This window comes from Aplidium turbinatum, chromosome 3 (assembly GCF_918807975.1).
Source record: "Aplidium turbinatum chromosome 3, kaAplTurb1.1, whole genome shotgun sequence".
Lineage (NCBI taxonomy): Eukaryota > Metazoa > Chordata > Ascidiacea > Aplousobranchia > Polyclinidae > Aplidium > Aplidium turbinatum.
Window position 1 is genome coordinate 8,091,931 of NC_137474.1, and position 144,179 is coordinate 8,236,109.

At 37.8% G+C, this 144,179-nt stretch overlaps 8 protein-coding genes across 10 annotated transcripts in view; 4 read left to right on the forward strand and 4 right to left on the reverse strand.

Annotated features, from left to right (window-relative positions):
* Window positions 1-817: 817 nt before the first annotated feature.
* LOC145767377 (uncharacterized) lies at window positions 818-16,962 on the forward strand. 3 transcript variants are annotated; one of them, XM_082579186.1, is made up of 22 exons: window positions 818-947; window positions 1,599-1,713; window positions 2,342-2,507; window positions 2,776-2,885; window positions 3,232-3,454; window positions 4,247-4,389; window positions 4,786-4,996; window positions 5,361-5,485; window positions 5,667-5,806; window positions 6,368-6,561; window positions 7,015-7,069; window positions 7,251-7,313; window positions 7,773-7,863; window positions 8,320-8,374; window positions 8,806-8,875; window positions 9,735-9,804; window positions 10,300-10,440; window positions 11,049-11,263; window positions 11,708-11,857; window positions 12,235-15,108; window positions 15,592-15,792; window positions 16,785-16,962. In XM_082579186.1, exons 1-21 carry the CDS (start codon window positions 818-820, stop codon window positions 15,789-15,791), a joined length of 5,541 nt encoding a protein of 1,846 aa, XP_082435312.1. In that variant the 3' UTR covers window position 15,792; window positions 16,785-16,962. The 3 variants fall into 3 exon arrangements, with proteins under 3 accessions (XP_082435312.1, XP_082435313.1, XP_082435314.1); XM_082579187.1 differs by having other exon boundaries at window positions 821-947; window positions 1,593-1,713; XM_082579188.1 differs by lacking the exons at window positions 818-947; window positions 1,599-1,713; window positions 2,342-2,507; ... (1 more) ...; window positions 3,232-3,454; window positions 5,667-5,806 and having other exon boundaries at window positions 4,282-4,389.
* A 7,282-nt stretch (window positions 16,963-24,244) lies between these two features.
* On the forward strand, window positions 24,245-38,238 carry LOC145766286 (glycogenin-1-like). Its single transcript, XM_082577961.1, has 9 exons — window positions 24,245-24,342; window positions 25,722-25,854; window positions 27,002-27,176; window positions 27,690-27,852; window positions 28,359-28,485; window positions 28,842-28,945; window positions 31,411-31,478; window positions 31,742-31,951; window positions 36,257-38,238. Exons 1-9 carry the CDS (start codon window positions 24,324-24,326, stop codon window positions 36,710-36,712), a joined length of 1,455 nt encoding a protein of 484 aa, XP_082434087.1. The 5' UTR covers window positions 24,245-24,323; the 3' UTR covers window positions 36,713-38,238.
* Window positions 38,239-47,377: 9,139 nt separating this feature from the next.
* LOC145766503 (structure-specific endonuclease subunit EME1-like) lies at window positions 47,378-53,547 on the reverse strand. The gene is made up of 3 exons (XM_082578229.1): window positions 52,927-53,547; window positions 49,488-50,060; window positions 47,378-48,549 (listed from the first exon to the last, which is right to left on the reverse strand). The coding sequence occupies exons 1-3, from the start codon at window positions 53,533-53,535 to the stop codon at window positions 48,259-48,261; spliced, it is 1,473 nt and encodes a 490-aa protein (XP_082434355.1). The 5' UTR covers window positions 53,536-53,547; the 3' UTR covers window positions 47,378-48,258.
* Window positions 53,548-65,942: 12,395 nt separating this feature from the next.
* Window positions 65,943-76,728, forward strand: LOC145767295 (solute carrier family 75 member 1-like). Its single transcript, XM_082579089.1, has 10 exons — window positions 65,943-66,137; window positions 66,871-66,967; window positions 67,186-67,448; window positions 67,924-68,112; window positions 68,533-68,635; window positions 68,920-69,013; window positions 72,636-72,759; window positions 73,186-73,276; window positions 75,805-75,852; window positions 76,403-76,728. The coding sequence occupies exons 1-10, from the start codon at window positions 65,988-65,990 to the stop codon at window positions 76,606-76,608; spliced, it is 1,365 nt and encodes a 454-aa protein (XP_082435215.1). The 5' UTR covers window positions 65,943-65,987; the 3' UTR covers window positions 76,609-76,728.
* Window positions 76,729-80,680: 3,952 nt separating this feature from the next.
* On the reverse strand, window positions 80,681-97,122 carry LOC145766489 (transketolase-like). Its single transcript, XM_082578214.1, has 14 exons — window positions 96,952-97,122; window positions 96,385-96,502; window positions 95,856-95,969; window positions 95,088-95,185; window positions 94,093-94,176; window positions 92,547-92,654; window positions 92,171-92,298; window positions 91,520-91,719; window positions 90,358-90,522; window positions 89,664-89,820; window positions 88,666-88,880; window positions 87,108-87,198; window positions 83,964-84,134; window positions 80,681-81,185 (listed from the first exon to the last, which is right to left on the reverse strand). The coding sequence occupies exons 1-14, from the start codon at window positions 97,062-97,064 to the stop codon at window positions 81,067-81,069; spliced, it is 1,881 nt and encodes a 626-aa protein (XP_082434340.1). The 5' UTR covers window positions 97,065-97,122; the 3' UTR covers window positions 80,681-81,066.
* A 6,027-nt stretch (window positions 97,123-103,149) lies between these two features.
* On the reverse strand, window positions 103,150-127,592 carry LOC145766504 (solute carrier organic anion transporter family member 2B1-like). Its single transcript, XM_082578230.1, has 11 exons — window positions 127,482-127,592; window positions 126,216-126,356; window positions 121,862-122,490; window positions 120,440-120,653; window positions 116,289-116,728; window positions 110,996-111,160; window positions 106,626-106,815; window positions 106,217-106,346; window positions 105,482-105,691; window positions 104,169-104,306; window positions 103,150-103,793 (listed from the first exon to the last, which is right to left on the reverse strand). Exons 1-11 carry the CDS (start codon window positions 127,544-127,546, stop codon window positions 103,587-103,589), a joined length of 2,529 nt encoding a protein of 842 aa, XP_082434356.1. The 5' UTR covers window positions 127,547-127,592; the 3' UTR covers window positions 103,150-103,586.
* A 4,876-nt stretch (window positions 127,593-132,468) lies between these two features.
* On the forward strand, window positions 132,469-134,480 carry LOC145767171 (caveolin-3-like). The gene is made up of 3 exons (XM_082578943.1): window positions 132,469-132,611; window positions 133,004-133,191; window positions 134,032-134,480. The coding sequence occupies exons 1-3, from the start codon at window positions 132,528-132,530 to the stop codon at window positions 134,186-134,188; spliced, it is 429 nt and encodes a 142-aa protein (XP_082435069.1). The 5' UTR covers window positions 132,469-132,527; the 3' UTR covers window positions 134,189-134,480.
* An 835-nt stretch (window positions 134,481-135,315) lies between these two features.
* LOC145767257 (poly(A) RNA polymerase, mitochondrial-like) overlaps window positions 135,316-144,179 on the reverse strand; it is a 12,727-nt gene continuing 3,863 nt past the window's right edge. Inside the window, exons 4-10 of the mRNA XM_082579048.1 lie at window positions 143,986-144,115; window positions 143,160-143,360; window positions 138,728-138,851; window positions 137,847-138,082; window positions 137,385-137,545; window positions 136,904-137,031; window positions 135,316-135,904 (exon numbers count right to left, since the gene is read on the reverse strand). Coding sequence (XP_082435174.1) covers window positions 135,832-135,904; window positions 136,904-137,031; window positions 137,385-137,545; window positions 137,847-138,082; window positions 138,728-138,851; window positions 143,160-143,360; window positions 143,986-144,115 — 1,053 coding nt within the window. The 3' untranslated portion in view covers window positions 135,316-135,831. The remainder of the gene's footprint in view (window positions 135,905-136,903; window positions 137,032-137,384; window positions 137,546-137,846; window positions 138,083-138,727; window positions 138,852-143,159; window positions 143,361-143,985; window positions 144,116-144,179) is intronic.

Consider the following 144,179-nt stretch of genomic DNA (forward strand, 5'->3'; position numbering starts at 1 on the left):
TTCCATTAAATAAATTGTTCATATATATTCATGTGTTATTCGATAGACTGGCCCTCAGCATCATTATAATTGTACGTTGTGGCCCATTGCGATAAACAGTTGCACGCCCCTGGTCTAAACTCTAAATGGTTAGCATGAAAGCTACCGTACACTGTTATAGTTAGCGAATCACAACTGCTCGCTCTACTAGTGAGTGCTCAGCCTTATGCTGATAGCTGGGAAGAACACTCCATTCTTCACATAGCCTATTATTTTTTATTTATTAGAAGATGAATCACATCATCTTGTGTTTGGGGTTTTTCTATACTATATTTTTAAGGTGTTATATACAGCACATTTGTCCAAATTTTTGTACTTATTGTCTTCAATCTCAAAGACTATTAAATTTTATGTTTTAGGCTACTGCTTCTATATTTGTGTAAACCTCTATTATGTTTGACATGTAACCTATAGGTTTCGCTATGATGGTCAAAAATAAAATCAAACTGAACTTAGGAATTGTTATAAATTGTCAGGCCTAATCAGCTTCTTGTACTTATTGGCAAAAATCCAACTTTTGCTGCTATGTGACACAATCGGCTTTACAGAGCACATGGTAGGCCTAGTCTGCCTCAGCTTTTGAGTAATATAATGTCTGAGTTTTTCAAAATGTATGTACCGTAGTCTTTATCAATGATTGGTGCTGTGTAGACACTAATTTCTTTATATTTCTGAAGTCGAGGTACTATATTTCTGAAGTTTCTTTATATTTCTGAAATTGGGTTAGGTATGTTACAATTTTGTTTATTTTCTTCAATTTGTCATCAGTTTCATTAAGATGAGTTACAGAGGAGGAAATATGGTTTCTATTGGACGTGTGCTTCCATCAAATGCATTTAAGTACAACTTATTCCAGTATGCTTTGGATGGAAAAGCAAAGAAAATATTGCATCTGTTTTCGGAATCAGGTAATTATCATTACTTTTATCGTAAAGTTAGTTAATTAGTGGCTGATAAAAGAGTACCAGTATTAAGTTATAGTGATCATGTTTATGTTTAATAGTTAATTATAAGTCATGGAATTATCGAACAAACAAATGCTGCTTGCAATAATAGAAATATTTTTCAGTTTAAAAAGCTGTTTGCATTATTTCCTAATAATCAGAAAATAACTAGGCTATGTTTTTGTTGATAATTATTTTTCGATACATGGTTTTAGAGAACAGGCTATAGAGATTTTAGAAAGTTATAACTATTTTTGATGTAATTTATTTTGCTTGGCTTTTTTGCTTGACGTTGAGCACTTTTTGTAGTATTAATAGTATTTATTGTTTAAACAAAAAAGTTAAGTATATAAACTTGTTATGCTTTAATTTCTGTGCAAATTTATTTTCTTTGATTTGTGAAAATGAAAATGTTTTGACATCTTCACAATTGAAACATTTTAACTTAACTCCTGTGGCCTTCTGTATTACCGTATATATTAATAGTTTTAAACTAGAGATTTGTACCTTTGTTCATTCATGAAGTTTTCTGTGGTTGCTTGTTTCCATGTGACTTATAGTAAGCCCTGAGTTTGCATTGAAATATTTTAAAGTTTTTGTTTCTTGAAGGGGCAGATTTAAATGTGGATATTTGCAACAGCAGAGGACAAACTGCATTATTTGTAAGCTGTATTACTGGTCATTTCAAATGTGTAGTGACACTTCTTCAACTTGGCTCAAACCCAAATAAGTAAGTGATAGTTCACTTGAACTTCGTTTTGTAATTCAAATTTTATGGAAAATGCTGATATGCTATTATTATTATGTTGCATGATAAAAAAAACTTAGAATATTGAAATATTATCTTATGGTTTTTCTAATATCTTAAGACCACAGTATATGTAAAGCAAATGTATTATTGACTATTGTACCTTACATTAAATAAAGAACAAGATAACTAGGAAAATAATACTTTGGTTTTATGATGTCTTCCATTGTCTTAGGATATATTAGCATTAAAAAAAAGTTGGAGCGTAAGTTTTCCAGTTGGATGCCCTTCCTTAAATTAACTACAATTATAGACAGTGTGCTTGCCTTTACCTTAAAAGTATTTCCTAAAAGCCAGCTATGTCTAGCTAATTTTAGCCAGCCACTGGAGTTTTTTTGTTGTAAGATTGTACGTGGACCCATTTGTTAGCTTGGCGTGTAATTATTCTCTTGAGATCCATGGTACCACAATCCATTGATAACTACAATAGGCCTATCCAAAGTAAAAAAGTGCTATTTTTACCACACATTAAACCTCATAAACAAACTTTGTATATTGTATAGCCTATATAATATAGTATATACCATACTGTATGTTTCATAATTTTTAGACGAAGTGATGATGGGAGCACTCCGACACATGCAGCAGCATTTTCATGTAATCTGTCCCTTTTGCAAGTAGTTGTTGATCATGGAGGTGACTTAAGACTGCATGACCATCGTGATCTTGTACCTAAAGATTGGGCTGTTGAAGCTGGCTCCAAAAGAAATAAAAAAGTACTTAATTGTTTGTTTGTTTTTTTGTCTTTTTGTTTTATACGAACAAGTTAAGGCTTCAATGGTAAAATTTGGATTTAGTGTAGTGCTAAAGAAATGCTAACAATCTATTAAAAAGTCACATTTGACAGTAATAAACTTTTTCATACATACAAATCGAACATACAATACATACAATACAACCAAATCAAACTGTGCATGTATTGGCAAATATAAAGGTTATTGATTAAGTTGCAGTCATGCATGTTCACGAATCTTTTTGGTTTAGGTAATAGAATTAATTGACCGTCTTCATGACGAAGCAATCAGCACAATACTTTCCTCAAAGAATTTACTAACCTACAAGTACAACAAATCATCGTCAGCAAGCTTATCTAGGTTGGTGTCATTTAATGCTTGTCAGTTTAGAACAAGTATTGTTTATTGGCCATATTTTTAATTGCCAAACGTTATTAAAGTCTGTTGGTAACAGGATTTTTAACAGAAAACATTTGCAACTTATGAGAAGGAACTTTGTTTTAATTAGAACTGTGTAGTGTGTAAACTGCCCACTGAAAAAGTGGCTCGACTACCATGTTTACTAGGGTGTTGTCTATGCTTCAATAATGGTATACAAGTTTGTTGTATTGTTTGCAATAGGTTCAGTCCGATCGTGTAATTTCATGTCCGATAGTGTAATCGGACATGAAAAAAAAGCATTAGGTAAACGACCTTTTTGTTTCAGAATTATGGGAAGCAATGAGGCTTTGCCTATAGCTGCTGCAAAGCCAGCTCGGCAACCAAAAATTTTTAAGCATGGTTTTGGTGACTTTGTATCCATTCCAATGGTTTCAAGTGGGACTGGTCCAAATGGAAAACTGACTGAAGTTGGTTTTTTAGCTCTCACTCCAATCATCAACAAAGATCATCTTTTTCACGCAGCAACTGAACCATCCATTACATATCAGGTTGAAGTGAGATCGAATAGAGCTAAACATAGATTTATAAGCATTTTTATGTGTAGTTGGGGCTGTGAAAACTGTATTGTTGTCTGCTTGGAAATTTTGTGAATATTTTTCGAACCTTCTAATTGGGCGGACTATAAGTGGAAATCTGAACGGAATTCAAATACCACCAGACTACGTTTTTACCTCTCCAACGCCAACATTCGTCCCATTGGCCTGTCTCTTTCCAGACAGGCGTGGTTGCGTTTCAAGCGTATAAACACGGGCGTCGTGCTTATCCACTGAACCATGCATCTGTGGAGAATGACATCTTCCTTTTATTGTGAATGTGGTGCTGAGAAACAGACATCAATGATTGCACCATCTTTAACCACCGAATGTAGTGGGAGGTCTGCATGTTTTAGATGATGAAACCAAAGACTGGCTGCTCTCCAGTAGGTGCAGTCCGGGACATCGTCAATTTGGGGTGGTAAAGCGATAGACCCTCGGCCTCACAAATGCAAACCAAAAAGAAACTTAAGAATTATTTATACTATTTAAAAGTTTGTTGAATAAAAATTTTGAAAACTATGTTTGTTTATCTTTTTTACTTCCGAAAACAAACAAATCAAGAAAAATGTCTATGTCAAAGAGAAATTTTCTTTTGCTCAATATTTTCAGATAGTTGCCTACTCAATTTACGATAAAAAAACAAGTACATTTCAGAAAATGCACAATAATATACCACAGTTCCTCCTTAAGAAGTATTTTAGAGAAAAGTAAATCAGTTTTTTGCAAGACTTGGTGTTCCTCTAGGCTCCTCCTTGGTTCCTGCTGACTAATGGATTCTTGGGTTCTCAAGCTATAACGATCAAGAAGATTAATAAAGTTAAGAAGAAAGTGTCCAGGCAGTATGTTAACACGCATGATCTGCTCATAGCGGAACTAAACACGAACAGGTGAGAAAAATACTGTACCGCCCACTACGTTGTCGAGCTAGGCAGGACAAAAGTTCTGTTTGAAATAGCTATTTTTTATTTGAACAACAGTTGTGCCGCGGCGAAATTCTGCTTCCACTACACACTTCAAGTACACATCAGGAAATAATCTAAACAAAGAACAAAACTGAGAATAATACCAAACAACTATGAGAATTAATTACTATTTTTAATCGTAACTAACAAAGTACAAACAAACTCAAGAAACAGACAGAAAAGCTGCTAAGGCAATGCTGTAATAACTCGATGGAGCAGAATATTATAACAATAACGCGTAAGTTTAAACTGTTTCAAATCTAAATGCGGAAGAAAAATCGCCGTATTCTGTTAACTTCTCTTTGTTTTTTTTCTTCTCAGATTGTTAAGTCATCCGAATGTTCTACTCTTAATGGGGGTTTGCATGGAAAGCTGGAATGAAAAGTGTGAAAGCGACAACCAAGTCACCAACAATCTACTTGTTCCTCATTGTTTTGTGTACGAGAGAGTGTCATTGGGGTCGCTGTATCATCTTCTGCACGTCAAGCATCAGCGTTTACCACTCAGAGATTCAACCCTGCTCTTGCTTCAGGCATGTGACAAATTTTAAACTTTATTTGCAGACTAGGCTCAATTGGCGTATCGATTACTTTTGATCATGTTGATGAATCTTTTTCATTTGGATAGATTGTTCTTTTCTTAAGCTTAATAGCAATATGGATTTGGCATTTTTGTAATCTTGATTGAGAATCATCAGATTCGCTCTTAGAAGTAAATTCTAGAAATTCTATTGAAATTTAACCAGTGTAGTTGATTCTAACTTATCAGCCAGTTTCTGAAGATTCCAGTCAACTGTGTGGTTTCTTTCTACCTGTCTCGTTTCATATTACTAAAAGCTGTCTTTGCAGTGGCTATTCTAAATTTGTTTTTCGATTGAGACTTTAAATGAATTTCAGATTGCTGATGCTTTGTCATATCTTCATCAACGCGGTTTCATTCACTGCTGCATATCTGCCTATTCCATTCAAATTATCAACTCTTACACGGCAAAGCTGTCAGATTTTTACTATGCCATTTACAGGTGGAAAATATATTGTCTTAGGCATAGACCATTAATATATAAAGCGAAAGTTACATCTGTATTATTTTGCATTAACTTGTTATTGTTGCTGAGCCACCGCAATTCTTATATCAAATGCACTAAGTAGAGTTTCATAGTGAAATTTCTGAGTGGAGACCGTAATTTTGATTGAATTTTACAGTGAGAGTAATTACGAAAACAGACAACAGATATACCCAGCATTCAACCGTTGGTTGGCGCCGGAGATTTTAGCCGAAAAGCGCCCTTCCATTGAGAGCGATATTTACAGTTTCTGTGTAGTAGCCTGCGAAGCGATGTCAGGTTCAGTTTTAAAAGCTTTTTATAATTTTAATCTAACTTTTAGTGATTGTGATGCATTTAAAGTAAAAATGAAGACAGCCTCAGTCGAATTAAAAATTGATAACAGTATTTTCAGTGATATGAGCTTGCAAAGAATGTTGTGTTTAGCTGTTGTGTAAGTCAGTTGCAATTTCGTAGAGTAATGTTTCGTTTTGCAGCTGTAATTATATTTACGTTAGAAAGCCAAGTAGATTTTGACGCAGTTATAATCTACTTGAGTGGTAGTTCAAATTACTCATTAAAAAATAATAAAAAAACAAATCTGGAAGTTGAAGAATTACAGTGTTAGCACAGTTGTTGGCTGCAGCGTGTACTGTACAGCCAACAGGCATTAAGTTGAGCAGCGGTTACTCGTCAATACTAAAGCAGTGCTGTCCCAACTAGCAAAGTTTTCCACTTTTATATCGTATCAACGTTAGTAAGCCTAAGTCCTACAATCTACATTCTGTTTGAAACAAAAAAATGGTGAATTTTGCGATCTGGGGAAGTTTTTACAGTCTATAATAAAACACCTATTCTCAGGTGCGTTGCCATGGCAAGGATACGACCCGGACAGCATCAGACATCACGTTGTCGCCAAGGGGCATGTTCAGCCCATACCAGTCGAAGTGCCTGAGTATTTCCGTCCGTTGCTGTCACAAGGACTGTGTCTATCGAGACGAAAGCGCGCTGTTAAATTAACCCAAATCACTTTCTCACTGCAATACATCTACAAGGTCAGCAGCCAGCGAGTATAAAAAACTTAAAAAATTTTCGACAAAATCCAATAATTTTCTATTTTATCTTGTGTTTTTTATAGTTTATGATGCAGTCGAATTTATTTTTCAAGATGTTTCATTCCAAGTTCAAAATTTGTCTTTTAATATTAATTTCTAATTGGATAAAGCCTGACTTGGTTAGGTTTTAGAATAGATTAAAACGAACGTAAATTTCGTATCCACTTTCAAGCGTGACGTAAAGCGACTTGCCAAGACAGCCTCGTGCTCTCGGCTGGTGTCGAACCGACTTCCTTTTGAGCGCCGATGTTTCTATCTCTATCTCAGAACTGATGCACCTGAAATGCAGTGGCCAAAAGTTATTATTTTGATAATTCGTCAACTAGCGCAAATAGTTATCAACGAGTGTTAACTGCTTCGATTGTCTTTCATTTAATTATTTGTATATTTTAGTTTGGGAATATTTCAGCTTGCGAAGGAAACGAAGAAAGTGGAAATTTTTCTCCAAGTACGTGCCTAGTTGTGTTACCTGGACAAGTCAGCAATGGCTGCCGCCGAGATCTGTTTTATCACTTTATAGCTTTTGTGTTATTTATTTTTATTTTTTCATTTAAGTTGAGTTTACCTTGTACTATCACACTGGTAACAATGTTGTCTGTTGGTTTTTAACCGGCTTTGAACTTTGTCAGGCCTTTCACCAACGAAATGCGACAAGACGTTCGGAGATATGGGGCTGGACGTGCCTGATGCAGGTAGTACACGGTGCCAGGCCGTAGTTTTAAGATTAATTTTTATTTCTTTTAGCACAGAGCCGGTTGCTAGGTGATTGCTCGTTTTCCTGCCAAAAATTCACGATTTCCGAAGGTTTAAACGGGCATTGCAGCCTGGTACTACATTGTTTCCTACCGAAATCCCTAACTAGAACTTTTCATTTGACGGCAAAATTTAATTTGCTTGTATGGAATTGGCCAATATGAAATTGAGTTCTGTGACGCTATGTTTACTCTCATGCTTAGAGGTTCTTGAGCAGTAGACTCCAATGAAAAAGAACTGTTTGTTTAAAACGCATGCAAAGTATTTGTTTGTGATAAATCTCGATGTCAAAATTAATGTTTTATCCGCAACTCATTGTTTGTACGTTTGAGTATTCTTTATCAACCCTAATCCATTTCCTGTTTTTTTTTTAATCGTAATCTTGGCAATCTTTTCAGTTCCCTTCGACACCCCGGTTGGTAGAAAGCCTCAACGGTTAGTGGAAACGGATGGAAAGTCACACTCAGCTGATACTCCGAACACGAACAGGTGATACAAACTGGCGTGAATGAAAACACAGAATTATAGCCAAAGATTTTGCTAACAATTGGTGTTTCCAACGTAAATATTGGAGGAAACCTGCATTTAGGCAACAATAGCATGATGCTTCGTATCAAGGGTCGGCTGCATAGCCGTGTGGTGAGAGCACTGGTACGGCACTCGAATGGGTACCGGTTCGACACCGCTCAAGAGCATGCGGCTGTGTCTTTGAGAGGATACGTTAAAGACATGCCTGACGATTGACTTCCTTGCGTTCTCGTCCATTTAATCTAAATCTTCAACCATCGGTCGTAAGCCGAGATACCATAAAAAAGGGAAATTTGTAGCATTAACACTCTTGAATGCTAATTTTTGTTTAAATCTTAATTGATGCATGTTTCTTCGCTCTGGCTGCTCTTGGTTAAATTTTGGATAGACTCATTATTTTTTCGTTCGATTCCTCAGGTCCTTCAGTGTAGGCGACTCTCGTGTGTACAAGACTATGCCTCAACCGTCTATGGTAAGTTGCTCAACACTGAACATCTTGTTCAAGTTTGGTCAATTTTAGAACCGAATGAAGCATAGGAATAATGTTGCGACTACGGCGAGCCAACCCTGGGCTATAGTTCCAAGTTCGATTCAGATAAAGGATGTAGAATGAGACGGCATAGTAGGCTGAAAAGTATACCAACTGAACATGATCCAGGAAGTTTTCTCGTCGTTTAAAAAATTTGAAAAATATCTCAAATAGATTTAAAACTAACAGTAATACAAAAGCAAAGCAAACGAATTGTTTTAAGAGTAGGCAGTGGTCAGTATCCGTGCATTCAATATGCTACGCAAAGATCTACATCTACACTGTTCGACACGTGAATCATACTTATCTTTGCAACTTGCGATTTCAAATCGTTTTAAAACTCAACATTTGCTTTCTGTAATTTCACGCTTCAGCATTCAACGAGGTGCCTGTCTAGAAATGAGGCTAATTGTGCCAGAATTCAGCCGGTCAGTGTGCCTACAGGTACGTTGCCCATCCGTTAATTGATTAGTTTTGTTATAATTTACTTTAACGACAGCATTTTGCTGCTATTGCACTTGGCAAGTTGATTTGATTCTTCAAATTTGATTAATCTTTTGTGACCTTGTGACTCCATAAAAGGATCCAGATATTTCTTTATCAAAAGCAAATTACACTTATCACTTTGTCATTTTATTTTGTTTTATCAATATGCAGTGCCAATGGTAATTTGTAAGCCCAATGACCAATTCATTTGAAAATATTGTCGATGTGGCAACCGAATTTGCTGCAAACTGCTCGCAAACGTTTTCAATCGCTTTTCAAACTTTCCACTTCTGCCTGTGTCTTTTCCTTGCTTTTTTTTTTTTTTAATTTGTAATTCTTCCTCTGGAAACGTCGTCTAAAAGCAAGTTCTCAGTGCTCCTTTGGATTGCCATCTGGAAATTGGGGAAACCATTGATCTTTTTTATTGAAACTAATAGTTCTATCTTGAAGATAACTTTGAGTGGCACGGCACATGATTATCACATGAGATCTACTTTAACCAATCCTCATATGATATAAGATACCAGTCTTCATGACAGACGTGGGATAACGATATGAGAATATTTTTTTGCACCTCCTTCGATCATAATTACTTTTGGCAGTGCGTTTTTTGGGTATGCATTTAAAAATGGATGTCATTCGTTTGTTTATCCATCTAAAACGCTGAAATTGTGAGATAAAGTGACAAATTAGCTAGTTATCATGTGTGCCAAATCTCAGAACCACAGTAGCGTATTTAGTTTTTGAATAATTTGCAAGTGTCATATTTTTTGCCCCCCAATACTTTAAGCCAAATACAATCGAGTTATCTGTTCAGTTGGAAACCGCCAATCAAGCATCAGGGTATCGATTCACAGCGGAGACTTTTATCCAAAGGTCAACAATAGGTAATCCTGCACCAATGTATTCAACGGTTTTGAAAAATGTACTCTATTTTTTTTTTTTTTTTTGAAAATACATTTTGTCGCACTTTTGTTAAACCTTGTTTTAAAATGTAAATTTTGCTTAAATGTTAATTTGTTAATTTATTCAATGGAAGTGAGAAGTTGCTTCTTGTATTTCGCACCGACGTAGGTTTACGTTGTTCTGAATTCTGTAAATATGATATGAACCACTACGCGTAGTTGTTCCGCACATGTTTTACCGAGCTACAAAACAAAAAAGCAACTGCGTCCTCGAGAAGAGAAAGAGTCTGTCCGAGGCGTTAGAAATATTAATTTTCTAGCTTTCATGGTCGTTCAATCTAGATCTTTAGCCATCAGGCGTAAACTTAGAAAAAGACAAATCGTTTTTTTCTTCCCATAATGCAGTCCCGCTAGATGGCACTACAGTTGCTTTTTCTTAATACAGCACAACAACGTCTTTTTACGTTGTATTTGCAGCGACGATGACATTGGTTGCATTCATCCCGATCTTTGCAGCACTGACTCGGCCAACACCAGCGTGGCTGGGAGCAGCATATTTTACCCCAGCAAGAACTACGGTTCGAGGTTAGATGATGTTGACTGCACTCCGACGAAAACGTAAGAAGCTTTTGTTCACCGTTCATTCATTTCGCACGACAATCTGAACCAATGATCGGATCACAAACCTCGTGATTAAAATATTGAGCTGTTACGATTTAATTTTGAGAAAGATTAAAACTTGTTTAGGGATTACACTTGGGTTTTACTTACGAAAAGTAAAGGATTAGTTAATGTAAGCAAATTGAAAACCAACTTCACATTTTTTCCACTGGTAGGAGACTAAATCCTGCAATGGCAGCTCGTCCTAATAGGCTATGTACAGCTTCCTTAGTGAAATTGATGAATGTAAATGTAATGTAAAATATTTTGCAATCCATTGAAAATAGCCACGAGCCGCCACTGAAACCCTGCGTATTTTTTTAAATTGTTGATAGCCATATTAGCTGTCCTGTTTTAATTTCTTGGCATTAGTGATATACCTTGTTGCTGTTACCTGTCGATGGATATTTGTTTTTATTCGAAAAACAGAATTTTTGTTGCAATATTTCCACATAACGTTGAAATGACTTTTTAACAGCTTGCAGGTAGCCTTTGCACTATTCACCCTAACTCTGAGATGACTGTCCAAATTGTTAGTTTATTTCTTTTGAATCCGCTTGTTTTAGACTAGGCGAGGACGTTGCTTGTACTCCAGTGCACACCTCTGTCAAGAAAGAAATCGATAAAACGCTGCTGACCACTCAATGTTCAGCGAGTGTGCCTGACAAGGGAAGCAGCGAGGCGACTGCAGAAAAGAGGTGTAAGAGTCCTTATCCCAACCTCACCGACTGCAAGAGCTCGCTCGGAGAATACGTTTTGTCCGGGATGTCAGATATTCAAGGTTTGAGGACATACAAAGGAAGCGATGGTAGCGCTTTGTTTCAAATGGTGTGTGTGCAAGTAGACACTCACAAGCCAGCTAGAAAGTCAATCCTTTTTTACATTGATAAATCTGAAAAAAATTGTATGTTGGTTGAGTTATGCGTGTCTACGACTACGTGTCTTACCCTGTATATTACGTTCTCTCAGAGAATCGCTTCTTTTTGCATTGATTCAACGTATACAGCCGTCAATCGGTGATCTCTTGGCTAGAAAAGGACTCTTTCGTCAATAAAAGTTGAGGTTTATGTCAGCAACTGTAATGCGTGTCCTGCAATCGATTTAACTCTTTCTTCGTCACGGTGTCACCCCAGATAGCAAATTAGTCGTTTTTTTAGTCAGTCTGTTTCAGTTTGTCTGCAGACGTTTAATCAACGTAAAAACCACTGATGTACTGTCTGGGCAGATACTACCGTTCCGAAATGCGTGGAAACAGAACAATCTCCTGTGTCGGTGACTTCATCGTATCTTAGCAACGTCTTTCCGAAGTCTTTCGAAAATTCCCGATCGACCGAAGAGAGGAACTCGTTTGACCTCAAGAATCCTGTAGCTAACGGTACGTGTACGGTTTATTCAATTGAAGTACAAATTCCATACGTTATGCAGTGACAGCCAACAACCATTTTCCATTGACTAAGACTATCCATGGACTGCACTACCCGGCGACTACAGCACAGCGCACCAATGCGGTATACGTTTAAAAACTGGCTAAAAAATCACAAGCTGAACGCATGAAAGTATCAAACGACGACTATATCTTTGTTTTCGGCCAGTTCTGTACCAGCAAGTGAAACTGCTTCATTGCTGCAAGCACAAAATGCAAGCGGTAGTTCCATCATTCTTTTAAACTTATTAACTGATTTTCTTTTCATCTTTTCGAACTAATAAAATTGATTTTTTAGTATTTGATGTTTTTTTATTTATCTTGTGCAGATAAAGCTAGACTGAGCTCCGGGTCGGTGGTGAACGATATCAACTTCAACCCCCAGGGGAGGGACTCTCCACTGCACAACTCCGTCCAGAAAGTCCGCCACTCCCTGGTTGAGCTTTCCATGATGCTGCAGCCACAATCGGATCCCATTCTGCCCACTCATCTGCCAGGCGTGGATGCCAGTCCATCAGAACTGGTCGGAAACAAAGATGTCGTTGGCTCAGACCAACGTGATCGCTTTTTACCGGCAGTGCGTGACTTAACCAAACTACCAGAAGCTGAAGAGTTTGCTCTGAAAGTTCTTTCAGATGAAAATCTTAAATTTCCACAAACGACTTCTACGTTCTTTGACGAGGTTATCAGTGCCACAGGGATGCAAGGACTACAATCAGCTTCACCCGATCGGGAGAGCAAGAGATCCAGACATAACATTTCTCATGCAACATCCTCATCGTCTTCAGGCAGTTCTGAAGCTCTGAGTCAAAAATCAGATTTTGTGTACACGAATGTAGCCCAGTGGAAGCAAGCCGTCAAAAATGCGACCAGAAGACATTCCGGGAGGATAACACCAAAATCCGGGAGGAAAGAGGAGGCGGGATATTCTCCTGGAGCTGAGAAGCAAAGTTATCCGGAGATGGTGTCTGGGAATGCCAAGAGTGAAACAGGGCGGTCATCTGCAGATAGTCGAAAATCTGACAACATCAAAGTGCTTTTTTCTACTTTCAAACAACCGTGCAAAAGCAAAACAGAGCTGACGATAAAAGATCCCATAGTTGCAGGGTTAAACCAACAGAAGAAAAACTCCCTTGCGAAACCATACTTCCCTGAGTGCTCAACTGACAATTCCAGTCAACTCGCATCATCGCAGACAACGTCTATTGATGGTAAAATGCCAATGCCTCATCCTTCAGCATTTTATCCATATGAAGACGTTCTTCCTGTCAGTACCGAAGAAGAATCTCCTAAAAAGGTTTCCTTGAACAATCCTCATCAAAGGGATTCGTCTCCCAACGTCACTTCTGAGAAGAGATTCAGCATTTCAAGCGCGGATCTTGAGGAGATCTTTTCCAGCTTCGCTGATCGTCCCAGTGTTCACGAAACGGAACCAGTTTCCGAAGAAATCCGGCCACAAGAGTCTGTTTTGTGCAATCAACATCCGTCACATTTTTGCGGACTTGATGTTTCTGATGGGCCTCGGGTAGTCAGCAGAGAACCACCGCAAGTAGCACAACTTCCTAGCTGTCCGCCACGAAAAGCATCCAGCCGTAAGAAGTTAATGTTGTCCAAAGCGTGTCAGACAGATGGCAAAAAGGCAAGCCGTACAACCCAAATTGACGACAGAAACGTAAACTCGAAAAACAACCGTGTTGCTGTGCATCCGAGAAGTCCTCCTGTCGTTAAGGACTTTCTGCAGAAGACTGGCGACTGGACATCCATTCTCCACCACATGAAAAAGAAAAAGGAAACTTCCTGCGACATGACTCGGAAAAAGGTTGATGCTGAACCTTTAGCAACAAAAGAAAGAGATTCTAAACCAAGTGTCGAAAACGTTTCTGAGCCTCTGGAGGTGAAATATGATGCAAAATCTGCAGCTGGAATGTCGTGTCATGAAATGGATTTGGAGGTTTCTGACGCTGTTAACGACATAAGTAGGAATGCATTTGCTAGCTACAGTTCACCACAAACTACTCAATGTCCTAATGACTTGAAGACATCCAGCTATGCGCGTTCTGATGATGCGACGTGCTGTGTTCTGCAGGATGCTGACGCTAAACAGCCAATGATCTCTTCAACAAAATCTAACGAACAAGATTTAAAGTCGCGACCAGACCGTGGAGTTGCGGTTTTTAAGCAAACTGCCATACAAGACTGCGTTGAAATCGACAACATCCCTCAATTGACTCCAAGCAAAATGTCATTTCAAAATAAATTGTCGCTTTTTGAATCAAAACTCAATGCCGATTCGAAGCCGGTTTCTCCAGAACGCGCTTCCTCGGTGGACCAATCTGTCCTCCAAAAGATGTCAGGCATCCCATACCCTAAACCTATCTACCACACAAGCAGCCTGAAACAAGTTTGTGATCTCAAGCACTGCGTCCAAGCTAATATCACCAACACAAGCCAGAACTCGTGCGATTTTCACCAAGCTGAAAACACGGTGAGTAGTAGCCAGGCAGACGAAGGATCAAGGGCCTATGTAACCGCAACTGAAGAAGAAGATGACGAGTTGCTAACTTCCTCTCCTGCTCCCAACCTTTCATCTTTCAAGCAAGAAAACGATTTTGAAACTTCCACTCCTGTGCTCAATCGAACCAACAATGTGTGTCCGCTTCCAGCTGGTGACACACAAAACAGCTCCACAACTGAGGGTGAGATATCCAAAGTATCTCCATTAATTTCTCATCCACAAGTTCTTGTAAACACGGCACCGTCGTTAGCGGATGAGGATTCTAAACTGAAGCATTCTTCTGCAGTGAACATGAAGAATTATGTAGTGAAGAAGAAGTCCTCCCTTCCTCGTCTTCAATCTCTTCCTGATATCAGAGAAATCACGGATTTTGCTGATTCTCATCCAGGTTTCATCCAAACTTCCAACACCAATGAAGATCACTTAAAAACGAGAGTAGAAATCCTATGTCCCGATACGAATTTTAGTCGTTCAAATTCTCTCATCAGCGAAGATAGCTCCTCCAGCAGTGAACCTTTCAACGTGGCCAAAAACTCCCAACTAGAAAACGGAATCGACTCTTTGGCCAACAGCGTGACCGAAGATGTTCTTGGGAACTTGATGACATCCAACGAAGAAGACGAGCCAAGGAGACACAAAGAAGATGACGTGTGCGAGGATAGCGTTTATGTTGACGCTGATACCCAAGGTTGAGAATACATAATTTTTATTATCTTTTTGAAAATCAAATCCACGTAGCATGTAATACTTAGTCACTATCACATTGACGAAAGCGTCCATTACCTACGCGTGAAGCTTTACTAAAGTGAAACCAAGCTGCTGTTTATATGTTTGTAGTGGAGATATGATCTAATGATTAATGAAAAAGAGTTCCTGAAATATCATGGAAGCACTCGGGGGGAGGGGGTGTGTGTCAAAATTGGAATGTTGCGCTGTGTAGGTTAGCAAGAAAGTTATATTGTGGAAAGGGAAGCAAGAGGTAGCATCATGTGGCACCTGAGCTGCACACACCGGCAGTTTGCTTGAAACAGTTTATTTTTAGAATGAAAATTATCTCCCTGTTTGTCAGATTCCTGCTTTAATTTTTTTCGTTCTTATTATTAGAAGTGTCATTCACATGCATGGGCAACTGATTCCGACTTTTCCAACCGAACTTTATGTCCTTCGACAGGTAAAGATGCGGGAGATCATGCAATCCTTCAGATGTCAGATCCCGGGATGCAAAATGTAGGAAAAGAAGACCGCCCGTTCAGTGTGGAGTATCAGACCAGTATATGGCTGGATTCTCATGTGTCCGAAGATCAGATCCCAGAGTCAGACAAGGAAGTGGTTTCAGATTCTGTGCTTGATAAGGGAACGGAAACCAGTTAAGGTAATCCGAAATGTTCACTTACTATATAATCAAACACATTCTTGATGGATGTCTTTTTTTGGCTTGTGATACAAGGTTATGCGAAGGCAAAGCTTACCAAGTCAGCAAAAGGTTGCTGTTTTATATCGTTTCAACGTCGGTATACGATGATTTAAGGGGTAAATTTTTCTGGCGTGGTAATTTTTACAGGAGCTATGTCGAGATGGATTTCGTTTCTGTGATTTAAACTCTAATAGATTTGAACGTACTGGCTCGAGTTAAAATTCAAAGAAAATTTAATTCGAGAAAGGCGACCAGAAAGCTTTGGGTTGCCTCTGCGGTTCAAAACATGCACAATCCTGCCTTAAGTTATACGACAAACTCCATTTACACTTAGAAGAGGCTCTCTTATCTTAAGATAGAAGATATCCTATCAATGAATGGTAATAGCTATTCACTGATTTATTACTAAAGTACTGTAACTATTAACTCCTTAACTATTGATAAAGCCTTTTTGACTGTATGCGTACTGACTACAATGCAGGATCAAAATGTTTGATTAGGCTACTGGTACTGAGGCTTTTTTGTTTAAGCTTCAGATTTTCATACTTGGGCGTTTTAACCAACATGGCATGCTAGAGTCTCCTACAAATCAGCGGTTGTGAACTGAGCAAGCGACAACTGAGTTAGCAACATTTGAGCAAGTGGCTGAAGTTGGTGAATGATGAAACCGAACAAGGAACAACTGAGCAAGCTGAAACTTGGCATGCCACAAGTCAGCAAACTCAGTTTGACAAGCGATGACCAAGCAAGTCCGACGTGAGCACGTAAATCTCATTTGCTGACTTGGCTGTAGCTGAAATGTGCTTGCTGAGCTGTTGCTTGCCGAGTGGTCCGACCACCAAATGCTACGGTATATTCCTGTGTTTTTGAATAGACCATCCTTGTTAAGTTCCACAAAACGTTTACTCCCATCTTCGGTGTTTATTCAGCTGGGCTTTTTGTGTTTTCAGGTGCTGTCGGGTTGTCTTTGAAACCTCATCATTTCTGTCGAAGTAGCCTACATTGTACAGTTTTGCTTCTATGTGGTTAGCATCCATGTTAGACCAGATTTCATCCGTGTGTCAATGAGTGCATAAATTTGTCTAGTTATGTGTTATCGTTATAACGTTTCATTAAAAATGTTTCACATCCAAATGTAGCTTGTTTTCTACTATTGCTTATTCTATAGGTTCAGCCAAAGCTTGTTTTGCAGCAGTGTTTGGTAGGAGACTGGCCTGGCTGGTAAACTGATGTACATGTAGGTTGTATTTCTAATCTGCTGAAAAGACATACTGGCACCAACTCAAAAGCAGTCCCAAGCAGAATCAGCTCAATCACGGTGACCTGCATATTTTGGTACAATTTTAGTTAAGACTTAGTTCTTGTGTTAGGCTATTTGGTCTAATCATAATTTTTAAAATGAAACAAAACGAATGAAAAGCTACCCAAAAACAGATTTCGGACTACAGACACTTATACATAAATATGAAATAAGTTGTTTAGGCTACGTGCATCCTATGAAGCAGCGGATTGTAAAAGCCGGAAAATCACACCTGTTGGTGAAATGTTAGTGAAAAACTTTGAATTTGTTCTTTGTAGCCTAATCTTATAGAACCAAGATTGGCCTTGTCAGTGTCAGCTTTTGTCGTTTAAAATATGTGACGGTACACCCAATGACAATAGTACCTCTGCCAGTACGCTGTTAAAAAGTTTGAGTGGCACTGGCCTATATTTTCTTTGAATAAACTTTTCAACAGTCGGTTGCACATACAAAAATGTTTTTGCCCCCTCCTATCTGCTACTGTCTGATTGAAATTTTCTAAGATTTTTTTGTACTTTTTGCTGACTCGTAATGATATAAAAGCTTTTTGTTCCTTGGGGAAGCAGCAGAAAAAGCAAGTTAAAAAACGTCTAATCAGACTGTTAGCTATAGTGGTTAACAGTTTGAATATAATTGTCTTTGTTTTTTAACGTCTGATGTTAAAACCAATTTCTCGCTTAGGGAAGACAGCAAAGAAGGCGTTAAAATATAATTTTTGATTTTTTTTATTCAGACAGTTACTATAAGCTGGCAAAATTCTGCAGAATGTGACAAATCAGGCCATATCTCTAGATAGACATGGATTTCCTTTGACATTTTTTACAGACTTCTAACAAATCTATCACAAAAAGAACTGTTCTAGTGTTCTATTATGTAGGCTATCAATATGTATCGTAGTCTAATGTAATTCTTAAAGGTTGCCTAATGCCTACCTAATACCTAGGCTACTATAACTAAATAGGCTATTTATTTGCATCAGACAAAGTTGTCCATAACCAAAACAAACAACTTAATACAAACTGCAAATGCATAAAGATCACAAAAAAACACTTTTGATGTGATCAGATTAAAAGCTCATTGAACATCTACTGTTACAAATAGCCTACAATGAGCGTAGGAAGAATAATTTGAAAGTAGGCTAGGCCTATTCAGAACGATAGAAACAATCTGATGACATCAGGTTTGTGCTACATTGTTTGCAGCACAGTAGGCCTACCTGCCTTGAAATATCCGTTTTATCCGAAAAAGAAATCCAGGTATTTTACAGAATCTGTGAACACTGAACACAACTTCAAATTTATGTAAATGTAGCAGAGGAGCAGCTAAGAGATAAAAGTTTTTGGAAGAGAATAACATACCGGTACCATATGACTTTTTCGAATTAAAAATCTGATAAGTTGACACGCTTCTCAACGCGAAGCCCACTGTTTGGGGATTGTGAGATTGCAAAATAAGACGTTAAAACAATGCAAAACTGACAACTTTTGCTGGCTGGAAAAACACTGATCTATAGACTAAAACCGTCTTCAAGTTGACTTGTTTAAATGAAAGTTAAACTTAAAGAAATAGGAGATGTTGTCTCAATCATCAATCAATCGTTTTATTTTTCGTCATTAACGCGTCCGGGACGAAAAAGATACTAGCTACAAAAATCGATATAGACCTACCAGCACGTTAATGAACGGGAAAAGGTGGCAAAACCTTGAAAGGTTTAAAACGTGCCTAAATGAAAAATTATGCAGTAGGCTATATAGCAGTAGTTAGCACTGCCACAAAACCCAAAAAACAAATAGCAAAAAATAAAACAAAAACAGAGAGAAGCACACATGTAGTAATGAATGACAGCCTAATGAAAAGTGTTGTGGATTGAATTTGCCAGTTCCAATATTGATGTGGATGAGCAGTCATAATAATAATAATACTGTAGTAGGATGGAGAAAGAAAACCGGACATAAAAGAAACCCATCCTCAGGCAAAAGCCCGTTTCGATGTGGCCCAGGAGAGCAGGTGTTGAGCTCTTTCTATGGTCTACAATGAAAATGAATAACTGATCTGAACACTGAAATTGAAAACGAAATGCAAAATGAAACGGCAGGGCGTAGGAGAAAGGCACATCACATGGCGTTTAAATTTTTTTTGTTATTTTTTTTTGTTACTTGATAAGGGCTAACGTGTGTGTGGCCGAAAACATATGTAGCTTATAGTTTATGTTCAATTTTAATGGATTATGTTAAATGCCGTGTGGTTGCTTAGTTGTATATGTCTGTGGTTGAAGAAAGTGACCTCTTTACCAAAATTGTCTTTTATTTTAGTTTTCAAACCCGGAAACTCTTAGTTTGTGCGGAATTTGTAATTTAGCATTTTGCAAAAATTCCTGCTGCTTTTCCTGATGAATGATTAGCATTTATGCGTTGCCGCTTGCAGCAGGTTAGGTGGTAGCTTTTTAGATTATGTAAAAACACACTGGCCTGGTGCAATATTCTGTTGAAAGTATAATCAAATTTATTGTGTTCAATCTACATAGGATTGCCTGCTATGAAACAAAATTAGCTGTTAGAATTCTGCCATTGATCAAGTGTATGGTAAGTTATGTTGTCTCACTTCATGAATAATGGAATCCCGTTTTAAACTGCCATAATCTCAAAGTTAGTTCTTTTTCCGTGTTGCAAGGTGTGGTGTGAAGTTAAACACCTATGGTCTTATTTGGCTTAAAGTGCCAGTCTCGAAGGTTCATAAGCACTTTTGCTAATAAGTTTCATTAATATACCGTACGGTATTTCTGCATTCCGCATATATATTAAAATTCAGAAAGGAGATTAATAGCAACAGTTAGAAGGCGTCAGATGCAATTTGTAGGTCATATTCACAGACATAGAGATTTGGAAAAATTAGCACTATTGGGGATGATGCAGGGAAAAAGAAGCAGAGGTCTACAAAGATTAACTTACCGTATTTAAACAGCTTGAATCAATGAGTCACAAACACAACAGTCAAAACGAACGATTTTATACGGATGTCAAATGACAGAGAAGTTTGGAAGACCATGATCGCCAATGCAGCCCTCGAAATTAGCTTCCATCTACGACGGCAAAAACATTGCTGTCGCCAAATCAACAAACCTTGGGTTGCGGCGGCAATTGCCGTGCTTCTTCATCGTGTGTCACTCGGCGGTAGCCCAGAGCATCAGGCACGCTATTTTATACGCTAACAATGCTCTTGTGAACTGTAAAAAGTTTGCAACCTTATAAATACTGGCTTAATTGTTACGCAAAAGTTATTCTTTCATCGAATGCTTATTTTTGACCGGTGTCGTTGCGAATATAAAAAGTGGTACAAAAGTGGATAAATGGTTCTTTGGCAGTAAAGAAAAGTAATGCTTCCGATCATATGGCATCGCCCGTTCATGAACGGGCTGTTTTGCGTCTTCAAGTATTCCAGTTACGACGCGACAACCTCATTCTCTGATGATTCCGATTCTGACTAGTTCTTTATCCAACAGACTTTGTGTTGCTCGCAGTATCCTAATTGTGCCGAAATTATGTTAGTGTACTGTAGGCTATACGTAAATCGAGGCAACCTTCTCGCAAGGAGCTATTGATTTGTTATCAGTACCTGATTGAGCAATTAACGTTATTTCATGATAATTTAACGTCGCTAGATGTCGAATTAATGTAAAACAAACGTAAATACTAAATATGTTATTGGGCATTGTTGTTACGCGATATAACTCGCCGGGAAAATTAAATCGATTTGTGCTGACTCGAACGTTGAATCCACCCAAAATTAATTTACTTTTCCCCCTCAATGAGTTATAACGTTTTTTGTTTTTTTTATAACGTGAATCACCATAACAGCGTGCGTATCGCGTTGATCTCTTTATTGCTACTTTTGGTACTATTACATCACAACAAATCAATCATCACAACGGTCGTGATAGACTATTCGATTAATTTTTTCTCTTCTTGTTTTGCATGTTTTGGTACAATTTTTTCGTAATAAATGTTCACAGCAATTGCCGAGGCAATTTCAACTTTTGCCGTTTGGCCTCAGCAACGTTTTTGCGAAGTAAAAATATGTTATTTTTGAAGACTGTGAGTGTTTACAGCAAGTAAAATAGTCCGAGGTTCGGTCTTGGTGCGATGTTTCTGCTGATTAAACTCACGCTGCGAGTAAATCAAACAGGAAGAAATTTTAAACAATTTTTGTCCAAATTAAATGCTCATTTTGCGAGGGCATTTTTATTGCCGTAGCAGAATGACCATTATGACGTTTGCGGCGGCATTTACCACGGCAATTGCCGTGTGCCGCCGCTAATTTCGAGGACTGCAATGTCTGTATCAGATCAGGCACATAATCATCATCATATATTAAAAACCGAAATTAAAAAAATAAGTACGGACGTTTACGAAATGGCCCGTTTCGGTGAGTCCGACTCGGTGAGTTCGATTCGATGAGTCTGATCCCTTAACAGGGGATTTTTTCAATTGTTTTTTTTTAAATTATCGGGTACCGTAGCCTAATTATCATTGCCATTTTAGGGTTAGAAGTTAGGGGTTAGGGTTAGAGGTTAGGAACTCACCGAATCGGACTCACCGAATAGTAGCAGACCCGATGTTCAAGTAGGCTAACTCTTCTTTGTCTTGTAAATCTATTTATCTTTACAGTTTAAAGAGTTTGAGGGAAGTAAACTACCAACAATTTTATAGGCTACCTTATATAATATGTGTTAATTGTGTTAATGGAACTTGTCATAAATTAAATTAATTTGTTTTTTGTATTTGTATTCAGCTCATTCAAAGTGACACTGACACATCAGATGGTTAATTTTAATTTTCTTTCAATATATTTTATTTCCAATAATTTGCACCTTGTGTAACAGGATGAAAAATGCCGAAGTGACTTTAATACTCTTTCACTTTTAATATTTCACAATTTAAAATTTTATAATCAGTTTTAAAAAAGAATTGCTTGTCTTGACTATAAATAATAGATGTTTGAAATGCTATAAAGTGTGCTTTTGTGTGGGTGCAACCTATTTCGTCCCCTGAACTCTTTGTCCTCTAAGTTCGTCCACTGAAATAATCGAGAGAAAAAAACAGCAGCGCCAAAATTGTTAATCAAAGTTTCCGCAAATATTTTTTTAATTTTTCTTTGAAAAAATCTAGATAAAAAATAGTTCTCAACACTTTAGAACAGCAGTGTTGAAGTCGCGATCACTGTACAGCTATCATGATAGGCTATTTATATAGCAGATGGTGGAAAGGCAGGTTCTTCTACTGACAATACTGTAGCTTCTCCCGGTTCTGCTTTACCTGCTACTTTAGTAAATATATGCCACAAACAATATAAAGTCTAAATAGCCTGACCGACTTAGTATACAAAGAAGCCCTGAAATTAAGAAATGCGCTAGTTCGATTCTCGAGGTGTGAGCTTGAACAACGAATTTCAAAGATAGCTCATCATCTGCCCTGTTAACTCAGTGATTACACGCCCAAATCAAGATCAAGTGGTGCTCGTTAGGCTCTCGAGGTGTGTGCTTGAGCAACACATTGCAGGAATGCTCTCAATTCAGTGGCACCCAGTGGATGGAGTAATTCTTTGACAACGCTTGAACAACTATGGGAAACTCAACTCTGTCAATCTCAGTGTCTGGGCCTGTGTCAGTGGTTCAAAGCCTGTACAGTGTACAAGTATGTGAAACTACCAGGATTAAGCTCTCAAAGAATCTTTCTTGATATGAGGATAAAGATCAAATCATTCCTTCAGCGACTGAGACGTTGCTGTATTTTTTATCTCAATCTTTTCAAGGGAAAACTGTAAAACGTTTGCAAAAACTTCAATCAGCGACGTTGGTTCTGCTGTATTTTTTCTCTCGATCTTTCCGTGAGATTAACTCGCGGACAAAATAGGTGACATCTCTTTATTTAGTGTTACTACATATGTGTTGTGTGGCATATATATTATAACTTGTGAAGACACTTTGCTTTTTTTACCAATATGTGTATATAATATTTTATTTGATGTGATCAGGCTGGTGTTGTTGCTAAAGGAATCAAGTACATTATGACTTTGAGAGGGAGATTTCTCAATTAACCCCACGAACAATCTCAAACTAATAAATGCACCATTTGTGAGCATCTTGACTTTAGGCCTTGATTATTTTAGGGAGTAGGCCTACTGTTTTTTTTCACTCAGAATTTTGATAATATTTCTGAAATTACTTTAAAAGATTCGGCCATTTTGTATTTATTTGGTCACTTTTTTGTGATGAACATATTTCCTTTCTGTGCTACTATTGTATTTGCATTTACCGCATGTAATACTGTTAGACAGTGGTTCAACATTTTTGGATATTTGGAAATAGAAGACATAGACTTATTGTTTAAATGTTGAATCAACATTTAAACAATAAGTCTATGTCTTCTATTTCCAAATGACAAAAAATGTGTTCTTTGCAATCACTAAAATTGATTTATGCGTGTGTATATTCTTTCAGTGATGTACGATTGTACGTGCATACAAAAAAATATTGACGCCGTCAGCGTAAACGCAAACGTTTGAAAAACCATACGCTGTATGCGTCAACGTAACTTGTAAAAAAAGTTGGCGGCGTCAGCGTATACACTAGCCAAAACATTCACACGGTATAAACCACTCGAAACAAACAAGTTTTATTTTGAATTTCCACAAAGAAACACAAGCATCTGAAAGTGTTTATCTGATATTTTGCTGTGTTTTGGTTCCAATATGTCTTTGCCCATTGAAAACATTCTTTCAACTGCAGCGCTGGAAGGTATTGGCGTGTTGTAGCCGAAAAAATACATTAAAAAGTATGCGTTGACGCTATGCGCTAAAAAACCGCGAAAACTTTACAGCACAGCCTCAAGCGCGAACTATCCAAAAAAAATGTGGCCGCAAGCGTTAGCGTAAACAAAAAGTCTACGCCGCAAGTCTGCGGCGTAGAATTTGCGGCGTATATGTACATCTCTGTAACTTTTTGACAATTCTGACCAAACTTCAAGTTGTTTGGGACATTTTTTCAAAAGTGTTGTCAATGACCAAAATAAAAGTAATGGAGTAGCAAGTATTTTGTGTTCTTGTCACAGAATGTTTTAGACTGTCTGGTTATTCTTTTGTTGAAAAATTTACCATTTGTTTCTCAATTGTTTACAATTACGCTGCATCTACAATGTCTCCAAACCAGCGAGGTATGTTTTGTTTAATGCTTGCAAAAAAAAAAAATTAGTTAGCGTAGGCTACTTTATGAAATAACCTAATTTTTCATCTTAGTTCATGTTATCATTTTTATTTGATTGGTTAATTGAATCTTTATCCAGGACTAAAAATTGGGAAAGCTTCTTGCAGAGCTTAATCCTAGCAGTTTTGCATACATACTTGTAGGCCTTTGCTTTGAATTTGAATTACTAGGGTTTGAATCACTGACACAGGCCGGTCACCGAGATTGACTGAGTGAAGTTTCCGATTGTTGAAGTGTTGTTACTGGGGAATTATTCCATCTATTAGATGCTGCTGAATGGAGAGCAGTCCTTAACGTGCGTTGCTCAAGCGCACACCCCGAGTGTCGAAGCAGCGCCGCTTGATCTTGAAGTTAAAATTTTAAACTAGTTTAATTCAATTGTCAGGTGCAACATATTGTGTTCTAATACCACTAAGCATTTCAATGTCTCTGCTACTGCTATAGTAATAACGTTTTTTAACTCATACCAGCCGACGTGAATATCTGCTGCTAAGTAATGTACTGTTGCTTTCATTACAATATGCAAAAGAGTGGTACTCCCCCATTTGCTACCAGTCAATGAAACGTACCATGGTACTGCCTCTAAAGGTAGATGGTGTTACAGCTATGTACTTTTTTTCTGAGTTAATACTGGGGACTGTACTTCAGTACCTTGAGAGCAAAAGTGTTGTCCAGCAAGTGTACTTCTGCTTTGTTGCCCTTGTTGAAGCTTTAACATTCTCTTGTCAGCTTGAACAATGAACACTATAGTAGTACAGCATTTGCTTGGGAATCCAGCTTGTTCTTTTGACAGTTGAAGGTTAACTGGTTTGAATCTCTTTAGTGGTACCTGTTTCAGGAATTTATTTGAAATGCAGAGTGGTAATATTGGACAACAGCTTTTGAGATTGTCAGTGACTTGTTGGTTTTGCCAATATAGTTACTCTTCACCAGATTTTAGGTATAGCCTTGAGAGCACCAGGCATGCAGAATTGAAGCTTTTCAATTTCAACCAAGACAAACTTTGAGGGCCACAATGCTTCAGGAATTCTGGAAGAATGTTATTATGCATGCTACAAAAGTAGCCCACTTCTACATGGCACAATTAAATCAAGGCACTACCTGTGCCAGCAAACCAGTTGCCTTTTACATTGGTTTAACATTTGATCAATGTAAAAAGTGACTGTTTTGGCAGCTGGAGTGTGCTTGAAATTTCTGATCTAGGTAATTACAAAGCTTTCGTAGACAGTTTACTTTGTTGTACCACAAGCATACACATTTTTTACTTTTTATGTTTATGCAATTATTTGTTCTAATAATCTTTGACTTTTAACACTGCCATATTTTCAGAGGCATTTGTTACATTAGCCCTGGATGATGTTTATACCAAAGGAGCTCGAGTGCTTGGTCATTCACTTCGACTTCATGGAACCACTCGTGAACTTGTTGTGTTAATTTCTCCTATGGTTTCTAATGATGCTAGGTATTTACAGTTTTTTCACAATGATTGATGAAACAAATTGCTGTATTGATGATTTACAATAGGAACCTTTGCTGTTTGTTTGCACTCAAGTACATGATTTTGACATTATAAACTTTAAAAGGTGTTTTGCCAAGCATATTTGGAAAAATCCAATAAGAACGGTGTGGGTGTAGATTTGGTTGGTAAAAATGTATCTTCAATAAAACAAGCCTAACCGTTATGGTTAATCCTCACTTTGCATGGATTCATTTCGATGCTATGTACAATTGTACATTTTATGGACCTGGTTCTTGTTTCTCATTTCTTTTAGTAATGTTGATTGTTCAAATGCTTTAAAGGCATACTAAATGAAATTTTCAAACGGGAATTAAGCATTAAATGTGTAAACTGAACATTCAAGAATACATTTCAAAAAAATTTACCGAAAACAATTTGTTTTCAATGGCTCTGGCAAGGCCCAAAGTCCAATGTTTCATTTATTTTTAATTTTTTCAAAATGACCAAAAAGTGGAAACACTGCTCGAGAATATGTCACTATCGACAGCAATAACAAAAGCCACGTTACCACATCTGATTTAACATCAGATCTGGTGTTTTGAGCAAACAGTCTGATGTTTTGATATTAAAATGTGATGTTTTGATGTAGGCTTCATACATACATAGCCTACAGTTAAATCGCCCGCAGTAGCAACTATTGCTCGATCAGCTGATTTCTAGTCTATAGTGACGTAGACTGTACAATTGCACGCTTCGCTGCTCACGCTCATTCCCGTTTTGAAAGCTCTGACAAAAGCACGTGCGGAATGCTGACCGCAATGGGGCAAAATTTTATTGAAAATCACAACAACAGTAAACACAAAGAACGTGTACAATCGCCAAGTCAGGTTTTTCCTTTAGTATCCCTTTAAGAATCATGATTATATATTTGTAAAAATGAATGGCTCTTTAACTTCGTAGAAAATCAATATTATATCTAAACAAATGGATGTTAACTCATTAATATTTGCCAACATAAATTTCTGTTTACACATATTAATGTCAAATCCTAATATTCGGAAAACCTGAATTATTTGTAAATTGAATCCTACATAAAACTTCATAGAAAATCTGCAGATGATTTACGTACCTTTTGTGTATTGTTTGCCAGGGCCACTCTTACAGCTGTGTTTGATCAAGTAGTGTGTGTGGATATTTTGGACAGCAAAGATGAAGCACATTTAGCCATGCTAAAGAGGCCAGAACTTGGAGTTACGTTCACCAAACTGCATTGCTGGAATCTTACGGATTATGAGAAATGTGTTTTCATGGATGCAGACACCTTAGTATGTGTTTTTACCTTTTAATTGTTGTTATTAGCAAACACAGGCCACAAAAAGTAAAGTGATTCTTCAAAGCGTATGCATCAATTTGTTTTGACCAATTAAGCCTACCAATTTTCATCTCAAACTAATCAAACATTTCATTAAGTGATGCAAGAAAGCAGTGAAGTTAACAAAATATACAGTAGACTACCTTATAATCAGGTTGTTACTTCAACTTTTCTTCACTGAACGACCCCTTGTTTTTGGTATTATCAACTCCTGTTCATAGAAAGCTGTTATCTATGTTTGTGAGGGCAGCCATGCATGCCAGACTTCAAGAGGAAGGTTCATTATTCAACGAATACAAACTACTTTGAAAAGTTCAAATCTTATTGCATCCAAACAGCTGTGCAGCACTGCTCCAAGCGCGCCTGTCATGCAATGGAATGTTACTGTGTATGTTTGCAGAGAGTTAAGTGTTCGCTTTCTGTCGCTTTGTTGATGACTTAGTACCTGGCTCCTTTTGATTAACAGGCTCTCACGAACATCGATGAGTTGTTTGACAAAGAAGAGCTTTCAGCAGCTCCTGATGCCGGATGGCCAGACATTTTCAATTCAGGAGTTTTTGTGTTTCGACCGTCGAGAGACACTTTTTTATCGTTAGTTAACTTAGCGGCAACAGAAGGGAGTTTTGACGGTAGGTGTTAATTTAAAAGTTTGAGTTGCTTAAGAATTCATCCTTTGTTCCAAATTTGCGCAAAGCATCATTGCAAAGAAAATGGTGTCCTACACACTGCTTTGCCTTCTGTTACATTTGCGTCATGCACTCAATACAAGCAAGCCAGCAAATCAGCCTTTTCCATTGTTCAACGTCTTCAGACGCTATGTCAATGTGAAGGACTGATTTGCTGACTGACCACGGTTGCACATCAGCGTGACCAATGCATTTTTTGTAGTATTTAGAGTTACGTGAGCGGTTAAAGATTTAGATCAAGTAAACGGAAAGGCAAGGAAGCCCATCTTCGTGTCCCCTTCAGACATGCCTTTAAAAGTGTCTTGCCAAAGGCTTAGTCGTATGCTTTTGAGCGGTGTCAACCCGGTGTCTTTCGAGTGCGTATCAGGGCTCTCACCACTCTGCTATGCAGCCGACAGGCCGATACAATTATTATATTATAATTTTTACTTGAAAGACTTAATTTCCAGGCGGCGACCAAGGCCTCCTGAATACTTACTTCAGTTCTTGGGCTACCAGCGATATTCACAAGCATCTGTCTTTTCTCTACAATATGCACAGTACTGCCACGTACACGTATTATCCTGCGTTTGCAAGGTATGTTGGGTAATGTTGCAATCAAAAAGAGTTATGATTTTGCGTTTAAAATTGCTTTTTGGCACGATGCATTGATGCAAGATTTTAAAAGTTGGATTTTATCTTTCACTGAACCTTTTGACTATGCTTCAAGTTCACACCCAGTCAGAAAATCGGGCTTTTTTGCGTTGATTTAACATGTTTAGAGGAACTTGTAGATAAGACTGATAGACAGCCAGTGATAGGACTGATTTGATGGCTTTTAAAGGCCAGGCTTAGATTAGCAACCATGCGTTGATTTAACAATTTTGAAACGTTTGGTCACCAGTACAATAGCGATGTTCAACACAGTCTCCTGTTTGGTTGTTCTTGAACAGGTTTGGCAAGGATACGAAGGTTGTTCATTTCATTGGCACCTTGAAGCCATGGCATCACAAGTACGATCGTCAGACCGATGTTTTGTATCAAGCCGATGGCGAAGGTAACTAACTGTTCGTTGAACCTCGTCATGACATTCCAATGCGGAAGCTGACGAATTTTTAGCAATGATGGTAAGGCTTGGTATGAAAACCAGAAAAAAACATTTGCAAGTAATTTATGGAAAGCGGCACAGCTTCAAAAGTTAGGCTTTGGGAGCGTAAGTCTAAGGATGCCACTTTTCTGATGCCAATCGTGTATTTTTGATGCAAGACTCAAAGCCATCTTTGCTTGCACAAAGAGAATGGATTGCCTGCTTCGGAATGGCCCGTTTCGGTGAGTCCGATTCGGTGAGTCCGGTCCCTGTTAGGTGATTTTTTCAATTTTTTTTTAAATTATCGGGTACCGTAGCCTAATTATCATTGCCGTTTTAGGGTTAGAGGTTAGGAACTCACCGAATCGGACTCAAATCAGTTTTTTTTTCGATATATGCCTTGGCCAATCAGTGCCATCCCAGACAGCAACCATTGATTCCACGTTTGCAGACGTTCAATCAAAGTAAAACGTGGTTGATTTGCTGTCTGGGATGTTCCCAACTACCTAATCTTCCTAAAACCAGACCCGTCCATTGCCTGTGAAGTGGTTCTGTTACACCGGCATTACTGCAAAATAACATGACGCTTCTGTTCTTTGATTCAACGTCAGATATCGCAAGAAAGGCAAAACATTTAGTGTAGAGTTCGTGCTTGCATGAAGAGTTTTTTCATAAGATTGTGATCTTTAATTTAAACGTGAAGATATTTGACGTTGATTTAACATTTGAAAAAGGTATAAAGGACATTGTCGTAACCGCTGTCGCACTTAAAACGGTTGGCCTTGTCAATCAAACAGTTTCTGCGGTTTTGACGTTCGTTTTACAATCTTGTGTTTTCTATTTCTGCTTCAATGTCGAATGCCTCCAATCTTTTGACCTTCTCTTAAATTGAATTATCGTTAATGCAATGCTGTCCCGCGTTGCCTGCACTACGTGATAGTCATAGTCAAACCAGAAGTTTCGGATTTTTTCTGAAAGGATTTCCTTGACTAAGGAAAGTACAAGCAGTAGCAGTTTCCTCTTTTGATAAAACATGATCGAGTAGTTAATACATAAAGTTCCGCCAATGGTGCGCTTCCAAGACCCGCTGTGGTTTGTTTCATATCGATTCAACGGCAAGGAATGTTGAATCGATTGCAAACAGATTGCTCTTTACTCTGCTTCGGTGAATGTAACCAAAGACTAATGAAGTCCCCAACACATTAATCGCTTTCCTGCACTTTCGCATGCGTCAACGACTGTGACCCAGTCTGCATATCAGCCTTTTTCACATTGATTTGGCGTCTACGGACGTTAATTTGTATGAGTTGTTGTAAATATTCAAATGCCGCGTTGAATTAACGCGATTTAGCTTAACCCAATTATTCATAAGTTAATTGAAAAGTAGAACTTAAACTTCTAAATATTTTGAACAGCTGTAAGCACATTTTTTCCTTTAGCAGAGTTACCTGTTTCCGCGGTTTTCCCGCGGAATTGAGCTAGTTTTGTTTCGGAGTCGTGAGAAAATTTCAGCAGTCGCTGGAAAAATTTTGACAGTCACGATTTTTTTTCGTTTGGTTTCGTTCCATTTGCACCAAAGTTTTTTCGAACGTCTGGCAACCTTGCCCTTTAATGCAGGGCTTCTCAAACTGAAGGTAGCAGAGAATATACCCATTTTGTACAAAGTAATGCATATTAACACTTCTGTACAAGATACTGTGAAACTTATTAACTTGATCAAGAGTGACGCACTTGACTTGCTTCTCTGTGACGTTTCTTTTTAACAAACGGTCAACGTAACGTAATAATCCTCATTGGTAAAATGATGTAAAAATGGCTACTTTTGCCATCAGCTCGTTAACCACGCCACTCTAATGTGATCTTTAAAGCAATTGCCTGTACTATTATTGTTTCAGCTCCGTATTTGTTCGCGTTAAACAAACAATTTTGCTGCATTAGCTTTATTTTTGTAAGAGTTTTGCGGCGGTCATTTATGACCGACCAATGAGTCGGCTTCGGCAGACATTCGAGGTCATTCCGGAGGTCATGACCGCCGGATATTTCGAGGCCTGGATCAGCATTAACAAACATTGCGCCCCGGTGAACTTGCTTTGTAGCAGAAAGCAGTCGCACTCATCACAATGAGTAGCCTAATTGTGTTTGCTTTATGTTTTGTTTCCAGCAAACTACGTGTAAAGTGGTAGGTTTAGAGTTGCTTGTTTTTAGCTTTTGTTCCAATTTAGTTTTTCAATAATATCACAAATTTATGTATATTTCGTACTGTTCATCATTTTAACAGTGAGAGGTTGCCAAAAATTTTAGAGGTTTAAAAGGGGTCGTGAGCTAAAAAGTTTGGCAAGCCTTGCTTTAATGTGAAGTCGTCACTGTCGCATTTTTAACCATGTGGCACCTTAATTCAACGTTTCTTTTGTTAATTTTCTTATTGTACTTGTCAGCTTTGCACGAGGAGTCTTTCATCAAAACCTGGTGGAGAATGTATTGGGAATGCGAAGATTGTTTCAACGTAAGTTTGATAGTTTCATCCAGCTTTCAAAATCTTATCATTTTTACATCATTTTAACGTCAAGGAAAACATACTTTGAATGGAACGGATTTTGCGAGCCTAAAAACTGCTTTGGCGTGTAGGTGTAGTGCTGCATGACAGTGGTGGTCATATGTAATGAGGATGTTTTGCTGTGACGACGATGGTTTTATGACGTCATTATCACCGCGTGACCTCATTAGCAATATGACATCATTAGACATCTTCATCCCATGTTCCCACAGGGGGACTTGCATACCGCCTTGCGTGAGGGTTCCAAGCATCACCAGTGGTTGTGGCAGACTTCGCAAGTGGACTACACTGGTGAAGACAAGTTTGACAACCTTCAAGCGAAGATGGACTCTCTGCTTCAACATCCGGACCCTGCTCCGTCTCCTCCTGCTCCTCCTAGACCTTCAGCTTCACCGCCGGCTTCAATTTTGCGAAAACCTCCGGTGAAAAAGCAATGAGCTGCATATGCATCGTTTCATATAACTAATTTGTGCTGGACCAACACTAACCGGCTTTCACGTAGATTTAACGTTGGAAAACTGTGAATCAACTGAAAACTAACATAACTGTTGCCTTGGTTGCTTTGCTTGCTGGTGTGCTGTATTTCTATTGTGGTTTTTGCTTAATTTTCTAATACAATCATTGTACGACCCCGTGCATGCTCAATCGTTGCATGGCAATGCATGTTTTGCGCAGCTTGATGAAAAGCATGTGAAATTTGTTGTAGTGGCCCAGGAATCGCTTCCGTCCGAAGGTGACTAACTTCTGGGAGCATTTTCCTGCCCGCGACATCATTGGCGTAAAGCGGTCTGGAAGTTACGCCAGATCTGAATGCGGAATTACTTGTTATAAAATGCAAGAAAAGGCATTAAACTTTTTTCTATTAAGTAATACATTATTATGATACAAGAAAACTACCTTATATCAAATGTTACTGGTAATTTCCTTGGGTTGGTCTTATCTGACATTACTATGATTACCAATGTCGCATTTAGGCCTCAAAAATTCATTTATTACATATTTAAAATGAAACATTTGGCAATTTTTGTAACTTCTATATCAATGTAACGTCTGGGCTGCCACTTCGGCGTGTCTCTCTAGACAGCAAATTAGTCGTTTTTTTTTTACATTATTTCAACGTTTGCAAACGATTGATTTGCTGTCTGCGTCATACCTAACTATGTATTTTGATTTGCAAGCTTCTAGTAGTTATGGTGCAACTCCTAGATTTTCTATACTGGCTGTTCGCTTGAGAGCTGTGTTTTACATGCTTGCAAAACCAAACTTTCATCATCTTTCAAGAACTCACTCCATTTTCACGTAGAACTTGTAACTCATTTTCGCGTAATGTTAACAATAGACAATAGTTAATACTGATTTCGATGCTGGTTACCAATATTGGTGAATGAGTTTTTTCTTCTGAACTAAGGAACTAAAACATTCAGTTTTTCCAGCAGCTTCTGCAAAAAAAGTTGACGTTGTAAAACAAAGAAGCCGCCTGAATTTTTTTTTACCGGTCACAGCCAAGCTTTAAAAAAAAACTATTTAGTCTTAATGTCAAATATCAAATTTCGTCAGGCAATTCATCCCGAGTCGATTTCTTACTCACACGAGGAAGTTGCAGCTGCGCCAACTTCGTGCCCTGCACACTGGGTATCTCGATTTGTCTTGGCTATGAGCGATGGGGCTCGTCGATAGCCAGTTCATTTTTGAAACACTAATTATGAACTAGACGACACGTTGCTTTGAAGTGGCTGAAGATTAAACATCACGAAACTGAACAAGTTTGTGAAGCACAATTTTATTGCGGCTGTTGAGCATTCGAAAAGTACCATACCGTTTCAACGGAAACCGGGAATTATGCATTTTTCGGCATATGGCCCTTTTCACGCTCGAGTTGGTTCGATTTGAACAGATTGTGAGTAATGGAGGTTCTTATTCGGAAAAATCTTGCATGGTTTCAATGGATAAGCCTGTTGAGGCTCACGTTTCGAAAGTGACTACGTGCTGCCAAGAAAGTTACTTTGGCCCTGTCATCAAATTAGTGCATGAACATCTAACAGCCATTGTAGCATACGCGCATGCACTCGAGAGCAATCATTCACATTTTGCATCCATGCCAACCAAACACATTTCCTTTCTTGGCATCCATGCCAACCAACACATGGCCTTACTTGGCAATTATTCAGAAAGTTGTAAGCCTAACAGTTCGCTTAGCAAATTAAGTTGTCTAGCTGTCGTTAGCTAAAAGGCATAAATCTAACATTGGCTCCTCCGTAAGATAAATACCGAAGGGGGAGTCATGACTTACGTCACTGTTTGCAGTTGTTGCAAATCAATATAAAAAAATAATTGACTTGTTAGGTGTAAGGTAATTAATTGCAGATGCAGTGTCACGGCCAGATAGAAGCAGCCGCAAAGTTATTTGTCTTGTGAAGACATGGTAGCGTGCTTTCGAGCTGTTTTAAACTGACATGTTTTGAGTGACATGCTATTGCTATAAATGTCAAAAGCACTGAGTAGGCTACTTATAACTTAAGATATCAAAGTATTTAAATATTTACGCAGCAAGTAACATTCGAATTCTCTAGAAAGCTGATATGAGACAAAAAGATTATTTTGAGGGCTGAGGCAGCGTATCTGGTAAACAGCATGTTCAAAGCTATTACCACATACTAGCCTGTGGACCAACCAAAACCAACTTATTTGCAAGTTGAATGGCAATATGCTATTGTAAAAAAAAATATATATATATTGTAAATTTAAACATTGAAGTTTTAACCGGTAACCTAAATTATAAAACATTTTGGTTGATTTCCACTATATTTTTTTTGCAATGGATCGGCATCTGGCCATTAGTGTACGGAGTCTGTAGAGGCAAAGCTTGTTTAATCTTCTATTAAAGGGCGGGGAAACCCAAATTAACTTTGCGAGTTTTTTGTTTTAGCGTGATGTCATTGTGTACAACATGCGTTTTAGCAATAAAAAAATCCAAATTTTGTTGCCCTCGTCTCGCTAAGGCCGCTTTCGTTTGATACCCGTTTGCGAGGTCTCGTTGCGCATCAAGCTGTGATGCTGTTCGCTGTGACGTCACAAGGTACATATAGTTGTGGCCAAAAGTTTAAGACCAGACTTGATTTATGACGATTTTTGCATTACTTCAAAATACTGCATCAGATATAAGATGATGCATAAAGATGATGCAACTGAAACAATATATGATGCAGTATTTTGAAGCAATGCAAAAATGGTCATAAATCAAGTCTGGTCTTAACCTTTTGGCCACAACTATATGTACCTTGTGACGTCACAGCGAACAGCATCACAGCTTGATGCGCGCGAGACCTTGCAAACGGGTATCAAACAAAAGCGGCCTTAGCGAGACGAGGGCAACAAAATTTGGATTTTTTTTTTGCTAAACGCATATTGTACACAATGACATCACGCTAAAACAAAAAACTCGCAAAAAGTTAATTTGGGTTTCCCCGCCCTTTAAGCTTATAAACCTACTAGCCGTGGGTAGGTAAGCTAATTAACTGATAGTCTTGGGGTGACAACTGCTTTCTTCTTCGGTTTATGTTTTTGCATGAAGTAGAGCGAACTTTTTCTTCGGCTTTATCTAACGTTTTCTTGCAGTACAGTAAATTAGCCCGAGGCCTGTGCGAAAAAACAAAGCCGCTGGTTACTTGGTGTAAATAATGGCATGTGTTTACATCGATGCTCATTTTTTTCTGGCATGCATGCGAATCTTACTCCCCTATATGCACCTCTTCCTCGTGACAATTAATTGCTAAACTGGAAACATGACGGTCTATAAACATCAAACACAGGCCTTGACAACGTGCGAACTGGATTAGAACTGGATGCCTGACTGAAGGCCGATGTAATTTCGATTTTAAACTCTAAGCTAAATTTACTTTATACTCCATTGAAATCGTTTCTAGCTCTAGTTGTTCAACTAGTGCTAGTAACGAATTGTCCTGATAAACACTCAAGCGTTCCAGTATTCCCTTGAAATGATAGTTTTGATATTTTAGATTGCCAAAGTGTGATCACTGAATCTCAAATCTATGCAAAACTCTTAATCTACGTTAAAAAAAATGACAAATCTTTCCCAATTGGGCTATAAATTTTGCCAGACGCTTTTTAGGTTTCCGGCTCAAGTAGACTACTAAAATCTAGTCTGTTATCTGAATGATAACAATAACATAAAAGTAATTTAAAGTATACACAAAGACTATATTTATTAACTAATACTCAAACTGTTAACTTATACTATCGATTTTGGCTGCTAACAGATCGGCCTTCAGTTAAATTTTAAGCTGCACGTTGTCATGGCCTGTATTTTATAAAGGTCGCCATGACTAGAGAGAAATCGAATAGGCTACTGTATTTGTTAATGTAATACGAATTTGTAGCCTGCATCCATACCATTCTAGACTATCGTTTGCAATAAGAACTAGGCTAATCACGTAGAAGTTTTGACAAACCGATTAATTGATTATGCAAGTTGCGGGATTTATTATTTAGATTTATTGTCTATTCTATTATTATATTCTTTTCTCCATCGACTTTTTGATAAAATTAACTAATTTAAGCAGTTTTTGGTATTAGGCTGTAACAACTTTTTGGACTTAAATTTTACACTCACAAATCATTTTTTCGTACTTTGCGTAAATAGTTGGTTAAATATCCTACACAGTGCTGCCATAACAACTGGACAAAATATGACGACAAACTTTTTACAGAGTGAGGAAAATGTGGTGCCGGTAATTGAAGAGATCACTGTTCCTGAAAAGGAAATTTCTGATGAGAAAAATACTGCCGACTTAATACGTTTCGAGTTGTGGCAGAGGGGAAGTACCGATATTCATGGCGTGGATAGCTTCAAAAATATTCAAGAAAAAATTGATAAAACTCTAAATGGGGACAACAAACCTCCTATTTCAAACATTACAGAGAACAATGAAGAGAAATCTAAAATCACAACCGAAAGTGTCAAAAAAGCAGTCAATGACAAAGACGACTTAACAAATGAAAAAATAGCTGTTGTGGTGAGTCCTCCTCCAGCTGGGGATGTTCCGAAAGTGACTGTTACTTCAGCAGATGTAATAGCTAAGATTGAGGAAACCATTGCCACTAAAAGCGAACCACTGGAGATGGTAGATGTTCCAAGCTTAAACAAATCGTCAAAAGCTACTTGAATCTAAACTGTCAACTTTTTTGTTTAACTTTATAACAACACTGTCACGTAGTGAAATATTATACAAAAGTTTAATTAAAACAATATTGGTGCAATTACTATAAGTCTTCAACCAATAAGTGCCCTTACGTTTATCTTGTTACAATTAATCCACCTCTGCAAAAAATAAATCTACTGTCAGCATATGTTTTTACAGTAGGCTACCATGAATTGCATTTCCAAAGTTTATTTTTTAAGATTTCATTGTCTTGATAACTGGTGACCCATCTATGATGTTAGCTGGTTAGACCAGCCGATAGAGCTTATTATATTTGGAACTTAGCTCGCTATTTCAAACAACTAAAACTTTGGTGTATTTATTCTCTAAAGCGGATCCAACCCCCCCTAAAACACAGAAAAGTAACTTTATCCATGGTGTATTTGCATTGCCAGGTAAATGTAGACCTACACATCATTGTGGTCTGTTGAAATCACCCCCCCCCTCTTAACGCTTCTTGCTGGATCGGCCCTGATTTTCTCCAAACACTTTGGTGTCTGGGATAGGCTGTATTTCTTAAGCTGTTCGAAACACATATTTTCAAGTTTAGACGTTTTAACCGAAATTTTTGTTGTTGTAGGGCTGTAGGCTAATCTCAAACCAAGGTTCTTAGATAGGCTAGTTATTTTGTTTCAACATGAATCCCGTTCATAGAAAAATTTTGTTTCGTACCGTATCTTTTGATACAAATATTTTAAACAACCCTGTTTGTTACAGGAGCAGATCCAGCAAGCAGCTTTTTTTGGGGGGAGGGCGATTTTAACAAAACACAATGATGTGTAGGCTAAGTCTACATTTGCCCGACCTTGCAAAAACACCGCAAATACAGATATTTTTCTGCGTTTTATGGGGAGGGCGATCGCCCATCCCTTGGATCCACCTCTGGCTTGTTATAATGTAGTAACACCTTAATTACGGTAAGCCTATTTCTGATCTACAAAGACTATTATGAACAGTTTGCAATAATTTCAGTCAGCTATATTTTCTTATCATAGAGAGACGATAGTCAACCACTTTCTGAAACACTTGGTGACCCCTCCGAGTATGATGTTTAGCTTTGAATTGTGACACAAGCGTTGTAACAACAAAAACGGAATTTAGCCTATCTGTGTGCTCATTAGTTTTTTATTAAATATTAAACCGGCCTACTATATAGGCTAGTTTTAAAACCAGAAACGTATGCTTTTTTTGTTACCTACAAGATTGTATAAAAGTTTTATTGTTTCAACAAAAGTTGATTTCATGATCTTTTTAACATGTGATATTATGTTGGTGCCAAAGTTATGCATTTCTTTTCAACATTTTTAGGCTTGTTGGAATTAATAGTTTTACGAAAAATTTTATCAAAATTTTTGTAAAACAAAGCTGTTTCGAAATGTTGTCATGTTTAGCTTTAAACTTTTCCTTTAGATTGCTGTATTTATTATCTTGAATAGCTAAAAAAAAAACGAACAGAGCAAGATATTACGGTGTGCTTTTCAATCCGTCTTTAGGCTATTTTGTTTTTGCAACTTCAAGCTGCTGCTATTGTTCATGCAATAAATAATATAAAAAATAACTGCACTTGGGACTTGGGTTACGGCAGAGCAATTTTTAATCACCTTCCCCTAATATGACGACCAGGGCCCGGTAAGCCGCCCCCGGCCGAAGGGGTCCACTCAGTTAAGCTTGTTCAATGCTTTTTTGACCGTTAAAAAGACAAACGCTTCTACAGAAGCTCGATAATAATAATCAATAACTTATATCATTCAAGGTCGTATTCCTACTGCTTACCAACCCCCTGGCTGAGGACCCACCTCTGTCTAGGCTCTAGCTAGGGGCTCACGCATGTTAATTACATGCAGCGTTTTTCAGATTGCAATTTTACATGTATATTTTTTACAATTTTGCAAAATTTTGCTTTGTTCACTCAACCACATTTTATTTATCTAACCAGCTATTTTGAGCCTGCGTAGTTTCAGAAGTGGATTGAAGGAGTAATAAGTTGTTTGCGTCCTTAAAAAAATAATGTTAATTAACAATTCAATAAATAAATTTCAGTGTTAAATGGAAACTGCTGAAATGTGCCGTGAAAATACTAGGCCTAGGCCTATAGGTAAAACGAAGATGAAGACACCTTAGAGAGATTTTTGAAGTTCTAGCCTGCTGAAAGGCTACACAATATTAGGTTATACAAATTTTCAAGAAATTAATGATATAGGCCTAAATCCTTCTGCGGTCGCGAATAAATTTTCATTTGAAATGGTAGGCTGACTTAAATTTTAAACCAAACCTACACAAATCCAATTTTAAATAATTTTGTTACATAGCCTACAAATCGACCTATGTTTATACACAAACTGTGCATCTTCATAAAAAAAACATTAGTGCTCCATTAAAATAACATTAATTGAAATTGACTAAAACAAGATTATATTTGCCACACTTTTCTAGGGGGCACCCCCCTACACAACCTTATTCCACTTCACTTTTTCGGACATTTAGTTTTGCGTTGTCCATTTAATTTATCAATTTTGCTTTGTTAAAACTCTGGTCCTTCCCCAACTTTTTTTCCACATCCGTTACTGAGTTGTCGGCGTACTAGGGACGGTACATTACGGGACGCGCAACTCCGTTGTTCCTTCAACATTAGAAGGCTCAATTGCCAATTTGACATTTTTTTTACGCTTTACTGCAGGCTTGCTTTCTACTAAAAACCTTAAATTACTTTAAAACCAACTTAACTCTTCTTATATAACCCATAAAAAGTAAAATATTTTGTAAATTAGAAAAAAACGTAACCCTTCTAGTGTTGCGGATAAGCCAAAAGCGGATGAAGTTTCGCATCCCTATGATCTACAATCCCTAGTATTAACTTTGCTGAAATGATGAATTTTTTCCCTACATTGAAAAAATTTGCGGCCATCATCTTTAAGAGCCAACACTAAACATTAAGGCGATGTGAAATTTGAATGGACAAAATCGAATTATCACACAGGGTGACTACTGTTGTGTAGAGTATTTTTGTGAAGTTTTATGCAATAAAATCCAGTATCCGTAAACATGTAAGCGTTTTAAGGTTAGTATTTTCTAATTCTTGCAAGGTGATTCCACAAACAATACTATCACAACGCATCAATCCACGTGATCCAGATAGCGCGCTCTGAATGGCTAGTTAGGGAAAACGCGTTGTGTGCCGCACACACGCGCGCGCGAGCGATTGCTGTCTGCTGCTGAGAGATTTATACCTTGAGATGCTGAATTGCTGATTATTACTGAAGATAAGGCTGCAAAATTCAGATAAGAAGTTGTGTTCAGCCAAAATGTTTGCTATGATTTTATGCTTGGTTGTTAAATAATCATTCAGGCTTCGGTTCAAAGTTAGTTTAGGCTAGGTTTTCCAAATTGTGTAAAGTAGGCCTAAGAGGCAGTGTCTGTAATTATCAGGTCTTCTGGAATAAGAACTGCTTATTCAGGTGAAGTTACTGTTTGTGGTTCTGTATTTTTTATATGTAGCTTTGAGAATGACACTAATCAAGTTCATAGTATTACGGAAGGCTCAGACAACTAAGTTTTCAGCACTTAAATTCTTAGTTCTGTGTACCGTACTGTAAGTGGGCTATGTTTTTTTTCTTCAAAAAATGCATTAATCTTTTCACATATTATCTTTAGTTTATAAAGCTGACCTTGTTGTGGGTAGCATTGTTAACTGTTAAATCATGCCTAAAAGTTCTAAAAAGAGAGTAAGAAGCATGGAAAGCTCTTCTGTCATTGGACCCTCCAAGGAGCTTCCCACTGCTGATTTACCAACACTACGATATGTTCTTGCATTCTGTACTTTGTTGAAGGTGATACTCAAGTACTTTATTACTGCAAGTTTTTCTCTGACTGGTTTTAATTAAGCTTGGTAGTGACATAAAACATAGACCAACTCGTATATCTTCGTATGGATGAAGGGTAGTTGTTAAAAATACTAACATATAGCTTGCATGAATGAACAGTATATACACGTAGGCTACAATAACCAACTAGAAGACACTTTTCAAAACCTTAATGATTTGAAATAATTAATTGCACGTTTACAGAGACAGAGCACTCATAAGGAATTGATTTTTCAGGAAGCTGGAAAAAAGCTAACTATTCTAAATCGCATTCCTAAAACAATTGAGGTTTCTCCTCTCCCAACGTTATCGTAGAGTAGAAGCACCGTTATACCAAATTGGGCCTCTTGACAAAAGGACAACGAAAACGCTTCAAAAGAGAGTTAACAAAAAGGTAAGTTCTTACATACGGTATCTTTTCAAACTTTTTTGTCTAGTAATTTTCTATGAAATGTAAGGCTTTTATAAGTATATTAGTCTGGGAGCCTACGACAGAAGATTTCACCCCATAAGGTACAAAAGGTTTGACCCCTTGAAGTTACTGGGGTCAACCATGTCACTCACAAAAAGTATGGAAGATTGACCGCACCGGGTGGATCTGGACCCTAGAGCCCCCTAAAAAGCCCAAAAAGGGGGTTAATTTCACCCCATAAGGTACATGGACCAAACTTGGTGAAAACGAAGTTCTATGTCAGGACATCACAAAAATATCAAATCTAACAATATTTTCGAGTGGAAAGGTGATGTAAGACTCCCCCCAAAGTGACCCCCCAGGGGGTTAATTTCACCCCATAAGGTACATGGACCAAAGTTGGTCAAAACGAAGTCTTATGTCAGGACATCACAAAAATATCAAATCTAACAATATTTTCGGGTGGAAAGGTGATGTAAGATGCCTTCAAAGTGACTTCCCTTAATGTGACCCCCTCGGAAGGTTTATTCCACCCCATAAGGTACATGGACCAAACTTGGTCAAAATGAAGTCTTATGTCAGGACATCACAAAAATATCAAATCTAACAATATTTTCGGGTGGAAAGGTGGTGTAAGATGACTTCAAAGTGACTTTCCTTAATGTGACCCCCTCGGAAGGTGTATTTCACCCAATAAAGTACATGGACCAAACTTGGTCAAAACGAAGTCTTATGTCAGGACATCACAAAAATATCAAATCTAACAATATTTTCGGGTGGAAAGGTGATGTAAGATGTCATCAAAGTGACCCCCAGAGGGTTTATTTCACCATAGAGTACATGGACCAAACGTGGTCAAAACGAAGTCTTCTAGGGCACCACAAAATATCAAATCTAACAATACTCTCAGTTGGAAAGGTGATAAAAGACCTACCCAAAAGTGAATCTCCTCCTATAGTTTAATTTACTTCATCCCTTTCTCGAACCAACCTTGGTGTAACGAAAGTGCTATGCCAGGACAGTACGAATGGATTAAATTTAAAAATATTTTTATATAGGTTTTGATGAAATACATTCACAAGCTGTCCCATGATGCATGAAATGGAACTATAGCCTACTTTACAAAAAGTTTTTGTATAAATCATATTAAGTCAATCGAAAAAAGGCAACAGGACATGACAATACATGGCTTTGTAACACCAAAAACAGAAAGTACACAAGAAGCATATAGGCTACAGTAGCCAGAAAATTGATCCAAGATCTTGATACCACCACTAAATGTGGACTTAATCGAACAACTGACTATCCAAATCAAAACGTTTCGAAATGAATCATTTGGAACGTTAATTTAGGCAGTAATGAACATTTTCCAGCTGCTACAATAAATAACCTAATAAACCCAATGCAGTAAATTTTTGTTTAATGCCATTTGCTTCATGTCTCCAATCAGTTATCGTAACTGTTCATTCATAAACAGAGATTGTTCGTGTAAATGTAAACGGTCGTTTCTTTATTCTTCATTGTCACTGCTGTCGCTTTCACTTTCTTCATCTTATTCTTCAGATTCATACAATTCTCCTGTTATATACAGAGATAAAGCAAGCTGTCTGCGATGTACCAGCCCCAAGCAATGTGGTTATCCGCACGTCTGACACTGACTGTCTTGTAATTGGCTTAGGTTGCTATGGAACTTTTGATCCTTCATTAAAGATATGGATAGAAGCTGGCTTGCAAAGCAATAACACGCAGCGGTACATCAACATCAACCAGCTGCATAGGCCTACCGCACTTGGAGTGACGATTTGCAAGTGTTTACCTGCATATCATGCCTTTACAGATTCTGATTACACCTCGTCATTTAGCAGGAAAGGGAAAGTGCGGCCGCTGAAATTACTCCAAGGAAACCACGAAGCGCAGGCAGCTTTTAGCCAACTCGGACACGACAAAGAAATTAGTGAAGACACTATCATCGCCATAGAGAACTTTGTGTGTAACATGTACAAAAACAAGAAAATTAATTATGTCAACGAAGTCCGTTTACAAATGTTTTTAGACGGCTACAAACCCAAAAAAGAAAATGAAAGGATATCATGCATACCAGAAGCTACTGTAGATAGTAGTACTCTACCACTTTGTTTACGAGTACTTCTCCAGAAGACAAGGCGCACACATCTCATCACAAGATGGTGGTTATCTTCAACTAGAAGTGAACAAGCAGCAACGTTGCTGCTAGAGTATGGCTGGAAAGAAGAAGGAGGTTCTTATAAAGTGGTGTGGTTTGAAGGTAAAGGTATAAAGCATCTTTAGATGTCTCTGCGTGGAATCTGATCTCATCCAGGAAAGTCAAAAAGAAGGTAAACAGCATTGGATGTCGCTTGGGTTACCCTTTATAAATATAAAACTTTCTCCTGGTCTATCAGTCGTTTACTTTCTTACTGTAAACATTAGCCAATAACTGGCTGTAAAGTTTCGTTTTAGGAACCTATAACCAATAGTTTCTGCAATCTTGAGAAAAATGCCTGGGTGCACTAAATAACAAATAAATGTTGAACTTTTTCCAGTTAATAGTAAGTTGCAATGTTGCATTATTCGAAGAAAAATAGACGTCTGTAAAAGATAATAAAATTACTATTGTATGTTACGCATATCTGTAGTGCATAATAGCAATTGTTTCGTACAGTCTTTATTTTTCTGTATATAACAGGAGAATTGTATGAATCTGAAGAATAAGACGAAGAAAGTAAAAGCGACACCAGTGATTGATTGATTGATTGAATCTTTATCCTCGGACTGGGAAAGCTTCTTGCAGAGCTTAATCCTGGCAGTTTCGCATACTTGTAGAGGCTTTGAATCACTGGCGCAGGCCCGGTCACCGAGATTGACTGAGTGAAGTTTCCGATTGTTGAAGGCTTGTTGTCGGGGAATTATTCCATCCATTAGATGCCGCTGAATGGAGAGCAGCCCTTAACGTGCGTTGCTCAAGCGCACACCCCGAGAGTCGAACCAGCGCCGCTATTGATCTTGAAGCTTCTTCGTTCCAGAAGTGACGCGCTAACCAATTGAGTTACCGTTTACATTTACACAAACAATCTCTGTTTATGAATGAACAGTTACAATAACTGATTGGAGACATGAAGCAAATGGCATTAAACAAAAATTTACTACATTGGGTTTATTGGGTTATTTATTGTAGCAGCTGGAAAATGTTCATTACTGCCTAAATTAACGTTCCAAATGATTCATTTCGAAACGTTTTGATTTGGATAGTCAGTTGTTCGATTAAGTCCACATTTAGTGGTGGTATCAAGATCTTGGATCAATTTTCTGGCTACTGTAGCCTATATGCTTCTTACGTACTTTCTGTTTTTGGTGTTACAAAGCCATGTATTGTCATGTCCTGTTGCCTTTTTTCGATTGACTTAATATGATTTATACAAAAACTTTTTGTAAAGTAGGCTATAGTTCCATTTCATGCATCATGGGACAGCTTGTGAATGTATTTCATCAAAACCTATATAAAAATATTTTTAAATTTAATCCATTCGTACTGTCCTGGCATAGCACTTTCGTTACACCAAGGTTGGTTCGAGAAAGGGATGAAGTAAATTAAACTATAGGAGGAGATTCACTTTTGGGTAGGTCTTTTATCACCTTTCCAACTGAGAGTATTGTTAGATTTGATATTTTGTGGTGCCCTAGAAGACTTCGTTTTGACCACGTTTGGTCCATGTACTCTATGGTGAAATAAACCCTCTGGGGGTCACTTTGATGACATCTTACATCCCCTTTCCACCCGAAAATATTGTTAGATTTGATATTTTTGTGATGTCCTGACATAAGACTTCGTTTTGACCAAGTTTGGTCCATGTACTTTATTGGGTGAAATACACCTTCCGAGGGGGTCACATTAAGGAAAGTCACTTTGAAGTCATCTTACACCACCTTTCCACCCGAAAATATTGTTAGATTTGATATTTTTGTGATGTCCTGACATAAGACTTCATTTTGACCAAGTTTGGTCCATGTACCTTATGGGGTGGAATAAACCTTCCGAGGGGGTCACATTAAGGGAAGTCACTTTGAAGGCATCTTACATCACCTTTCCACCCGAAAATATTGTTAGATTTGATATTTTTGTGATGTCCTGACATAAGACTTCGTTTTGACCAACTTTGGTCCATGTACCTTATGGGGTGAAATTAACCCCCTGGGGGGTCACTTTGGGGGGAGTCTTACATCACCTTTCCACTCGAAAATATTGTTAGATTTGATATTTTTGTGATGTCCTGACATAGAACTTCGTTTTCACCAAGTTTGGTCCATGTACCTTATGGGGTGAAATTAACCCCCTTTTTGGGCTTTTTAGGGGGCTCTAGGGTCCAGATCCACCCGGTGCGGTCAATCTTCCATACTTTTTGTGAGTGACATGGTTGACCCCAGTAACTTCAAGGGCTCAAACCTTTTGTACCTTATGGGGTGAAATCTTCTGTCGTAGGCTCTCGGTCTATATTCTTTGATAACAGGGTCATGCATAGACATGTCCCATGTTGTGTACTGGGGTTGGTTTGTTGTTATATTTGTTGAATGGAGCCATATGAGAAGGAGAATGGGTTACTGCCAATTATACAACCCCACTTCACCATTGCAGATGTAGTTCAACCAACTCTAGATAGTAGGTGGTTTAAGGATTTTTCGATTTCCTAAAGCATTTCCTCGTGGGAAAGTGATTCAGATGTTCTGATTTCTACGTCTGTAAAGGCAGGCTTGTGCTTTCACTAAAGCTAGTCGTGCTATGCCGAGAAGATTTTTCTTGACTATCACTGATTTTTACTGCCATTTGTCCGAAAGAGTATTAATTGTTATGTTTGGTATATATTGTTTTTCGTTGTGACAGTCAGAAATAAAAACAAACTGAACTGATTTACATGGATTATTTTGTGTTCTTTACATTTATCAATCACACAAAAAACTTGTTTTTCAAGAGCCTCAAACAACAGCGAGGAGATGATTTCGCTGCAGCAAAGAAGTCACAAGTGATAGAGGAAGAGAACTGGAAAAAACAGCAGTTTTCTGCAGCAATTGATGAAGAAATTGACTCTCCTTTCGAACCAGCTGAACTTGGTACATCTGAATGTGACAATGCCCCGGTATTCAGTGATGATCCTGCTCTGCGATCTTTTTCTGTGAACATGTTAGAAAATATTCGCAAAAGCAGTAACTCTTGTGATGTTTCTGTCCGCACTTTTACCCAACCAAAATTAAATTTGGATGCCAGCTCACTGTTCTCTTTGATTGGGACCATGCCACGCTTACTGAGTCTATCTGTACTTCATATTTGACCATGGATGAACTAAAGGGTTTGATAAACACAAAGTTTGAATACCCTCATTTTCCTGCCCATACTCAGGCTGTGCAGCGTCTCATTTGGGAAGTCACTAACGACTGTGGAAGTATTGCTGGCCATCAACGATGGGATGGTTTCATTCGGGCGAGAATTGCTTCGCGTAGGGTCTTGCCGAAAGCAAACACGAAATCTGACTTTCTTTCATTGGCTGCAGTATAATATTTTGATATTCACCACTGTTTCTTGTTCATTGTCTTTAGTCTTCATTCGTTTGTGCACGTTTTACAAGCACATATAAAGTTGGTTGGTTGATGTGTAAGCTACCATTGGAGAGTTGCAGTTACTATATCTGTCAAAAAACAAATGTAAATCGGCGAAAACAATCGAATATTAATGCAGTGCGTTGTGTGATTATGTAATACATATTACTACAACAAAACCAAACTGTCATCTTATGCACAGTGCATTCCTACTCTTGCCATGGAAGTGAAAAAGGCTTTAATATCATCAGTTTTTGCTGACCAAGCAAAAATAGGGTTGCCAGGTGATTGTTTAATATCTTACCGTACACCGCCAGACTTTACCTAAAAGGGCAACTAGCAGTCGCATCATATGTCATTGTTGTTGTGATTGTTAAAGTTGGAAATTTTTACAATTTAAAAAAAATAAACAAAGTTTTTTCTTCAAAAAAATTGTACCTGGCAACTCTGTGCTGGCAACAAATGCCAAAGACAAAATCGACTACATGTTTAAGGTTACTGAATATTTTTGCGTGAAATTTTACAGAAATACTCTACATAGCAATAGTCACCCTGTGTGATAATTCGATTTTTGATTTTTTAAAATTTTTTGATTTTCACATCGCCTTACTAAACATAGGGGCCCACTAGTGGGTTTCGGAGGAGGCCCAAGATGGTGCTCACACGGCCCTGATGATGACGACTGTCATCTATCTATATTTATATAGGCTACTGCGACACAATACCACGACGACGGTTCTTACACTTCTCTAATGAAGCTTGAAAAACACTTTTAGTTTAATTCAGCGATGAATGAAAACGAGAATAGTTTAAAACTGGCAATTCAGTAGCTGAGTTTAAGAAAGCGATTTCTAAAAATTATTAATATAGGCCTACATTGTGTAACGACAAAGATTTGAACGCCAGACTTGTAAGTTGAAATGCTACAAACAAGTCATTGACTCTTTGGTAAGAACATTGTGAGTTTGACAATTCAGTCTGAAACACAGCAGAGGTCTAGAAAACGGTAGAAGCGACAAAACGCGAACGTTATAACGTGTTGATACCGATACAGGATAATCAGTTTAAAATTCGGCAGGGTTACAGCACTTTAGAAGTTAAAATTTAGAAAACGAAAAGAGCAAGTGAAATTTTCAAAATTTATGGGTAAAAAAATAGACAGTTGCCTGAGATTAATTAGACTGTTGAACGGTCTTGGGAAACTATCTCAAGCATTAAGCCCTGGGCAACGCATAGCAAGGACAGCTATCGCATTTCAGCGGCACTTAGTGAATAGAATAATTACAGAGAACTACACTGCACCATTGGAAGCTGACTCTTGAAAATACAATTGCTTTTAAGTGCAATGATCAGGGCTGCGAATGCAATGGGCTTGAAAAATAACGCTTGCGTTCAAGTTCAGTTATTGATAAACCAAAGATTTCAAGGCCAACCTTTAATCGTGCAAAAACTAAACAGTATTCACTAAATGACTAAACGAAAGATAAAATTTCACATCAAAAGTTTTGGTGTATCAATGATAAATTTGGCTGAATTGAGCAGATGTCGATTTATGAGTAGGGTACATCTACGCTTTTGGCTGAAAATCAATAGACCTACATGTAAAAAATTACATCGAACAAAAAAAATCAAAACTAAAACAAGATTTCACTTCCATTGATTGAAGAAAACATTTTGTGAATTCGTTTCGACAACTGAGGTCCCAGTCTTCGACGATTTTCTAAAGTCCCTACGCCTCGTCGAATAACAAGGTCCGACAAAAGGTCGCAACCTTCCTTGGGGGAGCCTTCATAAGCTTCCATAAGTTGATTCAGGGACGGATATTTTGCGAGAACCGCTGCGGACATCTCTGGACTGACATTGTGGAGTTGACCAAGCACTTGTCTCCACGTTCTTCGGGTTCCGTCACCATTACTGGCATTTATCTGAAACATCCATGTGATAGTGATGAGTATTGTTTTTAAGGACTGTGAGGTATTGAATCACTTTGTCCCTACAATTTGCAACTGATTTTTTAACCTGATTGATGATACAGTTCAATAACCTTTGGGACGCAAGCACACACATAAAATTTGTTTTTAAACTGTGACAAACTGACGGTACTCAAACAAGAGACGGCCTTTCGGTCATCAAAGTACCGATAAGCTTTGCACCACGGATATAGTGAGTTTCAAATGGTTCCTAGAAGATGTTCAATAAAGTAAAAAGGCTCCAACTTTGAATTAGAAAAGTCGGGTTGGTTTTATTACAGTTGTTAATGCACGGCTTGAAGTAGACACATACCATAGACAACACCATAAATGGAAACCATACATCAAGGAGGTACCTCACAGGTCACAGCCCACCAAAGCAACAATGGATTGGTTAAATGAAAACTGCTTGGACTTATAGCATCATACAAAAAAACAACAACCATCAATGGAAATTAAAATTTAAAGTTAGATATTTAAGGTTATTAATTATAGACTGTTATTAAATGGTTTAAACAGCTTGAAAATATTGATACATGGTCCACCCCGATAGCTCAGTTGGCTAAACACCTGACATAAAAAACGAAGAAACTGCAAGATCAAGTGGCCCTGGTTCGACTTTTGGGGTGTGCAGAGTGCACTTGAGCAACGCACTTGAAGAACTGCTGCCAATTTAGTGGATGGAATAGTTCCAACAACAACACTCAATCAAAAATTTCACTTTGTTAAATTCGGTAATCGAGCCTGCGTCAGTGGTTCAAAGCCTATAATAAGTACCTAAGCTTTGCAAAATGGTCAGGATTAAGCTCGCAAAGAAGCTTTCTCAGTCCGAATATAAAAAGGTCTCACAATCATGTATATTGACGGAAAAAACTATAGGCTACTTTACTTACTTTAACTGAGGATTTTTCATTTATGAATTGAATATTTTGTCTTTTCATACGTTTGTATGGTGCTTCTCCAACAGATTTTGTAACTTGTTTAACAAGCTCTATAAATTCTTCTTTCTTTTCTACACGGAGCACATTAATGTCATGGGTCAGTTGCATTTCCACAAGAGCATCTTCTATTTCATCTGGTTTAAGTTCAAGAGAATTATTCTTCTTGCTTGCTTTTTGTGACGGCAGTGACTTGGAGGTAGCAGCAAGTACAGATTTTTTGTATTCTTTCATCAACTTGTTATGAATCTGTCGATTGTACTTCTTTAGTCCTATACACACTATACGAATGATAACATTGCTATTACGTGTTTTTATGTCATCCAACCATTCAGAAAAAGAAGATTCTTCATTATGTGGTCTACTGTTCTCATTGTAAATAAGTCTTATAAAATCCTTTGCATTTATCACGATTAGAATGTCTGGTTCATCATGGAAATGTGACATCACTTGTATGTGATCATCACGGAATGGCCCGTTTCGGCGAGTCCGATTCGGCGAGTCCGATTCGACTAGTCCGATTCGGCGAGTTCCCTATTCGGCGAGAGCCCTTTTCGGCGAGTGCCCTATTCGGCGAGTTTTTGAAATTTTTAAAAGGAAATTATCGGGTACCGTAGCCTAATTGCAATTGCCGTTTTTACATCGTTTTAACGTCGCTAAACGTTGAAATCGTGCAGAAAAGAATAAAACTAAAATGTTTGAACTATTAAATTAAAATTCGTCATGTCAGTTCAGTTGTTTTTATTTCTGACCATCATATGAAAAACAATACACGTCAACATAGCAAAGGTAGAAGCAACAATTCACGCCAACATAGCAAAGGTGTAGAAAAAGGTAGAAGCGACAAAACGCGAACGTTAAAACGTGCTTGTGACCGAAGTAAATTATTAAGTTGAAAGAAATTTAGCAAGGTTGCATCACCTTCAAAAAAATTTAAGATATGAAGGAAAAATAAAACAAAGAAAATGTTACAAAAAAAATAATGTTTATGTTTATAAGTTAGTACTTTTGAATAGTTAAAATCATAGGCGCCTAACTATTTTTTTGGCCGTTGGGGCGAAAGCGTGTTTCATCAGCAGCAACGTAAATTCAGCGAAATGTCACGCAGATGGATGACGATGACGTAATTATGTCGTCACACTAGGATTGCTTTTATTGCCACACTCGGAGTTATCGCTACGTTCGACCTACCGTTAATTATTATAAACAAAGCTCGACCAAAACACATGCTATGCGTCTGCGTTGGCTAGCGGTTGATGGACTGCGACTCTTTAAGCTAAGCGCAACATAAAGTTTAGCAACGAACTAGATTTATTAGCATGAAACAAGAGACGAAAAGGTTTACTAAAAGGTATACTGTAAATGGAATGAAAATACTAACTTGATCATATGCTTGAAAATATACCTGTTGAAAGCAAAATCATTCATGTTTACATCAATTCAACAGCACGTCACCTTTAATAAATTTAAAAGTTGCTGACATCCGTAAACAGCCCTTGAAAAATAGTTACAGAGAGACGTTTGATTAAGTTTTCGACTTGACATTGCTCCCTTTTCACTACAATATCGCAACTTATGGCTGACCAGCTTTCAAGTTTCAATTCGCTGTAATACGCCCGTTTTCGTGTTGCAGATGAAACAAAAGATGCGCATATTCCCCGCCTTTGATCGGGTTTCTATGGCAACGGACGTGTGTGCGCCATGCAGTTTGCGCGAGTCCGTTGTTGTGTTGATTATGCCGCTGGTGCGACTGTGGGCAGTGCGGTTTGTACCAGCCCTTGTTGCGTTGGTTAGTGGTAACCTCGGGCCGAGACTTCAAGTTCATTTTCACAGCAAGCGATTCACTGCCGCGACAATTCTCTGCAGAGGTTTCGACTTTCGAAAGCGACAGCGAGGCTGTTTGCAAACGCATTAAGTTAAACGCACGCTGCGTCAACGTAGCAAATTATGTTGTTTTTGGGTGCATTCAACATCTGATGACATTGAATCGACGCAAAATGGTAGATTTTTGCTATGTCACAGGCAGCAAAATCAGTCATTTTTACATTGATTCAACGTCTGCAGACGTTAAATCAACGTAAAAATGACAGATTTTTTTGTCTGGGGTGGGATTGTAGCATCGCTACTCGTTCTAGTGATTATTTACTGCGAAGCTGTTGCGGTTTGTATTTAAAAATGTTTTCCTGCTGCCGATCGCTAGTTCATCTATTGTTTTATGTATCAATGCCGCATAAAAAGTTGCTCCCACGCGGAAATATGCGTGGGGGCCTGGCCCCCACGGCTTAGGCGCCTATGGTTAAAATGATTAGTTTGGATCAACAAATGTGTGACCTACACTCCTACAGCTTAGACTGAAAGGAAATTATCGGATAGGCTACCGTAGCCTAGTTATACCGACCAGCAAAAATTTGTTCCAAGAACCCAGTTAGCCCAACAGTTCATTTTTACATTGTAGTAACAGAATGAAAAGGCTAACCAAATGTGTGGCCTATCGTTTTAACGTCGCTAAACGTTGAAATCGTGTAGAAAAGGGTGCTTTTGCTGACTAGGATACGTTGAAACTGAGAAACATTCACAGAAGCCCTACGATACGTTGCATTTTTAAGATAATGTATTCAGACGTTGAATCAATGTACAAATGAAATGTTACGCTAAATGGGTTCTTGGAACAAATCGTAGGGCTTCTGTGAATGTTTCTCAGTTTCAAAGTATCCTAGTCAGCAAAAGCTCCCTTTTCTACACGATTTCAACGTTTAGCGACGTTAACACGATAGGCCACACATTTGTTTAGCCTTTTCATTCTGTTACTACAATGTAATAATGAACTGTGTTCTTGGAACAATTTTTTGCTGGTCGGGATAACTAGGCTACGGTACCCGATAATTTCCTTTCAATCCAAGCTGTAGGCCACACATTTGTTGGTCCAAACTAATCATTTTAACTATTCAAAAGTACTAACTTATAGACATAAACATGATCTATTTTATTTTTTTTTGGGACATTTTCTTTGTTTTATTTTTCCTTCATATCTTAAATTTTTCTGAAAGTGTTGCGACCGTGCTAAATTTCTTTCAACTCAATAACTTACTTCGGTCACAAGCACGTTTTAACGTTCGCGTTTTGTCGCTTCTACCTTTTTCTACACCTTTGCTATGACGAATTTTAATTTAATAGTTCAAACATTTTCTTTTTATTCTTTTCTGCACGATTTCAACATTTAGCGACGTTAAAACGATGTAAAAACGGCAATTATAATTAGGCTACGGTACCCGATAATTTCCTTTCAAAAATTTCAAAACCTCGCCCAATAGGGCACTCGCCGAAAAGGGCTCTCGCCGAATAGGGAACTCGCCGAATCGGACTAGTCGAATCGGACTCGCCGAATCGGACTCGCCGAATAGTAGCAGACCCGATCATCACCATGAATTTGAACTTTACGTTGCCACTTTATAATTGGGTCGGGTGAAGCAACAATTTGAAATGTAGCATCTGAGTCTGATTGCAATGATTCTATTATTGATGCTCCATCAAACATAGCTTCAATGGGACGTCCTATAGAACATTGCATGTTTTTGAGACATTCCTCTGGCTTCAAATCTTTCAGCTCAGCTTGAGCAGCCTTTCGTTTGCGAATTTCATCATTTTTTTGTGTCTTTTGGTTCTGAAGGGAAACTTTTGTTATTTTAACAGGTGAGTGTTGTAAACAAGGTGGATCTACGTTTGTTGAACTGGGTTGTTTCTTGCATTTAACAGACTTTGAAGGTATAGAACACTCTCCAACATCATTTATATTGTTACAATAATTGTGACTTTCTGGAACCATATCAGGTTTTTTTAGTCGTTCTGACAATGTCATATAACACTTGTCATCATCACTAGAAAGATCAATTTTCTCAACTTTACAAGGGGAACGCTGTGTCAACACATGTGAAAACGATGGCAAATCATCATCATTGTCACTGCTTCCAGAAGATATATTCCATGTGCTTGCTGATGACGACATGATTTCTGTTAAAAAAATCAACAGTTCAATGTTTTCACCAATCACCTAAATTGTACCTACAAAGACAAACGGTTAATATATTTTGCCGAGTAATAAGGTGGTTGGCGACCAACCAGTTTTAACAATAATAATATTCTTATCTTTTTATTATTATTATTGTGTTCTCACAGCAATATCTTGCTAAACAATGATTGACTAAAAATTTTTATAGGCCAAACTATTGAGTTTAAAAATACCAACTAGTCAAAAGAAGTAAGAAATGAAGCAGTCATTTTAATGAGCAGTTAGTTTAAACTGAACTACGGTATTCAACCATTCTCCAAAACTACTTAGCAACAAGATTGATGGTCATGACCACTGGCGCCGACTTACGGGGTTACGGGGTGGCCACGCCACCCCGTAACCGCTGTGGCGGGGTGGCAGCCACCCCGTTTAGGTTACATTAATTACTGCAAATAAATGAAATTTGAACGGACGTTTAAATCTTTTTTGATCATTGGTTTTCGCTTCAAGTCAACGTAAAGCAAGAGGTGAACCAATACAGTATTGCGAAGAAAATGATTGTTTTTGTCACAACCATGATACTCGCGTAACATCAAGCAAGCTATGTGAAGATTTCGCAACGCGTGGCTACGAGTTTTTTCCTTGTTGTTGCTGCAATCGTTTTATTTGTTACTTGTCATAAGTCATTGTTACATTTGTTAAGTTTACAATGGGATTTAATAATCAATAAAATACAGACATGTACGTATACGCCGCATACTTGCGGCGTAGACTTTTCGTTTACGCTAACGCTTGCGGCCACATTTTTTTGATAGTTTGCGCTTGAGGCTACGCTGTAAAGTTTTTGCGGTTTTGTAGCGCATAGCGTCAACGCATACTTTTTAATGTATTTTTTTTCGCTACAACACGCCAATACCTTCCAGCGCTGCAGTTGAAAGAATGTTTTCAATGGGCAAAGACATATTGGAACCAAAACACAGCAAAATGTCAGATAAACACTTTTAGATACTTGTGTATCTTCGTGGAAATTCAAAATAAAACTTGTTTGTTTCGAGCGGTTTATACCGTGCGTGTGAATGTTTGGCACCTAGCAAACAAAATTAGTTTACGCTAGTGTATGCGCTGACGCCGCCAACTTTTTTTACAAGTTACGTTGACGCATATGGCGTATGGTTTTTCGAACGTTTGCGTTTACGCTGACGGCGTCAATATTTTTTGTATGCGCGTACATCACTGATAAAATACGATCTTTCCATTGCCTTCCTCAAAAATCTTTTTTGAAAGATTTTAAACTGCTCATAATATCGCTATAAATTATGCCAGCTATAAAATACTTGGAAATAAAATTGTCTCGATGATTGATAGCTCCACCCCCTAAATGAATATCTATTTTCAAGTTTCATTAAAAAAATGCAATTTTCGAAACTTTTTGAGTTTTATTTAAAAAGTGCACTTAGTAAAGTAGCAGTTTTAACGTTCTGCAAATTTACACGTTTACATGATTCTATTCGAGGAAAGCTACACCCCCTGCCAATTCCCAATAATAAAAGCAACCTTTTTAATTATGTACTCAAGATTTTGCATTTTGAATTATTTTCCGATTTCAATTGGAGTGTACTGTCATCTACTTCATGCTTTAATTTCTACTTTGTTATCTACTTCATGCAGTAATATTGCGTGACAAACTGTGAGGCGGGAATTTATTGGTCTGACATAGGAGTTGCTTGTTACATCATAGAAAAAATTACGAAAAGTCGTCCAGTACAAGTTTTTGCCGACATTCCAGTTTTATTCAGCTTAAAGATGTCACCGAAAAAGCGTTCAAAATTGCAGCCCTCCAGCCTCCATTGAGTCATTTTTTGTTGCGTCTAGTCAGGATTTCAGCCAGCATGAAAGTGACCAAACGACTGAACGAAACGAAAGTGTGCCACTGCCAAAAGGCGTTAGCACGATCAGGGAGGTGGAAGATTATCGTTGCCTTCCACCACCTGCGAGGCGGAGCGATCGTTTAGTGCACTCAGGCGCATAAAAACCTGCTTGCGATCTACCATGACGCAACAGCGATTGAACCACGTCCTAATTTTAAATGTTTATCAAGCTGAAGCTTCACTGTTACAACTTGACCAGTTGATTAATAAATGGATTGACAGAGCTGCTGTTCGCAAAAATACTTTTGCCAAATGTTAAGTGTCAAAGCCGCAACGTAACAATAAAATTCACGACATACCTCCTGTGCTTTGTTTTAAAGTTGCTTTGAGCTACAAATCAGGTGTGAAAAGACAATTGCATCTACGAAACACGCTTAGTAAAAATCAAACAAAAACATGCAGTTTGAAAGTTTTTAGGTTGCCATATTGTGCTATCCGCCACCCCGTGCAAAAATAAAAGTCGGCGCCTATGGTCATGACAACCAGCTCTCCCGTGATTTTGGTAGACCTAATATGCACCATTTTGTCGAAAATGACTTTTTTGCATTTTTCTACGTTTAAAGACTTCATGCATCTCCTGACAAAAATTTGTGCCCTAATGTAGTATGGTTTTCGAGATAATTGGTGGGTAAAACCTAACATATTCTAATCTGTGCAAGAATAATTTTCTGAAACCTAACATATTCATCTACTCCAATCACGTAACAGGATATCCTCACGTGACAGCCATAATTTCAGAAGCAATTGCAGCAGGCTATTTCACAACATCTTACATCTCTTCAGTTGCATGAAGCGGATTCAAAAGCGTTTGATAAAGTAGATTGGGTGAAAATGTTGTCAAGCACTAAGGAAGCTTAATTATGTAGGCTAGCCTAAAAATGTCCATCCGAACACACTAGCTTTTCTTTTCATTAAATGCCGTATCATTTACGTCTCGCCGATCAGTTTGATTTTCCGTAGCCTACTGGTGTACTGATGGCTTAGTTGACTTTACGGTAGCCTACGCTAAATAACTTAGCTTGCATACGATTATTAAGATTTTAAAGCAGAGGCCAGGGAGTACGCTACTCAGTGTGTTTAGTCATTTTTAATCAACCGTCCCAAATGCTGTGCAGCCAATGAAGTACGGTAGCCTTAAATCAGGGGTGACGAACCTTTTTGCAGTCGCGGGCCACTTTGTCAATTACACATGAGTCATCGGGCCACACAGCTTAGTGCTTGTCAAAATTCTATGACGTCATAGATTGGAATCAACCAAAAATACATGGTGAAGTTGGTGAATAGTGTTTAAACAACTTTGCCTTATAGCTTTCCTATTTTCTAACTTTAAACCTTGAAAGTTAGTGCTTAGGGCAAGAAAATAGCAAAGGAAAGGTGTACCAGTGAATGCACAAAACAGCTTTGAGATGTCTTTTGTCTTCAATGCATGAGCGATTGTCAAATCATTTTGCGGGCCTCACAAAACTCTTTAAATGGCTGCATGCGGCCCGCAGGTTTGTCACCTCTGCCTTAAATGAAGGCATGGTTATTAAGTAGGCTACCAGCAACTAATTTTGAGTCAGCGATAGCCTTTAACCTACCCTAGCAAGCTTTTGTGATATCAGCAAAGTCATCTAGAGATTACAGTGATGAAATGATACACAGTTCTGGGAGAAATCCAGAGGCTTACCGGTACTTTTACGTTTGATTTAGGCTTACAAAGCCAACATAGTGTGGTCAGAGTCAACATTTAGCTTATATGAGGCTTTATCATACAAAAACATAACATTAAATAAGCCAATAAGGCGGTTAAAGTCAACATCGAGAGTATATATTAGGTTTTATCACACAAACCTAATACTTTTTTTATAACTAGTTATCTGGCAAAATCAAATATAAGCCATATTTTAATGAAGCTAAAACCTCAATTGCTAAGGTAACAGGGATCAGTTGTCAGTAGATGTTGCAGAAAATATATTTCGCACTTATTCAGTGCATCATCAGTTCTGATAAAGGGCAGTTAAAACCTACAAGTAATGTTTTAAACAACATTACTTGTTTCAGAATAAGACTAGGTCAGAAAGCGAGGCAGACTCCGACGCAGCTCAGCATCAGCCAAGAGCAGTTAGCTATATTTTAATAAACAAACAAAAACCTGGCTCAAATTTCATTCTTAAAAATTTTGTTTGGTTGTCCGCTCCAGCCTTCCAAAAGTCAACTTCGAGTGTTTTACCTTGTTAATTTTACAGCTATAAACACAAAAAGTCGTTTATCTCGAAAACTTGAAAATGGCGGATATTAGGTTATGACAAATCACGGGAGAGCTTTGCTTTTAAAATGGACTTGAAATAAAAGAAATGATTTTTAAATCATATTTTGGACATGACACTTTCCTTTTTACTAAAACTATCTGCTTGATAAATAAAATTCATCTGCACTTGACTACACCAGGTGAGAACCTTACTTTAACTAATATTTTTTTTCAGTCTTTCCCGGTCCTAAACTCCTAAATCCTGATGACAGTGAACTGTGGGGTAGGCACTTTAACATTACCCACTGGTCGAAGAGGTACGCAATCATGCGTGACATGATCATTCGCGATTCAGCTGATTTCAGTCATGTGACTCGTGACGTGTTATTCTGATCGAAAAATTTTGATACAAAGAAATTTAACTGAATGCTTCACCACAACCACCGTTGCCTAATGGTTAGGGCAGAGGAGTATAGTAATTTCGATTTCGTGGGTTCGATTCCCACCCTCTGCTAATACTATTTTTTCTTCTGCAACTGAACTGAGTGCAAGAAGGATCTTAATGGTAGCCACTTTAACAAGTCGAAATTGTGACTAAAACACAAATATTGATGATGATGGCGTATGAGCGATGTTTCCAGGCTAGATTGGAGGGCAGGAAATCTTCAGCCACTCAGCAGTCTCGTCGTCCAGGATTCTCAGACCATGCGCACCGTGTGGAGGCCGGTGGATTAGGCAGTGGTGGATGACATGGTCTGCGGTCTGTTCCGTGGCACCACACTCGCATTCTGATGAAGGAGCCAGGCCCCACTTGTGCATGTCCGAACGAAAGCGGCCGACGCCAGTTCGCAGGCGGTTAAGCCTGACCCACGCAAGCCTTGCGAGGGACATCCCTGGTGGACGGGGATCGGCGTCGGGTATGAAGTCACGGAGCGTGGAGGTGTGATTTTGCCACTCCGTGTTCCACATGTGGTTCCTCCAGTGTGCCGCACTTAAACCAAGTTCTTCTGCGTTCTTAAGGAGTTGTTGTGCGGCAGGCACAAAGGGGCGTCTTGATTTCAACCGCTGCTTTATAGGTGGTGGTCTCTTGAGTGTTGCATGGAGGAGATGGTCGGGGTCCAAAGCGCGGCGAGCGAGAGAAATCGTGGCTCCTTTACGGCGTAGCTCAGCGGGTTGGATGCCTGCTAGGATGGGTAGACAGTCCGTTGGAGTGGGACGCAGGCATCCAGTCACAGTACGCAGTGCGTCGTTGATGGCGGTATCAATCTGGTGGGTGTGAGAACTACGACACCAGACCGGCGCGCAGTACTCAGCGGTGGAATGAACAAGGGCTAGGGTAGCTGTACGAAGAGTTTTAGCACCAGCTCCCCAGCCGGAACCCGCCAATCGCCTCAAAAGTGCGACGCGTGTAGATAGTTTTTTGCGCAGTGACTTCAAGTGCCGGCGGTACGTGAGTGACCTGTCCAGGGTTATGCCGAGGTATGTAGGTTCGGCACAGTAGGGCAGGCGTTCCCCATCAATCTTGATGTTTATCCCACGCTGTGCCTCCCGGTTGTTAAGGTGGAAGGCCGCCGACACTGTCTTTGACTTGCTGAGCTGTAGCTTCCATTTCTGGAGGTACGCTGATAGTGTTTGCATGTCTTGGCTGAGGTTCCTCTCCACTGACTGCCAGTTTCCTGCTGAGTGCAGGAGTGCCAGGTCGTCTGCGTAAGCATATTTCCTGGAGATGGTGGGGGGCAAGTCGTAGGTGTATATGTTGAACAGGAGAGGAGCCAAGACTGAGCCCTGTGGGACGCCGTTTTTAAGTCGGCGTAGTCTGCTTCGACGACCGCTACCGGTTGTGAGGGTAAAACTGCGGTTTTGCACAAGTTCCATCATCATATGGACCATGTGTCTGTCAGGGAGCAGACGGAGTAACTTGCAGGTAAGGCCGCTATGCCATACAGTGTCATAGGCAGCCGTGAGATCAACAAACACGGCGCCAGCCTTCTTCTTAGCCGAGAAGCTGTCCTCAATGTCTTGGGTCATAAGTGTGACCTGATCTACGGTTGATCGTCCGTGTCGGAAACCAGCTTGTTCACGGGGGAGCTGCGGATCTATTATTGGTTCGACACGGGCGTAGATGAGTCTCTCGAGGATCTTGAAGGGGATGCAGAGCAGTGAGATTGGACGGTAACTCTTCGAGTCCCCTGGGGGCTTCTTCGGCTTAGGGACTGCAACCACAAGGGCTCTTCTCCAGATTCTGGGAATTCTCAGGTGGCGCAAACAGCAGGAAAGGAAGTCTTTTAACCAGGACTTTAAGGAGGCAGCAGCATGGAGTATCAACTCCGGGCATAGGTGGTCAGGGCCCGGGGCTTTACCTGGCTTTATGTGCTGGAGGGCGGCGGAAAATTCTTCCGGGGTGAACTCACCCGAGATGTTGTCCCCGTCTGGGGTTGTTACCCTCCAGAGGTCCGTCATTTCTTGCAAGACGGATCTATCGGATTCACGATCTCTCGATTTGTATTTCCCGTTCTCCACAAGTTGTGAGGCGATGGAATTTGCTGAAACGGGACATTGTTGACGAGAGGCACGTGATCTGCCAGTTAGGTTGTTCAGTGTACTCCATGCTATGCGGCTGGAGTGCGTGAAGTCGATTGATTCAACGGCTTCTGTCCAGCGCTCCTTCCTCTTTGAGTCCAGCCTTGCCAGCAGAGCTGTGGCTGAGCTGTTGGTGTCATTGCCCTGAGGGGCGTGGAGGAAGTCGGAGTAGAGGCTTTCGCACTCCTTGTCCCAGCACGGTATGTAGGTCTTTCGTCGGCCGCGGGAGATGGATTGTTTTGCCGCTGATGTTATTGCATCACAAAAGTCCTGGTAGGCTTCTTCCACGTTGTTGGTGTGAGGGGATGGGAGATACTGTGTGGCTTCATTGGTGAGGAGGCTGTAGTACTCCCAGTTAGCCATTCTGAAGTTCCATCGATTAACAGGCTTGCTCGGGACAGGCATTATGAGCGTTGGAGCCGTGATAATCGAGGGTCGATGTTGGGACCTGGGGAACTTCTCTAGCACACGTCTGTCCGGTTGGCAATTATCGGGGTCATCACTTGCGAAAGCCAGATCGGGGTTTGTACCAGTGTTCCAGCGTCCGGAGAAGAAGCTCACTGCACCCTTGGGATCGTGCAGTAGGGTGAGGTTGTTATTGGCTGACCATGAGGCCAGGCTTTCTCCGTCGGTGTTGGTGGTGTTGTAGCCCCAGTCGACGTGGTGGCAATTAAAATCGTCAGCATAGAGGCTGGGTTGGGGGAACACTGGGATGGCTGTTGGTGTTAAGCGTGAGGGTGGTGGCTTATAGACATTGATGATGTGATAGCCTGATATGTCTATGCATAACCACTCTATCTCTGACTGGGCACTGGACTGGTCTATTGGCGTCCAGCTCAGTTGCTCATGGACAAACGTGGCGAGGCCGTGTTTCCTGCTGATGGTTGCGCCTGCGAGTGTGAAGTTGGGTAATACCAACTTATCCACAGATGTGCAGTGGGTCTCCTGGAGGAGAATAACGAGGGCCTGATGTTTTGTGGCCAGATACTCGATGATGCTGAGCTTGCTGGCAGTAATGCCCTCGGTGTTCAGCTGCAGTACGGTGGGTCGTCGGTACTTTTCGACAGAGGAACTGTCGCGCCCTGAGAAGGGCGTTTCCCTATCCACCCTGGGCTGAACCTGGGCCTGGTTTGCTCGAGTGTGACAAGCTTCGTTTCGCATATCTTTTCTCAAAGATATGGTACTGACGGGAGGGACCACGAGAAGGTGCTTGTTCTTCCCCCCCAAATATTGATTGAACATGTCACGCATGGTTGCGTACCTCTTCGACCAGTGGGTAATGTTAAAGTGCCTACCGAACTGTGGTGGCGCCAATCCGTCATGCTTCAACTATTTTAGTTGTTTTAAGCGAAAGTCACAAAATGTAAAAATCAAAGTATGTCATGTGTTGAAATTGTTTTAATTTTTTATAATTCTCAATAAAAGCAACACTTTACGATCAGTCTGGACAATTATAAACCTAGTTCACTCTTCAAAAATATTTAAGGTTGTTTCACTTATGATGTTATATTTTTGAGGGGAGCCTGGGAGGATGTAAAGTCGTAGCCTACACAATACACATCTGGTTGAATGTTTTTAAGGGGATTGAGCTTGGGAGAATCTAGTACAGTAGCCTACACATTACGTTGGTAGCCCCTGCTTCTGAGACGTCGGATGTCGGCATTGACGATGAGCGAATGAAGTCTGGTGGTTTGATTGTTTGAATTTTTGTCCTTGGACTGGGAAAACTTCAGGAAGAGCTTAATCCTGGCAGTTTCGCATACCTACTTAGGCTACTTGTAGGCCTTTGCTTTGAATCACTGATGCATGCCCTGTCACCGAAATTGACAGAGTGAAGTTTTGGATTGTTAAAGTTATGTTTCCGGAAATTATTCCATCAATTAGATGTCGCCGAATGGAGAACAGTCCTTAACGTTCTGCAGAACATAAAATTTTGCTATTGTGTTTTGGCTTGAAAGATCGAATAGGCTATAATATAGCTGTTCTGCAACGTCGATATAGGTGCCATTGTTTGATACGTATCTGTGTGCATTAGTTATTCAGACGTTATTGTTATGCAATGTATTGTTTCATGGATGACAGCTGCGGCTCTTGTTAGGGCACGCTGGTAAAAGTGTCTGTTATGTTATGTTAAAGTAGTAAGTAAGTCAACCTTAGGCTGCGTTGCAGAGGTGTACAGGCAGAGCCACTGCAGTAGCTCTGGTAAAGGATCCGGATCGGTAACGGATCCGGATCGGATATGTTACTGTTTTCATTAGATCCGAATTGGATTGGGATCTTGTTTTTGATAAAAACAGGATCCGGATCTTTAAACACAAAAAAAGTTTAAATCAATTTCCGCCAACATTTCCGAAACAACAACATTTCAACATTTCCAACTGTCTGCTTTGTAAAGCGCTGAGGAGCAACGCATTCTGCGATGGATACAGCGCTATATAAAAACTAACATTATTATTATTATTAACATTTCCGAACTCGGAGAAAGTTTTGAACCATTGAGTTTGTGGCAACACTGAGATTTTGATCAGGTCAAAGTTGATGCTGATGTTGTGAGATCATTTTTACAGTCACCAATTTTGCTTGTTGCATGGTACCACATGTTCATTGCAGTATGTCTTGAAAATATTGAGATAAACATGCATGTGTTACAATGTAGTCTACAAGGGAAGCTACCAGGCCTACATTAAGATCTTTTAGTTACTGCTGTGCTAATGCTATGGACTGAGTGATTGTTTCAGCAACCATAACATGGCAAGTCAGGATGCTTGTTATATAAGAACTAAAAGTGTTATAATCAGTGTTGTACGTTGACGCTGAGGCCAGCGCCGTCAATTTATTTTTCAGTTGACGGAAGTGATAGCGCGTCAACTATTTTGCCGCTTTTAAGCGTCAAGCGCTAAGCGTAATTTTTTCTCATGGAAAATCTCGTTTCATAATAAGAGTTTCACAATGTATTCTGGCCAGCGCGACTCATCCGAATTACCAGCTTTTGCGTTGGTTGGAATGGGTCCCTGGAATACATGCAAAAGAACCGAAGTTCGCCAAATGGTGATCACCCATGTATTGAGAACGAGGGATCAGAGACAAAAATAGCATGATGCCCTTCCGTGCCATTGTTCTTTGTATAGCGGACACTTGTATCATTACTCGATAAAGAGCTGATAGATGAGCATTATTGCTATATCTTACCGGTATCTTAAAACTTACAAAAAAAATTGGCCTTTCAGCAACAAAAGTGCCCTTTTTTCATACTCCTGTCCATCCAGTCAAAAATCGCTCCGGCGCCCCTGAATATGCGTCCCAAACGCAGCAGACTGTCAGACAAACGCTTTGAAATGCTTGTTTTTCTGCAAGGAAATAGCTAATAGGCTGAGCACTGAGCAGCTAATTACAATACAGTCTCAGAAACATAATACCTGCTCTTTATTTATAGCTATTGTTAGCCTGAACTTGGTTGAAATATTTCCGTTTTATGAGACGCTGGCAAAAAATAGCGCTACAAATTAGCGCTGACGCCGTCAATTTCATTAAGAGCTTACGCAGTCCTTTACGCCATAAAGTTTTTAGGCAATTCGCGCTGATGCCGTCAAATTATTTCAATGCCGCGTACAACACTGGTTATAATAGGTGATCAGACAATATGCCTTGTAGGATGAAAATTAAATATAATTAATGCAGATCTGCTTTGGATCCGTATCTGAGATATCCAGAGATATACGACGCAAACGCTTACAGCCACATTTTTTGGATAGTTGTTGCTTGAGGCTACGACACTACGTAAAGTTTTTTTTTAGCTTATAGCATCAACGCATACTTTTTAATGTCTTAGCTGTTGTTTGCATTTTTTTAATCAAACTGCAAAATGTTTTTTTTGCTACAACACGCCGATACCTTCCAGGTCTGCAGTTGAAAGAATGTTTTCAATGGGCAAAGACATATTGTCAAAACGCAGCAAAATGTCAGATGAACACTTTCAGATGCGTGTATTTCTTTGTGGAAATTCAAAATGAAACTTGTTTGTTTTGAGTGGTTTATACCGTGTGAATGTTTGGCACCTAGCAAACAAAATGAGTTTACGCTAGTGTATGCGCTGATGCCGCCAACTTTTTTTACAAGTTACATTGACGCATACGGCGTATGGTTTTTCGAATGTTTACGCTGACGGCGTCAATATTTTTTGTATGCACGTACATCACTGGAGATATCTAGAAATTGCCACATTTGGATCCTAAAAATTTTACATGATCTGTACACCTCTGCTGTGTCCAGCAACATTACAACATCTGTTATTGTGCTACTGTGTGAGTGACGTGTGGAGTAATGTTTGGACAGTGGCAAGTCATTGATTTCGTTTGCATTGCTTATGGTGACATGGTGTGGCTTTGATTGCTCTTTAGCAGTGGTTCTCAACCTTTCTGTCTTGGCGGACCCCTTTTGCAGCCTTAATTCAGTCAAGAGATTAGCTACTTATTGCTAAAAGGAATTGTTACTTATAGGTGTGGTCAGTGGCGTACGCAGGATTTTCTCAAAGGGGGTGGGGCATTGACAGTAGCGTAGCCAGGAATTTTGAAAGGCGGGGGGTTGACGACCGGCAAACAAAGTTCGACAGCGTTTTCGCCTAAGACGACACCCAGGGGTCTGGGGGGGCCTCCCCCAGAAAATTTTGAAAAATTATAATACTTTGAATTTGGTGCATTCTGAGAGCATTTTCAACAAAAGCGTGGGTATGAATATTCCTGTAAAATGGTGCTGTCAGGTGGCATAGCAAAGGGATATGATCATGTTTTTTTCGGCATTTTTCGGAAATAAAGCTACCGTAAGTCTCTATGTTTTCTTGTTGCTAATTCCTGGCTGAGATGTTTGAATGTTTGGTATTGGCAAAACTCGCTCTTTTAATGAAGTTTTATTTAAATTAGGCAAGTTTTTTTAGACTGAAAGCATCATTCCCAAGCATAAAGAGACTGAAAGCATCATTCTCAATATCGTGACGTCACACGCATGCCAAAGGGGGGTTGTAACCCCCAAACCCACTGGCCATTGATATCCCAGTATGGTTTTAGTTTAGACTTTATCCATTTCTTTCTCACTATAATAGGCTTACAGAACACTATGCTACATTGGCATACTTGGGGTGGGGTAGGTGGATTGGGCCATGTATTTCGTATTGGCTTAGTCTATGAAACAACATTGTTAATTGCTTTGACAGTGCAATCCAAAACAATATATTAAATGCCTTAATCTACGTCGTTAACTACTAAAACATTTTTAAGCGGGGGAGGCCGGAGGGGCCATGGCCCAATGGCCCCCCTGCATACGCTAGTGGGTGTGGTAAGCTTACATAAGCTACCGTACAAACCTTTCTTTCTATGCTGTCAGGCTATACAACATTTCAAGCAGTTGTTGTAGGAATCTATTGCAAAAATTTTAGCATGTACTGTATTGTCATTTAGATATAGGTAGCCAATTGAAAACAAATTATTGTATTGAAAAAATTGTTTATGTTAACTCAGGCTAGTAGGCTATTTTGTATGGACCAACAATGACTTTGGTTCGTCACTCGTCTTAGATTTTATTTGTGAAGCAAGTTAACCAATATATATCTGAAAATTGAGAAATATAACTGATATATATACTTTTGTAGGGAAAAGTAAGAAGAAAAAATATAAGTAACCATTGAAAAAGAATATTTAGGGATATATTCACTATTCAGTATGTCTTCAACCGGCAACAATGATGAAGAAAAGAAATCCAGTCAAGTGATTAAAGCTGTTTTTGTATCATTAGTGATTGATCTTCTGGGGTTCACAGTTATTCTTCCCTTATTTCCTTCCATACTTGAATATTACAAGACTAATGATCATGTAAGTTAAAGACCTAGGATATATTGTTTAACTGCTATAGTTTTACTATTTTATCTCTGTGATAACTAAATTATATACATAATCTAAAAGCAGATACATCTATGTATACATCGTCTCTAATAAGCTGAACTATCGTAAGTCCAAATTTTTCAAAATTGCGTTTTTGATTGATTTGGTATCTTTATAGAGTACAGTTTATTTTGTTAAAGCATTGTAACTCTATCTACTTTAGTTTTGATGATACAGAACGATGAACTAGCGTAAATGAATGTACAGCAAACACAGCGTGAACTTTAAAATCCAATTTTCTCAAAACTGCATTTTTGGAGTTACGATAGTTCAGCTTATTAGAGACGACATAATCTACTATATACGTAATTATGGGCCAATGAAATATAAGGAAAAATTAACATTATGAGTAAGGTTGGTAGGGGCAAGTGATTTGAAATGTTCTTTACCATTGTACATACATGAAAGCTTGACAAAAAAATTGAATTCATTACTGTTTCGTAACTTAAATTTTTATTAATTCGAGAGGCTGTACGAGTGTATGTATACTGATAATTATTATTTTTGATAACAAATTGTTTTAATGACTGGCTACGTCAATTTAGTAAACATACCTTAACTTTGAGCTGCAATAGACATACTGTATTTAAATTAGGTTTTATTTACCTCTTCTACACCGGTACTTTAAGTTCTATCATATATTTTAAGTTTAAATGTTTTGCAGGGATATTTGTACACAACTATGGAAAATACTGTAACAAGTTTTAGAAAGTTATTAGGAGTATCTGACAGCGAAAATATAAATTCTGTGTTGTTCGGAGGTAGGTATCACCTGTCCAAATATTTATAAGCTATGCGTTTATATTCTGTTCTGATCAGAATATCTTTGTGTTAACGATATAGGCTAACTACCTAGTCAAATCAATAGCAATGCCTAATTCATTCAGTGAATTTGTAACACTTACTCTTTACTCATTTTATTAAAGCATCTCCTAACATTCTTTAAATAAATCATTTCAATTCATGTGTTTTTCCACAGGTTTTATTGGATCTTTATTCTCATTTCTGCAATTTCTTAACTCACCATTATTTGGGGCTGCATCTGATTATTACGGCCGAAAAATAATGATAATCATTTCGCTTACGGGATCAGCAGTTGGGTATGCACTGTGGGGTCTGTCGGAAGGTTTTGCACTGTTTCTTGCGGCAAGAATTATTGGGGGAATAAGCGAGGCAAATGTTGGTGTCAGCACCGCTGTGATTGCAGATCTGCCATCAGCTAAAGCAAAGTCAAGAGGAATGGTGAGTTGATTTTTTGCTTTACTTTAATTCACCTCTCATCTTCTGATCTTGGTGGATATGCCCTACTTCTTTCCTGGGACTAGTTTTCAAGTGTCCAATACTTTAAGCTCTTCAGAAAGTTCATTTGTTATACCAAATAAGCAACAGAAACAGATTGATTGTTATTTAAGTGTTTAAAGACAAAATTTTGAATGCTTAAATAGTGTAGTGATGGATCAGTTTATGTCGTCGTTACTTATTTTTTTGTACAGTTTTTCACATTCTATTGAACCATTGAATATATTGAATAAATTTGACTTTGGCGAAATGTGGTATGATTGAGCGTCACTCATGAACTGTTAATTACAAATTCAAACACCATTTGGCAAATAATTTCTCCTACAACTGTTCATAAACTTTTTGATGGAATGGCAAGTCGTTCCAACCTTTAAAAATCTTGCTTGTGAAGATTATGTGTATTTCATGTTTATTTCAGGCAGTGATTGGCATTGCCTTTTCTGTTGGATTTGTATTTGGCCCAATGTTGGGAGCTTGGTTTACGAAAATATTTTCAACCGAACCCTACTTTTATGCTGGGCCAGCTGCATTCAGCTTCATAATAACACTAATCGGTATAGCTTATGTTGCTTGGAATCTTCCTGAAACTCTGCCACCATCTAAAAGGGTAAGCATAAGGTTTCCACAAAGTAGCTGGACTTGTCAGTCATAGTTATTGAAAGACCATAGAAATTAAATGAAGTTAATGTACATCAATTGCTTACGTTGGACTTCTATGGGAAGATCTGCTGGCATATATCCACTTCATCCACATGTCTAACGATTGATGTGCAAAATGCCAAGATCGTCATCAGAGTATGGCATCTAATCACCAAAATGTATTATTGATCGTTGATGTGCTTTTAAAGCTATAAAAAAGTTATCTATTGTCAACAGAATTTCAATTGTGCATAGTTAAGTTTTATACTTTAGTATAAATTTTTGATTTTGATTATCTTTTCATGGTTCTGGTTTGTTTTGTTAAAGGTTTTAAGGTTATAAATCTAAACATACCGGATTACCGGTAAGTAACTTGCTTTGTTTTAAGGCAAAATCGATAGCAACATCAATGAAGGAATTCTTTCATTTACTGAATCCGATTTCTCTTTTTAACTTTTCTGCCGTCAAATCTGTTCAAGGCACCGACAAAGGTTAGTTTTGATATTTAATATTTTACTCATTATCCACCTGATGATCTAAGCTTAATACAATCTTCCAATATTTACAAACATTTTATGGAAATTGGAAGAAAGTAGGCAAGGTAGCATTTTTCAGTGTTGAAATAGAAGCCATATAATAAGCCTAAGTATCACATACAGGTGATTGCTTCACTAAATACGTATAATGCGTATAACAAGCATGCTACGATGAACGGGTATTTTTTTGCATAATAACATAATAATTGATATCAATATTTTTTCTATGTTTGTTTCAGTTTTTCTTCTCCGCAGAGTTGGCTTTACCTATTTTTTATATTTATTCCTTTTTTCTGGTTTGGAGTTCACAATGACATTTCTCGTTCACCGCAGGCAAGTTTTGAAAATGTGTGAATTGAAAAAAAATTAAGCTAATGGTACCGTATGTAGTTGAAAATGTTTATTCAAGTGGAAAATGATTGTGACGCATCCGCAAGATTACTTTGCTCCCAGCCACGGAATATTCAGTTTTTACCTTAAATCTTGTTTTCGTTAGCATTTCAATCTTGCAGTTTATTCTTTTTAATCAGGAGTTGACTTATCATGCACTGATGATATTATATAATTTAGGATGTTTCATTTTTTCACGATTTTTGAAATTGAAAATGCTTGGGGTCTAATCAGATCGGATTTTGGCCACATATAGCCGATCCAAAATATTTTTTCGATTGGACGACTTTTAGAGGGTGCGCGGCCCCCCCAAAGTTAAAAAATTTGAAGCGTGGGAAAATTTGCAGGAAATATGCGATATCTCGGTAACGGAAGGAGATAGGAAGACGGGCAAGGTGTCAACTTGTTCGGAATGGCCAATTTCCTATCTGCGCTTAATACATTTTACTACCCTATCTGCAACGGAAAAAAAGTTAATTGCGAAAAACTGTTTTTTTACATTTTTGGTGTTTTCTTCCCAGTTCTACAGAAGCAAAACCCTTCCAGTAACTGCAGTGATGACAAATGAAATTTTTTATGAACAACAGGTTTTGTTAAATGTACTATGACCTAACAATGCAGATGGACGACTTGTAGAATATTATACTGTGCTGCTTAAGTTTTCAGAACTACATTCTTGTTCGAGTTTGTAGTAAGAAGATTTGTTAATTGTAATGTATAGGTTTTGAGAAGCTCCCGTTGCAGATTGAGTCGATGTCATTCGCCATCTGCTGTTTTAATTTACCACGGATTGTCATTACAGGTGTTAAGATTTAAGTATTGGCTATTTGTACCCAGAAGTAGTTAGTTCAATTGCTGTTATGCCAGAAACAAGACTTGACGCCAGTGAGACATTGCAGAAATTTGAAACGCTGCCAGGGAATGTATTACCTACAAACATAAGCGTTCTTCACCACTACAATTTTTTATGCAAGCAATGCAGTGAAACAAATCCCAAGTTCTTTAAGAAGCCTCCATGTTTTGCTGATGTCAAGGGACAGTTGATAAATGATATAGTTCATGTTTGGGTTAGTGCCAGCCTTCCGGTGATAAGCATCATTCGAGTTGAGACCAGGTTAAAACTGCTCATAAACAAATTTAAAGCAATCAAGAAAAGAAAACAGCCACAGACGGGAGCGACAGAAGGTATATTCCATGAGCTGTTTGATATCTGCAAGTGTAAATGTGCCATTCCATCACAAGTGAAGTTTTACAACGGCAGACTTTCTTGTAGCTGTCAATGGATGCACCGTATCCCAGAAGAGGAGGTTGAGTTTTTGCAAGATCAAAGGTCTGCCAGAAAGATGTTTATTACTGCATCTCGCGACAGATCTTTTACTTTAAGGGTAAAAAATAGATTGAGTCATCAGAGTTCTTACCAGCAAAAGTTACCAAGTGAAGATGAACCATCTTGCTCTTATTCAACCAGCTCAGAAACTTCCAGTAAATCACACCCATAGCTGCTCTCCACCTCAGAAGCAAAATTGAATGGTTTTCAGATCAAAAACGCTCAAGAATTTCTGACAACAGTTTTCGAAGTGACCAAATGTGTCTGTTGGTTTTAGCTTGTCAACTGTTTATGGATGTTCCAGCCAACTTGAAGCATTTGCTTTGCTACAAACACGAACAGATTAGTCAATCACGTTGGGTGACAACGGCAAATGGGTACCTTAGAATGCTGCTTTTTAGCCCATTTGATCTCACGTTTGCTGAGAAGAGCAAATTTTCACGTTTAGTTTCGTACATTGCTTCTGTTTATGTTCCGTCTTTTATTATGATCCATCTCAATCCTTTTGCCCCGGATGCTCCTTTCCTGGCTTTGTTCCAGAAAGATCTCCTGCAAGCTTTTGAAGCAATTGATTCCAAGCACATATAATCACAGTGACTGTAGTGTGGCGCTACTATCTGGATCATGCAAAAAGCTGCTGGCTCTCTCCAAAAAATGTTGCCATAAGCATATATTCAGACAATCCACCTTTCTCTAAAAATGTACTGACAGATCTTACTTCACTACCTAGTGAGGTAAGCATCGAAAATATGCTGCAACAAAGACAATCGAACCTGAAGCATTTCTTCACTGTTCAAAGCAAGCAAGCACCCTGTGTTTTGTTTGGGAACAGGCAGTTCTGGAAGAGCGTCAACAACCACAATAGATCAAATGAGAGGGAAATAGGGAAGCTCAAAGAATTGCTACAACGAAAGAAGATTATTGACAACTCTGATCAACAAAGCAAAGTTGATGTTAGACTGATGAGGTCGTATTTAAGCAATGCTGAAGAATAATCATTAAGTGTTACATGCCGGCAGTAATTTTTATTCTTGGGTAACATGCACGATTTTTCGTTCTACATGATGTTGCTTATTTGTTTTGCTTTCACTGGTCATGACTGGGGATCCCTGTTCCTGGAGCTGCGTTTGAGTACCTCTAGCCCGCAAGTATTGTACATACTGTTGAATTCATGATTTTCTTCGCGTTCACATGGTGTATGACTCTTGATTTGCACAGCCACGTCAGTGTCAACTGTTTTGTTTAATTAATCTGTGTTGGTAGCTTATGCTGAAACGTTTACATGTGAGAGACACTGTGCGATAGGAGATGACGGTATTCTAAGCCAATCGTGAAAGGAAGTCCATTGTTGTGTAAAGTTCGATGCACACTTGTACCCTATGCCATAGCACATGTTTGTTGCTCTCTATAACTTGTAATCACTGTAGTTACTGGTTCCAAAGGTTTTGCTTCTGAACAAAACATCAAAAATGTGAAAAAAACAGTTTTTTGCAATTAACTTTTTTTTCGTTGCAGATAGGGTAGCAAAATGTATTAAACGCAAATAGGAAGTTGACCATTCCGCACAAGTTGACACCTCACACGTCTTCCTATCACTTTCCGTTACCGAGATATCGCATATTTCCTGCAAATTTTCCCACGCTTCAAATTTTCAAACTTTGGGGGGGCCGCGCACTCTCTAAAAGTCGTCCGATCGAAAAAATATTTTGGATCGGTTGTTTGTGGCCAAAATCCGACCTGATTAGACCCCAAGCATTTTTGATTTCAAAAATCGTGAAAAAATGAAACACCCTATTATATATTGTATATATGTAACTATGTATATTGTATATATATATATTTACATTTTGACGTGAAAACCGTATTATTAGCACTGAACACACCCCAGACAGCAAAGCAGTCGTTTTTTACATTTCTGCATTACATTTAGACTACATCCGCAGACGTTGAATCAATGTAAAAAATGGTTGATTTGCTAACTGGGATATACAGTATAGTTTACTTATCCCCGTCTTCACCACACCCCAGTTTTGATTACAATTAGCGATGCTTTTTAATTGCTATTGTGACCTTTTTGAATGAGGGATTAACCTCAAGTTGCTACAGAAAGTGCCAATTAAGACAAATTTGCAACCAAGCCTTTAAAATTACCCGATTTCATCACGAAAACTCGATTTTAGCCAATTTGCGTAGCTATCAGTTGACTGCCAGTTAGACGAAAGCTTTGATACTACGCAGATTTTTATTTACCCGAATGGATCAAGGAAAGATGTTTGCAGCTCTTGGTTTCGTGATGGCCGCAATACAAGGTGGATATATTCGAAGAAAGATGAATGGAAAAGAAAGAACGCTTGCTATGAGGGTAAATGACGCGTTTTAAATGTGATTTTCAAACTTTACCGCTTTTGCATTCAAGATTTGCGAATGTGATTTTAAATCTGTTTTAAAACAACAATAAACCATGGGCAGTTGGGCACTACTTTAGAGAAAATCTTAACAAAAGCGTTTCCTGTTTTTTGAACTGTTGTAATAGATTTTCTCGAAATTCACCAGAATAGCCCTTCCTAAGTTTAACCTAAATACCGAAGAAACAGCGAACCAAGTTGCGCTTGTTAAAACACTGTCTTTAAGCCAACTGCTTTCATTGACTCGCACATAAAAGCTATCGGTATATTTACTTAGCCTGTTCATCGAAGTAGTCTCACTAGTCTGTGCCCGAACAGAAAGTGTTTATTTTAAGCCACTGCTTCTATAAGTTTCTCACGTTGACGTCACGATTCTATTTCAGGGAATCTTGATTCTCATTCCCGGGTTCGCTTTGATTGGCTTAGCTACCACGTCATGGATGCTTTACTTGGGACTTCTTTTCTTTTCCATAGGTAAGTCGCGTGTAAACAAGTTATTTTATTATTTAATTATCAACTATAAAACCACAATATTTTCCATAATATTCAATTATTGTTTATGCTCGTTTTGTTTTTAGGTATTGTGTCCGTGCTACATGTTTTTCCTTTACGGCCCAAAAATCTATTTGTGCAATAAAATCTGTGAAGTTTTTCCGCCTTTTCACATGCATTGACGTGCAGATATATCGCTTATTGCAACTAGTTAGAACTTTTTATGTCTCGAGACTCGAATTTCTTAATATTAACAAACAATAAAAGGATATAAAGTGAACGTTTTTGGTGAGGTAAATTGTAAGCTGTCAGAAAACGCTGAATATAATCGTGGTAGTTTGAAGCGATCCATTTGCAATTGCAATTTCCTTCTTTACTTTGTCTTCCCTTGTAAGCCTACTCACGTCTCCACCACTGCCTTTTCGACACGGTTATGCGACAGCGTTATTTCACGCCAAGCGCTCAACGACTTCCGTAAGAAGAACCGAATGGATTTTCACGCATTAATGTTCAACGGAGCTTTAAATGTTTTAATTTTCAGCAGCTTTCCCACACAATTTCTAAACTCGTTTGGTCAAGTTGCGTACATTCCATCATGCAAATTTCATGTAGAGATACTTAGTTAAACCATGGCCTACTAAAGAAGAAAATGTTTTATCGTAGGCCACGGTTAAACGCGTTCTATGAGGCTTTTAATATCGTAAAATTAATATTATTTTTGCTGCAGTATGTAGTAGCAGCATAGTGTGAAAATATTCTGATCTACTGGCTGAAAAATATCGGATAGAAAATTTGTGGCTGAAGGCTAGGTGCTTTACACAACAGTGTTGCCAGATGTTGTTTGATTTTCTAGTTCAAATATTTTTCGCGCTTGCGAGAAAGCAGACCAATGTTTGTCTGATAAGGTTTTTTCAAAATTTTTAAAATTGTGTGAAATCTATCCCAGGCAGCATCTTGTCCGTTCATCAGTACAGCGATGTCTGTGAATGTAATCACATTATTGGAATTGCATATTTACTAAATATTGCTTTAAGCAGCCATAACTTTATAGAATTTTGCAAAACTTTATAAAAATGGTGTTTTACTAAGAACTTAGTACAGCAGTCGATAGATGTAGTCGCGTCCTAACGCTATTGCAATAAAAGAAAATCTGGCAACAGTGCTTACACTCTGTCACAAATTTCACGTCCCGTGCATCTAGAAATCTCGGGTTTTATCTCGAAATGTAACAACAAAGCCGATCTTCTCCCCTATGCGCTTAGCGTAACACAATTCCCTGTTCCCACAATCGACAAGACAGTAGATACTGCACCAGAAATCAAAATCAACCGTCATTGCAATTAAAGATTTAACGCCTGGAGTCAGCACTGTAATTTGAGTACACTTATTATCAAAACAGTCTTCATCTTTAAGAACTTTAATTTTGTTTCCCGCGACACTTAGTTGTGACACGTGGCCTTACTTATTCATCGCTTGGCTGAGGAACGGAAGTATTCAATAAAACTTCCGTCGATTGTTTGTTTAAGCAGTCGACGAGAATCACTTCTGTCATGTTGTTGTTTACGATTCGGCTTGTTTGCGTTTCGTATGTTTGCAGTTTTCAAACTTTAACAAGTTTGTAGAATTGCTCGTTCGTTGTTAAACGAATCAGACAGCAAAACTAGTCATTTTTACATTGATTCAACGTCTGCAGACGTTGAAGCAATGTAAAAAGGCTTGGAACCAACGTTCAAGAGTTATAGGAGCAACCCTTCAACTTTGTTCAAAAGCGATTTTACAAAACTTCTCTTTTATTCTGATAGAACATTGACATGTCAAACGTAATTAGATTTTGTTTTGCAAACAAACTTCGTTCGAGTTCTAGTTCATTCTGGGCGCTGCAAGAGAGCAGCCAGTCTTTAGTCTTATCATTCAGTCTTCTGCTTCATTGGCAGGCGAGAGGTACTATCGTTGATGATATTGCCTGTTTTTTTTCCGGGTGCGAAATTTTGTATATCCGCTCACACTAGAAGGGTCAATTCTCAAATCTATGCTTTTACGCTTCGCTACAAGCTAGCTTTCACAAAAACACTTACCGCATTAAATTAACTTTTCTACTGATGCGTAGCTTATACAAAGTACAACAAATTGTACATTAAAAAAAAGTGACTCTTCCAACGTGTCGGATTAGCCAAAATGTAGATATATATATATAAGTACTTTCCCATCTCTTGATCTAAAATTTTGAGTTCAGCACTACACTTACAAGAAAAGAAATATCTCACTTCCTTTTGGTGCATAAATGAGTGGAACGTCCATCTGTCCTGAGCAGATGATTGAGGCCACGGCGACCTGTATATAGGTCGCTATGATTGATGCATAACTACGTCTGTCTTAGCATAGCACCTCCTCGTTGGAATGGATGTGGGGATTTTTGTGGGCGCCAACTAAAAACGATAGAACCCGGCTTTTTAGTATAAACTTGGTTATTGACTAACGCAAAAAAGTTGAAAATTGATGTTGTTTTGCAGCTGCATCCACCGTAGTGCCGTGCTTGTCTTCTCTCACGGCTTCGTTTGGTGAGTATCCGCACCGGATCATTTTTGAGCCAGACTGGGTTGAAGTTTTTTTAACAGTAACTATTATGGCCGAGACTCAACTTAATTTACAAAGATTCACTGTCTTCAAACGAAAGAAAGTTGAATCGCTTTTTTTCTGATTTCTATCATAAAAACTTAAAATTGTGATGACAGGACGTAGACGTATAGCGGCGGGTTCGCAAGGTAAATTTGACCGGAAATTCAGATATAAACGCAGCCCCAGTTTCGCCAAAGCGGACATTTTTGGGGAACGCAAAGGTCTCCACTTATTTTAGGTGGTACAAGATGTGTATCTTTTGGTTGAAAGCGCTCGTATATCTAAATAAGGTTTTCACCTTTTGTGAAGTGTTCGTTCCAAATTTCTGGTCAACTAACCTCTCCCGGCAAACGCATTCTTAACGAAATTGATGTCATATTATGTCATTAACCATGGCAGTGTAAGAAAGAATAACACATGGTGACATTTTTTTGTGTAACTATTATTCTTTATCACCTCACTATAAAAATAATGTTACTTGTTTAATTGCAGGGAGCGAGTCCGAAAAAGGGAGAGTGATGGGGATTCTAAGGTCACTCGGGGCGTTGGCCCGCACCGTAGGCCCCTTTTGCGCCTCAGTGTCGTACTGGTTATTTGGGGCTACACTGACCTATTTGGTCGGGGGCGCCTTGCTCATTTTTCCTATGATGCTACTTTTAAAAACATCGCCGGCGTCGAAACAGAAAAAAGATTCATGATCTACTACTCTCACCCAGCAAATCAATTTTCACTTCCTTTTCTTACATTGGTTCGATTTCTGCAGATGTTGTATCAATGTAACAAAAGGATTGGTTTGTTGACTGGGTGCTTCAAACGAGATTTATGATTTCTCATACGGCTTTACTATTATTTTTAATTTGGATTGAATTGTAGTCGTTTTTTTGTGACACAAGTCAAAACGATTGAATAGCCAAGACAGGACGTTGGCTTTTTTACCTGCAGGCGTTTTGAAATTTGTGTAAACATTTTTTGAACATTGCCATTTTTTACCAAAGGGTTCGACAACGAGATGATTTCTTTTTAGTTTTAACGTGACCCATGTTGACCTGTTCTCAAGAAATACCGCTTCTTTGTACGATGTTCTTAGATGCCATATGTTATTGCAACCTGACTGTACCAATGCCAAAGTGAAGCCATTTTATTGTGTTGATGACGTCATGCAACCCTCGCGTAGCGTTTTTCTTTCATTTTTATTTCAAAAACTGAAATCCTATTTGTTCAACTCTCAACCGTGTGTTGTAAACTTGATAGGAAATTGTGGGCATATGAGAATTAAGCGACGTACTGTTGTTTTGTGGCTTGGCCGCCATTCGTTTTTGCGGCTGCTGGTCATGATAACATCGCCTTTTTCTCGTCCACCAAAGTTCTCTTTTTACATCGTTTCAACGTCGCTGCACGTACAAATTCGCTGCCTGTACTGTATCGCCTATCTGTTTTTTCCGTGGACGTAATTGTGGCTGGAATAAGTTCCTTTCTCAGGCGTCATCTTCAAATTTGAGTGGCTTTTCAAATTTCCGCAAGGCATCATGGTGTAATAATCTAGTTTTCGTTTCAACGTTTCGTCTGTAGTTACGATCGGCATCCTCATGATTCAACACCTTCTCTGTAATTTTCAAATCGTACGAAGCAATGCTTCATATTTGTTCTAACCTGGGCAAAATTATTGAAATGTTATTTCCACGCGGTTAATGCTATCAATCCCTAAACCTGACCTTTTTGATTGTAACATCGCCTGAACATTAAACGGACCCAGACAGCAAAATCAGTCATTTTTGCATTGATTTAACATCAACAGACGTTGAATCTATGCAAAAATGATTGATTTTGCTGTCTGAGCAGGTAATAATAGCACGTTATGCGTGTAACCTTTTGTAAATGTATTGTAGACAAATTTTTTGTTTGTATTTTATTTCATGCAGTATATTCCATGAGAAAGTTACTTATCGCAATATCATTCAATCTTTTTACAGGGATATCTAAAGAAGGGGATACGAAGGCTTTTATTACGTCTGACAATAGAAGGGCTTTTGTTTATCGTAAATAATCTGTGTTTATCGTAAAATGACAATTGGCACCGATAGTAGTTAAATAAATCTTGTTATGATAACTTGCATTGCGCTATTAGCATCAGGCCTGGATATTCACAGCATGCTCGTGGTTGCTTGTTAATTCAACTACCCATATACTTGCTTTATATCTAGCCTACTGCAAACGCTTTGTTAAAAAAAACAGTTTACTGGTAACTTTTCAACTGTCTTTGTAAACAAGTATTCTTTAAATATGCTCTACGTAACATTTGCTAACTGTCTTCTGTAGCTCATTGTACCAGCTGCACTACAAAACTTTCTACGATTTTAAAAAGAACCACATGTTTAACGCGCTACAAACTACCGCCCTGGTAGTGTCATGAGAATAAAGCAATCGCTGCGAGCCTTCATATCCCCTTTTCTAGATATCCCTGTCTTTTTATAGTAGCTACCGTATGTTGTAGTTATCCTCTTTCCCTTTAACTTAATTTTATATACTCAAGATATTTTTGGTAAATCGATCAAACTCACTCTTGACTTATCTACACTGGCACATGTCTCGTACTTACCCAGGCAGCAAATCAATCCGTTTTTACATTGATTTAACGTCTGCAGACGCTGAATTCATATTAAAGATGACTGATTTTCTGGCTGGGTACAATCGTCTACTCAGAGGCACAGGCTGTATGAGCAAAGCTAAACTTAGTCCTCTGTACTACGTCCCCATTATCGTCGCCAGAACAGTAGAAATTCCAACGTGAATAAGCTGGAGTTCCAAAGTTTGAAAATCTTTCTCAGGGTAAAAGCTTTTGACTACCGGGAAGACGATTTCTCTCACATTTTGCACCATCGACAGCAGGCCTGACATTTCGTGAAGCACAGTTCTTAGCAGTTGCACACTTAACTGGCTTTAGTGCTTGAAATTGCAGTCTTGTATAGAAAAATTTTCATTTGTGGACAACTTTATTACAAATGAAAGTTGAGTTTTCTTTCAGGTACCGTCTGCACCGTAGCGTTGTCTGTTTACTGTCAGAAGATTGTATTTATTTGAAATTCCACAACTTTATCGATGCAATTAAAATTTTTCTCAGAATCTTTTGATGTTGGGATTGCTACTCGTGTCTTCGGACATGTCAAATTTCTTGTTGGAGTTAGCGATTCAACCGGCACATCACATAATTGTAAAGCATATCGTAGTTTTCCATGGTACAACCAGACAACAAAATCCATGATTTTCACATTGATTCAACGTCTGCAGACGTTGAATCAATGTAAAAATGATGGATTTTGCTGTCTGGGGAGAGTTCCGCCCTGCACGTTGCAGAGGATGACCAAACGTCTAACCCATGCTTTTCTGACCTGGCCAAGGAACTGTTGAAATGCCATACCGCTAAACGTCTGACACCACATCTCCACACTGGCGGATTTAGGGAGGGGGCGAGCATCCCACTAAACAGCAACTTTATTCCCAGTGCATTTGCAAGGTCGGGTTAATGTAAACCTTACACATCATTGTGTTTGTTGAAATCTCTCCTGAATCCGCCCCAACATCTCCAAAGACGTCTTGTGAACAGCCTCTAACGGACTGGCGTAGTAATGGCACCTTCAAACGGTTAAATTTTGAGGCAATTCTTGTTTAGCTACTGGAAATGGTCAATGTCGAAAGATTAATTATACACACGATGAATGGGGTGTGTTTCAACGCCCACTGAAAGGCTTGCAAAACTTGCACGCACCACTTGACAGCCCCAAACAGGGTTGTAGGTCCTGCATGCGTGAACATAAACTTCATGCTTAAAAAAAATGCTTCATGCGCTATCGGGTGAGCGTTTGCACAAGCCCATGTTAACCTTTCAAGACTCGTGAATTGCATTAAGTTTTTTTATGAGGTAACTTTGTCTTCCCTGGCGCCATTTTATTGATAAAGTGTTTCAACATTTGCCCGCCCTGATCGCTCAGTTGGTTAGCGCGTGACTTCTGGAACGAAGAAGCTTCGATATCAAGCGGCGCTGGTTCGACTCTTGGGGTGTGCGCTTGAGCAACGCACGTTAAGGATTGCTCTTCATTCAGCGGCATCTAATGGATGGAATAATTCCCTGGTAACTTCAACAATCGGAAACTTTACTCTGTCAATCTCGGTGACCGGGCCGCAACTTTCCAAAAGGTACCATTAAAAAATCCCCTTTGCGAAATAAAAAAACGCAAATCATAGTTAAATTAAGACATTCGTTTTCCATCGGCTGACTTGGCGCAGAGGGTTAGGGCGGTGATAGGCTAGTGATTTCATTGACGTGGGTTTGATTCCCACCACTGCCATTGCACTTTTTTCTTCTGCAATTGCCAAACAAACTTCAAAGGGGATTTTTTAATGGTACCTTTTGAAAACTTGCGACCGGGCCTGCGTCAGTGATTCAAAACCTCTACAAGTATGCGAAACTGCCAGGATTAAGCTCTGCAAGAAGCTTTTCCAGACCGAGGATAAAGATTCAATCAAGCATCTTTTTAGCAAGCGTTTAATACATCAAACTGTTGATCTTCAGCGCTTTGAAGCAATTTTTTGAGTTACAGAATTCCATTATTTGGTTTTTAGCACCAAAAAAGAAAACAATATACACTATACAGTAGTTTTGAAATGTTTGCTGAACACAAGTTTCAATGTGTTTCTTTGCATAATTGTGCCTCCATTTACCAAAATCCCTCGAAGGTGAACTGCCAAAATCTAAAGTGTATCGATGACAACGACTCTCTTGAGTATGTTTATTATTGCCTCTGTGATCAGTCAAAAGCACAGTCAGTAAGAGAAACAATAACAATCAAAACGCATCGGTTCAAAGTAACAAAAAAAAAAATCGGGCAATGCGAGACATTTACAAAAACGACGCTATACCGTGCATATAGAACTGAGTGGTAAACTGCAGCAAGCTAAATCTGTCGTTTTCACATTGATTTAACATCTAAAGACTTTGAATCAATGTGAAAAGGGCAGATTTTGCTGTCTAGGGTGTAAGTCTTCGTCACCTCGAACCAAATGTCAATCAAGTTACGAACTGCTGGATAAATTATAAACGATTTCATTTCCTCATGATTGGAACGAACTTTTCATCAATCTCTTTTTTACAAGCAGCGGCATCACATGGCTTTGACCGCTCTAACGATGGCAGTCGAGTCGATGTTGAAAGCTGCCAGGAGTTCGTCTGGGGCTCCACTGTATGGCATCCCGTTGACCGCCAATCGTTTGTGGACAATACCTGCAAACGAAGCCAAGCAATAAAAGCTTGATGAAGCACCCCCCATGTACATAGTGGCAGGTGTTTAATGTCCATTCAAAAACAACGCTTCTCCGCCACTCATTGAACAGCGTAGGCAGGGCCTGATTAAGGCTCATGGGGGCCCGAGGCACAGCTAAGTTTAGGGGCCCCTGTTGGCAATCGCTTTCAATGCAATACCATGTAGTCTCTGCGAATGATGAAATATGGGCTAACAAATAGTTCAAGCAAAACTATAACTTCATAAATATTAATTTAGCCAATTTACCTACAACTTTCTAACAGTATGAACACTCTTATACTTGTTACAAAAATTATTGGATGAAGAATCTCTCTAACAGATTGGAAATTGAGCTCATTTCAATTTCATACTGGAAACACTAGCAAAATATAGGCTACATTTGAATTTGAACTAGCAGAGTTTATTAATGGATCCTTGAAACCAGTGCTGTGTTAAACCCTTTGTGGGCCCCGGGGCCAGAATAATTTTGGGCTCTCTACCGTCGAGCAGACCTATAATATTGTGTATATTTTCACTGCACCGACATGGAAATGTGGTTCATTTCAATAGACTTTCCCACCAGTTTAGAAAACAACACAAGTGTAAGTAACCGCAAACACAGGTTTATCATTTCTTAGCTACACCTTTGCTCGGAATGAAAGCCAAAAGTGTTAACAATTTCTAATAAAAAAAATACTGGCAATGGAACATATCAAACATAGGCTATCGGTCACGACGCGGTAATACCATCGTACAAAAGTTTGACTGTTTGAACTTTGCCGCCCGGTACCGCGCAGATAAAATCTGAGGACAAAACCAAAACTGTAAAAATTATTAATTTCCATTCAGATTTGGTCATCTGGTAACAATTGTTTTTCTCCATTTTTATTTTTTATCTGGCAACATTACTTGTTCTGTCAACCAAGGTAAAAACATTGTAGCCTGTACATTGTAGCCTTAACAGTAATTGTAAACAAAAGGAGTGTAAAGCGTTTTGAGGATCAGGTGTTCAATTATTTTTATTCAACATTATTTCATTCCAAGGCAAAGCTTTCATAAATTTATGTAGGCATTCAAGTCTAATTAAAGTTTTTAGGGTATGGTAGCCTAGGTTAGTGGCAAGAATAAACAGCTTCCTTGTGTTAAGAATGATTTTTGTTTTGTACCGTACAACATGTGATATGCCAGGCTTATAAGGTATTTGAAGATAAGAGCAATTTCATGTGCATATATTCAGAAAAATTAAATACAGAAGAACGTTTCTGCTAAAAGTACAGGACAGGTTTTTCCTGCTCGCAACATCACTAGTCACGAGGATATTTATAATTACGGTATTGTAAATGTTAAAATGAAATGATAATTAAACTATCTGAAATGCTATTTTGCTTACACCTAACAATTTTTTAAAACAAAACACTTTTATTGGTGAAAATAAATTGAATATGTGAATTCACAAAGGGCCCAACCCCATTTTTTTTTACTTTTTGTGCTTTCCGATTTCTTTCAATGAAAAGAAATTGATTATATGAATTCAAAAAGGGCCCTCCAGTTGTTTTTTTCACTTTTTGTGCTTTCCGATTTCTTTCAATGTCTTCTAAATGATACTTTAAAAAAACAGCCAAATATTTCAAACATACCGGTACACACATAAAAAATACCCTATCAATTTTTCCATTGATTTTAAAATGGGCCCAACTACAACAATTGCACTTCAATTTCTTTGTAGTTTCTCCACAGAATCCTCACTGAGTGAACTTTTTAGGTATGATGCTTCTTACCAGTATGTTTAAGCATATAATCATTATCGAAGTTTCACGACAAAAGTAAATGACCAAAATAATTAAAACAGTTGTGCCAAAAACACTTTGTGGCAATTGGGCCCTTTTTGAATTCATATATTCAATTGCATCAAACCTGTTATATGTTAAATACATTTCTGCAGATCATGTTACTAATGTTATTCCATTTTAACTTTGTTTTTAGAGATGTTTCAGTGTAGTTAGGGCCCAAATTTGTATAATAGGGCCCAAATTTGAGATGTTTTAGTATAATAAGGGCCTAAATCATCTTCTTAATGGACAAGTACCTGCAGTGAACTTTAGCAACTCAAAAACACTTTACTGAAACGCAAAAATGTATTATTTGTGGCCCCTGAGATGGTGGGCCCGAGGTCCGGGCCCCCTTGACACGGCACTGCTTGAAACCTATAAAAGTATTGACGCCTACGGTACTAAGGTAAAAAAAATTGGGGGCCCCCAAATCCAGGGGGCCTGAGGCCTGTGCCTCGTGTGCCTCATGGTTAATCGGGCCCTGAGCGTAGGCTAACTAGACTAGACGCTTATGAAAAGAGGCACGTTGATAGGACTCAATGCGCTTGTTCCAACCACAATTGCCATGGCGGTCTAGAGATACGGCCTGATTTGCCTAACTAACTAAAATTTTCTTTAAACATTTTCATTCTTCATTGCCTCTCTTAGGTGGTATACGATGTTACGACAATACTAGGCAGTAAAAAAGCGAGATTCAGTAAAACTGTCAGCAACAATATTCAAAATGTGGCAAAATAGGACACTCCACCAAGTAGACAAACAACGTTTTTTGTTCAAGAGATCTTCAAACATTAAGTAGATAAAATATGAGATAACCTGCACGTCGATGGAAACGGCAGGTTAAAAAATAAAGCAACAAGGTACAGTTAGATCAAGCTAAACTTTAAAAACAATTTGACAGAAATACTAGTTCTAGGTTTCGTACTGTACCTGTTTCCTCCGACAATGCTTCAGCTACAGCCCCTCCAATCCCGCCTTCAGGGTAGTGGTCCTCTACTGTGATGAGACGCCCTCCGGTAGCCTTCACACACTTCAATATCGTATCCTTGTCTACCGGTTTGACAGTGAAGATATCGATTACCGTGATGCCGATGTTTTCACCTGAAATTGGACATCTCGTTATTTGGACTTTCGAACCAAAGAGATGCACATCAGAAGTTGACCACACTGATAGGCTACAATCTGTGAGGCGGATATGGTCACTGCGCAACTTTCTGCGCAGCATTGTGTTGATATTATGGTAAAACTTTTTCACTTCTGCAAGACGTTTTTGTGAGGTAGGAATAACGACAATCTTTACAACGTAACGGTGGTTCTTCCAACTCCAGAAGGGGGTCGTAGCTTATGATATTTGAAAAGTCTCTGATTAAGTATGTTTGATTACCAACCAATACAAAGTGCGGGATTTTAAGGTATGAGGGTTAATCCTAATTGCTATCTGACACCAGAAGGGCTCCCGACTTATATTTTTCAACTTATTTTATGGAAACATGACAAATGACGGAATAAGTTTAATGAATTAATTACGAATACAATTACAGAATTAATTAATTACAAATATAGTTACAGAATACAATTTAACTTAACTTTAACTCTGCCCAATTAATACATAACAATTCAAACTTTGTCTTTTCTTCTTTTTCTTCACTTCAAATTTTGGTAATTGTTCAGCTTCATTTGCTTTGTTTTTTTTCCCATAAGAATTCCAGACAACACATTATTATTCACTCTACATATGAGCACCAGCACAACCAGAAAGCGATAGCAAAAAGAAAAAAAAACGAGGCAGGAACAAATCAGTCATTTTGTTTTAAAAGTGTTGCCAGACAATATATACTCCTTTTTTGTTTTATTGTGTAGCGGGGATCGCCACAGACTTCCCCCCAGAGGAAAAGTTGAACGAAAGGGCAACTTCCTCGACAAGTTTCGCAAAGCGAATACTTCTTGAACAGTCCATGATTTTTGGTCTGGAATGTTCGTCGTCGTCGTCTAATTGGTGTAGATGAGGAACACTGGAACAGTTATGGTAACTGCTGCAGAAGCATGTCAAACAAAATGAGATGATGATTGCAGAGTCAAATGTCCATGTTTTCAATGCAGTTTGCGTAACAACAGGCAACATTTTTGGGCAGAGTAAAAAGTTAACCTTTATTGAGCACAATTATCTTCCAAAAGCATAACTACGGAGGTCTTAGCACAAACATTAAGAGTTTATCTCATCTCTACAGTCTACACATACAATTGCAAGTAAAAACTTTTACAAATGACAAACATAATTTAGAATAGGCTGCCAGTGGGGTAAAGGTTGACTGAACAGGTAATATGTATGGATCGAAATGCACAAACACACAAGAGGGCGGTAATGACAAACATTAAGTAGTGTTGTAGTGAGTATTGTAATGACAAGAGTGGGTGTCTGCCAGAAATTTAACAAATGTGTAAGATGCATGAAAAGGTTATATACAACACAATGAAAACATTTTTTTTTTGTGAGTGTGGTTTATAGTCAATCAAAATCCTACAACAAACCTCTTCATTTAAGAAATTGCAGACATGTGTTGTTTCAAAAACAACAACAAAAAATGCACAAAAACGTAGCTGAACAAGGATAGCCCTGTGTGACAATTGAGTGCTCAATGTTATGTTTTACAAGATTATTTTTGTTTGGAGGGCGTGTAAGGTCAGGAAACTTTGAGAGAATTTTATGGTAGGGAGTAACTGCAAAAAAAGGAAGTGGGAAAGAAACATTTGCTACCACTTTGTGATGTAATGTCCAGGTAGTGGAAGATGAAAGACTGTGTAAAGAGGAGTCCTTGAAATCAATCATTAATGAAAAATATTTTAAAAAATCCATAACGACAATCTTTACAACGTAACGGTGGTTTTTCCAACTCCAGAAGGGGGTCGTAGCTTATGATATTTGAAAAGTCTCTGATTAAGTATCTTTGATTACCAACCAATACAAAGAAACTAAATCTTTCAGCGTCAATTTTCACGAAGTCTCGGCAGTAGCAGTTACAAAAGATTTCTGAACAAGAGTTCAGGAAATAAAATTGACATCAATAGATATCTTTAACTTGACATCCTAAACATGAAAAATTAATGAATAAGAATTAGTAAATAATTATCGTGGCCAAACAACATTTTCGCACTGTCATGGAAGAGGGCACGAGTTTCTTCAGCGATGAGTCAACAAATTTTAAGAAGTCTAGGTCACTGACTTAATAAAATCACAATCGTTGATAAAAGTTTATTACAAAAACACACAGAACAAATTTATCGGAAGTTAGGAAGTAAAATGAGTTTTGTTTGAACAACTACCGCCAAAATCAACCAAGTCACACCTAAGCAAATATCACCTTAGTTTATAGAGTTCCAACGGCGAGTGACATTAACTTAATGTAAAGCTGATGAATTTTACTGTACTTTAAGGAAGACATAATTTTACACCTTTTCGTCGGATTGGGGTTGTTAACAGTTAAGTGAAGTAACGAAAACCTAACGTTATCTTTCACAACGCAGCCTCCACAAAACTTGCCACCAACTTTCACAACATTACAAAGCCTGCTTCAACAATGGCCTAGTTTCTTCTACCGACAGATCGGAAATCGTTGCAGGCTCAGAGCATGGATGTGATGCGCCAGTAGGCGAGATGCTTACTACCCACAACAAAAGCCGGCTTGTTTTCCGCTGGGAAATTACAATCAAGACGTGTTAGATCACGATATTCTATGAGTGCTAAAATGGAAAACTGTCACGCCGTGGAGAAGTCGTGCGTTTCATAGCCTGACGTCATATCCGTTCGACATATAACTGTGGGGCGGCTGGGTGAAATATGGAGGTCTATTTGTGTGGACGCAGCAGATGGCGTTTGCAGAACTCATTTCAAAACTTAACAACCAGCTTAAAACCTAAAAGAAGATTCGAATATAAAGCTATGACAACAGTCGAAACCAAAAAATATATTTTTTTTGAATGCGTTTGTAAATATCCAAACATACCCACAAAATGGTTGAATGAATTTTTTTTTGAGGTTGAAAAAAGAAAAAGTTGAGTCACTGACTGGTTGCTCACCTTTAAGGGAGTCGTAGGCCTTCAGCGCTTCCGCCAGAGTGATGCCTCCAGCCACTACGGTTACCTTGTCGCTGTCAGATCGGCGGATAACCTGAAACATACCTTAGTTCAAACCAATGTGGGTGTTGAGGCCCTGCACATTGCGCATTGCACAGTCTTTGCCTCTTAACGATTTCTGGACAAATGAATAGAGGAAATTTTTACAGTCAGCTTTTTCAAATTAATCTGTTTGACAGGTCAGTCCGTTTCAAGTCAGTCCGTCACCAACTCTAAGGTCTGGAAAAAGTACATGAAATCTTTGAATGTGGAACATGATAAACAATGTATTCCTCCAAGTCAATGTAAAATTTTGGTTTTATGACAAACAAAAAAGAACTTTACGAGCGACTTACGCTACGAAAAACTAGGTAGATTACATAACGCGCAGCTCCGCTTTTCCGGCAACACTAAAAGGGTCAATTGCCATTTTTTTACACCTCGCTGCTAGCTGGCTTTCAACAAAAACCCTTAAATTACTTTATAACCAACTTCAGTCCTCTTATATAACCCCTAAAGAGAACATTATTTAGCAAATCAGAATAAAAACGTAACTCTTCTAGTGTTGAGGATAAGCCAAAAGCGGATGTAGTTTCGCATCCCTGTGATTTAAAATCCCTACGAAAAACGAAACAAGTCATTCTAAACGCACAAGTTTGGGAATCGTCCTTGCCAGCAAAAGCGTTTTAGCTAATGAAAAAGCAAAGATCATAGGCTTGCCACCTAGATTGTGAAACGAGGAAATGTATCCCGCGGCTTTCAATACGTTGATAATGCCAACATCTGATTTCTGATAAGAATAAATGCCAACACTGTCAACACAATACAATTCAACTTATCACAAATTTGAGCACTCGCATCTATGAAACTGTAGCCGTTGTTAAAATATTATTGATTTGACTACGCAGAAACCCGTCTATGTTTAGTTCGTGGAAAACCGTGCATAAAATCGTGATTTCAATTGCAGTTTAATTTACTTAAACATCAAGAAGTCTCTTCTACTTTAGAACAGAAAATGACTGATTGCATCGAGCGGAGAAAAACAATGGCTAACATAATATTGAGCAAACAACTATTGCATGAAGCATATCTTGAACTGATGGAAAAGCTGTTTTTATCCTGTGTTTGCCAAACGAAATTGTGTTTGCCAAACGAAATAATCGTGCGAGGAACGAAGTATTGGGAGCAATGTAACTTGAGAAATTAGCAAAATAATGCTACTCAAATTAGAAAAATGTGAATTCAAAAGGATAGCAAGCGTCGCTACTAAGAAAAAATCTGTCAATGTGCCTTTGCATGTAATTTTTAAATTAAAATCGTATTGATCTGCAACCACGGTTGTGCAGCTTTTGATGAATTTAATCACAAACCACTTTATATGCAATAAGATCAAAAAATATCATAAACGAAATATCATATTTGCAACTAATATACGAGTGAAATTAGTCTTGATGAGCGTGGCTTGTTCAATATACAACATAAGTTTAATTCTGAACAAAATCCATTTAAAACAAAATCTTACATTTGCGACGCCAATCTTCAATGCAAAATCGTTTTCATAAACGATAGGAGTAGCCGCCCGGGCGCCTCTGATGTAGCAGATCCCCTTAGTGTTGGCTGCTAGTTCTACAGCTCTTTCAACGGATAGGGCATCGGAAGGATAAAACACTGTTGATCCCTGGATAGCTCGGAACATGGCTAAGTCCTCCAGTGCCATTTGCGACGGTCCGTCCGCCCCTGAATGTTGGTAAAAAGATGGTTTTCTGACGTTCAATACGTTAAAACGATTGTTTGCAACGTAATATTCACGTTAACAAAATAGACGCAGCTGGTACGAAATATTAAGAATTTTTGTTCATTTTAAGTTGTTGATTGAACGCTCCTAAGTCGATGCTAAACATTTGAATAATGTAAAGATACCATAGTTGGTAAGATAACTGGCAACACTCATATAACTTCGCATGGGCGATAAGCTTTGACATACAATGCAAGAAAAACATTTCGATTTAACACATTATCTCACTTACGATTACGTAGTTAAGATTACGTAATTATGTCTTAGAATCTTACGATTTTCAATCGAAAAGAACAAATAAAGTACAAAAGTGGTTGAAGCGACTGAAGCACAGAAAAAGAAAGCCCAGATAAGGCGTATGGTGGTGCGTTTTTAAATTCTACAATTTCTCCTTGTGCAATAATCATGCACCAATTTATTGTTTCCAACCATGCTCTAATCCAAATGTTTTCGGATAAGTTTGTGGTCTTTCAGATTTTACTATTTTTATGAAGATACTGGACCATAGCTTTGCAATCCAATATCCTATTTGTCTCCAAAAATGTACCATCTGCGATTCACCACAACACATACACCTTGAATGAGACACTCACTTCCACGATTGGCTTGTAGGTTACTCTCCAAACTAACTACATACGTAGATTACAAACAAATACAAATGCAATTACAAACAATACAAACGCATATGTCACTTTCAACTTAAACGTCACTTTCACAAGGCTTACCGATCGAAATTCCACAATGTGAACCGAAAAAGTTGCAGTTGGTGTGTGAGACGGCTCCCATTCGGATATGGTCGTAGGCTCTGCATAGGAAAGCGGCAAACGTGCTCACAAACGATACGGTCCTGTCTCTGCAAGCCATCCCCATGGCAACGCCAACCTGTCAAGAAACATTTACATTTGAAAAACGTCTGCTGGTTGTTTCTGCTAGGTTTACACTCATTTTTGATATAATCCAACACTCTCCTTTGAAGAAAATATGATTATTTTTTCAATTCATAATTTTAAATCCTTATCTACAATATATTTTCGAGCATGTACAATTGTTTTTGTAAATTTGTCAACAAATTCTTGCAATCTTTCTTCAGCTAAATTCCAGTACAAACAGTTGTTCAGACCAACATAGACCGATACCATAGCTTGGGTTTCCAGAGCCATGATATAGCGCCAAGGGAAAATAACTTTGCGACCTTTAATGACATGTGAAAGCCGTAAAGCATGATGCTGGATCAGGAATTTGGAAAATTTTAAAACGATCAATCTCGTGTCGCCTGCTACTGTCCTGAGGGGCGGGCTCCACCCCTTAGCTATGCCACTGTCAAAAGCGTCCAAAATAAACTAAAAAATCAATGTTGCAGAACTGGGGTAGCAACTCAATAAGATTTATTTGGTGGTGACGGAATATTGAAAGTCTTACCATGTTCTGTTCAGCGATAAAACATTCCACAAACCGATCGGGAAACTTTTTCTTATACTCTTGAGCGTATGTTGAATTCTTCATGTCTCCATCCAGGGAGTAGACACGATCGCAGCTTTCTCCAATCTTGATCAGTGCTTTGCCATAGCCGGCTCTTGTCGCTAGCTGCAGTCGGTTGATTTTTAAGAAAACACTTTTTCTTTTTTTGCATTAATTCAACTTTTATCAACGTTGAACTTATGTAATAAAGAGTCTTATATGCTGGTCATTGGGTGATAATCTCTGCTGAGTTACCTTATCCCCAGACAGCAAAATCAGTCATTTTTACATAAATTCAACTTCGGCAGATGATTGTAGCTGTCTAGGTTAAAAATTATGCGCTTTTCTTCTTCAGTTCTCATATTCATTTTGAACTGATGAGAACAGCATGGCACAGTTGTTTAAAAATGAACAGGACCATGAATTATGGGCTCTGTGCTTTTTACGGAGCTTGATCCACACTGCTTAAGCAACTACAGTAATCGCTTTTTTCATAAGTCTTTTAGGGTTCTAGTAATAGATGATGCGATTCTTGTAAAGGTCCACACAAAGGAAGTGACCAACTACTTTCACTTTCATATCATCCCGACGACAGTTGTTAGAAAAAGCGCAATATATTATCAAAAATGCTATGACCGATAGCCCTACCAACCAAACCAAACGTTTACAAAACCTCTTATCTAAGAATACACCCGACATTTGTTTCTTTTATCAGCTCAAAAAAAAATAGTCAAACGTTTAGATATAAAACGTCTCAACCAAGTAGAGTTGTTACCAGTTTCAAATTAAGCACGTAGTCCAAGCATAATTAATTAATTATCAAATGCGAATTGTCAGGAAAAAAATCACAAAGAATAAATAACGAAATCATCCCTTGATCAACGGAAAAATCTTAGCATTAAGAGAATGAATAGCTTATACAGTAGCTACTTCTGTAATGTAAAAACTACAGCAACCTCATGGATGTGAGTGCAACACGACACTTAAGTAGAGATGACGCTTCCTGTTCTGCAAAGCAAATGATGCTTGGCAATTGTCGCGCAAAAAAGTAATTTCTTAACATAACAGATAAACATCATCTTGACATAAAATTAAAACAAAGTCTCACACGCATACTACATACCTTGTCGCCGAGTTTATAATTTGGTGGTTCCGACAGTTTGATATTCTTGATATCAGTAGGTTTGCAATCGTCCGCGGGCTGAGGGGGTGTCAAGGTGACCGTTGACGGCTCAGCCACTAATTTTTCAAGCTCTGCTAAGATTTTTTCTTTGTCTGCAGCAGCCACCGGCTTGCCGTGGAAGCCATGCAGATTTTCTTGGCCTGTTGATTGAAGCAGAGTTGTTATGGGACTATATAGGGGGATATTTAGAAACGTTGCACTTCTACTCATCTTCTACTGTAGATTTCAAAACCAAAATTTTCACAACATCAACAAACAGACAAAGTCATTGGAGTGTCCCCGATTAGTAATATCTACCTTTTTTAACATTATCTACATTTTAGTTTCTAAACAAAAACCTGGGCTTAGTATGATAAAAAAAAAAAAAAAAAAAACTTGCAACCGTGTTGTCGATGACTGTAAACCACAAACAGTACACCGAAGGTCACTGGGAGGGTAGTAGGCTTCTATCATGCAGCGCTGAAGCGCATCACGAGAGAAGCGCATGCAGTGTCACAGGCAGCAAAATCAGTTGTGCAGACGTTGAATCAATGTAAAAATGGCGGATTTTGCTGTCTGGGTGGCACGTATGTAAAAAATGCAATGACCTACCGAGCATATTCTTTCCTTTGAGCGTTTTGGCAACGATGCAGGTGGGTTGGTCCGTGACTCCTTCGGCTTTGTAAAAATTCTCAGCCAGCTCCTTGACATCATGGCCGTCAACATCTACCGTGTTCCACCTGGTACATACGTGGTCAGATTGCCATAGATTTACGTTTAAACAGCGTCTTAAAATTGAAAGATACGATAGTATTTTTTTGCTGTGTCATTGAGAATTTCGATTGTCAACAAAGTAACCAAAAAGGACTTTTTTCAAAACTTTGCTGTAAATATAAAGTCGCTGCTATGCTTTTGGAATAATGATAAAGGCAACCAGGGAATTTACACCAAGAATCACTGAATTGAGAAATGCAGGCGGAAAACTCACCCAAAAGCACTGGCGCGGCGCTTGTATGCTTCTATGTCGTGCCCAAGAGCGGTCGCTTCTGATTGGCCAAGCCGATTGACGTCAATGATCATGACCAAGTTATTCAACCTAGGGATGGAGGTTTGTTGTTATTGTTAGAACATAAAGGTAAAACGTTAAAAGTAAATAATCCCTAACGCCAGGAATTAAATACAGTAAAATAGCTCTTGAACTCAGTCTTTTCTGCAAATGGTAACGCAGGATGTAAAACTATACAACCGTTAGGCAAAATAAATGCAAGATTTAAATCTTCATTTGGGCCTGATATATAGTTAGAGTTTGATTCGAGGGAGTTATTTAAGAAGAAATCTATTCATCCCTATAGACTGCAAATAACTGAATTGTGTTTTTTTAATTTACGGTAAATTTACAACCTTTTGTGCAAATGGTAACGGAGGACGTAATACCATAACAACCATTAGGCAAAATAAATACAAGATGTAAATCTTCATTTGAGCCTAACATATAGTTAGAGTGTGATTCGAGGGAGCTATTTAACAAGAATTGAATTCATCCCCAAAGACTGCAAATAACTAGATTGTGTGTTTCTTATTTTACGATAAGCTCCACTGAACCGAAGAGCATTAATCTCTCAAATTACAATGTCAGGAAGTAATATAAAATATCCATGCAGCCCATTTGTCTTGGAAGGCTTTATGGCATCACAACCATACATATCCTAATGTACGCTGCTGCATGTAATATTTTTTTAAGAGGTTTATTTTTCAATCCCAGCCACCCATTTCTCGAATTATCATTGGTACACGGTCACAGTAGGTAGTGGATTTCGACTTAGAAAGCTTTATTGTTCGATCCTAACATAAAGATTTTGATGTTGCTACGTAATCGACGTCAAAACATGAAATACACGTTACACCGAATTTGAAGATGACTTCAAAACCATGGAATCAACATTGCAGTGTTCTATTTTCGAAAACATACAAAAAATTTTCATTCTTTTATGTTTAAATACAAGAATCGAAGAGAGTGATGAACAAGAGCACGTTTTTGTCCAACACAGGATGCCTGCAATGAGTTGCTTGTTTGAAAATGTGAGACGGAGTTCATGCGAGTAACTTGGATTAAGAAAATGCATTAAAACACCGTGTATTGATGTTTTTGAAAAACGATAAAAAAGAGAAAATGTGACGAAATCTATGCACGGGCTTATGGGAACTTCTTTTTGTATTTCCTCACTACGCACACGGTGGGTAAGCGTCTTTGAAAGGAATAATGTAAGTTATGTAGAGCAGAATAGATTAGGCTAATTACTTTCGAAAAACGCAATCGTTGTGCAAATAAGGATTGACGTGGTGTGAGAAACATGAATCAAGAGATAAATTTCTTATACCGCCTGGGATTAATTGCTCGAAATATCACATAACCAGGCAGCAAAATCCGTTATTTTTGCATTGATTCAACATCTGCAGACGTTGAATAAATGTAAGAATGAGGGACTTGATAAAATGCGTTTCTACAGCATTGATATAAAGTTTCTTGCACTTACTTATAGTAGCTGGAAAACGCCATAGCTTCCCAGACTCCACCTTCGGCCATTTCGCCATCTCCCATCAAACAGAAAACTCGATATCTAAAAAAAGTCAAAATTAATGAAACAAAGAGCATCAAGTTACAAGTCTGGCACGAAAATACGTCAAATTATTTGTGAATGATAAAATCAATACAGCGGGTTTCCAAGGAAGTGGTTGAGGTACATAAAAGTAAGGCAAGCCTTCAATGACTATTATTTGCCTACATTGGTCCACTATGTCGAAAACTATAAAGCGCCCACAGTGACTGGAAACTTCGTTTGCGCTTTCTAGCTTCAGCGTTTTAACAAACATCAAACATCGTAAAGAGTTTGAATTTATCTCCGAATTCAAGTTTTAAGTGGCTGCCTGAAAATTAGACAACAAGATGCAAACACAAGTTTCAAAAAACATGATTGCATTTTCATATTTCGTCAAGGCTTTAAATGTAATGTAAAGCATCTCTAAGAAGGTGTTCTACAAGCATTGTGATGTGTGAGAAATTGTTTAGACCGCACATCTAAGCATGATTTCCTGGCTTCATAGTTTGGTAAACTACACACCAATACAATTAATCAGCTTCCGCAAAAAGGATATATTGTCAGCCAGAGATACAAGATCTGCTAGCTAATTTACACCAGGGCATTTAATGGAGCCCATGTTAAGCCCATCTTGTTTTCTCACTAATAGTAATTTTGCTTTTGAGAAATAGCATATTTATATAAGTTGTGTTATTTAGCAACCATGTTGTGCAGCGAAGAAATATACAAATTCAGGGAGTGTTCCGTAAGCAACAACATGTTCTGCTTTCCGGATAACCAGTTAGCGAAAGTGACTTTTCAAAAGTTTCAACGGTGTCAGACGTTGCAGCTCGCTACCTGTGCTAAAAAAAAGTCTGCATGAAGCTTGCAAAACAACTACTTTTACATTAAAGATCGGATGCGCTCGCTGGAAAAAACATTGAAATGCTTACTTGGCTTTGTCAATGTATTTTCCTGCATATGCCATTCCAACAGCCATGCTGATCCCTTGGCCTAACGAGCCGGTAGCCACATCAATGAAATCTATTTTCTGTAAAAAAATATCAACAAAAAATGAAATTTGTAATGGACTTAGAAATCACTTCACGGTTTCCTCACGTTGTTATCCAACATTACTACTGTGCACTGATTCTATACTAACAAGATTTATAGGCCGAAATTTGCCTTTTACAAATTTACTCACAACATAGGTAATTTCCTGCTAATCTGTAAGTTTTTGAACAGTTCTAAATATTCGGTTGTATGTGACTTTCAGGAAAGTTTATCAATTCAAAATTGGGTCAAAGCATTGCAAAATTGCAATGAAAAATGACTACGTAATTAGACTACTGGTGTGTTTGTCACAAAAGTGACTTCAATCTCTTTCATTGCGACGTACAAGTACATATTTTCGAAGTATTTAAATGATTTTATAGCAGTGCTACCTTCCAAAGGTGTATGTATGGCAATTTCTCGAAACATGTAAATTGCCTTCACTGCAGTATTTTGACCAACCCCTGTACATCAAACTAAAAACGTTCAGCCAAATTCATTCTAAAGTCAAAAATAAGCCTTGCTTATAAAGCATTGAAATGTGAAACGTTCAGTGCCACACAAGTGCTTCAGCAATGCATTAAAGTAGAACATACATGAAATAACTGCTCTACTTAAAAACACTAGCTCTCGACAAAATGTTGTTTAAAACCAAGTCCGATACTCACTGGGGTAGGATGGCCTTCATAGATGCTGTCAATTTGTCGCAAGGTCATCAGTTGCTCCTTTGTCATGTGACCAGTTTCTACCCAAGCGGCATATAAAGCCGGACAAGCATGCCCCTGAAAGAGACGAAAGCTTTTGCATAACAAATAACAGTTTTACATTGTAAAAAATTACACATTAATGTGAAGTTGATGCTTTTTCAAAGTGTAGTTTGGCAAAATATAATTGCAAAGAATTTAAAGTTAAGTTGCAATAATCATTCACAGTGGACCAGCTATCTTCAGTTTGAGAGTTTTGTCATAGAAATATAGTAGAATGTTTTCGTTGTGCAACAGCATGAAAGCTCATGCTTTAAGAAAACATAAATTACCTTGATAACAGTAGAACTTAGTCACATCAGTGGATTCGAACATAACAAAACAACTTTAAATACAACTTCACTGAATTAAAAACTAACGTAAACATTTTACAAGTGTAGCTGAAACAATTATGTTGCCAAACGTAAAACTCAATGTTGCATTAGTTTTTCACCTTGGACATGACAAATCGGTCGGCACTGATATCCCGCGGCAGATCAACCTTGTATTTCATCACTCGGAAGAACAGTACAGACAGTATCTCAGCACAACTTGATGAGGAGGTCGGATGACTATAATTTCATGTATATATAAAAGTACAGCATGAAAAACGCATTCAGTACAAATACCGTATTACTATGCACACTTGCACAGTGATTTAGCCAAGTATGTTATCTTCCTTCCTTAAACTTGTGGATTGGACACCATGGTTGCCTTGGGCTTGGGACTTGTGTTCATATGAATTGGTAAATAATTCATGACAAAAGTTCCCCTCACTCCAAAACTACATGTACGTTAACTGAAGCCCATGATATATATACCGTAATCAATTAGATTGGTTGAGAGAGAATTTAACATCGTACAATATACGGTATTAAAAAAATGAAACTTAGCAAAACTAAAATGACTCACTATTTACACAATAAATTTAACTGTGAGCTAGACAGCAGAATATACATTAAATAAGAAATCTTTGTAATTAAACTAGTTAGAGAAATTAGTAGATATATTTTTTACTCACCCAGAATTGCACTTTGAAGTTGATAGAATGCTGTTGATCCGAATGCGATTAGCATGATTATATAAGGCATGGACTGTGCTGTCATCCATTTCATGATATTTGTTGCTGGCCATGATTGAACTATAAAATTAGCTAATATTGTAATCAAGTATAAACTAAGACACTGTTTATCTGCACTAATATGACATGCAAAGTTAGAAATGCCAAGCATTTACGATAATGAATGTAATATTTTTGATATGTGAAGACAGACTTTTAAACAGTTAAGTCAATATAAGAAACTGCAATTTCACAAATCTCTTGGATTCTATTGTTAACACCAATTCATTTTGTTTAATGCGTTGTCCCTGTTTTTTCATTTTTTTTTTTTACTTGGGTCTATTAAAAGTGGTGCCTGACATAATAACCCTTAGTATTTTCGCTGTCTCCTTTTCATTCAGTAGCAATTGTTTATTAGTTTGTCATGGCCATAGCTGATGTTTTCGCTGAGCTGCTGGATAGAGAATATACTGAACTAATTGCTTTATAACTGCTTTTCTGGAAAAACCCAGTCAGTTCAATTTTTGTAAAAATTGAATCAAATACATTTTTGTACACTGAGAGTTTTCACCATCAGATAATCATATCACATTGTGAAAATGCTCTCTTTCAGCAGAGGTCATTGAGAAAATTCTGATAAAGTTTTATAAGCCATAAGAGTTAATAGTTACATGTAATTTCTTTTCAACGTACGGGTGTTATCGATACTGTACTTTACAACTGTTTTGAAAGCTGCCAAATCATTAGGCTATTTTGTTTTGTTGCACGCATGATTGAGTTGTGTGAATGAAACTCTAGCGCTACCTTGCGTATGCAAAACTTTCTCACAAACACTATGGAAGGGCTTGTTTGTTTGTTTTGTTTTTCATATCTTTATCCTGCATTGCGGGAAAGCGGACTTGAGCGGCATTAAAATCATAAATGACTTAATAATAGTAAGTCATCTATGCTAAAATCAAACTAAATAAACATATGAACAGGTTTATGTTTTATTGTTGAACCAAGAAGTGGATTACTGCTGCAAAAATCATTTACTGTAATACCAGTAAAGGTAAAGGTCCCATACTCAGGTACTGAGCTTTGGGGAATGAGAAGATAAGGTTTTCATTATACTAAGCCTTCGGCACTAAGGAGAGTAGGGTGGCCAGTTCCTTTCTCTCGGCCGCCTTTACTTCAGCAACTACGCCCACCCAATTTATTACACCCTGGGTAGAGGTGAGCGGTGTTTTTCAACAACCAGCTGAAGCCGGGAGTCGAACCAGGATTGCATAATTGGAAAGCCAACGCCTTATCCGTTGCGCCATCCCACCGCGCCTATACTGGTTGATTTGGAAAGACTTACAATGTAGCAACGGGGGTTCCAAACTGGCACAAAGATAAATAACAGCCTATTGGTGTCTCAAATGCTCAAGTTTGCCCCGATAGCTCAGTTGGTTAGCGCGTGACTTCTGCAGTTCGGTTGAAGAAAAGAGTAAAAGATGTGAAGCATACATTATTTTAGAAGCTGACCAAAAGGCGTGTGAGTCCACGATGTGGTGTCCACTGTAGCGGACGCCGTAGAACTTAGACTATCCGCCCATACCTAGCTGCATATGATTATCCTACAGCGACATTCCGAGCGCGGTAGTGCAGCGGGAATGAACCGAGAACAATGTCTATACTTCTTGAGTACACGCAGGGCCGGATTTAGCTGATGGGGGACCGGGGCACTTTTAGATCGGGGGCCCCCCGTGCAAAAAAAAACACCTCTACGTCTACAGTAGCAATAATCCAGCACTGCACAGCATTGTGCAGAAACTTTAAAAGCTGAAAGAAAAAATAACATAAAATTACATTTTTCCACGTCGGGGGGCCCTTCAAAAGTCGGGGGGCCCGGGGCACCTGCACCCTCTGCCCCCCATAAATCCGGGCCTGAGTACACGTATAAATTTATTGCAGAAATCAGTACATCGCAACTTTAGATAAACTTAAAAGGTTGCAACCATCTATCCAGGAATAACTCAATTCAAAGCATAAATTAAATTCTTAAATTCGTCACCACAACTGACTTTTTCAAGAACAGAACATAATTCGAATCACAAATTAAACTTATAACTACAACTAACTCTTTCGTTCTTTTCTTCAATGTGTAAGTTACTGGTTTGTATATGCTCGACTCTAGACCAGGGCCGGATTTAGCTGATGGGGGCCCGGGGCACTTTTAGATCGGGGGGCCCCCACGCAAAAAAAAATTTTGCGCCTACGGCGCGAAAAACCATCTCTACGTCTACAGTAGCATCAGTCCAGTACTGCACAGCATTTTGCAGAAACTTTAAAGGCCAAAAGGAAAAAAAATAACACAAATCACATTTTAACTACATAGGGGGGCCCTTCAAAAGTCGGGGGGCCCGGGGCAACTGCCCCCTCTGCCCCCCCCTAAATCCGGGCCTGCTCTAGACGCGTCTGTTTAAAGGTTTTCAAAGTTGCTAGAAATGCTCAGAGCCGCGCTTGCAATCGATATACAAAAAGCGCGGTGGCATGTGAGGTACGACGTTAAAGAAACGTAAAACTAGGTATGAGTAAGTGTTAAATTGCCTAACCATGTCTTAAAGCACAAATACTTGAAGAAATGCACAAAATTGAACAAATGTTTGAAGCTTGAGGAAGTCCCAGCTAGCGCTTCACCTGTCTGAGCGACACAATGTTCTAAACAGGTTTCATGACGGTAACATGACATAGAAAACACGTAAGACCGCAAGACGCTACATCCACCTTAGGGCTCAGATAACGTAAAACTTTGATGATGGTTTACCTAAGGGTTGGTTTAGCAGGACAGCATAAAAAAGTACTGTTGTTTAAACAAATCTAACAGTTAAAACCTCACACAATCGTCTTTAGTCGTTCCTATTATTTCAAATTATATTGCTTGCATAGTTAGTTACCCGTCAACTTGCCAATAATTTGATATAAGCTTAAAAAACAACGTGTGCGCAAGCAATGCACTTTTAGGACTGCTCTTTATTCAGCGGCAACTAGTGGATGGAATAATTCACAGACAACGACACCAACAAGCGGAAATCTTACTTTTTCAATCTCGGTAACTGGGCCTGTGTCAGTGATTCAAAGCCTCTCTACAGGTATGCAAACTGCCAGCATTAAGATCTCAAAAAGCGTTCTCGATCCGAAGACAAAGATTCCACAATCAATCAAATACATCAAATTATGAAATTGACTTCTTTGTTATGTAATGACTGCTTGTTGTCTAGGAGGTGGCCAGTGTAAATAACTGCGTACAATGTCAAAATTGCATATGTAGCTGCGTAGATTGTTTTTTAAAATTATTGCGACTATTTACAGCATTTGCAATCGCTACCTACTAGAGGTGATCATCTCACAGTTAAGTAGGAGTAGAATGAACCTAAATGTGACTTGATTTAACAAATACAGGGGTGAATTGGCGAACACCAAACTTAGTTAACTACACTAAACACTTAATTGCATTTAAAGGTTGTCTGTAGAAGTTATTTCAAGTCTTATTTATTATTCATGTGTTCTGTCTTGTAGCGCTTAACTGAAAACTCGGGATTAATGAGTTTTGACACGCTTGTGCGTCACGGCTTGATTGACGAAAAGAAAAGACTTTGCAAATCGTAACGATAAACAGAAATAAAAACAGCAAATTCATCGTTTTAAACCAGGGCTTCTCAAATTACCAGTTGCGCCAATGTTTCCTCTGAGATGCTGGGCAGAAACACTGAGTTATTTGCGCAGAGAAATTTTGTTCTTGCGCTCTTGCAACCCTACAAATTAAAAAAACGTTCATTTGCTACTCTACAAACGCAGCCTCAATATTATGTGAGCAAAATATTTTTAAAATTTTCTTACAGAGAACTCTGGTTTTGACCCCAAAGGAGAGCATAAATCGTAGTTTTATGATCGCAAAACAAATTAAAAGTCTTCATATGGGCTTTTATCTTTTCTGCTCAACCATGCACCTATGGGGAATGAATCTCCCCGCTTGTCCAAATCTCTTAGATCTCCCTCCTTGTTGCTCTACGTCACGGCTTATTGGTTAATGCGTCGTCTGTTTAATTAATGTTAATGCGACGTCTCTATTATTGTATCATAAGCAGACCTGACTATTTTACTGAGAAATTTGATTTTTATGTGAGATTGAGGCAATTTTACATACTTTGCATTGCACTGTTGGCTAAGCTATTTTCTACTTTTGATTAAGTAAACCAGACTAATACCAGGCTAAGTGTAGCAAGTAGGCTAACGCTAACCCATTTAATTTAACACAATATGCAATGGGATCAGGATTACTAAAAAAAAAAAAAAAAAAACGAAAACAGTATTCTCCATTTACCAATGGAACTGGTAGCCTAATTTGTATTTTTGTTTGACATGTCAGCATTACAATCTGAGATCATATTCAAACATGGCCGTAGGAGAGGAAAGTATTTTGAGGGTGCGAATAAAATTTGCCTCAAATTTTGTCTTTGCAAATATATTTTTACAAACACTGCAATTTACGATTTTTCACAATTTTTTCAAACTGGACATTTTTGCCCAAATCTGTAATGGTTTTTTGTTGTTTTGGAGCCGCAATCGTCCCCTTGCACCCCCATCCCCTACGGCTATGTATTCAAAGATAGCCCAAGTCAAAACAGCGATCACAATTATCAATACTACCATCCATTGCAGTAGCACCATTGTACTATTTCACAAGATAATTAAATAAATATAAAAACTTGAATTTATTTTGAATTTAAAACCATAAACCAGCTCAATCAATAATAGCCTATTATACTGTATTGTAATGTGACGAGTGAAAAATACAAACATTATGGTTTAGTGCCATCAGCCAGCTACAAAAGTGTAAGCTAAGCCTGTGCAAGATTAATCCATTCATAAAAGAAATGACGAAAAGGTATGCAGCTGTCTTAATTTTTTCAATACAGCTAAAATACTGTTTAGTAAAGTGTTATGCTGTAGCCTACTTTGAAGAAGATAGCTTGTTTATGGATGGGTTGCCAAAAAAACAAAAAACAGACAGTAAATTACCGCAACAGTGGTTGCATGTACGCTGATGTTATCCCTTTGTCTTTTAATTGGGTTCAAAAGTTGTGAAATGCTTAACAGTATTTCACAAATTTATTTTTGGCACAAAAAGATTGTGAATCTGGTTATGGAAAGTCGGCTGAAAGTGAAACTGATATCCCTGCATCAACTCTTCTAATTCTCTAATCATGACTTTGTAAAAAGATTTAAACCACGTTCATTTATACATATAGCCAGACATCTTTTTGCAAAATAAATACGAATAAACACAATAAGACTAGATAACAATAACAGCAACAGCTAGAAATTGATAAGGGGTTTGGTTCAATTCACGTTCTATTTCGGCTTTCACAATCACACCGTTACACTCCTTTCAAAAGAAGATGAGTATCGTCTCTTGATTACACCACTGGCGTTACATAATGTCCAGTAACGTAGGCAAGGGGTCCAAGGGTACGGTTGGACCCGATCCTTAGATAATTTTAGGGAACCGGAAATCTTTTCAGAAAAAATGATCTGATCTGAGATCGATTCCAGGTCGGGTCAAACCGAAGACTTTAAAAACGGTACCGATTGCGTTTTATCCTGCATAGCGCAGTGAGAATAAGTCGGGTAATAATGTGATAACATCGTAAACCTGATATAAATTAAAAATGAGCCCTGTAGCTAAAAGACCTTAGCTGTTGTAGAGCGACAATAAATAAAACCCTAACAGTTGTGCTGCGAGTGTTGTATAGAGTTTATGCTTTATAAAGCCTTTGTTATGGCAATGTTATTAGGTATTTAATAATAAAATATTTCACAACCCAATGATGATGTCGGGTCAAATTAACGTCCCAAAAATCTACAGTATAAAATTCCTTAATCCAAACTAGATGACCCTCTTATCCCTGTTTACGAATGCGCCACTGATAAGAAAAAAAACTGAAATAAGAAGATGTTTCATTGCTGAGATATCTTTCTTTTGCAATTGTCTACATTTTCCATTGCCTGGTTAGTAATTTTTTAAAGTTGAATACATCATATATATGACTAAAGTTCTAGCATGCACTGATTGAAGTGAAGAAACACTAAACAATGTGGAATAAATATATATTTATATTGAGTAAACCGGTATATTTTCTCACCCTAATGCTTATTCCTAAAAACATGTTTAATGCGCAGTCACGTATAAGCCACTGACATAAACGTAGTCTCTGAGGTCGACACTTGGCAGTGTAAATTTGTCGTTAGTAGATGAAAGGGCGTATCACGATTTACGAGCTCGAAAAATCTCTCCAACCAACTCTACGACATCTACAGTAGAGTAGACAATTTTGTCGTAAAAATAGGTAAAAGCAATCGCTTCAAAAGGCAGGCTTTCCTTGATTTGCACTTTCGCATCGGCTGATTTATCATGCATACATTCTGCCAATCTCAAGGCTTGCTGTGGTTACGCAACAGCTGCAGCCTACTTCTTTTTTCTTCTAGCCTTGGCAGCATTTAATTCAATGCCGTTCAGGTGGTGCAGTTAGCTTGAATGTTCTCGGATGAAGGTCAAGCAAAGGCATACGTCACACGTTTGTCATCTTCTGTTCCTTTAGCTCTTCATCATTCTTCATAACAATTATGACGTCACCATGTAGTAAACGACCACGTGGTTTGTGAATATGACGTCGAGTCACCAGATAGTAAGCCAAAAAGTATAGCAACCATGCACACACTAATTGGACACCGGTTGTGCCAAAAAGGTAAGTCCGAAGCAAGTCTTTGTTGTAAACCTGAAACCAAAAATATAAGAATCATCGAGTCTTTTAACAATGGAAAGAAATATTATTATGTTTATCGCAGTGACGTGGCTAGAAAGTAAGTTTTAGGAGCACAATAGCAACTGTTGAGGAGCAAATAATTTAATGCTTGAAATAATGAGTTTGTTTAAAGATATACAGTAGTTACTAAATGCATCTAAACATTTATGAAACTTTATTTATAATACAATGCCATTGAAACGTTGTAATAGTATTAAACGCATATTTTTTTGGGGAAAAAGATAAAATCGGGAGGAGGCGATTGCTTCCCCCAAGCCCTCAACCTCCTGTGGCTACGTTTCTGTCGTGGCAGAACTGACGAAATGACATGATTTCACAAATACTCACTTCGCAGATTTGCTGTTTCCTAAGTACATCTGTACTCTTATGAAGACACGACGAGTCAATGGCTGATCCAACGTACACTGGCGCTGGAATCCAGGCCAATGCACGTGTAAACACAAACACGATTCCTATAGCAAACGCCTGTGAAGAATACAAAAGCTTTCAGCTAAATACAATGTCAAGGTATACAACTCAGTAGTAAGTAATAGTAACAACAATAAAAATAGTCATAACAATAACAATGCTAATAATAATAATAATAATAGTAATAATTACACAACTTTATTGACCATATCTGTGAAAAAAATTGGCTTCACTTTGACTCAACAATTTTTCAGCATGATTTAAAGTTTGATTCACACATTTTAGTGACTATGCCGCCCCAGTCAGCAAATTAGTCGATTTTTACATTGATTTTGTGATTGATACAATGTAAAAAAAATGACTGATTTGCTGTTTGGAGCGCGCAGGAGAGATAATATTAATCATATTTAGAAAGCTTCTACTAGCAGTTTGATAACAATCTCAACTTTGTTATGTAAATGACGTACAGTACATGCATTAACAATGGAGATTAGTCACTTTTGTAACAAACGCGTACATGATGACGCTTTTTCAGTTCGCATATTATTGCGAGGACAATGCACTACTTTTGCAAAATATTGAGTTGAAACTTTTTTCTAAAAACTACATAAACAGAGTGCTTTTGAGTAACAACATCGTTAACTGCAAAAAATAAAAATTCCAAAGAATAAATAACAAAGCTCGTTTCTGAGAAACTTTTCTTGTAACAAATTTGACTTGACTTTGATATAAAAGTGCTTCGTCAATACCAAAAAAGTTTTCAACAACCAAAAATGAACGTTAACAGACGTATTTTAACGTAAAGCAGTCTTTAAAAAAACATCACTTTAATGCAGTGGTTCCCAACCTTTTTGTTGTCACGGACCCCTTTCGACAAATTATTAATTCTGCGGACCCCTACCTAACTTTTGCCTGAAACTTAATAAACATACTATTAACTATTATAATAATTATGCTACTCAACTACTGTACTGTGTCATATTGCATTGCCGCTATGACTCCTGCGCCAAATATCAGGTTAAACAGTTGCTCAAATAAGAAAATGTATGAATTGTTCAAGAAATGTCAGCAGTATTTGAATATTAAGGTGACCCAAAGTGCCATGCCGAAACTTTTTCAACGTAAGCGGTCGGGTGTTGCTAAGGAACGGGGCAACTGTTGGGGATGCCAACTGTGACATTAAAAGTCATATTTGGCAACACTGCTAATAATCAAACTGAACTTTATCACACCTTGTCTGCTTGATTAACCACTCGAAGAATTGTCAGCGTTGAGGGAGTGGCAGATAAGCCGGCAGCCATACTGGCAATTCCCATGACCACCGCAAAAAATGACAACCTTTGCCAGCAAACGTTCCCAAGGCAAGTACCTGGCTGCAGTGGTGTGTGAGTTGTATTTTGACTGTTTAATTTTCCACCCAGACACTGACAGTTGACAAACATCTAAACAAGATATAATTTTTGAAATGGAGATAACCTTGTGCAAGTGTCAGCCAGATAACAAATAACAGGTCAGGAGTCTACTAAAATTAGGCTATTGATGTGCTAAAATCAATCTACAAAAATTTTATGCGTGCTCAATGTTTGAATTTACTTCTTTTCTTTCAAATTTTTAATGAAACAGGTAACAAAACGACCTAATGATCTTTTCGGTGCTCATGGCTAATCAAATGGAATTGTTATATCTCTAGTTATACAGTGTTACATACAGAGTGACCTTTTTAACCATGTGAACTGCTTGTATTACAGCATTGTAGAGAAAATTTTGAGTATTTACAAATAAAGCTTCAATTCTTCTTACTATTTTTCAGTTAAAACTCAACAGCCGATCAAAAAAGAACAAGAAGGTATTGCGACCAGGGTATTCATAACAAAAACTATAAAAGAGGATACTAAGTACACAAATCTGAGCTATCAGTGCCAAAGCACCACAAGGACTGGAGCAACATCTAAGTCTAAATAACCAACCGTTTTTCCATCCACTGAAGAAATGTCGCTACAGCCAGCAATGCAAGCCGACCTATAGGTGGTGCTCGTGGCGACGTCACAAACTGGTGAATAGGTGTCATCGCAATTGCAGTGCTGATAACAGACGGAACTAAAACGCAAGTTTCAATTGAATTAATGTTTGTGTTTAAAAATCGCAGTGAACGCTGAGATTGACGTAAATGAGAAATGCTGTTTAGCAAATATAGTGATGGATGTAAAGGTAAACGTAGACCACTTCTTCGATTTTCTACAACTCAATTTTAAGATACTATAATCATATGCTGTAAAAATGATTCAATTATAAATCTTTAGAAATTTAATAATTGTCTATTGCAAGCACATTCGTAACAAAATTAACTGCAAAAAATAAGACTAAGCCCGAGCTTACTCATTCTTCTTGAAACCGATCACATTATTGTTTGGACAGCCACAGAATAGCAGGATAAACACAGCAGTGCAAGTAATGGTTAAGCCGATCAAAACCAACACGATCGTCTGTTTAACGTTTAAATTGCGTCGTCGTATCACGATGCCGCCAGTAACATTTCCCACCACTGCCATTGGAAGGTTCACCGCCCCTAGCAGAAACAGAATTATTCCATTAAGTCTAACTGGGTTACCTTTAGTGTGTATTGAGCAGATTATGAAGTGGCCTTACTGGCTCTTTTGGTAATGATAAAAGAGGTTTGTAGCAAAGCAAAACTAAATGAAATATTTAAGTTTAATGAAGCATACTAAAACAACGTTGGAATTAAAGCAACGTCCAGCTGTAGCAAACAATTAACGAGCAATCTTTCTTATCAATGGAAACATAATTTGGATCGTAAATAACTTAAAGAAAAGAAGACTAATATAGACTATGGTGCTAGGTTAATGGATATATAGACTTCTGTAGTTGATTGAACTAAGAGTATTTCGATTCCAAAAATATATAGAAATAGCCTCCGCGTTGGCTAAGAATACTAAAAAACGCGGATTGGGTTCCCTACAAAGTATTTTTTGCTCCCATACTCTTGAAAGCCTCTAATGGAGGTTTTGCCAATTACGTGATCACACGAGTGCGGTGACTCTAATAGTGTAACAAACTGAGCAAACGCTTATCATGAGAAGCTAGTTTCCCATACAATTTGCATTGCAAATTTGCTGTGATGGGATAATTAGCACTCACACTTTTGTAAACAATTACACAGTCTTGTGGTTATTAACAAACCATAGCCTAATGACGCAGTCACGCAACAGTGACCACAAGAAATATTTCAAAGAACTTTGCATTTAGTTTGCAACAACTGTCACAACACAGATTAGGCTAAATCTGGGGTACCCAACCTAGGGGCCATGCCCCCCTGGTAGGCAATGAGCCTTTTTCAAGGGAGCCATGGAAAAATTTGAAAAATTATAATTTTTTTAATTTATCATTTCTAAGTCCACTCCAACACTACCGAATATAACAAAAGAAATAAATTAAAATTTAATAAAAATACTAGTACAATTTACTATACTTCACTGTATAGGCTATTGTATAAACAAGTTTTTTTAATTAAAATGACGTTTCTTAATTTTTTCAAAAGGTTGAAAAAAAATAGGGGGGCCATTGATTTTTCAAAATTTTTAAAGGGGGCTACGGTGTAAAAAAGGTTGGGAACCCCTGGGCTAAATAAAGCAATTTCTAGATATTTTTTTGCGTAAAAGTTTATTCCAAAAGTAATGTGTGGTCAACCGAATATGAATAGCGAATTCATGTACCTAAACAAGGCCATGGAATTGTGCATATTTAAAGCTAGTCACTTATATTTGTTCTGAAATTAAAAAAAAGTGTCAACTTAGTCATGACCGTGGTCTTGTAGCCGAGTAATATTTACACAAGGATTTGGATTGCGGTCACAATCTCACGAATTAATCTGACCAATAGTTGATTTACAATATATGTTCCAATATTTTTCTGATTGTTTGTTAATTTACAACGAAATGACTGACCAGAACACGTGGGTGTAAAACCTTGGCGCTGTTATGCAAAAGAGTATTTTTGACCTTTGATACTTGTTTTTGTATGCAGTTTGTTTGTTTGCGAAAGGCTGCTTTGGATCAACTGTTAAAACCTTGTTGTGGATATCCATGAGCCGTAAGATTAAAGAAACGAAATATTTCGGAATCTTTTGGTCATGCAATGTGTTGTGGACTCGTATATCTAAATAATTGGCAAACCGTTCTTCCGAGTTTGCATCAAAGCGAAATTGCGTTTTTTTCGAAACCAAGACTAAGGTCTCAATAAAAAAAAAACATTTTGAAATGTTTTGGTTTCAAACACCATGAGATACCAAAATGATTTGTTCACTTCGGGTGGGGTTATTTCCTCACTCTCACTATGCACTAAGCCTGTTTTAACTGCAGCAGAAAACCCCTTTTTCGTTCGTGAGAACATAAAGACGAATGGAAACATATTTTTCCAAGGATAAGGCGAAAGGTCCTCAATCAAAAGTGTATGGATTCTGTCAAGAGCAATCTCTGCGAAAGTGCTGGCTGCGGCTGCTGCGTTTGGCTTGTTAAACGCCTGAATACATCGTTTGGATGCAAAATCATGTTTTACCAGTCAAGCAGTCATCATTATTTATCTAAAACAACTTGCACTTGAGCTAATTGAGCTGATTACGCTGAAAAGAATTCAACTAAGCCGTGGTTTTATTGAAAGCCACGAAGCAAAGTCCTCTGTCAGAATGGATTTACGTTTTCAACGTTGCTTGGGAATCTATTAATCAGAAGCTGCTTGACAAGATAGTGCCCTAAATTGCATGAGGGCTGCATTAACATACCTTCCCTTCTAGACATGTACACTTGTACACTGTACAGTGTACAGCTATGGATCTCAAAGCAGATGCAAATATTATAAAACGATATCAATTGATACGATTTAGCATTAAAACAATGAGAAAAGAACATTTCAATTTAAAAAAAATTGTTTATAAAAAAAATTACTTGTTATGAGCTTATTTTTGGGCTTGATTTAAAGCAGCGGTTCCCAACCTTTTTTACACCGTAGCCCCCTTTGAAAATTTTGAAAAATTAATGGCTCCCCTATTTTTTTCAACTTTTTGAAAAAATTAAGAAACGTCATTTTAATTAAAAAACTTGTTTATACAGTAACTGGTAAAGACCATTTCATGAAGATTAGGGCAAAATGTACAAGTATTTTTATTAAATTTTAATTTATTTCTTTTGTTATATAGTGTTGGAGTGGACTTAAGAGATGATAAATTAAAAAAATTATAGTTTTTCAAAATTTTCCATGGCTCCCTTGAAAAAGGCTCATGGCCCACTAGGGGGCCATGGCCCCCAGGTTGGGAACGCCTGATTTAAAGCAACACAAATTTTGGTTTTGTGTTGAAATCAGTGAGTTAAAACACGCTTTACAATTTTCGACCAAAAATTGCCGTTTATTTTATGTGTACTGCCATTTGTTGTTTCACGAATCAAATTGTATCACAAAAAGACAAACCACAACGCAAGTATTCCTACAGTAATATACAATAATCTGCTTAAAGCCGTTTGCTTGCCTTCTAATGGACATCAATGCGATTAAACAGGTAACTTGTTTAAACGTCTTAACGTACTTATAGCTATCTTGTCTCCTTTTGACTTTGTGATAAATCGGGATAATTATGGCCGAAGCCTAACAATTGTTACGCAGTACAGCGATAATGTTCTTGTATCGTTACTTGGCGGTTATTGTACGTTCAAAGAATGCAAACGTTAATTTAGATATTTACCACTTTTCGCACAAACTTACTGCTTTTTTGATGAACTTGTTCGAGCGTGTACGTACACAATAGCTAGTCTAAATAAACTACAAAGCGAAAAAAAGATACAAAATCCTAAACAAACCATCACCTAAGTGTACGTACGTAATGCTGTTTATAACAAGACGAGTTAAAAAGCTTGCAGCAGTGTTTGCCAAAGAAATTTTACTAAAAATTCCTTTTTTTAAATGGCAAAATCTTTGGAGAATTCACACCAAAACGTATAAAAGTACTGGTCTCAATAACACAATGTAAAAAAAAAACACAGATTACTTTACACTGACTAACCATTTATTGCAAAGGTTCTCAATCGGGGACAAATTTATCCATAGGGATAAATTTGGTCTGTAAAGAGGGTAAATTCAATAATGAAAAAAAGACTGCATAAAACATGGTATAAATCAAATCCTAATCTGCAAACTTTGGATAGGGTTAATTTATTTTTAGATAGTTGGCAGGAGGCCAACGAGCGTAGAAAGGTTGAGAACCTTCAAAGTCTATGCGATGTGTTTTGTTCATAGTGAGAATAGAGAAAAAACAAATTTACACCGTCGTATCGCTTCAGAAAATCTGGCTTAAGACAACCCAAACACAATTCTTGGAATTAATGGCAAGTTAATGTTTGTGAAATGTTTAAATTGACTAACTATTAACCACGGAATATTGTCAAAGGCCAGACCCTCACTAAAGCAAATGGGGCGTTTTCTTTGATAAGCTAAAGAATTTTGAGCATGGGTGGGATAATGGAATACAGAACTTCTTTCATAGAAGGCACTTTTTACTTTAAATAAATGTGCCTCAGTAAAAATGTAAAACTCACCACGACTTTCATACAGTCCAGAATAAACGACTCACACTTGTCCAGTGTCAATCTATATGGGATTAACTTCCATAGCCTACAGGCAGTATTGACAAATCATATCAAAGTTCAGTGCAAACAAATAACTGTATATGTTTTATCACTTACCGTTAAGCAAATTAGCCATGGAAGCTGTCAAGTCAAACTGTGCCTCCATGTACTTTGGTACGTAAGTTATGGATGAAGCGAGAAAGCTGGTTAAACTGACAAAACCCAACGTAATGGTCATGAACAAGGGGTCTTTCAAAAGCGATTTCAAGGTCAAGATGAAGTCTGCAAATTATAAATATTTTATTTTTCATCGAAAAATGTTCAGCACAATTTAGTTAATTTTAAATTGTTCGAGATGTATTGCAACTCGGTTTATTCAAGGAGTCTACGTCTATAGGCGTGCTTGCAAAATCACATTTGCATACTATCTTTTGAGTTTACTTAGCTGTGAATGTGCCTAAGCACCGCAGTACCAATCACTTTTAAAGACACCCTCATGAATTATAAAACTTTAAGTAGCGCTCTAGCCTCGTTAAAGCCCAAGTAGTAATGTCAAGCAAAAAAAAGGTCTTCAAGCGTTTCAGATTGGTGGCCGTCTGCAAATGTTTGTTGACCAGATCAGGCATTGAATTCCAAACTGTATGCGAAAAAGTTTCAAGCGGATATTTCCAAACGCACAGTAACATTTTTTTTCAAAATCCTTACGTTGATATAGTGCTCGTGTGGATAAATTGTCCTTATTATATTTATATAATTAATATAAAATAAAATCTCCTTATTCTGTTAGTTTTTACTGCGTTGTGCTTTCAGACTCTGGCCTAGAATCGTTTGAGTGGCTCAAAATATAACGAAAAGGATGTAGGCCTAAAGCGTCGTGTTATTTTCCCTTTTAACAGTTTTCTTTCTTATGAGACAATGATCTGCAAGTTGCAGTGTAGCGATAAATCGTTGTCAAAACACTAGATTAATCACCAAAAAAAAAAAAGGTGTTTATCAGTGCATTTGAACTTTTTTTAGCAAGGGGGCTCAGAAAGGTCTAGTACCCTTGGAAACTGTGAACCTTATTTCTCTTTATCCGATAAGATGCCCAAGTAGCCCCCATTCGTCCAATAGCTGAGATTAATTGAGCCAAGAAATTTTAGATTTGTTTTTTTGATTGGCTTATTAACAGACTAAAATGATGTTGTAACTTTTGATATTGTTTTACTTAGAGTTCAGATTTTGTTTTCAGGGCACGTTGCTCATTGTAAGCTTAGTCGCCATATTCATAACGGTTGCATTTCAAAAATATATTGTTTTTTAAAAACTCATCTGTTTTTGCCTATACCTTTGTTAGTTTGGGGACCTACTATCAACTCTGCAGATGCTGAATCTGCTTAAAAAAGGTTGGGTTTGCTGGATGCTGTAGCGTTGTCAGGGGGGGTCAGTTTGGACCCAGGATGACTTTAGGGGCCCGGGACTTGAAGAAACCACCTACTTTTCTTTGGATATGGTGCATTTTTCTTAGAAGGGTCTTAGTTTGGGGCCCGAAGATTTTATTATGGCCTAAGTTATGCTCTTAACAGCCCTGGCTGGATTGGTAGGGTAGACCAACGCTGATTATTTGTTCTTATTTGATTCATGGCAGCAAAAAAGCACCTGTTAATGAAAAAAAGATCTAAACATATAGCCTAAAGTAGATAAACCTTGGCATATGTGGAAGATATCTTATTTGTTGTTAAAACGCAGCAACAGCTTAATAATGTTAAAATGGTAACTGTGCAGTCTGTGCAACTTCTTTGCGAATGCAATCGATAAAGGGATCGAAAGTACAAAAGATTAATTTGGCTAAGTCTGCAATCAAAACTCAATTACCGGACGAGTCCGACAATCGATATCTCACCCATCTTTTGTGACGTCATTACAACAAATCACATTACCCTTTGAAAGTTAATCATTTATGTGTAACTAAGATTTTTGCACTAAGTGCTTTTGCAACCTTGTCGTTCGTAAGTTTAAAGTTTAAGGTGAAGTAGTTTTGCGACGCTACGAAAAAGTCTCATGTAAACTATCTGTAGCCCGAAGTATAAAACAATGAATAACTAAGAACACACTTTAAGTAAAGTGCAACATTTCCGAAAGGGAGTGGGACACCCTCATGGTTCATTAGAGCCTAGAGGAAACATTTGTAGTGATTTATTATCTATTTTTCTTAGCTTTTTAAATAAAAATAAAATACCCTAGAACAGAGCTACTCAACTAATGTTAGCAAAAGTCCATTTTGACAAGTTGAATATTTTGCGGTCCAGTGCATATTTCAAATGCAACCACAAAAATTAAACAACCCGTACGAGCATAGAACACTTTTCAGGTAGTATGTAACACGAACTTGGATTTTTGTCTGACACAAAGAAATAAAAAAGGAAAAAATGTATTGTGTTTCTTTGTACTGTAGCTGTGTGGATTACACATCAGTGAAGACGGCAAAGCGTTGGGGGGTCTGGGGGCGAAGTCCCCAGCTCCTTGGATAATCACAAAAAATTGCTTTTCCCTAATGAAAATCTGTTTTAAGAGGCCCTAAAATGTGGCAACCACCTTCAACACCCAGAAGATCCGGATTCGGACCGCGGTCCGCCAGTTGAGTAGCCCTGCCCTAGAACCTACGTATATCCCGCATGACAAAAATTCGCAACACTGCACCATTGTAGGCTATGATGATACTTGAGGTGAAAATTTGCAAGAAAAGGTAACAAAACGATAAAGGAGCTAGACACATGCTGTGCAGGCCCACAAAGTTCTCTCTGCTTTAAAAATATTCATATCACCGTTTGAAAGCCGCGTTCTGCGGTTGAGGCTTGCTCAAATTCGAGATGAAATGCAAAAAATAGAACATTTATCTAGGTTGTGATGACAAATGAGACGAGCTGAACTAAATTAGAAAAACTTTCGACATTGACTAATTGTTCCAGCAGGTTACGTTCAACGCAATAATCACAAACACGATAAGAAGGTCACTTGCTGATAAGCAAAAACTGCTGTTGCACCAGTTGCTTTTCAAAAATCAAACAAAATGCAAGGACGATTTTTTTTCATGCCATTTGTATCCTTTATTTGAGCTCTACCTTACAATCTCAAATCTCAAAATCTAGTTCTGAAATGGCGTTGAAAATATTGTTTTGTAGTACGGTATAGCTTGTTTAGTTACGTCGTAGCTTATAGCTACAATCGTCAGTTTTCCGCATACAACGTTTCATAGACATGGTTGGCCCAAGTTGAACTAGTTATAACTTTACAATAAATCGTTGCCAAAAAGAAGGTTAAGAACTCTTGGTAAAATAAAGGCTAAAATTACTTTCTTGCATTCTTCTGGTTACTGCAGACTAGGTTATCACAAGGTGTTGAAATGATAACCATTTTTTTCTGACGTTTCTTCAGTCAGCACGACTGAGTTTATCAAAGGGGTTGAAACAAGTAAAAACTACATGTTTAGCATTTAAAAATCTCAAAGATGCGATAACTTATTGTACCGAAATTCTATACAATAAGCCAAGACCGCCATACCCATTCCAAAAACGAATTGTCACGCCTGAATTTTGACAGAATTTCGTTATAGCCTACTGTATGTGTCCATTTAAAACGTGTGTGGGCTACTGCGACTGTGCTGCATCAACCTTGTTTTCTTAGATTGCCTTGAATGATTCTCGTAACCTTTGATTTGGTGGTCTATCGGGGTCGATTAATTCTCGTTTCATCAATCATTCTAGGACTATCCAAAACTAAAATATTTTGATATACTGTATTTCTGCACAGATGCATGTTCTGCGCCATTTCATTCTAGCAAAGGTAGCGAACAACAGCTTCTCAAGTTCCTTTTATCTTGTAAAATTTTGACTCGTTTTCACGCGGGTCTATTCCAACAGGCGCGACAGCCATGACACGTTCAATAAATCGTTGGACGATGAATTATAATTTAATGAACTGTTGTTTGAAACTACTGTGTGGCAACACTTCGTTATAGCACATGAATACGGAACTGTGTTTGGAAAGCTAGTGCAAACCGCTATTACTATACAGTATACAGCGAACTCGCAGCATCAGGCTAAAACAAGTCGTTACTATCTACATTGTGAAGTAAACATCTATGGGATTGACCCATGTCTTTTCAGATACTATCTTTAAAGAAACAAAAAACAGTTTTTAAGTCATGTAATTTACACTTTGTGTGGAGCTACATGTTCTTGAGAAGTTACTGATATTTTTTACCAATAAAACTAATTTATTCACCAATAAAATCTTTGTCTGCAATGTTTTTCATATATTGTTTCTCGTCCTCTGTATTGCGTTTTCAACCTATTGTGTAAGTCGCCGTTTCAATTTTAATCGCAACTTTAGTAAAATTAAGTTTAAAAAAGGAAACAGGACAACAGTTTTAAAAAATCAGGCAATCCTTAAAAACATGGCAACACTGAACAGTCGGCCAGTTATAAATTGTGGAGACGAAGTCGTGTATTTTTCGCCCGATTCCACAGCCGTGGTGAAAGCAAACCTTGTTATCAACAGCTGGTTTTAACTATTTTTTTCACAAGGAAAATCACAAGTCAATTGAATGGATTTAGGCATCACAAAAGACAACATCGACCATGATGCATAGGACGGTGAGAAAGCTCTCAAATAAACAACTTTGATCAGTTAACTGGTTTGTAAACTAAAGTTTAAATAAATAGGTTTGTAAAGATTAAGTTCAATGCGGCCATATGCAGCTTTTCGCTTTTGCCTAACACAGACTGCTAAATGACTAGCTAAACACCATTTTTGTAGCCTATAAAAAAGATTGATGAATACGTAAGAAAGGGACATGTTCACAGCAGCAACAAGTTATGTTGCTTAATAAATTTAATTTTGAAGGTAATCTTTGAGTTTGGTAATCCTTTGAGTTACTTATATACTACGATATAGGCCTAATCTATAATGTAGACAGTTGTTAGGTCGATAAATAGGTTGAAAAGGACTCTAACGTCAGGATGTTTTGGGTCAGTAAAAAATTGCGGTGGGACTTGGCTTTGGGAAAGCTTTAGGTGATTGATTGTGTGATTACAGTAAATAAGAAAGCGATTCAATTTAGTTTCTTAATTTGATTTGTTGAGCATTTTCTAAATTTAATAAGATTATTTATTTGTCGAAAGTAGAATGGACAATTCCTTTCGCTCATTTTTTTTTTTTTTTTCTAGATTGCCCGCCTTGTACTTGATTTATCACATCCGGTCAACGCATTAATGATTCCTTAAGCAGTTTGTTTGTCTTAATTAAAAAACGGTAGTCTTTTGTAATAACTTTATATCCAAAATAGTTTACATAATGGATGCGTTCGTGAAGTGACAAAAACCAAGCAACATATTTCCAAAGACACAAAATACAATCGACAAATTCATACCTTTCATCGCTAAAGTGTTGGACGCTTGATCAAACCCTAATTCATTCAAAACTACTTTGCTCTCAGCTGCTTCATAAGTACAAGACCGAGCAACGCCAGCATCAAGTGACCGTTCATTTGTAAGAGGAGCAGAAAACGACCTTTGGACTTTCATGGATGTTTTACGGTTGCTCCAGTTCAAGATCGTTTCACGTGGAAATGAGTATTGCGATGAGACTTCATATCGCTTATTGTTTAAATAAAAAGAGTTTTTGGATAATGATCTTATGATCTTGTCATCTGATATTAAGGAAAGTCTGACTAAATTAGAATCAATTTCTCCTGGAGATACAACAGCATCTTCATCGGTTGAAGAACATTTTTCATCTTCCGTTTGATTGGACCAATATGATGTGATGCAAGGGCAGAATTCCTTTGTGTCTTCCTCTTTGGAGATGTTTCTTAAAATAAAATACGTCTTTTTTACGTCACTTAAACCGTAGCTTATGATTGGTTGGCGGTTTCATTCTAGTCAATTTCAGTGGCAGAATTTCGACTTGTTAAAGTGGCTACCGCACGTCACAGTCAAACCCTCTTGTGTTTCCAATTCTAATAAAACATTTCACATAATTAAAGAAAACTTGAAAACAGGATAAGCTTTTGTAGAAAGAAATATTAATGAATAAAAGTTGCCACATAAAAGGTTGGCTTGGGAATTATTAAACTGGAGACAACGTAAAGAATCGGAAGCTTTGGAGGGAAATTATTTTTGTATTAACCTATTCCATGGAAATAGAAACAAACACCCTTTTCTGTGAAATGTTTTATTAATCATGTATGGTCGTGTAACATTTTTTTTGTTTGTTAGTCTTTTCACGAAGCTATCCCTGTAAGTAGCATCATAAAAAATGCGAAACGAAGACTGTCAAACCCGAACCTCGACCCGGAACTTTCATTACAGGACCCCACGAGAACCGCTCTTTTCAGAGCACGGCAGTTCCACTGTCGACAAGTACCGTCGTCCCACCATCTTAAAGCTGAACGCTGAGGGCATCACATCCAGCAAGATTGATGTGATCGAGTAGCTCGCTCATAAGGACCGAGCTCTTGTCATCCTCCTCCAGGAGACCCACTGCACTTCTGCAGACAAGCTAGTAATTCCACACTACTCACTAGCTGGGTTTACCCAAAGCAGGAAGCATGGCCTTGCCACGTTTGTCCATGAGAGCTTAAACTGGACGCTTGCAAACTCCTCCGCCAATGAGGAAATAGAATGGGTTTGTGTGAGCATTGAAAATTACAACATCATCAATGTATACAAGCCACCATCCTCACACCTGAACCCATCATCTATACCCGCATTCCCCTCACCCAGTATCTATGCTGGTGACTTTAACTGCCAGCACACCGACTGGGGTTACAAGTACATCAACAGCGACGGAGAATGCCTGGCTGCTTGGGCTGCAAACAACAACCTCCCCTCCTTTACAATCCAAAAGATCCAGCCAGCTTCTGGTCCGGACGCTGGGGAACGGGCACAAACCCTGACCTGGCCTTTGCAAGCATGGACACAGACAGCTCTCTTCCTGACAGACGTGTGCTAGAGAAGTTCCCACGTTCCCAACACCGACCTTCGCTTATCACTGCCCCTAAGCTTGTCTCTCCCATCCCAAGTGCCCCAGTGAAGCGATGGAACTTCAGAAAGGCCAATTGGAATCGCTACAGCCTCATAACCAATCAAACCGCGGCGGAACTACCCTCACCTTCTACCGCCAACGTGGATGAGGCTTACCAAGACTTTGCAACGAAGAAATTTCGTAGCTACTCGCTAGTAAAGTTTTAAATCTCAGCATTTCTACTCACTATTTTGAAGGGTGTGTGGAAAAAAAGAAACTATTTAAAACGAACATAAAAAACTACATTTCTCGAAAAATTAGCATTTCCTTTGATCCCCCTTTAAAATAAAACTGGGTCAAAATGTTTTCAAATTTTTCTCCTATCTAGTCTTATGTCGTGCTCTACGTGTCGTGTGGCTGAAGATATTTATTAAATAAAGGAAAAAGCAATTGTAATAAAAGTTTGCTCAGTTTTTGCGTTGTTCTTCCGTTTTGTGATATTGTATTGTTTAAATGTTACTTCCCCATACGCCCCTTGTTTTTCTTAATTATTTTACGGCAGTGCTCTTTTTTGTTCTTGTTTTTTTGTGTTTTTGTCACCAGCTCAGTGCCTGAGTGTTATCGTCTTCGGCTCTGGTGCTGGTAGATCTGAGATCGATTCCAGGTCGGGTCATACCAAAGACCTTAAAAACGGTACCGCTTGTGTGCTTTCTTGCATAACGCAGTGAGGATAAGTCGGGTAATAATGTGATTTCATCGTAAATTCGATACAAATTTAATGATGAACCCTGTCGCTATAAAGACCCCAGCAGTGTAGAGCGACAATAGATAAAACCATAACATTGCTATTATGAGCGACCTGCCTTCATCGTAGAATCGATCTGTGTACACTTAGTATGGCCGCAATATTTTGCATAACTTAAAAAAGAAATTTTATTTAGGCCTATTATAACAAATTAAATATTATTTCTGATAGTCATCAACAAAATTAAAATAAAATGCTGTAGTAAGGTGTGTGAAGTACTAGTATAAAAATTATTACAACATTGTATGTATGCACTGTGCAGTGTGCATGTATTGTTTCTGGCAAATTAAGGATTAAATAGTGATTACGGAAAATTAACGCACAGCGTCATCGTGTAAAGAAATCAATCATTTTGTTCTGATTGACACAAAGTTACAATAGCGGAGTTCGCGTGGCGAGTGCAAAAACAAAAGCTCAACTGTAAACACAGCACAGAGCGTGTGGCCCAAAATGTCCTTTCAAAAGTTTCATGTTGTGATATTTCGGATGTTTTTTATTGACACCGCATGGTCCAACCTAAAACAACCAGATCTTGGACTAATTAATTACTAAGGGTTCGACGAATGCAGATAAAGAGCAGTGTTTACACTATTAAGCTAAACAAACCAAAATTCATGACAAAACTTAGGCATAGGTGTAACGAAAAACAAATAATACAACACGCATTTCTGTGACATTGTGGAGCTAAAACAGCCTAACTAAACTGTAGAATGCGTGGAATTGCTATAGAAAATTTGTCCACAGGTAGAAACTACAAAATACATATTTTACGTATTCGGACTAGAATTGAACAACTTTATACTGTATTTATATGTGGTGCGATGGTCTGTGCACTGTGTAGGTATGTTCTATATTTGTGCAGAGCACACTGGTCTGATTTTAATCAATCACGTAGCCTAACACCATGGATAAACTCAAACAAAAATTAAGCATCTTGTACCAAATTTCCCAATGCCTTTGTAGCGTTTTGGAGCAAATATTCTTTATACATGTACTGTACATTATTGTACTATGCAATCACTTGTTTTTATATATGTATTCCTACGTATGCATGTACAGTTGTACACTTCATGCATGTTATAGACGTACAATATATTTAGTCAACAGTCACTGACAAAAGTTTATTTAGCTATAGAACTTCTATACATGTTTTCGTACAAGAAGCAAAGAAGGGAAAAGAAATGCTTCTAATTTGGCCAGTGATGGATGCAGCATAACTTTACATTTCAAGCTAATGAACTAAAACCAACTCGCAATACTCCATGATTCTCTGCATTGCAACATCAATTACAATGCTTGTCATGAAGTGATCAAGGCGCTAAATACTTGCGGTAACAATACGCGTGAGAAAGTTTAGTGGTTTTGTGTATATTACGATTATTATTGATCAGTTACGATGGCGTTACAATGCTTCAATGCTCAATTATTTTAACTTTGTAACCTTTTTAGGGTAAAGGGTCAAACACGTTATATAAGTTGGAATACGGTGATTGATAAAATTGAATTGCTTTTCATTTTGTTGCTGTAGAAATAGTTTCTTTTTTGGAGTCGGCTATTTTGCGTGCACCCATCGCTTTTCTGATTTTTCTACCCAGACAGCAAATCTTTTTTTTCATTGATTCAACGTCTGCAGACGTTGATGATAAAAGACAATTAAGAAAAACAAAACGTTAAATTTTCCAATTCAGCTTAACTAACATCACTGAGTGCCAGGGTCAAAAGTACAAATATTTCAAATCATTGCTGCCTACCTTGGAAACATGAAAAGAGGAATTGAGGCCATTATCAGCAAGAAGGCAGTTAAAAGGTAACCCATCCACCATGCCCCCACCCACCCAGGGTCATTGGGTCCGATTGGGATCGATGTAACATTAATCCATCCGTAGTCCACCCATACTGTAGTAGTAAACGATCCTAAAAGAAATCCTACTGCTGGCCCAAGCAGTGATAAAGCCGAAACCATTCCTGCAAAATAATCAAATAAAATTAAACCGATTTACTTTGCGAAATGTCTATCTGCATACAATCTGTGAGGCTTTGTCGAAAATTTACTTAGTAAATTAGTATGAAAAAATTTTAATTTACTGTAGTATGAATTTGTCTATGCATATAACCTTGTCTTAAATCTTTTCAATTTTAGATGTTAACTTGAAAATCATGCAACAAGTCAAAGGCCTTACGATCTACAGTTAGTTAAAATATTGGTATAATTGTTTCAACATTTATTGCAAAAACATTAGAAATGTGATAAAAGATTTTAAGCGTCATTTTATTTTTATTTGACTCACACTATTTCATAAGAAAGGGAAACATGGTCTCGTCGCTTTAATCGCTTGATTGGCGTTTTAATTTACTTTAAAATATTTATTTATAGCGCATGCGACTGTTGCGCATAAATTATTCACCAGTCACAACAAAGTTAAAATAGCATTTTATCCGACTTTTATATTCAATTGCAGTTTTTGTTGCTTGGTTAAATATCATTTTAGACTTAAAACAAAACTTATTGGAAGTTGTTTGACAGAAACACAATATTCGACTTGTTTTATGTTTCAATCACATTTATGTTTAATTTCTTGTTTCCATTTTGTTTGTTTATTTTTCTCGTTTGTATATTTAAAGTCTGCTGTTTACGACATACGCACAGTCTAATTCTAAACTCCCTCAATAGAAGTTGTATTGCTCAAAAGGGCATTTAGTTTGACACCATGCACAACATTACCAAATACCAATCCACATAGATGGTGAAGCCAGTGAGCCAATTGTGAGAACAGTTCTTGTATGTATAGCCTACTAGCAGGCAAGTCTACACAACTCAGACGGCAAAACCCGTCTTTTCTCATTGATTCAACGTATGCAAACAGATTTTGATGTTTAGGTAATTATATTGCGTAACCTTCTTTTGTACAACGTAAATCGTTGGGTTAATTCACACCGATTGATACAATAAACATACAGAAAATCAAAGTAAACATCTAAGGGTTGGTTTCTTTGACTTGCAATCAACGTTGAAGCTGTGGGTTATTGTAGATCAAGCGAAGAGTTATTGACCACGATTGAAAGTAGAATTCTGCTTTGTGTGGCACTGAAAAAGACTAAACTCTCAATTGAAGCGAAATTTTGCTTTAGCATAAATTACACACGTTAAACTAAATTGTTAAAGCGATTTTTACCGATATAAAGTGCCGAATTTCTAGGCGCAGCAAAGTCATCAATAAATGACATTCCAAGGGGATGAAGAGGCGTGTGGCCCATTCCTTTTAGCACACTCCCTGCTGCTATGCACCAATATAGCAGAGAGTCATCTTTTGCAGAGCTGCCAATCGCTTCGGCGGGTAAGAGCTTTGGTGATGCCAAACGGTTTTTGGAAGAGATACTGGGTCTACACAAAACCGACTTGCTGGTTCCAGCCACCGAGCCACGATCATCAGAGTTTGATAATCCCGAAATCGCTTGGTTTGTATGTCTTAATATGTTGGAACCCATTTCAGTTTTTGAGTGATTAGCTTCTTTAGCATTGAGATATGAAATGAAGTCCAATTCTGAAGAGTTTCTAAAGTTATCTATCTCAACATCTAAACCACCGTCAAAATTGTTAGCAAGGAATGAACTGAAGTTTTTTCTCAACAAATTTTGATCCAAGTCATTGACATGGAACTGTTGAATTTGATGTTCATCTAAAGGCGGGGTCACCACCCAGTCATGTTTTCCCACGTCATACCGTTCTCCAACAAATTGAGGGATTGAAGAAAGCACGCTAGAGGTCGCCATCAGCAATGATCCAATACCAATGGCACGTGGTCTGCAAGCAACAGAAAAACAATTCATAAAGTTTCATTGAAAATCAAAATATGGACAACGAGGCTCAAAGAGTATTTTTGGACTCTGGCTCCTGATCTTGTCTGGGATCAGATTTCCAGGCGGCCCAGAACGGTAAAACACAGCCTATTCGTTGGAAAGCGAGTATTTTAGAGGAGTCTTGTTTGGGGGTATTCGGGACTTCTATTGATACGAAGCCTAAATTACCCTCCTAATGGTCCTGGAAATGGGTCAGCAAGAGAAACATCTGCAGTGTGGGGTTAGCATATGCAATTATGTTTATATTATAAAACTTACCAACTGAACTGCGCATTGGGATTTTTTGGATTTGAAGATTAAGAAAAAGCTAAAGCAGCAGCGTTGACAGGATGATCCAGGGGGCACTTTTTAACCCGGGCCCGGAATAATTTTAGGGGTCAGAAACCTTTCCAGGGGAGCTGGGAATTTGAAAAAACCGCCGTCTAGTCTTAACATAATGCGTTTTTCTTAGAAGTGCCTTGATATGAGCCCAGAGGATCTCATTGGAACCGAGCCCAAAATATCCCCTCAACGGCCCTGAGCTAAAGTATACACATTTAATCGAAAAGTGTAATTAGCACTGTAATTATCCGCTGAGAAAAGAACATGACTAGTTCGGCGCTGCTTAAAAGCAAAGCGAATATCGATTTTCAAAGAAAGCAATACAGTGACTTACGGTACTGTAATTAATTATTTGCAGCAGTTTTCGTTGAGACAATGCAATGCTAACATAGAAAGACCAAGAACAAATTACTGCTGTACTCTTTTCTAGCCTTTTGAACGAATGGTACGACACATGGGCTGCGGTGGTGGGCCTATGTCGTACATTGAATACTGTTCCATGGGTTGGAGCAGGTTTGATCAATAAATAACCGTTTTGAATCATAAGAAAAAGAAGTAAACATCTTCTGACAGGTGTAATTCCCACAACAATGCTTGACATGAACCACTCGGTTACATGTCTTGTAACACAAACACATTTGTTTTCACGCGAATTACTTTAATCTCGAACAGCTAAAAAGATTATTTCAATCTACTAAATCATCTTCAGTCAAGCTTATTCAAACGCTAGAGTCGAATAATCTGCAGCAGTTATCGTCTGATCAAATGATTCTGTTTCTATAAGCTTATAAACACGCTAACTATCCTATTGTTATACTAAGTCACCAATCAACAGTTAAATGCAGAAGGTTTAAATTTTCATTTGCAACTAAGCAAAGCTTCAACCACCATTTATCTTATTTGTAGAAAAGGTGCTAAAACAAACAGCTGAAAGAGGGTTCAAGTAGATCCTAACTGAAACAAGGTTCATGTTACATTTGTTAGCCTACAGGCTTTATTTGCCTTAGTCTATCTGATAAACGACACACAAGCTGATGAATATAAAAAATATTTGACAGAGTTTGAATTTCTCTAAGAAATCCGGTACAGCCTTCACGCAAAATCCTAACTTTATTTTCACGCACAAAAACGTTTTCAAAAAAGTCCTCAAAACTAAAGGAAAGTTAGTAAGCCTGTGCGTTTGATAACATCAGAAAAACTGTTAACGTTCTTAACTTTAAGGGTCTTTACTCATAACAATATACATATATGTAGGCACACTACACAGAGAACAAAATCCGTCATTTTTATATTGATTCAACGTCTGGAGACATTGAATCAATGTAAAAATGACAGATTTTGTTGTCTTGGATTGGTAATACTGGTGTTTTAAGATAGTCAAACGGAGCATCAAATGTAATTGATGGCTTCTGCTCTTGTGCTCTGTGAGCTCAAGACCTATCACACATACACAAAGTATGTCTTAGTAGTAGTAGGCTATAAGTAGTATGTCTTATGTCAAGTAGTAGCCTATGTCTTATGTCTGATGTTTGAGTATGGGAACAAGGTTGAACCAAGATGGCCGGTGTCCACTCACACCTGGTGTGATTAAAATTGGCAAAACGATTTCTACATAGTTTCTATGAAATTATCTTGCGTTAGTAACCGTCTATTCGATGTAATGTTCCATTATTTGTTTTGTAATTACACTTTTTGTAGTTTTATGGCTTAGCAACGGGTGGTGTACTCATTTGACCATCTGAAATGGAACAACTCGGCACATAAAAAGTATTAAATGTCTGTGTTTATTAAGCTTTTACTAATTTCATGTTTGTTAAATATTTGGATCAATAGGGCAAAGAAGGCGTTGAACAACTGCTTGAATTGACAAATGGTTACTGATGAGCACTGTTGCTATCTATTTTAATTTCAACAATTAGTGTTTTTGTAACCATTGTTCGTAATTAGTGAGCAATGCAAATTGCCAATAAAATTGTTTGCTAGTTAAACTAACTTTAAATAAAGTTTAACCCCGTTAAACTATGCTTTTTTTTTATTGTTAAGCGCATTCATGCAAGCCTAACGATTAGGCAAATAATGAGTAGGCAGGAAGACAGGATTTTGTGATGAACAACTTGGAGGTTTTTCGGTTTCTGGAGAATACGTGATAAAGTGCCCCCTTGTATCTTCTACTGATTAATTGCAACATGGCCTTTTATAAAAGGAACATAAAAGTTTTAAAAAGTAAAATCAAAATAAATTCATGCACTACTTGTGATACTAGATTTAAATATATTTGAATAATTATTCTAGCTAATTATTTATAGTTATTATGATTAATTATTGGATACATTTGTATTGAACTGTTCAAAGAACTATTGTTTCGTGATCGTGTTATATTTTGAATACGGAGTTTCTTACTACTGTATGTGTTTTGCCGTTTGACAACTTAAAATCTGCAAAATCATCACTTAAAATGCTGCATATCAAGGAAAACAAACGGATTAGTGGATATCTGCAATAAGGATCTATTTTATCACTGAATATTTTTATAGTTTGATGTCAAACAAGAATACTACGCAACAAAAAAATAAAATCACACCGACAAAAAGCAAAATAGGCACATTTTTATAGCTCAAACTCAAGTGACTCGAAGAAAAATTCGTAAAAATCCCTTTGCGTTGTTGCCATGATAACAAAATGTTGTGAATACAGTTGTGTTTTGTGGCTGCAGTTTGACTTAACGCAACGCGTCCTTTAAAATGCATTGTGTGTTTATAATATTTATTTTAAACAAAACAAAATTCATCGATTTTTAATTTCATGTCTTGCCGATCATCTCAACACATACTTAAAATTGTAGTTTCAATATAAAAAAAAAAAACGAATCGCAATAAACTACCGATTTTAGACATTTTAGCTTAAACTGTTTCCATAATAAACCGCATTTGCTATAATATAACACCACCAACAGAAAGAAAAAATGAGATTGTTTCCAGCTTATTTTGACAGAAAAATTGTTAAGATGCAAATGTCCTGATGTGTATTTCAGAACATACTAATGGTGGGGCTTGTTGTTTTTTTGATTGAAAAGAAACAAGTATCTATTGTGTTCCATTGTTGAAATAATTTGTGCTGTGGTTGAACATCGAAAAATAATGGTAACCATACAAAACGTTGTTCTCAACAAAATTATTGTTGTGGTTTGGATAAACCTATACATTTGTATACACCTTTCAACTACTACTCAGACAGAAAAATCCGTCATTTTATATTGATTCAACGTCTGCAGACATTGAATCAATGTAAAAAAACGGATTTTGCTGTCTGGGATAGTTTGTATAAACTTTATTTTGTAACGTATATCACCTGTGCCACTTGGAACCGAAGTAGCTAACAAATAGAATGATGCTCAGATTTCCAACATGAAAACAGCTTTGCAATATTCCAACATCAGAGGAGCTGAGGCGGTATCGCCGCTCGATGGAAGTCAATGCGCTTTTGCTGTATCTGAGAGCGGAGAAAAAACACAACCTATTGTCATTTGCAAGTCTAACTTGAATTATATTCAGCTACTGTACCTCAACATGAACTGTCGTTTATTTGAAATAGTGTCTGCAGCGTGGTCTAGTTACAAGACAGTCTGCTCGAAGCTCAGGGGGACTAAGGCGCTATATTTATCGAAAGCACTCCACTGTGCCTTTCACAAGGCACTTGAAAGCACGTTTCAAAGTGGAAGTAAAGATTGACTGTCTTGGCTTCCAGTCCGTCCACTTAATCGCATTATTAACCATCAACAAGAAGCCTTGATACAACAAAAAATTACGCCCGGCAAAGTTTGACTTTCTAATCACACAATTTGTGATTGAAGCATTTATGTTGCAAGTTTGTTGTATTCAAAATAGATTCGCATTTTTCAGAACAGATTATGGGATTCCAAGAATGCTTCATTGAATGATACAAAAAGTGGCTAATTACTCTTAAATCGAAAATATCTTGTGAGTAAGCGACCTTATCGCCGATCAATCACAAGAAAGTTTGCAAATGTCTTTTTAAAAAACAACAAAGCAAATACAGTATCTATACTTTTCAAGTTGTGAGTTGTGTGGAAAACTACTGCAGAAACAAACAATGTCGAAATAGCCTCAGGGTTTTTAAAAATATTCTCTGGGCAGGGACGTAGCCACGCCGAGGTTTGGAGGCTATCGACTCCCCCACCAAATTAAATACTCCCTCCCCAAAAAATAAATATTTTAATATTTTTTTATAACATTGTAATTCATGTTGAATGACGTTTCCCTCCTAATAGTTACTTTTTCCTAAAATTTTCTTTTCAACTATGTCGCTGGCTCTGGGGCCTTTACATAAAAGGACAGGACAATAAATCAGTTTAGCTTCGCTTGTGATCACATTATAACTTTGTGTTGATTTATATAGTAATGTCCATCTGGCAAATTTGTTGTTTTTATGTTGATGCAACGTCAAAAAAAGTTGTATCAATACAAAAAGGGTAGATTTTGCTAACTTGGTATCCGGAGCCTCCATACGACCCTTAGTCCACGCTTAACAACAGCAATAATAAACTGCACAATGTTTTCGCACAAATTAAATATAAACTAAAATAGATCCACATACCCGCTCCCCATAACCTGAACAAGTTGCAACAGTGATAAGCAACACACGAAAGTCCCAATTCTCATAAAACAACCTGCTTTCTTAAGGTTGTTCAAATCACAGTGCGCGGAATGATAACTCAAACGCTTCACAACCGCTCGAGAAGAATTCATCTCCTGGTCTTGTGTCACCTTTGATGATGCTATAATCGGTGACGTAGCATCGTCATCAAGACTCTTGATGTCAATCGCTTGTTTCAAATCATCAGCGAGCATGGTGAGCAACAGCGAATATTTTGTACTTTGCTAGTTCAAATGCTTTTAACTAAAACAAAGAGTTAACAATATCTCACTTAGCCTACTTTCAATATACCAGCAATAAATAATGCATGTTTTCTTTCATCCTGTTTTATTTCAGGCCCTTTCTTCGTCACAACTTACACGACATCTGTGTGTGTGATGTCACGAGTCACGTCGCTTGGCAACATCTACGCCGAAGAAGTGCTTTTTAAAAATATTAAAAGGTCGCTTTTTGAAAAGTCTTAGATAGTAGATTTGTTTTACATCAAAAGATAACGAGCCAAAGTTGGTCTCATATCTATTTAATCAACTTGTCTGCTTCATCTCTCACAAACTGATATTGTGCAAACTATCTCATCAATAATTCACCTTTTTCCTTCAGTACATTTACGCTGGTTTGCATCTACCTGTGTAGGCAAAAAGGAAGAACTCCATTTCAGAATGCTTCTCTGACGTTCTGCAGAGAAGTCAGCAAGTGCAGTATACTTGTACCATGTGAAAATTGCATTTTTTTCTTCATTCTCCAACTACTCTAAATCTCTTCCTTTACTTATTTGTTTTTTATTGTTAATACAACGTTTTATAAACGTCTTCTATCTACACTACCATATACAACTTTTCTCTACCAAAGTTGGCGCGAGAAGAACTTCGTCCAAACGATTAATCAAAATGAAAAAGCTAAGACGAAGGAGCTGTAGTGATTAAAGTTTTGCTAAATGAAGATAAGTCGATCCGCTCAGCGTTTTCTTCTTTGTTGTTTGCAATAATGTGATGCAAATGAACATTGAAAAAACGTTTCTGAAGATGTTTTCATTCATTGCGCAACTTGTCTTGTCATCATGTAAGCCAAGATCAGAAGAATACTCGAACGATATTGAGAACTCCAGATGTCACTCATAAAAACGATAACATGACTTTGTTGTTGTTATCGCAATAAAAATCCAGCCGTTGATATCAGGATTTTTAAAGTTTGAGATAATACTTTTTGAATCTTTGTGCGCCCCATTTAAGACAAAGATAATTTTCATTTACTCCTTCGTAGAGGCATTTCGTAAAACTTTTGCTCAAAAGAAAACTCACCGCCCAGACACTAAAATCCGCCTTTATTAAATTGATTCAACGTCAGCAGTCGTTGAACTAATGTAAAAATTACGGGTTTTGCTGTCTGGGCAAGAATCTTAATTTGAAATAAAACCGAAACAAAGACATTTTGTTTACGAAATTCAGTTTTCAAATTCTTTTTTGATTTCCATGACGCGACCAGTGATAAATGCTCTGCAAAGGTGAATGTTAAAATCTGAAAAAGTATTATTGCCCAAGATGCAACACTGTACATAGGCTACTACAGAGGAAATGAGGCCAGTGTTGCTGACAAAAGAGTGGAAAACAGGAAGATAGAAAGAATGGTATTCTATTGCATTCACTTAGTTTCCTTTTTCAAATCAAAAATTCACGTTTAGTTTTGTAAACCTCTTCTATCGAGTCTTCTAAATTTGGTTGATACACCACAGATTGACACATTACATTCTTTTGCGTATATTTTTACGTACCTTTGTCACTGAAATGTTAGTGACAAAAAGCAAGATGGTTTGGTTAAATATGTGTAGCCTAATGGGACATCCATACTTTCTTTTCACCTTCAATAAGCCATTGCATGCAGGGCCGGATTTAGCTGATGGGGGGCCCGGGGCACTTTTAGATCGGGGGGCCCCCCGTGCAAAAAAATTTTTCGCTCTTACGGCGCGAAAAACCATCTCTACGTCTACAGCAGCATCAGTCCAGTACTGCACAGCATTTTGCAGAAACTTTAAAGGCCAAAAGGAAAAAAAATAACACAAAATCACATTTTTTTCCACCTAGGGGGGCCCTTCAAAAGTCAGGGGGCCCGGGGCAACTGCCCCCTCTGCCCCCCCCCTTAAATCCGGGCCTGATTGCATGGTATACCGCTGCTTGCTCACCATTTTACATATTGTTAATATGCAGCATTCCGTTTCTATTTTTGTATTGTATCACTCATCAGTGCAGTCAATCCACAAAACTGCTTCATAAATTACTTTTAAGAGATTGAAAAATAAATCAAGTAATTGTGAATTATGGTTATTCCACATATCTCAAAGTGATGTAATTGGCGTTACACTTTGTAGGCTACTGGCACTTAGGCTGATTGCGAAAACGCCTTGAAGCGTAATGTACAGTTCACATGTAACAAGGTTGTTCTTTATTAGAAATTAATCCGCTGTTAAGCCTTTGTTTAATCCTTTTTTTTGTGTGTGAAAGAAGTTTTCATTAACAACAGCCGTTACCTGCTTATTGTTTAACGTTGATCTAGCCAGCATGAAACTCTTAACCTTGCGCCACGCTGGTAGCATACGAGTTTTTGTTTTCATTTTTTGGCTTGCACAAAACCGGCTGCGCATTGATTTAGTTTTTGTAAGGCAAATTCACTTAAAAAAAAATCAGTTGGAAACATGGGATGATAATATGTGTTCATGGACCACACTAACAAAAATACAGATAATTTAATTTACTAAATGTAGGAGAGGTGCATCGGTGGACAAGCTGAAAGAGCGCACTGAAAAGTTAAAGTTCATGCACTCGAGTGGTGAAAGCGACTGCGCTTTGAAAAGACGTTAGTCCGATTGCGCACGGCTGTTTCTTGAGCGCAGGAAGCAATCTCAAAAGTGTACTTGACTTCTTTTCCCAGTCGACCTTTGCTGCAGCCACGCCCACAATAATAATGACAGCCACATCTTTGTGTCTATTCTGGTTTCTAGCAACCGTGGTAGAAACCATGTGTTTGGAATTGATACGAAATAACTTTAAATGGTTTAAGCTTTGTTTTCTACTCTTGTTTCTTCAAAAGGGTAATAACAAGAAAAATTTTCGAATGATAAAAAATCCCATTTTTTTGTTAGTTCAAATATTTAAAACAGTTAAATTGCTTTATGACGTTTTGTTGTCTTCTTGTAATTTTCCCAGCTGGCAAATTTACGTTTTGCGTATGTTAATTCAATGTTTTAAGGCGTTGAATCAATATGAAAAAAAAATGAATTGCTGGCTGAGCTGGTAGCTCCATAGATTCAATATTTAATAAATCGCAAGCTCAAATGAAAGTACGAAACACTGCAAGAATAGTTTCATTTCTTGACAGCTTGAGATCTATACTTTATTCCTGGACTGAGCTACGTCACTTTGCGAAAATGCTGTTTGAAATTTCTATCCGCATGTAGGCAGCCAAAATCAACAAAATCTCCAGAAGGAACATGTGAATGGAGTTACTAGAGGTCGCGACCCACTGGTTGAGAAGCACTGTTCTAGAAAGAATCAGATCAGGGCTATCAAAATGATCCTGGTCCGGGATTTATCAGCATTCACTTAGTCACTAGATCAAACAAGACACCTCTAGGCTTCCAAACAACTAAAAAAACTTTTATTTTGTTTGTTGTGAGAATAGCACGGTACAATTATACACAATATGAATAAAATAGCACCATAGCAATATAGATATCACAACAGACAGGAAGCGAAATACTATATCAGACATCGAGTCAGCTGCTTCCCTGTTCTTAATGTGACAAATGTCAAGCATCGGCAAATTACGTTTTAGTTATTTTTCCAGTTTCCTGTTGTTACTTTGTCATTCACTACATTTTTGTGCCAGCAATGAAAAATAATGATATGTGCTTTATGATATGTTGATAATGATATGTGTTTTTTCCAGTTCCTGGCACCTCTGAAAAATTATGGACCTTTGAAATGATCTCGGGCCATGGTCCAAAAGTACCTGTTGTATCAACTCTATCAATGCTGATGGGTTTACGTGAATCCTTTCCGAAACGTTTGTACGGTACTGTAGTGTAAGCTACTTTGAAAGGGGTACAACAAGTTGCTTCTTTTTTTTCGGGAAAGTTGAGGTAATATTGTGTTTACATTGTAGCCTAGGCTAAATATGGCGGGAAATATAAAAGCGTGTTATCGTTAAAAGTTTTGTTTCAGTGCGTTCAGTACGAAAAAATTTACTCGATTTAACGCAAGTTTTAAAATAATATTTCTCGCTTGAGTGGCAACAGGCAATCTTTACTTTTTAAAAAAGTGCAAGAGTGTTTTTTACAATATACCTGTCGCAATATAAAGTAGGCTACTGGAGAAGGCCAACGTACAGCGTTTTTATAAAATATTACGAATTGCAGTAAAAATCCACTGCAGAATTGTTCGTCTTAGCTGTATGTCTGATAACTGAGATCTGAAAGGTAAAGTGTAAGATACAAAAGTAACCACTCATCAAATTTGCTGCAAATTTTACAGTAGTATAACAAATCTTATAACGGTGATGAGAAAAGCAGGTTGTCAGAGGGTGTATTATCAAAGCAGCGCTTTGTCGTCGTGATATTGCGCTGTTATTTGCAACGTTATGTTGGTAGCCAGACGATGTTGACTAAAGTAAACACTTTGTTTGACTGGTTTGGCACAGGGTCTTTTGAGAGTCACAAAGGGTTAGGGTTTAGCACTATTTTTTTTTTAATTTTGAGAACAATGTCAGCTACTCCGATGAAAAACATTGATATTTGTTCAAACACCGGAGCTTCTTGCCATGGCAACGCTGCTTTCTTTAAACTCCATTTTTGAAAACAAACTTTAAACAAAGCACAATAAGCTTAAATAAATGTTGGCTGAATGTATCCAACTCTCTAATAGAAACACCACAACCATGTAAAACACAAGGTATACCAGCAAAAACGATCATTGCGCAGCAGTACAGGCAACAAAGATGACTCAAATCAGCGAAATAGGAAGCGTTCATGGTTTTGACTTGCAAGAGAGAGATCCTATTGATAAGAATGAACATGTTAAGGTAGACTAAAAAAATTAAGAAAATATTTTTTAAAATAGAATTTAAAATTATTTATCGATTCTGCAAGTTTAACGAATATACAAATTGAACCGAAAATTTAAAATATTTCTTTCACGATGCTTGGATTAACGTAACTCATTATGGTAACCTGTAGGCCTATTAGGCTACTTTTATGTTTGATTGTAGGCTAATATGGACCATCTTGAGTCTGATGCAAATAAATAAATGTAAAGTTTTACAAGTTAACAAGAGCTGAACCATTTTGTATGTCATTAAACCATAGACTTCAAATAGATGTAAAACATTATGGAAAAATAAACATTTAAAAAAATATAAAACATTGAGAATCTTCTCGATTATGTTTGTGTTTACAGTTCTTCGTTTACTTGTAGGTTTGGTTCGAAGATGCATTTGCAGAGCCTGATGGCACACACAGTATCAATGGTGTATGGTCTTGCAGCTACAAAACCTTTGAATGCTCAAAAAGATGTTGTTATATCTTCTTGACGATCTTGTGTGGGGGACCTTGCGCCCTTCTTTGGGGTCTACTATTTGCACTGCAAAGCTGTTATCACATCTGGTAATGTTAATTATAGTTTTTATGTAACGTAGATTTTAATAGTAGACTAAGCGTAGGCTACTATAATTTAGAATCATACTTCTCGTCGACGAAAGATTATATTCAGCGAAGAATTTAATTAGAAGTTAGGTCTCTGTTGGCCAGGAATATATAGGCCTAATGAATACATTTATCACCAGACTAGAAACCCCTTTTTAGGGCTCAAAAACTTAAAACTAACTTGACCTGTCTGAACATAAAGCAAAATTTATTCTCGCCTGCTTGTGATTACTAGTGACATAGTAGCCTACTACTCGCTTGGCCCACTGACATTTCGAATTCAAGCAACAAAACAAATCTTATTTTTTATTGTAGCCTAAACGTTCGACGACAATGAAACAATGAAAGTTTTTGGTAGCTGGAAATAGTTTAGCTACGAGCTCAATGTGGGCATGCCCCAATGCAAACTCAACGATTTGAAAATTACACTAGCCTATTTGAAAATAACCGTCTGGCTAAGGGTAGCGACATTTCGTTTTATGGAAGGTGATTTTAAACGGAATGGTTCAAAATCGCAATAAATGCATTGTAGCTTACTTCGAAACGAAATCTTTTTGGTTAGTCAAACTCCAAATGTTTAATATGAGTTAGCTGGACAGCCTAGTTTGAAACAAACTCAATTTCAAACATGAGTCTGCGTTTTCTTTAGTAAGCTAGGATTACCTACAACTTATCGTCTTTTTACACTAAGTTACCGCACCGGACATTGGCCAATTTTTTTTTATAGATTTAATAGAAGCCTGTGACAAAACAGCGGTGGAAATAAACCTGCAGTAATCGCATAAACTGAAATAATTACAGGTGCGTTGGTCCTTGCGTCAAATCGTATTTTATGGAAATGTCGTGCCACAAGAACTGTTGGAGGGCGTTGGTACAATGCTGCTGTGATCCTATCCATGATTCGATTGCTAGAATCTTTGGTGGCATCAAGTTCCATCACCGATATGAAGTTGTCTGAGCTATCTTTCTCAGTGGAATTTTCTCGTTTGTTCGAAATCGATCAGAATGACATTTTTACCTCGATTACTTCACTGAATATATATTTTTTGTACAAATTAGAAGCTGTGTTACCTGATTCAATTTATCTTCGTGTTCGGTTTCTTGCATTTTCATCCGTTCTTTATAAATTGTTGTTTATTAACTAACCTTTCTCGAGACATTTAGTTTTTCGTCATTTTAATAAAGTGGTAGGCCTAAAGAAAAAGGCAGGCTACCAGCAAGAGGTGATGAACTGACAAGTAGACTAAGTGAACAAGAATGAGTGGCAACAACAAGAAATAAAAGTAGGTTACTCGAACATAGCCATTACCTCTGTAAAACTGATAAGTTTTGAAATACAGTAGCTGTAAACCGCTGTCAGGAAGATTTCATTTCTACCGACCCTTTTTCATTGCTACAATAGTTCATATCAACAAGCAATTCAAGTAACTTTGCACTGTGGCTAGAATTAGCATATTTTTTTGATGGTAGAAAAGATGTTAGGCCCACAGCAAACGCACAAAATTAAAAGCGAATGGAACAGCAATACAAACAGCTTGGAGCGCAACTGACAGAATATGGTTGGTGTTAGATTTTCAACAGGTCCTTGTCTTGATATCCCGCCTTTCGTTTTACTACATTACCACCGGTACTCTCGTTGTTTTGTATATTCGCTGGTTTGCATTCACTCGATGACATTTGATTTAAATCTTTGTTCTCGGACTAACAAAGCCTCTGATAGGTTAAGATTATTCCTGACAGCTTCGCACACTTGTAGCCTGTACTGTAGGCTTGGAACCACTGACGCAGTGCCAGTTACCGAGGTTGACGAGTAAAGTTTCCGATAATTGTTGCCGGGGAGTTAGGGAACGTTCAAATATTTACGTAACGCTTTTTTTCCGAATTTTTGACCCCCCCTCCCCCATGTAACGCCAACGTAACGCTTTTTTCAATCCCCCCCCTCCCCCATGTAACGCTTTTTCACTACGAATTCAGCACAAAAAACTACCATTCCGTACTCGAAAGCGTTATGTAACGTTTTGCTTGAACCCCCTCCCCCCCCGATGTGACGCTAAGGTAACGCTTTGCATAAACCCCCCTCCCCCTCGAAGGCGTTACGTAATATTTAAACGTTCCCTTACTCCATCTAGGCTACTATAGGTGCTGCTGAATGGAGAGCAGTCTTGAAATGTGTTCGTCAAGAGCACACCCCGAGAGCCGAACCAGCGCCGCTTGATCTTCAAGAGAAGCAAAGCAAGGGTCGACTCTGTCTACTCTGATTGCTTATCCGTTGACGCAAACCTCTCGCCATGTCACTACAGACAGGCTGTCTGACATTTTGACGAATAATTCTTTGCTCAAGCGTGGAGGTTCATTATTTTGTTGCAAACGCTTTGCACTCATTCACTTAAAACCCGATGCAGACAGACCGGCCTCGTCATCACCACCAGTCCACCAATCACAAGTTAAAACGTGGCACAGTATTTAACGCGTTCTTTTGGTTTCAATATTCATATCACGACGTTTTCTCCGTGGATTGAATATTTTCGGTTACGAGATCACGACGTTCCACTCCGGGAGCCATATTCCGTTTTGTCACGCGTAAACACGGAAAAGCGGAAATCAACTCGCATCTTCCAGAAAAGACATTATTCCCCAATCAGTCGATCTCTTATTCATTTTGCCTTCCATTTTTCTGCAACAAAATTGAATCGCTGAAATGTTTTAAGGTCGTTTACTGCGGCTACAAGTTATACTAGCCAGCCGAGACCAAGGGCCGTTGAGAGGATTATTTGAGCTTGCCCCGGGCCTCAAATCAAGGCATTTTTAAGAAAAACGCACTAGCCTATATCCAAAGAATACGCGGTGGTGTCTTCGTGTCTTCGGGCCCGGGTCCAAAAGTACCCTCTGTCAATGCTACCAGCCTGGGCTTAGGTAGGGACGGTAAATTACGGGACGCGCAACTCCGTTGTTCCTTCAACATTAGAAGGGTCAATTGCCAATTTGACATTTTTTTTACGCTTTACTGCAGGCTTGCTTTCAACTAAAAACCTCTTATTACTTCAAAACCAACTTAACTCTTCTTATATAACCCATAAAAAGTAAAACATTTTGTAAATTAGAAAAAAACGTAACCCTTCTAGTGTTGCAGATAAGCCAAAAGCGGATGAAGTTTCGCATCCCTATGATCTACAATCCCTAGCTTAGGCTACATTGTTTTTTCTATCAAGGCCATGTTCGATGTTCCTACTAGTTAATAGAAAAATATTTAGACTACAGGAGGATCGAAACAACACTATTTTTCGAACGTCCAGTCTTTTAGAAACGAAAGAACCGAAAAAATCGATGACGATATCCACTGAGTACAAAAAAACACGTTTCGTGGCTACTACACTAGGCTAACTGTCGTAAGTTCAAAATCGTGGTTTTCAGAAAAATGCGCTTTGAGAAACATAAAGTGCTTGTAATGGCTACACTTTTTAAAATTCATATATCGAAGAGTAGAGGAGGTAGAGATGCAACAAGTGAAAAACAAACATTGGAACAACTTTAAAGCCATGAAAATGAACAGACAGCCTTTGATTGTACTTACGACTGGACTTATTACTTACGACAAATTATACAGTGCTTTGACAGCCCTTTCGACTTTCACGCAACATGTTGCTGATGACTGTTCAAAACATTTTCTGCTTACCTGAGCACCAACTCAGCCTCCTGTTGAAATTGTGTGACACTTTTCATTGAACACGCCTTTCCAACATTATCAGGCATTAAAGGGATCAATATATACAGACCAGGGAATCTACTTGGGTAAGGAAAACCCTGAAAAAAAAAAGATTCCGGATAATTTCCAAACCACATATATGGAATGGGATAGACGCCGATGTCTCTCTAACTTTGTTCTGGTTCCTCGATGTTATTAACGATGAAAAGTTATACAAGGATAGGATCCTTCATTTAGAATGCAACCGAATGATTAAACATAATAAATAAATAAATAAAATCGGCCAGGTTTGGAAACGTGTATAATTTAATGATAATGCTTTCACCATCGTAAATGCGGCTTCTTCAGTGTCTTATTCAAATAAAATTAAAAAATGTTTACAACGAAATAAGGTTTATCTCAAATCTGAAAAAAAAACAAAAAACATCATAACATTTTCTCATAAACTCACAGATCGCAAACAGACCCCTTGCTCACGAAAGCGAAAAGTACGGTAATAATGTAGGAAGCCAAGGAAAAGTTCTTCAAGACTCTCTGTGTTTCTGCTTTGAAAGGGAAGAAGATTATTGTGAAGTTTAGTCCGAAATCCTCCTAAAATAAGGTCATCAGAACCTGTGAGGATAAAAATAGAAAGCTTTTCCTTACTTGAAAAACTGCATTGACCGTTGACCCGGTGTGAAAATATAGACTGAGACTGTTCACCAGACATTTAATTTGACACGTTCTTGACTTCGCCTTGATAAAATCAGTGGTGTTGCATGACAAAACACTGGAAAATAAGCCGGCTATCGCTTTCAACATCTTGTTCTCTGGAAAGCCTTCACCAAAAAAAAAAAAACTGAAATTCTTTAACACTAACAGCGCAACGAAATGTTGACACTCGATATATATAAAAAAGAAAACGGATACTTACTTGGTTGAGGTTGGAAAATGCTTTTTATAGGCGGCAAAACAGACGGTTTGATTCTCATTAAATAAAACAGGCCGAGACAAGTCATCATGAAAGGTGTGATCCCTGTGTAATCCATGCCTCCGTGCAGGGTAATGCCACGTTGGTTTGACCACGAGCGTATGAGAAACAAAAACGGTGAAACTCTGCTATCAATACGTGTGAAAAGATTGACAATCCAAGCAGTCTGGACACCGACTCTAAAGGTATAAAGATAACGACTTAGGCCTGAACACGGTCACTGAAGATTGTGAAAAGCAGATCTCAGGCTTTATAGTGTGCTGAAATCGCGACCTTCCTTGAGCACAAATATTAGTTAGATCGAAGCTACAATGAAAAGTTTGGAAAAAACCAGGGAAACTGTGTGTTTGAAGCGATTGCTACCGTTCAGACCTTTGGTAACGCCATCTGAGTCAGTGCAGTAACCAGAATTTATATTTGTCGTCGTGTGAGCCTTTGAGATCGACGGTCTATCCTTATCTACTGAAGAATTTACATTGAAGTTCATTTCGCTCTTAATTTAGACTGAATAAAATTAAAGATAACACCACCAGCTACAATTTTCTAATCTAAATTTGACGGCAAAATATATATTTCTTTAATAAAATTGAAGCTGGCGCATTGACCCTGATGATATGAGCAATGTATGCAAGTTTGAACACAAGAGACAAGACAAACTACCTTTTAGCCTATCAGCAAATAAAAACAATTAAAGCGCCCTAACATTTTCTATAACTTGACAAAACATTTTAGCTTGTGAACAAAAATTATGCTTTGACTTGAGAATTAAAACAATTGAGTGAGTATATTTAAACAGGAATGGCAACTGCTAACTACTTCTTTACCTGTTTTCTAGGGAAATATCTACGTCAGTGTTCAGTGGTGAAAAATGAAGCTTTATAAGCGGGTTAATGGCATCATGTGAAGAGAGATTTGTCACTCCGGGAAAGTGTTTGTTCATGTGGCAACCTAGAACAAAGTTATGTAATCACACACCGGTTCGGTGGCTTAGTGGTCAGTGTGGCCATGGGAATAGGTTCGTTACCCTGTCGGGTCATACCAAAGACTTTTTAAAAGTAGTACTGAATCTTTATTCTTGCTTGCCACTCAGCAATGGAATAGATTCGGGTAATAATGTACTCAGTTGCGCCTCTACACGGCTGCATTGACATTGTCTGCTTTGTAAAGCGCTGGAGAGCAACGCATTCTGCGATGGATATAGCGCTATATAAAAACATGCATTATTATATGCTGGACATCATTTCCAACAGCCGCAAAAACATGTATATGAGCCATTCCATTATAATACAACAAATCAATGCAACCACTAGGTTTCAGAATAAGATGGTTCAAACATATGTTGTAGCCCTCAAAAATTGAAGTCCATCAAAAAAAAAAATTTCAAAATCGGACAAGCGGTTACCGAGTTAGAGACTTTTGAATTTTTGGACTGTCACTAGGTGGCGCACTCTTCTGTGTAACCAATTTTTGATTTTAGAGGCTATGCTCAAGCTAGAACGATGGTTGAAGTGTCTATTCCACCATTTTTGAGGATGCAGAATCCAAAAATGGCATTGTTTTTGGTCTAAATCAATTATTTTAGGAGTTATTGGACTTTTTCAAGTTTTTGGGCAAACCCCAAAAACCCCATGTGGGAAACGAGATACAAGAAAAAAAAAATTTTGTATGGTTGTTCATGAACCATATTAACTATTGATAAAGTAATATAAGATGACAGTTCTATCCTTTTCTTTTTATTGCATTGCAAAGTTGTTCTCGAAAAAAAGTTGCTCCATAGGCTTCCTTTATCTCCAACCGAAAGGTATTGCTTGGCTACCAATTTTCTCAATATTAGTTCAAAATTCAAATATTTCAGAGTTATTGACTATCATAAAAGAGAACCACTTTCACTCATCATCGGTCAAATATTTCACTGATGTGCTTTTTACACTTCTCAGCATACTTGAACACTTACAATAAGTTCTGAAAAATATCAAAGCATAACAAATTTAGCCTATGCGCAAGGCCTTTCTAACCTTAAGTTGAAACTATATGAGAATAGAAAATGGCTGGCAACACAACAAACTAATATTATACACCTTTGCAACAACACTGAATGTAACATGTTTATATTATGACATTAAAGCACCATTGCTAAATTGCTCATATCTCACAATCAATTAAGATGCTTTGTAATTTGCATTTGGTTAATCATCTTTGACTCCAGGTAGTAAGTAGACCAGTAAATAACAATTAGGCACACTGGCACTTATTTAAAAACTTTTTTATGCATGGATATGATACTCTTAGACTATTTTGCAATTTACTTTCATTACAAATGTCTCCAATAAATATAAAAAGTGAGCCAATTTTACTGTTACCGGTATGATCTATGATCCAAGACTCTGGAGTGCAAAATGATTATCCCTACCATACCAGAAGAAATCAATTTACCAGTTCACACAAATTATGACAATATCAGCTATTAGGTGAAGTGCTTTTGCCCTTTTGGAGGAAAGGATCATGAGCTGCCGGTATGAGATTTCAACATTTACTATCATTGGGTAGAACTGTAATCAGTGATTGCAATCAACATGAAACGATAAATTATTTTAGTACCGGTACTGGTATATATATATATCATCGATATTACTAGAAACCTCACAGACTATTTCACCCCATATAGATTCAATTTGAATTGGCTTACTCAGGTTCATTTAATTATTTGTTACTATCAAAACATTGGTATTGGTAACTGGAGATGCCATAAAAACGATACGGTTTCATGAGCTACCGGCATTACTCCCGTAATATTTGTATGAGAGGCATCTGTTGGGCTTTTAACCATATCTGTGAGGTGCTTAAATAAACTGCATTACTGCACTTTAATTCACATTTTATCGAGCACGTTTTAAGAACATTGAAAAGCATAGCTTTCTAAAATCATAATAAACAGACACAAATGGCACAATTTCAAAGAAAATATTTTCAGAATAAATGATGCCAGTTGTTAGCCGAAATAATAAATTCTTCACCTATATTTATTAATTATAGATTTATGATGACCATGACTATGCTGTGTTCAGAAACTACAGTATTCAACTGTTGCTGAAAGAAAAAGAATCATTCATCTTGATTTCGAAAGGCTATACCAAACCATCCTCACAATGACTAGCACTATAATTATAGTCTTATTACAATGATATCCAAAACAGACCTCACGAAAGAAAAGAGACTCGATCAAGCTAAAATTCATCTGAACAAAATGAGGTCAGGAATGAAGTCATGGACAGAGGAAAAATCATTTTCTCAGATAAAAAATTGTTCAATGTTGACGCAGTGTGTAACCGACAAAATGATCGTATCTTTGCTAAGTCTTCCGCCGACATCCCTGATTCATGAAAAAAGTTTTCATGCACCAGAAACTGTCTTCTATCATGGTGTAGTGTAGGCCGCTGTCTCCAAAACCTGGAGGTCTCCCCTCATGTTTGTTCCACAAGGCACTAAAGTTAACACCAATTCGTACATTGAAACAAGTTTGACTCCTGCCCTTGCAGAGGCTAAGAAACACTTCAAAAGGAAGCCATACACATTCCGACAAGACGGTGCGACATCCCACACGTCCAAAAAAACCCAGGAAAAGTGCCAGAACCATTTTCCTCATTTCTGGAGCAAGGAAGTTCGGCTGCCCTCATCACCGACCTGAATCCAATGGACTTTTGTGTTTGGTCCATTTTGGAGGCAGATGCCAGTGCTTCATCCCATGACTCAGTTGAGGCGTTGAAGTGCTCTCTCAACAAAGCATGGGGCAAAATACTTCAAGAAACCCTACGTAAAGCGGTAGGGAGTTTCAGAAGTACACTTGAGCGTGTTGATCAGGCCAGAGGGGGACAGATTGAATATGTATATATATAATATATAAAACTTTGTACGATTGTGAGTTACCGTCTTGGCAATACACCGTTAAAATATTTTGCGATTTTATTCACTATTTACAGAAATATTACACTTTAAAGCAGTCCAAGGACTTTGTCCGCACCCTGTAAATGGCACAAGTCATCACTCTGTAAGCATACCGTACTGCACTTAACAAGTTTTTATGATGCGGTACAGAGTTGACTTAAACAAAACTTTAAAATGTTTTTTTGCTGCATTATAGTTCTCAATATTTAGGATATTTATAACAATGCCATCTGTGATGAAACAAAATTTTATTGAAATAGCAGTATGTATACAGAAAGAGCAGAATTTGATTTGAATTTTACTAATCAAAGTTCAATATCTGCAGCTTGTATTGCAAAAAGGGTAGAACTGTCATCTTATATTACTTTCTCTATAGTTAATATGATTCAGGAACAACCATACAAAAGTTTTTTTTTTCTTGTATCTCGTTTCCCACATGGGGTTTTTGGGGTTTGCCCAAAAACTTGAAAAAGTCCTATAACTCCTAAAATAATTGGTTAAGACTAAAAACAATGCCATTTATGGATTCTGCATCCTCAAAAATGGTGGAATAGACACTTCAACCATCGTTCTAGCTTGAGTATACCCTCCAAAATCAAAAATTGGTTACACAGAAGAGTGCGCCACCTAGTGACAGTCCAAAAATTCAAAAGTCTCTAACTCGGTAACCGCTTGTCCGATTTTGAAAAAATTTTTTTTGTTAGATTGCAAATTTAAAAGACAGTAACATATCAAAAATGCAGCAAAAAGTGGGATACCATGGTTGCATATTTTTTGAAAATTTGTTGTATTATAATGGAATGACTCATATATCAATAGTGTTTACCTCACAGTCACACACAATACAATTGGTAATATGTACTATGACAATATAACACCATATATAATACAATGTGGTCAATGGTCATGGCAATACAATATGCAAAAAAACAAAACAACTTTTGACATATGTCTTATTTCGGAATGGCCCGTTTCGGTGAGTCCGATCCCTCAAAGGGGGATTTTTTTAATATTTTTTTAAAATTATCGGGTACCATAGCCTAATTATCATTGCCGTTTTAGGGTTTGGGGTTTGGGTTAAGGGTTAGGAACTCACCGAATCGGACTCACCGAATAGTAGCAGACCCGTCTTATTTATATAGTGGTGCCAATGTCATAAATTTATTTTTATATTACGCCCGCAAAATTTAGCAAAGTAAAAAACGAATTCAAATGCCATATAAGAAACTTTAATAGAAAGACGCTAAGGAAGGTAGTATTTCTATACAAGAGAAAAAGTAAGTAAATATTTATAGACATAAAAACTTAACTGACAAGCTTCCTTGAATAGTTTATTGGCGCCAGCCCGGTGTAGGGTGCGGTACAAATTTGCAGCTTTTAAGGGTATTTGATGGAAACTGGATATAGCCGCGTTCAATCTTTGACCGCCCTTGCTTGCAACCGCAAGTCGGCTTAAAGACACATCAACATCAGAAGTTGGAGAAGAAAATCCAAAGACTGTTGTCCCATATGGAACTGCAATCGAAGGTTTTAGTGTTGAATTGATGACGTCTTACGTTTTTATTATATTTACGCTGTATGAAATAGGATATGTGATCAACCGATCATGATCTATGTGCTATAAACTGCCTGTTTGTAAGTTATAAATCTGAGCTTAATGGATATAAATCTGGGCTTTTTTTCATATGACAGCAACTTGCATAAAAATGTCAAAACAAAGATTCTGTTTTTCACTCACGATAAGAGAGAGTAGTCAGTTAAAAAAAATCGCGATTAACATCGCTGTGCAAATTTGTGATCTTCCCAAATGTGACTTACCTTCACGATGTGGTGAAACAAACTGAGTTAAATGGAGCTTTCGAGGATATTTTTTGACACTTATGAAGCAAGTTTTTGTAATATTACATTGTATATACCATTCACTGTGTGATTTGCAAGTAACTGTATTACAGAAAGCTTAAAGAAACAAATAATTGATGCTTTGCATACACTACTACAACATCCACTGAATTTGTCTTACTTCTTACTGTCAAAGTAAAATTTAACAAATATAACAAAATGTGGCTTTCTTCCATTCCGAGTGCAAGTTGAATTGCTTCATATGCATCATGCAAACACAAACATAGAGCACTGTACTTACTTGCAGTTACTTCACAATTCATGTGAAAATTGAAGAAATCTTGAAATAATGAACACAAGAAAAGATTTTTTCTAACATGATCAGAAGAAGCACGTTTCGTTTCAAAATAAATATTAATCTGATCCGATACCTGTAAAGTAAACCTGAATTTAAGCACAAACATTAAAAAGTGAAAAAAATATTTGAATCAATTT

Coding starts and splice junctions, on each gene's coding strand:
- LOC145767377 (XM_082579186.1), top strand. CDS start 818: ATGAGTTACAGAGGAGGAAATATGGTTTCTATTGGACGTGTGCTTCCA. Junction 5,486..5,666: donor TTTTACTATGCCATTTACAG/GTGGAAAATATA, acceptor TGAATTTTACAG/TGAGAGTAATTACGAAAACA. Junction 9,805..10,299: donor TATCCAAAGGTCAACAATAG/GTAATCCTGCAC, acceptor TTGTATTTGCAG/CGACGATGACATTGGTTGCA.
- LOC145766286 (XM_082577961.1), top strand. Junction 27,177..27,689: donor TCATGGATGCAGACACCTTA/GTATGTGTTTTT, acceptor TTTGATTAACAG/GCTCTCACGAACATCGATGA. Junction 28,486..28,841: donor TATTATCCTGCGTTTGCAAG/GTATGTTGGGTA, acceptor GTTCTTGAACAG/GTTTGGCAAGGATACGAAGG.
- LOC145766503 (XM_082578229.1), bottom strand. CDS start 53,535: ATGTCGTCATCAGCAAGCACATGGAATATATCTTCTGGAAGCAGTGAC. Junction 50,061..52,926: donor ATCGGGTCTGCTACTATTCG/GCGAGTCCGATT, acceptor GAATAGGGAACT/CGCCGAATCGGACTAGTCGA. Junction 48,550..49,487: donor ATGAAAAATCCTCAGTTAAA/GTAAGTAAAGTA, acceptor TGGATGTTTCAG/ATAAATGCCAGTAATGGTGA.
- LOC145767295 (XM_082579089.1), top strand. CDS start 65,988: ATGTCTTCAACCGGCAACAATGATGAAGAAAAGAAATCCAGTCAAGTG. Junction 68,113..68,532: donor CTCTGCCACCATCTAAAAGG/GTAAGCATAAGG, acceptor CTTTGTTTTAAG/GCAAAATCGATAGCAACATC. Junction 68,636..68,919: donor TGTTCAAGGCACCGACAAAG/GTTAGTTTTGAT, acceptor TGTTTGTTTCAG/TTTTTCTTCTCCGCAGAGTT.
- LOC145766489 (XM_082578214.1), bottom strand. CDS start 97,064: ATGGCCAGCAACAAATATCATGAAATGGATGACAGCACAGTCCATGCC. Junction 94,177..95,087: donor AAATACATTGACAAAGCCAA/GTAAGCATTTCA, acceptor GACTTTTTTTAG/ATATCGAGTTTTCTGTTTGA. Junction 92,299..92,546: donor CGCCGCGCCAGTGCTTTTGG/GTGAGTTTTCCG, acceptor CGTATGTACCAG/GTGGAACACGGTAGATGTTG.
- LOC145766504 (XM_082578230.1), bottom strand. CDS start 127,546: ATGAGAATTGGGACTTTCGTGTGTTGCTTATCACTGTTGCAACTTGTT. Junction 106,816..110,995: donor CATGGCTAATTTGCTTAACG/GTAAGTGATAAA, acceptor TGTTTCTGCTAG/GGGCGGTGAACCTTCCAATG. Junction 106,347..106,625: donor ATCGGTTTCAAGAAGAATGA/GTAAGCTCGGGC, acceptor CTTGCGTTTTAG/TTCCGTCTGTTATCAGCACT.
- LOC145767171 (XM_082578943.1), top strand. CDS start 132,528: ATGACTCAAATCAGCGAAATAGGAAGCGTTCATGGTTTTGACTTGCAA. Junction 132,612..133,003: donor ATAAGAATGAACATGTTAAG/GTAGACTAAAAA, acceptor GTTTACTTGTAG/GTTTGGTTCGAAGATGCATT. Junction 133,192..134,031: donor CAAAGCTGTTATCACATCTG/GTAATGTTAATT, acceptor AAATAATTACAG/GTGCGTTGGTCCTTGCGTCA.